The 141,868-nt window shown below is 49.1% G+C and overlaps 3 protein-coding genes and 1 long non-coding RNA gene across 5 annotated transcripts; 2 read left to right on the top strand and 2 right to left on the bottom strand.

Annotated features, from left to right (window-relative positions):
- Positions 1–3,147: 3,147 nt before the first annotated feature.
- Positions 3,148–40,737, bottom strand: Srd5a1 (steroid 5 alpha-reductase 1). 2 transcript variants are annotated; one of them, XM_042695237.1, is made up of 6 exons: positions 40,378–40,715; positions 20,078–20,244; positions 19,275–19,376; positions 13,554–13,704; positions 6,280–6,353; positions 3,148–3,157 (listed from the first exon to the last, which is right to left on the bottom strand). In XM_042695237.1, the coding sequence occupies exons 1-5, from the start codon at positions 40,656–40,658 to the stop codon at positions 6,287–6,289; spliced, it is 768 nt and encodes a 255-aa protein (XP_042551171.1). In that variant the 5' UTR covers positions 40,659–40,715; the 3' UTR covers positions 3,148–3,157; positions 6,280–6,286. The 2 variants fall into 2 exon arrangements, with proteins under 2 accessions (XP_042551171.1, XP_042551172.1); XM_042695238.1 differs by lacking the exon at positions 3,148–3,157 and having other exon boundaries at positions 4,745–6,353; positions 40,378–40,737.
- A 641-nt stretch (positions 40,738–41,378) lies between these two features.
- On the top strand, positions 41,379–65,190 carry Nsun2 (NOP2/Sun RNA methyltransferase 2). Its single transcript, XM_042695235.1, has 19 exons — positions 41,379–41,489; positions 41,561–41,718; positions 42,376–42,480; positions 44,516–44,621; positions 45,090–45,161; positions 45,771–45,855; positions 46,963–47,155; positions 49,119–49,193; positions 51,308–51,438; positions 54,086–54,159; positions 54,691–54,821; positions 55,140–55,236; positions 58,133–58,317; positions 58,585–58,677; positions 59,485–59,620; positions 60,206–60,286; positions 60,547–60,685; positions 62,741–62,780; positions 64,397–65,190. The coding sequence occupies exons 1-19, from the start codon at positions 41,394–41,396 to the stop codon at positions 64,674–64,676; spliced, it is 2,277 nt and encodes a 758-aa protein (XP_042551169.1). The 5' UTR covers positions 41,379–41,393; the 3' UTR covers positions 64,677–65,190.
- Positions 65,191–94,197: 29,007 nt separating this feature from the next.
- Positions 94,198–125,461, bottom strand: Ube2ql1 (ubiquitin conjugating enzyme E2 Q family like 1). Its single transcript, XM_042695236.1, has 2 exons — positions 124,683–125,461; positions 94,198–95,524 (listed from the first exon to the last, which is right to left on the bottom strand). Exons 1-2 carry the CDS (start codon positions 125,454–125,456, stop codon positions 95,393–95,395), a joined length of 906 nt encoding a protein of 301 aa, XP_042551170.1. The 5' UTR covers positions 125,457–125,461; the 3' UTR covers positions 94,198–95,392.
- Positions 124,782–127,370, top strand: LOC122121011. The gene is made up of 3 exons (XR_006149855.1): positions 124,782–124,866; positions 126,243–126,493; positions 127,130–127,370. It is a non-coding gene; the product is annotated as an uncharacterized LOC122121011 (long non-coding RNA).
- Positions 127,371–141,868: the final 14,498 nt, after the last annotated feature.

Below are 141,868 nucleotides of genomic sequence, written 5' to 3' on the forward strand. Positions count from 1 at the left end.
GTGTTCCGGATCTGATAGCACACAGGCCAACTGCATTAGGCATGTGGACATGAACAGCCCTTGCCGGAGATGCTAGGAGCCAAGTGCTTGCTCATCCAGCCGCTCCTGCCCACATGCACACATTGCAGGCTTCTTCCCCAGGTCCAAACCCCAGGCTCCCTCTCTGGAAGAGTTTCCCTGAAGCACAGAGCTCCCTTTTTCATCTTGTTTTCTGGTTGTGAGTGAGAAGCAAGATGGGCTTGTACTATGATTATTGAGCAAAGGTGTTCTGAGCCCTGGCGGGGTCCTGGGCTCCCTAGCAGGTCTTACAGCATGCACTACCATGTCTGTCATGCTGTGTCAACATGCTGCTGGTCTCCCGCCAACTCGAGCTGAAGAAGTGCCACCCAGCATGAACCATGGCAGCTTCCTGAGCGCTCCCCTGCTCATAGAGAGTCCGCCGCGTGGAACCCGGGGCCCAGGCTACTGGGTGGAACCCGGGGCCCAGGCTCCCGGAGAGCCAGCCGGCCCTGGTGGAGCATGTACCACTTGCAACACCATGAGCACACTATTCTGGTGACACCATGGAAAATGCTAGAGCTTCCTGGGTGTGAGTTTCTAAACAGAGAAGGATTTGCTGCCAAAAATGGAAGGAATAAACCTTTGAACACCGATTGAAGAAGTCTCATGACGGCCATTTATTTCCTGTACGAATGAATCACAAAGTCCACATACATACTTAGCATACAACCAGTTCATACCCCAACAGTTTGATTTGCTGACTCCAGCCGCCTGTGTTTGCTGAAGATGAACCTGCTGCTTAGCCTGAGACCGTGGTGATTTTTATTCCTGCAGACTTTGTTCCTGGGTGTCAGGTGGCAATTTTGTGAGGAAATCTGAAATAGAAAATTGCTCAACTGTCTTCTGCTGTGATGATGGGAAGGCATACATCCTTGAAGATTTTTTTTTAAACAGCCGCTCCTTAACAATGCGGGGTACCTGAGGTTGCCTGAAACCATGGGAGAACTAAACCCCAGAGAGCCCGCGTGACTCGCTACATCTCTAGACATAGTAGAATAGCTGATCAGTTCTGACAATAGTGGTAAGACAATTGCCAGCATCATTACTCTTGTGTCTGGGGACATGATGAAGTAAAGTGGGGGATATCTGAACACAGCACTGAGGCTCATACCACTGCGATTGAGCTGATGAACGTGGGGGACTGCCAGATGACACGTGGGTGGGTAGCTTAAAGACAAGACTGCCGGACAAAGGGGAAACCCATGTCCGAGGAGGGAGAGACATTTCCTCACATACGACCTCCGACTTGTGAATCGCCTTTGGAATTGCCACAGAGCAATTGTGGAACTCTGTGGAATTGCCACAGAGTTCACTGAAACTCTGGAAAAGCAAAAGCATGGATAAGAGGGACAACCCACATTTATCATATTTTATTGAGTAAACATTGTATTCCCAGTTACCAGGGTTTTTGTTGTTTGTTTCTTGTTTTGTTTTGCCAACCAGGTATGAGGTTTTTCTGGAGGACCATGGTTTTGAGCAAGCCAGTACTTCTCTGGGTTTTAGGCTATTATGAGTGAATTTATTGCAATAGTGGCAAGAAGGAAGTTTTGCCTGAGTATTGTTTGGAAAATGGAGACTACTGCAAGCTTGCTTTCCTTGCACATAGTTTGTGGTCAAAACAACCAAACAAATAAAACCCCAAAGGGCATTTCAAAAACACCTTGTTCCGTGCCTGTTCACATCAGTTGTGTCGCAATCACATGACCTGCTAAGAGCTCCCCTGCCCTTCGTGTTGTGAAACTCTGTCTCCCAAAAGCAAACAGTGCTCACAAAGCAAGGTCGATGAGATGGTGATCCTCTCAGTGCCTCCAAAAGCTCAACTCAAGTGCCCAAGTGAAATGTGCATTGTCTTTAGTGGAAGTTGGGTGGTGGTCTGGGGAAAACGGTACCAGCACCCGCAGTGCAGTGTGAAGTTCCAGCATCTGAGTGTGCAGTTTCTCCATGGATGCAGTGGGCAGTAGGCTCTTCTGTTGACATCTAGAATCGGAGAACCCCAGCCACACAAGCCAGCTAAGCCCAGGTGACCTCAGCCTAGCTCTATCTGCACACATCAGTGGAATGCCACTTGATTTCTTTCATCTATGCGGGCTCCCATGGCAGGGACTTCCCAATGGGGTGTCTGCACAAGGCAGCCATGACAGGACACACCCTTCTGCCTTGCTTTTGTGTCCAGCCACCTTTCCCCCTCTGTGGACTGCCTGAGCCGCACTTCTGGTCCAGCACTGCCCAACTCGGGAACTGCTGATTGCTTAAATAAACTCTATACCTTTTTTTTTTTATTGTGTCTCAGTTGACTATTTGGCAGGACAAGTTTTGGTAGGTTTTAAAACAGCACCCAGAGTTTTGTGAAGGGCTGCCTGGTGTGAACTGGTGGCTCCTGGCTTAGTTGGATATTTCTTGGACAACTAAAAGAGACGAAGTATCCTGGTGTGTGCTAATTTGCCACCTGGGAGGGAGGACTCCGATGAGGTGTCTACTCAGGTCTTTTGGCTATTAAATCTACATTTTCTGAACTTTCAGAGTTCTTTGGCTATCATAGATAGCAAATCTTCATTGGATAGACTTGTAGAGAGACATGGCCGCCCTGTCCCGTGTCTCTGTGTGCTGAGTATTCCTGCTTCACCCACTGCTCGGGACAATGGGAATCAGCTGTCAGCACTCCAACCCCGTGGAGCCAAATTAAAGAAAGAGCAAAAACCAACTCCATCTCATCTTAGAGTGCAGCTTCCCCCAGAGGCGTTCATTTTCTTCTGGATGTTGAAGGATCCAGTGATTCTTGGTCTCAGTTCAGGCTTTAAGAAAGGGACCATTCAAAAGGAGTAGCTCCCACAATTCTGGGGCATCAGGCAAATCCCAAGCAGCCCTGCTTTTGTGCCACAGAACTCCCCAAAGTCGACATGCAGGTGTCTGTCTTGTCCTGAGATCTTGCTGCTTTTTAGGAAAGATGCCCACATTCCTCTTCTGGCTTTTCCCTGTAAGTTAAACCACCACAAGTCTGTGGTTCTCTGAGCCCCTGAAGGGGGCAGGAATGAGAAGCACTGTCTCCTGCTCTGTGCACCAGTGACCACGTGGTTGTTGTGCTGAGAGGCTCAGTGGCCTCTGTCTCCTAGTCAGGGCCTGCTGGCTCCCGGACCTGCTCCATGACGCCGCCCCACCAAGGCTCACCTGCAAGGGCCCCACTCTCATCCTCTGCCTAGCTCCCTTTCCGTACCTTCCACAGGGACTGGGAAGGAGCATAGTGGGAACACGTGGTCACTGGACACGTACGGCAAGTCCAACACGAGCTACCTGCTTTCAGTGGCACACCTAAAACCACAGGCGCCAGTTTCAGGAAGTTTTACTTTTAGAGCACAAGTTTCCTTCTCAAATCACTCGAGATAGTAAAGGAAAGAAGTTTCAAAAATAATCAAAAGGATAAAGAACATTTCACAGCCAAGTGAAGTCACACACATACACACACACACCCCTGTAATTCCATCACTCTGGAGATTGAAAGAGGAGGATCTTGAGTTCAAGGCCATCCTGGACTACATAGCAAGACTGTGCCTCCCCCTAAACCCCAAACCAGCCCAACAAAGAAAAAACCCAAATTCACAATAACGATTAGAAAAATAATTCACACCAACTCACTAAATTGAAAAATCTATTTATTATGTTGTTAAAGACAACCAGAATAAATGTCATTAAAATATTCAAAAGCAAAGAAACAGAAAATGATTGTCAGATGGACAAAAATAAAACTGCAGCTGGGTGTGGTACCAATGCTGGTAATCTCAGCAGGAGGTTCAGTGGCCAGAGGTCAGCTTGGACTGCATATCGAGTTGCAGGGCTGCCTCTGACAAGCACCTTTTGAGACATGGTCTCAAAATACAAACCAAAAATAAGCAGTATGCCAATATTCTCATTGAAGTAAAATTCAAATTAGCCAACAGGAAAATGATTTTGAGAGCTAGTACCAATGATAAGGCGTGAAGTTTTACAAGTAACAGCATCAAACGAGGCAAGAACTCTTAGAAATACAATAAAAATTACATACAAAAGAAAAGTAACACTGCAGAGAATTTTAAAATAACAGCTATGTTTATTGCAGCATTATTCCCAATAGTCAAACTGAGGCATCATCCCTATCAACTGGTGAATGAATAAAGAAAATGTGGATCATGTACACAAGGAAGAATGACATTGATTTGCTTGAAGGAAACATAGGTGGAACTGGAGATCATCGTATTCAGTAAAGTACCCCAGATTTAAAAAGACAAACATTGCATGTTGTCAAGTGGGAAGTAGACTCTTAAAGCCTGAATGACAGCTGTGTAAGGTGTGTGGGGGTGGGGGCGGGGGGTAGGAGAGGGCAAAGAGGGGTGAAAATGATCAAGTACTTTATACACATGTATGAGACCAGAATAGTGAAACCGGTTCCAATAATGTAAAAGGGGAGGAGGAAGGCAGATAAGGAACTTAACAGAAGAGGATTCTACTACTCACACCTGTAATCCCAGCTACTCAGGAGGTTGAGCTCTGAGGATCATGGTTCAGAGCCAGCCCAGGCAGGAAAGTCTGTAAGACTCTTATCTCCAATAAACTACACAGAAAAAGCTGGAAGTGGCACTGTGGCTCAAGTTGTAGAGCATTAGCCTCGAATACAAAGAGGCTCAGGGATAGAGCCCTAAGACTGTCGCGCGCGCACGCGCGCGCCCACACACACACACACACACACACACACACACAGAGTGGTCTTGTTAAGGTTATAAAACGTGTTCCCTCTTCCTTTTTCTTCTTTGTTTTGTGGTACTGAGAAGTGAACTGAAGAATTATACTGAACTGCTCTGCTACTTGAGCCTCATATTCTTAGGCCTTTGGTTTTTGTGTTTTAGGGGTTCTCATTTTCTTGCCTGAGACCAGGATTAGCCTCAGATTGTGATCCTCCTCCATCAGCCTCCCTCATAACTGGTCCACTCCAGCTTGGTTTTTGAGTCACCCCAGCTGGCTTCAGCTCACAATAGATTCCTATTCTGCCTCCCAAGTAGCTGGGGTTACAGGCATGACCCACCATACTTGTCCAAGATGACCATTCTCTAGGATTTCGAGAAAACTTAAAATCCACAGGGAAGAAAATTCATAGAAAATAATCTCTATCCACACATCAGAAGTAGAACAATAAAACCTTTCAATAAGATCTTCCAAGTGGGTGAAAAGTAGAAAACATCATCTTAAAGATAAATTATTTCCCTCAAAATCTCTAGCTCAAAGAAAGCCTAAGAGATAATTCAGATAATTATAAGCTCATTATTAAAGTTAAGGAACACCTGGCCTTACACCTGAACTCGTACTTGCTAAGAACAAACGAATTCAGCTTTCTTTTCAAGCACTGATAAACAAAAAGAAGTAACCAAGGCCAGAAGAATAAAAGTAAAGAAAAAGTAGGAATTTAAAAACTGAGAACCAGGAAATCCTCACAATGCAAAGCAGCTTAGATTAAGAGAAACAAGAAAAGCCTTGAGAAAACCTCACAGCTCACGAAGAAAGCGCCACCGCAGACAAGCGCTCCTGCTCCTCTCCTCTCCATCTGCCCGGCATCCAGCTATCTAATCTCAAAAATCTTGGGGTGGGAAGGTCTTGAGCAGGTATAGGGCCCCTGTTCTTTAGAGGCAGTCAGTGGCCCCTCTCTGTCCTTCAGCTCATCTAGCAAGCTGGGCTGGGCAAAAGCTGGGAGAGGCCAACAGCTAGACACCTTCGCCCAGCCCCCATGAGCAGCAGCTCCCTTCCGTATCAGCAAGTTCACCCACATAGCAGGTACAGAACAAGATCGCTGGGGCCAGCTGGGGCCAGCCTGGGCCAGCCAGGGCCTCTAGGGAGTCCTGGAGGAGGGGTGTGCTGCCATTGACCTTGCAGACAGGACTGCCTCAGGACAGTGGAAGTGAAACGTGTCCTTCCGCGATAGATCCCAGTCCTACAGAGTGAGCCGCCACAGCTCAGAGGTGAATTTTAACCTAGAGAGCTGGAGAATCCTGCCTGACCTGGCGGGCATCCTCCACCTGAAGTGCAGTCTGATTAGCCTTTAACTAAGTGCCTTGTAAATTTACTAGGAAGAAACCACCCTGCAGCAGGGAGTCCTGGAAACAGCAGGGAAGGGGGAGAGGGCAGTGGGGGGCAGAGAAAGGGGAGAGGGAAGTATGGGGCTGCCCCGCACAGCTCCCAGCTGAAGGCCATCTTGCCCACAGTCAACCTAATACACAAAGGGAATCATGATTTTTCTAGACTTCGGGTAATCTTCAAACTTCTCCAGGTACCACCTGAAATAAGAAAAGAAACTCAATAAGGCACACGTTTACCTAATGTATTTTCCATTATAAGGAGATGAGGAGGTGTTTGTGTTCTTGTGGTGCTGCGATTGGACTCAGGGCCCTGCCCTTGTCGGGCAGCCGCCTGAGTCCTTCCTCAAGTCCCTCTTGGCGCTGCTTGTCTTCTAGGCCCGGCTCGCTTTATGTCTGGGATATACGTACCAGTGCTTCCTCCATGTTGCTGGGTGATGGGAGCACGCCAGCCACCACCCCAGCCCTCTAGGCCCCCCATAGCTGAGACAGCGGGCATGCACCACCACGTCTGGCCACTGGTTGAGATGGGAGTCTCACAAACTTTTATGCTGGCCTCGAACCACCACAGCCCCATGGATCTTGTCCTACAGGCTTGCGCCACTGCACCTGGCCTTTTAGGTTTTTAAGTGCAGTATTAAGGGCTTTGACATTTCATGCGGGCATTAGTTTCATCTGTATCATGAATAACTCCACACACCTAAAATGAAACAGAAGGGGCAATCCGGTGATTCGCTTTCCACTGGGAAGGGACGATGCTGACATGATACAATCATTGGTCACACAGGCCAGGCCCTCCTCTGGCAGGACAGGATGAAGATGGGGCCGAATGAGATGGGCAGATGTGTCTTGGATGCCTTCTGAGGACCCTGCAAGTCCTCACCAAGCCCCATGGAGAAGCTCAGCTGTCATCGGGAGGATGGCCGGCGGGGTACCAGGCTCATGGGTGCCCCTAAGGACCGGCTTCAGTGTAATCTGGTGCCACCCAGAATTCAACCCTTAGCTCAAAATGGACAAAATTTTCAATTTTGATGAATTATATTAATAAAGATGCTTACATTCAGCTTGGTGCCAGTGGCTCACGCCTGTCATCCCAGCTATTCAGGAGGCTGAGATCTGAGGATCGCAGTTCAAAGCCAGCCTGGGCAGCAAGTCCATGAGACTTTTTTTTTTTTTTGGTCGGTGATGGGTCTTGAACTCTGGGCCTGGGCACTGTCCCTCAGCTCTTCAGCTCAAGGCGAGTGCTCTACCACTTGAGCCACTGTGCCGCTTCTGGTTTTCTAGTGGTTTATTGGAGATAAGAGTCTCATGGACTTTCCTGCCTGGGCTGGCTTGGAACTGTGATCTTCAGATCTCAGCCTCCTGAGTAGCTAGGATTACAGGTATGAGCCACCGGCATTCAGCTATCCATGAGACTCTTATCTCCAATAAACCTCCAGAAAACCAGAAGCGGTGCTGTGGCTCAAGTAGTATAGCACTTGCCTTGAGCTGAAGAGTGCAGGGACAACACCCAGGCCCAGAGTTCAAGCCCCACGACTGACGACAAACAAAACAAAACAAAACAAAACAAAAAAAAAAAAAAACATAGTACATTCAATCTGGAGTTCAATCTGCCAGTTGAAAAGGCTGGCAACTAAGTTGGTGAAATAAATACCAAAAGTACTCTGAGATCAGACACGGAAGTGCTCAGTGCAGTCCCATGGTCAGATCCCCAGCTCAAGAGAACAAAACAAAACAAACAAGGAGTGTCCATAGGCCACGAATGACAGCTATGAGACTAAAAACCACAACAGAAAACAAGCAGCTGCTTGTTCATGGGGAAGAAACACATGAGGACCACAAACAGAAGAAGCAGCTGTAAAATCCTGCCGATACTGGATGGGTTTAGCACTGTAACTCACGCGCACAGAACTACGCCACGGCAGACTCTTAGAACCATTCTCCTTTCCTTCCGCTGGTCTGTGTAGCACTAAGACCTGGAAAAAATCCCACCCCTTCCTTCCCAAGAAGCGAGGGCCCCTGGGTCGGACATGACGGGCCAGGTGAGGGAGGCCCAGGGACAGTGAGGTCAGTCGAGGGGCTGGGTAGGAGGACGTGTGCCGTGATCATGTTTAATGGGCAGGTACTGAAAGTTGCTGCAGCCCTGCGGGACACCCAGCCAGTCAGCACAGCACCTTGCTAAGAGCTGTGCACAGGCGGCCGGGCAGGCACCTGCAGGGGTAGGTTGGTGTCTCTCTCGGATGAGCTAGCTGCCCATGGAAAATGAAACTATAGCCCTGGAAGAGTAGAGGCAGAGCCCAGCAGACAGTGGGGTCAGCCAAGACAGAGCACATGGGAAGCTGCATGGCCAGCATCGCGTGGGGTGCCCTGGAACTTTTCTCACGCAGCTCTAGAGAGCAGCTGGGCTCTCTGGGAAAGGCATGGTTCACCCAGTGAGTTGAATTTCACAGCCACCATTGTATAGGAATGAAATGGAATTTGTTAAGTCATCAAAATTTTCTTGTGGGGTTGCTACAATTGCACATCCACCCCCAGTGACTGGTGTTTTAAGGTCTGGGACTGGGGTTCAGGGACTCAGAGATTGCCTTGCCCATGCAAGATACGGAGTTTGATCTTCAGCACTGAAAAGTCACCTTAAAAAGAAAAATAACCCTCCCCCTCCCTAAATTAGAAAAATGTATATACAAGATGCATGACATCGGAATCAAATACGTGACAACAGGGGTTATACCATGGGGGAAGAACAAAAGAAACAAAAATATCATGTGGCACATTATAAATATATTAAAAACAACAGAAGAAAGATAAAACCTCTTGTATCCCTATCTTGAGGTTCATTTCATTGGCTGACCCACTGTAACAATGAGATGTACAAGACACTATGTTGAAAACAAACTTTACAACTTGGGAGGGCAAGGGAGGATTTAGGGAGGTGGGGAGGGAAGGGATGGTAGTAGAAAAACAAAGTGGGGGGTAACAATGCTCAATAGGAAATGTACTCATTACCTTACTCATGTAACCGTAACCCCTCTGTGCAGTATCTTTACAATAAAATATATATTAATAAAAATTATATAACTATATTTAACCTATATGTTTCTCAAGTCAATAAAGCCTTCTAGTATTTGTTTAAAAAATAACCAATAACTGTAACCCCTTTATACATCACCTTTATGATGACAATAAAGAATAAAAATTAAAAACAAAGCAAGCCACTAGTGGTTCATACCTGTAATCCTAGTTATTCAGGAGGCTGAGATCTAAGGATCACAGCCATCAGGGATGGGAAAGTCCATAGAGTCTTATCTTTAACTACCCCAAATAGCAAAAATGGAGGTGTGGCTCAAGGGGTAGAGTGCTGGCCCTGAGAATAAAAACTCAGTAACAGTGTGCAGGCACTGAGTTCAAGCCTAGAACACACACACACACACACACACACACACAATACATATATATGTGCATGTGTATGTTTTTATCTTTAAAATCTTAAAAAGGGCTTCAACTCAACACATCAACTTATGTGTGCAATACATCTTGATCAGCATCACCTCTAAAAGTTATGTTTTGAGATTAATAGGAATCCATTTTAGCCACGTGCTGGTGACTCACACCTGTCATCCTAGCTACTCAGGAGGCTGAGATCTGAGGATCTCGGTTCAAAGCCAGCCTGGTCAGGAAAGTTGGTGAGACTCTTATCTCCAATAAATCACCAGAAACTGGGAGTTGTGCTGTGGCTCAAGTGGTAGAGTGCTTGCCTTGAGCTGAAGAGCTAAGGGACAGCACCCAGGCCCAGAGTTCAAGACCCACAACCCATGACCACCACCACTACCACCACCAACAAAAGGAACCCATTTTGAAAGGGAAAACAACATGCTTTATCTTCTTTTTCTCTCCTAGAATGGAAGTTCTCACTTATGTGGCCTGCACAAGGCTCACTCTGTAACTCATTTTTGTCTAGGTTTTATGACCTACAAGCCCGAGCTTGTGTTCCACTGCTTCTCTTTACGTTTGGATTATGCTGGGATTGTGCTTCCATTCCTGAAGGCATTGTTGCTTTATGACTCCCAGACAGCCCAGCACTCCCACGTTCTCTGACCTAAGTCTTCCTCATGGGCTTATCTGTGACCTCATTGGTCACTGACCAGACCAAGTCAGTGTTTTCCATGTCATAAACCATCAGAGATCAGGAACAGGGGCTGGGAACCTAAAGCATTCCACAAACATACTCCATGCTCATAACCCAGGCAAGTTATAGTGTCTAGAAGTCACACCAATTCATTTTTCAAATGACCTTAAACTTAATAGGTGAGCATTACTCCACACACACGTGTGTGCACACACATATACATGCATGCTTTACATAGATTTATACTTCTGTGGCTGGCTTCCTGGTTCAAGCCCACACTGGGAGCATGCCCACAGCTGTGCCAGTCTGTCACTTCCCACAGAGCTGCACGGCCACACCACACGCTGCTCCAAGTGGCAAGTGTGGCTGCTCCAGGTGACAGCCACACTGCCTCAGAATTCTGCCTTCTGCAGAGAACATGTTTCAGCAGCCTTACAGCTGCTCCAGTCTTTCCAGCCTCCAGCTTAACTACCAACAGCCACTTATGATTACGGCACCAATGATTACAGAAAAAAATGCCATTGGCATGCAATATTGTTTTAAGGATATTACAATAAATATAGGTCCAGAAATGGTTCCGTGGAATGTCCTCTTTATAATCAACTTATTTGATTGTTTAATTAGTTGGGTTTACTGGATGAAAACCAGGACAAGCCAGGGGCAATGCTCATGTCTAGAATCTTAGCTACTGGGGAAGCTGAGGGAGGAGGATGGTGGGTTTGAGGCCATTCTGGGTAACTGTGAAACCTCATCTCAAACAAAAAGAACAAAAAAAAAAAAAAAGGAGAAAAGAGAAGAGAAAAAAAGAAACTCTAAAAAAAGAAGTTTTTAATTTTGTTCTCAGAATATACTCCCAACATTCCTGAAGATATTTCCACAAAACCAAATTCTTCAAGATTTCAAATCTGTTTCACATTCATAGTAATTTAAATAGTAAGTGAATGACAAACAGCCTTTTAACTCATGAATCTTGGAAATAATATCTTTGAGTTTTCATCAACAAAGACTTGCACTTGGAAAATGGAATTACTTATTTCTATTTCTGAATGTTTCATATGCCACTGTTGAAAGGGATTTTCCTGTTCCCTGTTTCTGTTAGACAAAATAGCTTTACAACAGATTTGTGGGCTCTCATTCAGTTTTCCTCGAATCCAAATACTAAAAAAGCCTACGTTTTTTATCTTTTACTAGAAACAGGCCATTATTTGCTTTTCCATATCAAATACTGCAAGCAAATGTTAAGACCAGTATCTTCCTGGAGGTGATGACAGACACAGAAGGGACCAGGTCCTTGTACATGAGAGGCCTGGGGCTGGCTCAATGCTGGAGGGAGAATCTGGATACCTTGGAATACAGGAGTCCCGACACCTGGCTTTGCTCTCAGCACTGACACAGCATGCAGCCCAGCATAGCTCTGTTCATTTTAGAACACTTGGCTGTCTATGTTTAGTTCAAAGTAGCAAGGCATTATTTCAACCAAATTTTCTACAAAATCATTGGGCGAAGAAAAAATCAGAGGTTTTCAAAAGTCAAACTCACTGTATTACTTTTAAAGGTGAAGTCAATTGAAATCAGCAGAAATCTGGAGAAAGCTTCATGAATTGGGTGTGGGAACACAATTGCAATGGATCTTGTTTACAGGCACAGCAGAGCCACGCCCCTGAAGACTTGGGGCATCTCCTCTGGCTCCTGCCAGGCATTTCTGGCTTGAGGCTGTACCTCTCTAGAGTCTGCCTTCTCCATTTCTGTGTCTCCCAAGGCCTTCTTCTCTGTGGATGTGCATCTTTCATTTTCCTCTTTACAGGGGCTTGAACTCAGGGCCTGAGTGCTACCCGTTAGGTTTTATGCTCAAGGCTGATCCTTTACCACACGAGCCATACCTCTATTTGCAGCTTTTTGCTGGTCAATTGGAGAGAAGAGTCTTATGGACTTTTCTGCCCAGGCTGGCTTTGAACCACAATCCTTAGATCTCTGTCTCCTGAGTAGCTAGGGTTGCAGGAGTGAGCTACTCTTTTCTATAAGCTGTCAGTCATATTGGATCCAGCCCATTCTACATCCCTATGACCTCAAGTTAGCTGGTTGCCTCTGGAACAATCCCACTTTGAGTAAGGGCCAGGCACCAGGATCAGGGATTAGAACTTTATCCTTTCCTTCTGGGAGAGGCAATTCAGAAACTGCTGTACAATTCCCAGCCATGTGCTCTCAACAGTACAGGTCCTTTTCTGCATCATCCTTGTCCTAGGCCCATGCTCATCTTTCTTTGTACTTCTCCATCTCTCCCAGGAGCTCAGCTTTCTAACATCTGTATGTGTGAAGACATCAAGCTCACTGGTAAAATGGCAACAGATGCAGGTGCTCCTCCTACAACTCTCAGCAGTTACCACACCGTGTACAGCTCCTCCCAAGAGTAGCCACCTGGACACGGCAGCCCCAGTCTTTCCCCTCACCACCAACAGTAATCCATGAAATCTCTCAGTATAGGAAGCTGTGTGGGTGTTCTGACTGCTAGACATTTTTGTATCATGACATCAGCATGTCCCCCTTTTAGCTTTCTCTCTGTCCTGTTTCCTGCAGTGGCTTCATGTATTTCTGTATGTTTACAGCATCCACATCTGTGGTGATGTGTAGAAGACATGTGTGGATGATGCTGGAGAGGGAGGAGCCCAATGTGACTCTGGGATTCACTCCCATCCCAGCATCCACTGTGCACAGTATTCACAACCTTGCCGTGGTTGCTCCAATACTCTCAGTTTTAGTCACTGTCCCCACTACACACCCAAACCCCTGCTCAGTGGTGAAGTTGGCCACAGCCTCCTGCAGCCCAGGCTCACTGCCAGAGATGTGGTAGAGAAAAGCAGCATGGAGGATGCCTTTTCTGGCACCATGCAGGGGTGTATCACTTGGCTTTTGCTAAAGCAAGACATACATTGGGATTCAGCAAATCAAGTTAATATTAACATCAAAATTTTACAGTCTGGTGCTGGTGGCTCATGCCTGTAATCCTAGCTATTCAGAAGGCTGAGATCTGAGGATCATGGTTCAAAGCCAGCCCAGCAGGAAAGTCTGTGAGACACTTATCTCCAATGAATCACCAGAAAACCAGAAATAGAGCTGTGGCTTAAAGTAGTAGAGTGCTAGCATTGAGCAGAAAGTTCAGGGAATATTCTAGGCCTTGAGTTCAAGCCCCATGACTGACAAAATCAAAATAAAACAAAAAACCCTGAAAAATGTTATTCTAAAGTCAAAGAATAAAGTTTAAGAGTTTTGCAACTTACTGGTGATGCTGTTTTGCTCTGGTGATTAGAATACAAAATGTGAAGAGAGCAAACACCCCGCCTTGGAGAGACCAGCTGGCCAGTGCAAAGCCGCTCCACTCTATGACTTCCCCAAAATAATTGGCTGCAGTGACATATTCAAACAAGCCTCCTAGACAAAAACAGAGCAGGACAGTGCATTTATTATAAGGCAACACCAAATTAATTCTGACTTGAGACACAGTAGTATCTACTAGGAAAAACTAAATCCAACTATGGAAAAACAATGGAAATGTTCATCAATGCCATATATACCCCATTATGGCTTCAGAGCACAACCCCAGGGGACGCTGTGCCAATGCCATCTGTTTATCAGATATACACATCTGCAGAGTGAGCCACTCCACTGGTTATGGGTTGGGTGGACATAACTAAGTAGGCATGGGGGAACTCCAGTAAGCAGTAACAATCACTTAGCTTAGTCACACAATCCAACCAGAAAGAAAATGCCCTTTCTCAAATGTGAATTCATTTGTTCACTAATCAAAGCTCATCAATGCTGTAGGCACTCTGACAGACCAGTCCCTATCTAGAACAATAAATTCCAGAGTAACAAACAAGTGTGGAGGGGGGAGGGGCAGGACAGGATTGGGGTGGGGCACAGGGAGGAGATCCTAGGCAGGGAACAGGGCTGAGAGGGTGAGGGGCCAGTCCAGGTTTCAGGTGAGCATCTTGAATGGGTATCAGAGATGCAGAGGCTGAACAGCAATGGTCAGCATGAGGTCTTTGAGTTCCAACTCGACTTGGTCTGCCCAGCTGAGAACTGGCAAGTTATAAAAGTGATCACCCATTAAGGTATAAAAGTGATAACTCTTCAAGGTATAAAAGTGATAAACCTGCAAGGTATAAAAGTGATCATCCTTCAAGTTATAAAAGTTGATTAGCCTTCAATATATAAAAGTGATCACTCTTCAAAGTAGAAAAGTGACTATCCTTCAAGGTATAAAAGTGATCACTCTTCAAGGTATAAAAGTAGTCATTGTTCAAGGTATAAACACAGTTTCAAGACCTGCTCCTGCAGTGTGCAGAGCTTCTATCTCTACCCTCACGGCAACCCAAGCACTCAAGGGCTCTGGCCAGAGGTGAGGTGGTTGACTAATCACAAGAAATAGAAAAGGAAAGGGGAGGGAAAGGAGAAGAAGCTGTTTTGCTTTTTATCATGTGAAGGAGGTGGGCAGTCCTATCATGTCCTTTTCTTTTCTATGAGCTTCAAGTAATGCACAATCAAAACACAATGCCAGTGCTCACTGACAAGTTAACTTATAATCAGATAAGCTATAAAAACATCACATACATTGCATAATAAATGTATCATTCTTATAAAAGGTGTGTTACCTGTGCCCTTAGGAGTATCCCCCAAACATTGAAGGCCAAGTACTTCCTGGGCTATAGGGTTTAAGGAAGGTACACTTCTTTTTTTTTTGGTCTGTTGTGGGGCTTGAACTCTGAGCCTGGGTGCTGTCCCTCAGCTCTTCAGCTCAAGGCTAGCACTCTACCACGTGAGCCACAGCACCACTTCCAGTTTTCTGGTGGTTTTATTGGAGATAAAGTATCTCACAGGGACTTTCCTGCCCAGGCTGGCTTTGAACTGTGATCCTCAGATCTCAGCCTCCTGAGTAGCTAGGATTACAGGCATGAGCACCAGTGGCCGGCTAGGTACACATCTTTATTTTCCTATTGCTGCCAGGGCTCAAAACATTTCATTATCATTATCATCTGTCTCTCAGGATCCGGGCGCTGAATCTCAAGAAGGCCTCTGCACTGTCTGTACAAATGCCATATCTCCTTAAGGCACACAGCCCAGAACAGGAGGCAATGGAGGCTGTGATGGGACACCTCTGTCCCCACTGCCTGGGCCTGTCCCCTCAGCTGTATGGGGGCAGAGTGTTTGGTTGGAAACATAGGGAGGGTGGTGAGCATATCATGACCTAATAAAAGCCATAGTCACCAATCTCCTAAAAGACCCATTACAACACACAGGTACATCACCAGACTGTAATACATATGCATGGAAATGTCACAATAAAGCTCATTATTTATAGAATGTACGCTGAAGCACATTGAAATGGTGTAAAAACAATCCTTGAGTTTAGCTTAGCTGTGGGAGTGTGACAACCCAGCTTCATCCTCATGAGCCCTACTGTCATCACATCTGTCAGGACCCTCTATAACTTCCATGCTTCATCTGATCACCAATCCACAGCAGACAGGACCTTCCCTAACCCTCCAGGCCTCATCTGTACACCAATCCAGCAATGACCATTTGCTAGTTTGAAAATGAAACAGGAAATGAGTGCCAGAACTTGTTGAACTCTTATCCCACAGATAAGAGTTCTGACCACCAACCCCTACTCAAGGGTACCAGGACTATCACATGTAGGTATCTCCCTGGGCCTATCACATATCTCAATTGGACCCAGGACCATTTCCATGGTCTTCGGCTGCCTCACTCAGTGATGTGTAGGAGAGGGAACAGAGGTGGTTTCTGATGATCCAGCATACTTTCCAGCAGTCATTCTCCCTGTACATTACTTCTGCCCCCCAAAACTAGAGATGGTGTCTAAAAAGAGACATTCAAAGCCAGGTTGCACACATTTGTAATTCTAGATACTCAGAAAACTGACATCTGAGAAGTTTGAAGCCAGCCTAAGCAGAAAAGTCTGAGACTCTTATCTCCAATAAACCAGTTAAAAAGCTGAAAGTAGAGGTATGGCTCAAGTGCTAAGACAGCCTTGAGGGGAAAAGCTAAACAAGAGAGCCCAGGCTCTGAGTTCAAGCCCCAGCATTGGCACAGAAAGGAAGGGAAGTAGGGTAGGAGAGAGGGAAGAAAGGAGGAAGGGAGGGAGGAAAGGAAAGAAAGAGAAAAAAGAAAAGAAATTCTACCACTCCAATCAAATAAATCTTTTCCTTTGACTTAAGGACACCCAAGACTTCAGCAGGTATTTCCTTTTAAACAGCTTTCTTGTCCTTTCCATACTCCTTTTATAAAAAATAATTATCTTAATTATACAAAAAAACCCAACACCCCAAATAGTGAACAGAGTTGTGACCCAGAGCTCCTGGCACATGTCTTCTGCCTCATGCAACTTCCATACCCTGAGGGCTGAAGGTTGTATCAGCATGTCTACATACTGCCAGTTGCACACCTCATGCCCATCTTTGTCTCTCCAGGATTTTTAGCTATTCCCTTGGCAACTGCATTCCTTTAGCCTTGTGTACTAACACTTCCATCATGAATGGAGATCTGAGCAGTGGTTCTACAAGAGTCTCAGGCATAGATGGCATGCTTGTACATTAGAAAAATGTGATTACATTGACTAGAAATCTTCAGAAGTTCAGCTGAAAACCCAACTCAGCAGAGCCCTCACAGAGCATGTGGCCCAAATGCTCTCTGTCATCTCTGAAATCAAGGGCAAGCTTAAAAGGAAAGGGAACAGGATGAGGCAAAAGTCCTGGCTCCGCCCTCCATCTGGGCTTCATGGAATCTACAGATCCTCTGGGCTGGCCACTCACTCCCTGCATGTCAGTGTCTGATGGTATGTGATGCGATGCCTTTCCGAAAGGCAGCCTTGAGTCCTGGTTTATGTCTCTAAAGCTTTAAATTGCTTTTTTTTTTTTTTATGTGTTCTGTTCCCATTTTTAGATTTTTCCTTCGGCACTTTAATATGCAAAATAGATTTCCAGGCCTCTGTAGCCATCACTGAAAAAAAGTCTCAGGCTTCTTCTGTCTTTCATGCACTTTCTGAGGTGGCTGGTGTTTTTGTGTATATGTGAGTGTATGTGCTATTGAAGCATTACTGATCAAGAATTTTGCAAACAGGACTGGGAATGTAGCTTAATGATGGAGTGCTCACCTAGCATGCATGAAGCCCTGGGTTCAATTCCTCAGTTCCACATAAACAGAAAAAGCCAGATGTGGAACCATGGTTCAAGTGGTAGAGTGCTAGCCTTGAGCAAAAGAAGCTCAGGGACAGTGCCTGGGTGCAGAATTCAAGCCCCAGGACTGGCAAAAAAAAAAAAAAGAAAGAAAAGAAAAACAAAAAATGAAAAAGAAAAGGGGCTGGGAAGGTGGCTGAGTGCTTGCCTTGCATGCATGAGGCCCTGGGTTCAATTCCTCAGCACCACATAAACAGAAGAGGTGCTGTGGCTCAATTGGTAGAGGACTTGCTTTGAGCTGAAGAGCTGAGGGACAGTGCCCAAGCCTAGAGTCCAAGCCCCATAACCGACAAAAAAAAAAAAAGAATTTTGGAAACAGTTTCTTCCCTGTGCTTTATAGGTTCCCCTTGTTTTCCCCACAGTGGCATCTCTTGCTGTCTGGGAGCCATGCAGCCTATGCATCTCTGTTCAATCTGCTCAGACTGGACACCACCAGCAGGGGCCATCATGAGGAGGTGCTGCCTGGGGAGGTGGTGGATCCCTTACTGCAGGCTGGGGCTGTTTGTGGCCAGGCCCCTGGCGCAGTCTTCCTGGGTGCAGCAGGCAGCGGGCTCTTGCTGATGTTCTGCATCTGAGTATCAATGCTGTGATCGCCCCATTCACATTTTAGTTTGGATGTTGGATCCCCATTTTCGTCTGCTTTGTGCTCAGATAGGAATGTTTGTTTTGCTGCTAATCTGTCCTTTCTCGCTATATGCTTGCATGTTCTCTATGGATGTTTGTATGTGTTCTTTCTTGTTCACCAGGTTTGAACATGTCAAATTAGGAGGCTGATCAGCCCCTGGCAGCAGAGAGTAGAGGGAAAGGGCCGGAGGTCTGGCTGTCGCTGGCTGTTGTCCAGCACAGAAGTTCCTGCACACAGGATCCTGGGCCTGTCACCACTCCTGACCCCCTCCTCCCTTTTCTGGCATGCACTCAGTCTCAGATGTGGCGTTCCTCACTCCACCACTTTTTTAGCTTCTGGAACTTTCAGGATCCTTCCATTCTCCTCTCAGGGTTCATGCCCTGCCCCACTGTACCATGGCTCACTCTGCTAGTGCTGAGAGGTCCGGCTCCCTTGACAGCTGCAGGAGGCTGAGGTCTGCACACAGGCCCAGCACCTGAGGGGCATCTCTTCCACCTCCCAGGGCTGGATAGGCCATCAGCAGCCTATCCGGAACTCCTTGGATCTCCTCTTCTCTGGCCCCTCCATCGGGGCAGGACTGAGATGGCTCTGTGGACTCCAGGCCATCTGAGCCACACATGAAATAACTTGATGTTTATAGGGCTTCTGTTCACTTGTTTTTGCTGTCGTTTTTGCACGGAGGTTTCCAAATGAAGAGACATCATGTGTTTGTTCTACTGCTCACACATTCTACAAGGGAAGGTGGTATCTAGCACTCACTCATGGTTTGTCTCCTGAGGAATAACTTCATTTCTTGATAGTACACTGAAGTCCTAAATAAAACTCAGCCCAACATTTTCCTGTACTTGTTACGGGGAAGGACCTTCTTCTATCACAACATTGTTAACAGAAGTAGCAGTGCCTCGTGCAACATTTATGTCCTAACCCAGATTCGCCTTTGTGCTTAATATATAACTACCCCTGATCATCAGAAATGGTTCTTCTCTATTCTGAGAAAACAATTACAAGACTGACTCACCCTGAACACTTGTACTAATGACTACTGTACTGTGCTTTGGGAGAACTGACAAAGCCTGGCATGATGCAATGCAACACAGACAGTGCTCATTTTCAGTACGTACCCCTGGGTATTTTATATCCAGTCTCCCCTGGTTTTCTGAGATTCCTCAGGATGTGGTCTGAGTGGATGTTTATCACCATGCCCAATAACCACAAGACAAAACCTAAAGGCAAATAAAGATGATGACGAATAATGAGCTGCGAGGTCTAAGATGCTAGGTCCAAAGAGTCAGTGCAATCTTTCAGAGGATGATAATGAGGGCACCAGGCCTGCTCTCCAGGACCAAGGTGAGGCCAAAGTGTGCACTCCAGAGAACTCAGAAGTCTGTTCTTTCTCTTCAGATCCCATGGACAAAAGAACACTGTGTTCTGCAAGGTTACAGTTAGAGCCTGAGAATGTATATCAATTCACCTTCGTTGGTATGGTTTTTTAAAAAAATCACAACTTTGCAGAAATGTATTATTTCTTTTTCACAGAAGTTTACCTGTCTTGCTGGCGGGTGAGCCATTCCTACTCATTCTCAGGTTACAGAAGGCAGTTCAGGAAGCCAAAGGGCTCTTCGATTACATGGTGGACAGGTGCCCAAGTGCACTGGGTGAAGGCAGCCTTTCCATTCCAGCTGGCCACTTCTGCTGGTGGCACTCACTGCCACCTGGGCAGGCACAGGACCTACTTCTGGGTTGGTATGTGTGAAGGTGCCCGGTGTAGGAGACCCCTGAAGCAGAGCAGCCTGATGCTGGTGCTGGCTGCCCAGGACCCCTGCTACTCTCTCCCTTGGATGGTTTGGGGTTTCTAACTAGAACGTGCTGGGCATGACAGTCAGGGTCTGTGAGAGGCAGAGAGCACATGGCTGAAGACACTCACCTGCTAGAAACCAGGGGTGGGTCACCCAGGGCTCAGGATATACCGCGTACTGGCTGAGGTACCGGCTCTGCAAGTAGCCATTATAGGTACAGAAGATGAATGCCAACACATAGGAGAACAGCAGTGTCGGCTTCCCTCCTCGGATGAGTAGTGGGAAAATCAAGGTCCTTAGAAAACAAGATATAGAAACACATGGAAAGAAATGTTTAATACATTCCCCCTCTGAACAGAGGTCTGGATATAGGGCTTTGTACTTGCTTGGTTTGTTTGCTTGGCTGGGGGCAAGTAAGTCACACTTCTAGCTTGGCATTTTGCTGGGTATTTTGGAGATGGAGTTCTTGGACTTTTCTACTTAGGCTGGCTTTGACCTATGATCTCCTGAGTGGCTAGGATTACTAGTGTCCAATTTTGTCTCTCTCTCTCTAATCTTCCTTTCAGATACAAGTATCATCCTTAGTTTATACTCTTACTGATTTACTCTATTTATGCTAAAAGCCAGGATTTTTTATGTAGAACGAACCATGTTCTAATAATAGACACCAGTCATCATATTCAGATCCAAGATTGTAATTGTACAGAACGTGAAACATACACCAAGTCTGCTGAGAAAACTGGAGGCTTCTTCAGGCTGTCCTGAAACCATTAACCCATTCCAGTCTGCACAACAGGCTTTGGGGTACATGGTCATGTCACCCATTATCAGTATAGTGTTCCCACCCCTCTAGATCTATCCAGCACCTTTACTGGAGCTCCACCCTGGGCAGGAAGACTGTAACCCACACTTTACAAAGGACAGAATGAAGACCTGTGGAGGCTGGAGCTCCGGCCCAGGCCACAGGGCTGAGTGGCACTGTGTTTAAGTCCATCAAAGAGTACATTTTTCCGCCCTGCTTTAGGTATGCCTGGCCAACCATTTAAAGAGAGAAAACACAAAATTTAAAACTTGTAAGAAAAAGAGGATGCAAAACTTATTTTGCACTTGAATTTTCACGTAAGTATCAATGTATAGTGAATTAGTGAAAGAGGGAATGCCTGAAGAAGGTAGAAAGTAACTCTAACGAGCAACTTTGTTCCACTAGATTCCACAGACTGATGAAACACAGTCCTTGAAAGACGCAGTGAACCAGTTGACCCAAGAAGAATTCGACCGACAGACGTGTCTAGGAAATAAACTGAATTTAGACATAAAATTTAGAAAAGGCAGAACTGGACTCTGAGAATTAGCTGCAAAGACACAAGAAAGAAGCTCTGGGGTACACCCCTGCTATGAAGTACTCCTGACTTACAAAGTCTAGAAAACAGGCACAAGGGAACCTTCAGGACACACTCCTGCACGACACCTTGATTTGAAATAGTCCAGGCTTACAACATCTAGAAATGGGTTTAATAGAATGTTTGTTTTTGTTTTTGTTTCTGTTATGGCACCAAGGTTTGACCTTAGGGCGTTGCACTTGGTGCTCTAATACTACCACATGAGCCATGCCACCAGCCCTTTTGGTTTCTGTTATTATTTATTATCATTATTATTATTATTTATAAAGTCTTGCATTTATGTTCAGTGTTGGCTTGAACTACTTATTTATGCTTCTTGCTTAAATGGGATGACAGGCACCCGATATACATCTGGGATTTTACTGGATGAGATGTAATCTTGTAAACTTTTTTTTAGAGCTAGTTTTGAACCCAGTTCCTCTTGATGTCTAGTTCATTAGTAGCTAGGATTACAGCCACAAGCCACCATACCCAGTCTAAGTACCAGCCCTATGCTTCAAAGTAACAGCAGGCTGACAGTGATACGATGCTGGCCATTCTCCATGACATTTTTTGTTTTGTTTTGTTATTTTCGGGTTCTGGAACAGAACCCAGGACCTGGCAGATGTTAGGCGAGCTATTATTATGGGTATGATCAGATAAAAGTTTCCTCATTCAGCCAGGCACTGGTGGCTCACGCCTATAATCCTAGCTATTCAGAAGGCTGAGATCTGAGGATCTCGGTTCAAAGCCAGCCCAGGCAGGAAAGTCCGTGAGACTCTTATCTCCAATAAAAACCACTAGAAAACTGGAAGTGGCACTGTGGCTCAAGCAGTAGAGTGCACGCCTTGAGCTGAAGAATGCAGGGACGGTGCCCAAGCCCAGAGTTCAAGCCCCACAACAACAACAACAACAAAAGTTTCCCCATTCAGTACAAATGTAATTTTTCTCTGCATATTTTCACTACATGACTTGAATTCCGATATGAGACATGAATACTCAGAGGACCAACTGATCCCAGGTCCTGTGAGATTTGGGCAAAATCCACCCTACATTCAACATGGGATACTAAGAAGGAAGAGGCAAAAAGAAGACATTAGGAAGATTACAATATTTTGAATAGGCACTAAAAGTCTAACTAGAGAAATCTAACAGAAATCTGTCACAGAGTTTTGAGAAATGGTTATCTAAGGTTTCAAAGCAACTGAGGAAAAGCTGTTTCTATATGAGGATACTTTGGGTTCTAAGAAACACAAAGCAAGGACAGCAGATTTTCATCAACTTCTCCTACGCTCAAGGCAAAATTCTAGATAACAGAACAGACTGGTGGGCAACTATATATGTCTCTCACTCTGCTCATGGTGTTTTCTACTTCTCCTGTCCCTAACATCCCACGTCTCCTGCTGCTCTTCCTGTCCTGACATCCCCCTTCTCTTGCTTCTCTTCCTGATCTTCACAAGCACAGGAGATTACAGGCAAGTGTCACTTTGTACCCAACTTATTTTCTTTCATTATAAATACTCTGGCACAAAGTTTACAGTCTGCCTGTCTGGTTCTTTCTAGAAACTCTGCTGATCATCAGTCTGGATTTAATCAGTATGAGATTCTGGACACATTACTCTGCTTTTCTCAGGCTCTGCAGCTGGAGTCTGCTTCTGCTTTGGGGACTAGCTTTGGCTCATGTGGGTCTTGTCACTACCAAGACTTCTGATCCAGCCTGTGCTCTGAGGGAGGCTGGAGAAGTTCCAGCACGAAGGCCGGGCAAGAGGCTCTGGGGCCCATCTTTGTCTGAGTTTTCTCTAGTCTGTAGTGGTAAATGTGGGACCGTTCCAGACAGGAAGGAAGGTGGACACAGACATCCAGAGACCCACACAGTGCAGTGCTGTGGCCCAGCCTTCCTCTGCTAGATGCACCAGTATTCATAAGCTCTCCATAAACTGCCTCATTCGCAGTCACTTTTCCATAGAGCAGAGGGAGACACCTGCTACTGCTAGGCTTGTGAGAAAGGAAAGCATCCAACCTTGATCTGAAAATCCCTTGAGAGATACTATCGTTAAGAGAAACTATGAAGCACTTGGACCAACTAATGTTTTATTCAGCTACTGTGTCACAAATCCATTTTCTGTCCTGAATACAGCAAAAGGATACAAAATAGGCAGTTCCCAGGGTGCTACAAAAAGATTCTATTTCCAGCTAATGAGATGAAGTGTAACATTCAATTTGACACTGTGTTCTCTGTTAATGTTACAACTTTACTATTTTATATTCTCTCCTTTCCATGGGAAGAACCAAGGCTCACATCTCCCAAAGTTGTTTTTATTCCCTAGGGAAGTTGCAACCTGTCCTAGGCCTAGAACACCGGGCAGGTGAAATGGTGGAGCTCAGCCACCAGCATCCAGGGGTCAGATGACCCTGGGGCATCCATGGCCAGGATCACCTGTGGCATCAATGTTCTGTTTGCATTTGCAAGCATAGACATCACATAAAAATGTGTCCGACACTTTCCAATAGTGTTTCTAATAGGTTTCCTGGGTTGAAGATATACAACTCCTGATTGCAAAGCCTCGGGGAAAAAGAAGCACACAGCTCTGAGGGGAGGTTTCTGAATCTAAGAAAAACCAAATGTCCTAAGGAGGGTGACTTACAAAAAAAAAAAAAGAATAAAAATCAGAAGAAAAAAAACCCAAACAACCCTCCCACAGATAAACAAATGAACCCCATGGTCATCAAGAGTTATTCAGGACAGTGGTTATCTCCATGGAAGGATGGAGAGGTTTGAACTTCTCCAGTGCGGCACTGGGGTATCTTCTGGGGCTGCTGGAAACCACAGGGCCAATGCGGGTTCTCTACCAACCAAACCAGCAGCCTAAGCCCTGGACAGGGCAGGGTCACAGAGAAGCCTGTCCCTGGGCTTGCTGCTGCACTTGGGTCACCAGAAAGCAAACCCAAACCAGCACGGTCAAATCATCATCAGCCAATCAGAAACCACCAGCTATCCTCTAACTGGAGACTTGACCAATCAGAAAACACCACCAACTCTCCAGAGATGTGACCAATCCAAAACTGTCAAATACCTCTGAACTCACATTGCACCTCCCACTGTAACAAATCAAGTATTCCACTCCTGCAAACACCGTATAGAAAGTGTTTTCGATATGTTTAATGTCCTATATGCACTGGACATATGTGAACATGTCACAATGAAGCTCATTTTTGTTCCATGCACATATGCCAAAAGTAATTTAAAAATAAGAAAAAAAATGTTTCAACCTCCCACTCACTCAGTGAGCCCCAATAGCTTGGTAGCCTGGGAGGCCTGATTCATAAATCACCCCTTCAATTGACTTCACAATTCTGACACCTCCAAGTGCGCCAATTCCTTCACCTTCACAGCCCCCGCTATATTTTAATTATCGCAATGCCTTGGACATACAGCGGAGCTCACTGGACACTGATGAGCAAGATAGGAGGGAGGGACAGGGGGAAAGTGATGGAACAGCAGAACAGCAAACACTGCGCAAGGGGAAATGTACTCCTCACTCACGTAACTGTAATCCCTCTGTATATCACCTCTATAATAATAGCAAAGTAACTTTAAAAGAAATTTTTTAAAAAGTGAGGCTGGGGCTGAGTGCTGGTGGCTCACGCCTATAATCTTAGCTATCTGGGGCTGAGATCTGAGGATCATAGTTTGAAGCTAGCCTGGGCAGGAAAGTCCATGAGATTCTTGTTTCCAATTAAGCCAGAAGTGGAGCTGTGGCTCAACTGGTAGAGCACCAGTTTTGAGTGAAAATGCTAAGGGACAGTGTCCAGGCATCAATACTGGCACTAAATAAATAAACGTTAGCCAGGTATTGCATATATTAATGTGATATGTTAAAATGAAATCTCCCTCATAGACTAGTTTATGTGGAATAAAGGGGGAGGTCCCCTTGAGAGACCGTGATTAGGGGAGAGGCTCTGAGGATCTTAATCAGGGATGAGACAGAACCAAGAGCCCAAAGGTTACTCCTTAGACAGAGTGTAAACTTGGGGTGGATGAAAGGAAGTGGAGGCCTTGAGCATTTGAACGCCTGCACTACGGCTCCATTCAACAGTCTCTATGGTCCCAGCCAGCCAAAGTCAAGGGTCATGGAGAAGACCCTGGGGTAAGTAGCACCTGCACTCACACCCTCTGTTACCTCAATTGTGGTAAAAGGTGAGGCTCAGGCTCAGGCAAACACTGAACAAACCTGCTTAGCAGGAGAGAAAGTAGAGCATGAGCTGGGAAGCCACATCCAGGAACTCCCACACCTGCCTGGCAATTCTGAGCAGGCCCCTGAGGACAGAGGACTGTACCGGCACTGGGCTGGGTGAGGGGACTGGCACAGGAGTGAGCCACCGAGACACTGGGAAGAGGGCAGGGATGCGCCTACACACACACACACACACACACACACACACACACACACACACACACACACACACACGATGACCAGAATGAACAAGGACACTTGTACACTTGACTAACCATAGGCTCAGACCCAGCAACCAGGAGGGCACATGAAGATGGTTCTAGGAATGCCATCCATCCCATAGAAGGTGAACTGCCTCTGGCCCTGGCCTCTGTCCTCAGCATGAACACCGCAGGCTCCTGCTTGCCAGGGCATGGCTCGGTCTCGTTCCTGGGCATTCTCCTAGCTTGACACAGGGCCAATGGGACTGTGACTGCGCTGAGAGCACTCCCCTCTCCCAGTGCCTTGGACTTCCCATGCCCACCTTCCCCTGCACCTGCTCAGGCCTGCACTGCCCCAGTGCCCTGTGCATACCAGGAACACGGTGATGTGTGCCAGGCTGGCCGGCAAGCTTATCGCTGGTGCTAAGTGCGGTTCCACTCTGGTTCTGTTCTGAGTACTGGCAACTCGGGTCAAATGGCTGCTTAATAAATTAGTCACCGAAGCACAGTGGAAACTGCTGCTCTCTTCTACATAGGAAACATCATTGTCTCTGAACTACAAGGACTCTGTTGGATAACCTGGCAAGTCTAGCAGTTAAGCAAACACATACCATGCATGCTGCAGCAAGTCAAAAAGCACTGGTCTGGGAGACATAGCCACAGTCAACTCATGTTTGACAACGGGGCCAATGGAGAAAAGAGAACCTCTTCAACAAATGTGCTGGAAAGTAGGTACCACTGGCAGGAGATTGAACCTGCATCACTATCTCTCATCCTGTACACATCAACTCCAACTGGATCAAAGAGCTAAAATTTAAGACCTGAAACCTTAAAGCTAATATAGAAAAACAGGGAAAACCCTGGAAGTTATAGGCTCATATACTTTTTTTTTTCCTAAAAAGGAGTCCAGCTGCCCAGAGGATGGGAGCAAAAATTGGTAAATGGGGGTACCTTAAGTTAAAGTTTTGCACAGCACAAAAACGAAACAACCAAAAACCAAGTCACAATTCATAAGATGGGAGAAAGTGTCTGCCAGCTATTCAAGAGATAAAGGATTAATATCAAGGTAAAGAACTCAAAAAACTGGGGCTGGGAATGTGGATTAGTGGTAGAGTGCTTGCCTGGTAGTGGTAGTGGTAGAGTGCCCTGGGTTCGATTCCTCAGTACCATATAAACAGAGAAAGCAGAAGTGGCACTGTGGCTCTCAAATGATAGAGTACTAGCCTTGAGCAAAAGAAGCTCAGGGACAGTGCTCAGACTCTGAGTTCAAGGCCCAGGACTGTCATAAAACTAAACAGCAAAAGAACAAATTATTCCAATGAGTCAACAAGCAGACAAATTGGACAGTTCTCACAAGAAATTCAAATAGCCAATAAATCCATGAAGAAAGGGAATGTCACACCAAAATGACCTGAAGATTCCATCTCATCCAAGTAGGACAGCCATCAGAAGACCAACATGCTTGAGAGGGGTTGGGGGAGGGGGGCAGAAGGGGGGGAGCACCCTTCCTACCCTGCCTGCTGGTGGGAGTATAGACTAGTGCTATCATGGTGAAAACCAGTTTGGAGGTTCTACAAGAAAGTAAAAATAGGTGTGTGTGTGTGTGTGTGTGTGTGTGTGTGTGTGTGTGTGTGTTTGAAAGAGACAGACAGGCAGAGACAGACATAAAGCAGTAGAAGCCTTATCTAAGATATTTTTTTTTTCTTGGTGCTCATCTTGGGGCTTAAACTCAGGGCCTAGGCGCTGTCCCTGAGCTTTTTAGCTCAAGTCTAATGCTCTACCCTTGAACCACAGCTCCACTTTTGGCTTTTTTTTTGGCACTTAATTAGGGATAAGAGTCTCACGGACTTTCCTGCCCAGGCTGGGTTGGAACAGTGATCTTCAGATCTCAGTCGGAGTCACTAGATTGACAGGCATGAGCCACCGGCGCCCAGCAATCTCTGTATTTTCCCAGTTCTTGATGAGCCTTTTCAGCTTTGTTTCTCTTTCTGCCAGTTTGGAAGGTTCCAGTATCCATGTCAGCATTTCTTCCTCACATTTCATCTTTTATCCTGCGGCCTCATATACAGGCCACTAAATATTCACCTTTGTCTACTTCTAGATTTTTATGTCCTTGGCTCTTTACATTTGACCAACCATTCATCTGACTAGTGTTAGTCAGTAACTACCCGGGTGGATGCCACCGGTGTGTCCTGCTCAACCACACACATAGCTGTGCTTGCTGGCTGCTCGCCCCCCCCCCCCCATTCTTGTCTGTCTAGGAATCCTCATGTCACTGCAGTAGCACTCTCCCAGCCTCCCAGCCAGGGCTACATCGCTGCCCTATCACTTCATACAATAGACCTTATTTTCTAGTAGGAAAGGCATCTCTTCTTGATGCATAATTCTCCACTTTGTGCCGGTGGTACTGAGTTCAAACTCTAGTTACCACCATTAAAAAAAAAAAGAAGAAAAAAAAAGCAAGTAAAAACAACCTATTTCATAACCCTGTGTACCACTGTTGGGCATATAACTGAAGGAGAGTAAATCAAATTATAAAGATACTGGAATACTCATGTTTATTGCAACACTATTAACATCAGTCAAATAGTGGAACTAGCTGAGGTGCCCAATAATAGATGAATGAATAAAGATTTGGCATACACACACACACACACACACACACACACACACACACACACACACACACACACATACACACACACACACACACACACACCATGGACTACTACAGGACTGTAAAAAAAACCATGTCATTTGCAGGAAAATGGATGGAACTGGAGAACACTATGGAATTAGAGCAAGATAAAAGTAGAACTAGCCAGGTGCTGGTGGCTCACACCTGTAATCCTAGCTACTCAGGAGGCTGAGATCTGAGGATCATGGTTCAAAGCCAGCCTGGGCAGGAAAGGCTGTGAAACTCTTATCTCCAATAAACCATCAGAAAACTGGAAGTGGCATTGTGGCTCAAGTGGTAGAGTGCTAACCTTGAGCTGAAGAGCTGAGGGACAGTGCCCAGGCCCAGAATTCAAGCCCAATGACTTACCAAAAAAATAAAAAAATGTAGAACTAAAAAAGCCAAGTATCATATAGGATGTGAGATCTAAAAGACATATTTAATATTTATGGTCATCCGCATATGTATACACACATATGTTCATATATGTGTACATATGTATTTACATATCTCTGTGTATATATATGTATACATACATTGAACATAATTCTGAGACCATGTGGGAGACTGAAGGCAATGGAGAGAGGAAGAAAGATGAAAAGCAAGGAATTTTGAAATATAACACAATTACATATGAAGATGGCATAAGAAACCTCAATGAAATCTGTTGATCAATAGGGGTTTGGTCAGGAGTGGAAGAAGAAAAAGCAATAGAGTAATCCTCTCTATTAACTCTGATCAAAATACAATGCATACAATTTAAAACATCACAGTGAAATATCTTGGTACAATTAATACACACTTAGAATTGAATTACAAGAAAGTAAAACAGGCTCTGTTAGGGGTTGGGCGTCAGTGGGAGGAGGGAGAACTGAGAGAGGGTGAATGAGGATAAACAGGTTTTATCTACAGGAAGAGAATGATGAAAACCCATGGAAGAGTGATGGGGATGAGGTTGATAGGGAGACATTGTTTGCATGTGTGGAAATGGCACCAAGAAAGCCCCATTGGATGCTAACACACACACACACACACACACACACACACACACACACACACGTCTCAGAACATAGGGTTTGGCCAGTTAGTCCTTCACCCAGCAGCCTGGGCCAAGGCCCCGCGTACTACACCTCAGAGCTCTGGGGACAAATGACTAATTCAGGTTCTCGCACCCTGGTGGCAATGTTGGCCCTTGGCATGGGGCTGCTGTCATCCTTTCACTTGAGTGAGGGATTGAGCACAACTACACACAAGGCTGGGAAGCACTCCCTTCGTTTCCAACAGCACGTGCACAGGAGCGGCACTGGAGGCTGTGCAGCACATGTCAATCACTTGGGACACAGCCAGGCAGAGTGGTCCTGTGCCGTGTGGGCAGCGCGGGGAGCTGGTGACTTCCCACACCCGCTGGTCCCAGGGCAGTGCACTGTGCTGTACTCTGCTAGGGAGAAGGGTACAAATACCTCGAGGTCTTGATGGGGAGGGGAGATGAGAACAAAAACGGAGCTACTTTTGTCAAGCTCTACAAACACACACTGACAAAAGCCAGGGGGCTACAACCAATGGGTCCACGCAGGCCTCCCTGTGCATCCTCCCCACAGGTCTCTCCAGCTCCCCAGAGCTAGACACAATGGCCAGACAGTCCACCTCACAATGAAACTTCTGCAGGGAAATTTGCCCAAGAGTTGTGGGTGGAGGGGTCATGTCTTATCTGGGGCAGACACAACCTTGCTGTGTTATTGATGCTTACAGATCAAGAATCATTGTTACAAAATTCCTTGTGCAATTCTCATCTTAGCTTTAAAAATCCTCCTTCTGTCTACATGCTGGGACTCCCAAAATAACTTTCCTGCACTTCAGAAAGCCTTTTTCAATTACTGATTGCAAACATCAGAATGCAGAGTCAACATTTGCCTGGGTGAGGAAACAGTTCAGCCTTTATGTGGAGCTGTGTTCAAGAACCCTGAGAACTCAGAGTAATAATGGTAATAATAAATAATAATAATGTCCCTTTGGCACAAACAATGCTTTGTGTACCACACGGGAAAGAAAATCTGAAAAATTGCGGTTATTGCTCCCCCCCCAAAAAATCCTTCCAAATATCATTTCCCATTTCCTGTTGGAAACAAGAGGTAGACATTAGTAAATTCAAGCTGGCTTGGAGTTGGTTTTCCACACAGCTGGCTAAAATGTAAACAGCTAGGTGTTAACCTGAAGGACAGAAAGGAGGGAGAAATGGCAAAAGAGGGGTTGAAAGACCAAACTCTGACAGGAACTGGTTTGCCCCAAACTTTGGACAGTAGCCTTTAAAATTATGTATTAGGGAAAATGAAAACTTTACTTTAAATTGGCCCATTTTGCCAGATATATAGTTCAGATTCAAATCCTTTTAACAAACTAAACTGTTCTGGGACTAAAATTCTAAGATGAGAGACATAAGGTATTTAGGGGCATGTTTATGTGTGTCACACACATGTGCATGCTGTGGGCTGTGCTGACACTGCATAATTCTTTAAGAATTCCATTAGAATTGGTTTAGAGATCAGTGAGATCTCAAATAAACGACAACTCTGAAAATTAGTGAGCTCAAATCTCTTAAGTTCACGTGGCTTAGTAAATCAGAGAAATCACCTACTTTTAAATTTGTTGGCAAAATAAAATGAAGACATCTTCAAAATTATTAAGCCATTATTTTTGCCTGGATTGCTGTTCTGACAGTCTAACAGAGACATCTGTGAGATGTCTAAGATCATCTCCTAGATGTCTTTGATATGTAAACCTCATCCAAGAACAAAATAAACAGACCTACAAAGAGAAGGCCAGGGCACCTGAGCTCCCCTTGCAGGATGTTTCTTCCGTTCATGATGCAGCCAGGCTGGCTGTAAGTCTGGGATTCCCTTGTGCCATTCTACCTGTCCCAGGGGAAAACCATGACTGGTTTCTTACAGCTTTTCTCTGACAGAGAAGAGTAGCTTTACAAAATGATGACTACATTGTCCTAACACCTCATTTTTATACACTGTCTAGATACAATCATTCAACAAGTTAGGTGAATGGAATTGAGCTATTTATAGATGAGCTCCTCATGTAATAAAATTGTACCATGCAAGATTCATGATAAAATTTCTGGGTCCCATCTCTCTCTCTCAGCCATCCCTCTTAGTGCTGGGGATTGTGTGCAGGATACAGCTCAGGCTAGGCAAGCGCTTGGTGCCTCCAGCCCTGTTGTCATTTCTGAACAAGTTAAAAAATGAAAACACTGATGACTAAATACAAATTCAAGTACGGTTGGTTCCTCCAATTCCATATAAACCATATATAGATATAGACACCTTCACCTTTATCAATGTGTACTGATGGTGCAAAGGTTACCACAGTGGTCCACACAGCCACATGGGCCCGAGGGGCCCCTCACGGCTCTGCCTTTCCCGCCTCCTCTCGCTGCGCTTTTCAACCACTTTCAATGGGTTCTCTTGTGCCATCTTCATGCAGACACAACGTATTTTGGCACTGTTCATTTTCTACTGTTCTTTCTCCCTTAATTCTTCCTTCTCTTCTACTCAGGCACTCTCTTGATTACAATTGTGTATGTGTGTGTGTGTGTGTGTGTGTGTGTGTGTGTGTGTGTGTGTGTGTGTGTGTGTATTTTTAGACCTAGATTCTTCATGGAAGAAAATGTGATCATTGTCCTTCTTGCCCTGGCTTGTTGTGCTTCACATGACCTCTAGTTCCATCTATTAAGCCGTACATGCCACAGTTTCATTCTTCTTCCTAGCTGAATAATATGCATTGTGTATATATACCACATATTCTTTACCCATTCATTAGTTAAATGGCAGCGAGGATGATTTTATAGGTTGGCTATTGTGAACAGTGCTCTGTAAACAAGGGTGTGCAGGTATACTTATTGTATCTTGACTTAGATTTTTCTAAATAGATGCCCAAGAATGGTATTGCTGGATCATAGGATAGTTCTATTTTTAGTTTTTTGAGGAACTTCCATATTGTTTTCCATAATGCCTATACTGGTTCACTTTTCTACCAACAGTGCATGAGGGCTCCTCCCCACCCTGAGTCCTCACTTAACACCCTTCACACACACACACACACACACACACACACACACACACACACACACACACACAGTTTATGTGCATTAATACATATGTTCTATTCCACATAAAAAAATCTCTCCCATAAGGAAGAATATGTTTGCAGACCTAAAACACAAGCAACTTAGAACTGATCACTTCCTTCCAGACTCCTCACTAGCAAAGAAGGTAGCTATGTTCATTTTATTAATATCACATGCAAAGAGTATGACAAAATCCCATGTGTTCAAGAAAGGAGACAGGAATAAGGCGAAAGGAACTAAGCAGAAACGATAGCTGTGAAGACCCTGAGAGGAAAAACAATGCATTTCTGCTAAGAAAAGTTTGTCGGTTTGATTTGGTTTTGTTTGGCTTTATTTATTTGTATGTATTTGTTTGTATGTGTATGAAAAACAAGTTTTCAGGAAGGATGAAATTTTTGCCAAGCAGGAGTGGACAGTTAAGAACATGGAGAACAACATGCAGGGGGAAAAGGATGCCAGGGGTCTGAGCAGGTGGAAGGTGGTTTGTGAAGAATGATTCTTATGCAAAGAGATTGCACCATCAGTTTGCTATGATTAGAAGAAAAATATATTTACAAGTTTATCTGGAAATGGAACATGAACACTGATGCACTGCCAGAATGCAGTCTTTCATATTTAAACCATTAGGTTTTCTAGAAACACTGTTCTCAGTGTGATCATACAAGAGGTTTCAAAATTTTTCAGACCTAAAGACTAGCCGCAAACACCTCTACCACTAAGCTGCTCCCCTGGCCTGAGGTGTTTATTTTCAATCTGAGATCCGTTTCTTCAGCATGTCTACCCTCTCTAGCACTGCAGTCTACTTCACAGCTCTCAGTGGCTCCTGGAAGACTGAAACTTTCTAGTCCTGACTCAGCTATTGTTAGATAAGGTATTAAAACATTTTGTCTGGAAGGCTTCAGATAGCTACGTGTTCTTTACGGTAGTCTTCCCTGGGTGAGTCTGAGTTGGTGCAGATCATTAGCCAATCTCGTATTGTCCACCTGTTTGCGGCACTGGCTTTCTTCTTTGTGATTTTTACAAAGTCACTCCCTATCTGGGCCACCTATACTTCTGTCAAATCCAACTCCATTCCCTCTTACGACGCTTCCCTTCCAGCCGTGCCAGCAGCCTTCCACCTCTACAGTGGAGAAGAACCTTCTTCTTTACCTTCTGGACACTAGGCTGGCAGGCAGGGTTTTATGTTTTATCAAGGTATTTCTTAGTACTAGGATTCTGAATAGAAAAGGAAGCCTACCCCTTCCTCCCTTCTTTCCCCTCCTCCTCCTCCTCTACTCATTTCTTGTTAGCACTCTGGTTAAAGAAATGACATATTTCAGCTGGGTGCCAGTAGCTCATGCCTGAAGTCCTAGCTACTCAGGAGGCTGAGATCTGAGGATCGCGGTTCAAAGCCAGCCGAGGTAGGAAAGTCCGGGAGACCCTTATCTCCAATGAACCACCAAAAAACCAGAAGTGGCGCTGTAGCTCAAGTGGTAGAGCGCTAGCCTTGAGCTAAAGAGCTGACGGACAGCGCCCAAGCCCAGAGTTCAAGCCCCACGATGACCACCACCACCACCAACAACAAAATGACTTATTTCATAATGATCTATGATCCAATTTCACTGACTGGCAGTGTTCACAGGTCAAAGTTCTAAAGACATCCTTATGTCTTAGAATTAACTTTCAAGTTTGCCATTTGGACTGTGCTGTCGTTGAGACATGCCTGTGTGTATGGCTTTCTCTCCCTTCCCACTGCCCTGGGGGAGCACAGTGCCTGTTCCACCACAATGAGCACCGCCACAGGCCCACAGCCTGGCCGTGGCCTGAGGCCTTGGCATCCATGAGTTTCAATGAGCTTTGCCTCGTCAGTGACTTGCCTTAGGTATTCTGTCATGGTAACAGAAAGCTAAGATAGGCACTACAGGTTCTCAAAGGCTGCATCTCTTACCTTTGGTCATTCAGACAGACTTGTTTGGTAGGATGAGTTACATAGGGAAAAAATTTAAGTAACAAAGTAACAGTACATCTTGTGTGTGTGTGTGTGTGTGTGTGTGTGTGTGTGTGTCTGTGTGTGTGTGTGTGTGTGCATGCACGCACGCACGCACCAGTCCTGAGGCTTGATCTTAGAGCCTGGGCACTATCCCTAAGCTTTTGTACTCAAAGCTAGCACTCTACCACTTGAACCATTAATTCCACTTCCAGTTTTTTTTGTGGTTAACTGGAGATAGACTTTCCTGCCCAGGCTGGCTCCAAATCTCCATCCTCAGAACTTGACCTCCTGAGTAGCAAGGATTATAGGAGTGAACCACTGGTGCCTGTATGATTATACATCTTAAAAAAAAAAAATCTTATGTGTCAGGCACCAGAGGCTCATACCTAATATCCTAGCTACTGAGGAGGCTGAGATCTGAGGATAGCGTTCAAAGCCAGCCTGGGCAGGAAAGTCCATGAGACTCTTATCTAAATTTAACCACTAGAAAACTGGAAGTGGAGCTGTGGCTCAAGTGGTAGAATGATACCCTTGGGCTGAAAGGCTCAGGGACAGCGCCCAGGCCCAGAGTTCAAGCCCTATGACTGATTACCCCCACCCCCGCCAAAAAAAAAAAAATTACGCAGTTCTGGGGCTTCAACTCAGGGTCTGGGTACCGATCTTGGGAGCACTTTTTGTTCAAGGTTAGCACTCTACCACTTTGAGTCACAGCTTCACTTCCAGCTTTTTGGTAGTTGATTGTAGATAATAGATTTACAAGCTTTCTTGTCTGGGCTGACTTCAGATTTGTCATCTTCCTGCCTCTGCTAGCAGTCATTGGGATTACAGGTGTGTGCCACTATGCCCAGCTATGGCCATATTGTGGATATACAATGTATCCAAGTCTGATGTTACTGGTGTGATGTCAAGTCATGATAACACTCTTAGAAAAGGCTACAGGCAGTGGGAAATCATTCAACTTCCTCATTAACTACTGACCCCTCACAGAACTTGAGGCAGGGGTATTCTAAGATGCTCATCACCCTCAATAAACCCATTTGAGTAAGACCATGGGTAAGGTTCTAAAAAGAACTCAAAGTCAGTGGAACACTTGGAAAGTTCCAGGTGAGAGAAGAGCTGAAGGCTCAAGAATCCACTAATTGGGCTGGGAAGGTGGCTCAGTGGTAGAGCGCTTGCCTTGCATGCTCGAGGCCCTGGGTTCGATTCCTCAGCACCACATAAGCAAAAAGAAAAAAGCCGGAAGTGGCGCTGTGGCTCAAGAGGTAGAGCGCTAGCCTTGAGCTGAAGAGCTTAGGGACAATGCGAAGGCCCAGAGTTCAGGCCCCACGACCGGATCCAAAAAAAAAAAAAAAAAAGAATCCACTAATTAAGACTAGCATGAATAAAGATCTACCATATGCTAAAATGTACAGGTCTTTGTGCCTTTTTCTTTAAAAACATTTTTTACACCGATATTTTGTCTTTGAGATTTATATAAAATTCTTTCTTATGCTAGCGGTAGTTTCTGGTAATTTGGTAAAACATATTTTTGTTGGCAGAGGGAGAAACATTTGCTTCCTTCCCCTCTACTTAGTTCCTCAAATATCCAAAAATTACCTGTATTTTATTTTTTATGCTAATATGGTTATTTGCCTAAATTCAAGAAGAATCCATTCTTGTCTTGTTGGAATATAAATTGTAAGCACTGGCTTGGGCTGAGATGCCTTCTTTGGAAATACGCATAGAATTCCCAGCTTTAGAATAGTAAAAACCCAGGTCTCTAGATATATTAGGTACCGCATAGAAAACTAGAAGGATTCTGAATCAAGATCATGATACAGACAAAGCCTTTTCCCTGCTGACAGATGTAAGTAACCAAGTCAAACTCAGTTCATGAAGAACACCATAACAACAACAAAAATTTTTTCCTTGATAACCTTGCTAGAAATAGGCATTGTTTCAGGAAAAAGCTAGCGTATAGCTGTATTAGAATGTACCTCTGGCCTTTGTTTTCAGGCTTTTATTATTTACCTGTCAACTGGAGGAGATCTCCTCTCCACACCTTCCCACCTTCCCCCCCCCCCCCCCCCCCAATCCAACTCAGGGCCTCCTGCTTGCTAGGCAAGTGTTCTACCAGTCCTTTTGCTTTTCTATTAATTTGTTTTCAAGACAGGATTTTGAAATAACTTGACCCAGTGGCCTCAAATCAAGATTTTCCTACGTCTGCCTCCCAAGTATCTGGGTCCACAGGCGTGTGTCCTGTGCCAGAGCAACTCTCCAACTCAGAATGGGAACTGCTTTTTCTTAAAGCCCTAAAGGCTGAAATGGAATAGCCTAACATAAATTTCAAGGGACAAGCCTTAGGCTGATGTGCAGGCCACATAGAAAGTTTTAATTTTCAAATCAGGACAAAAAGTTTACCAACTTCATGCTAAGGACAACAAGATGGAACAACACTCCTTTTCTTAATGAAACTCTCACCCTTCTTAATTTTTCTTTAAATTATAGGGTTCAGGTGTAATTAAAATTTTGCAAATGGTGGCTACTGCAATTAACTTGAGAGAACTTAAGAAATAGTATCTCTCATCAAGTAGGATACATTTGGCAACATTCCCAACATAAACTTTTTCATTCAAATTATACTTATGGTTCTTTTTGATAATACCCTCTTAATTCAACTGAGTCATAGGGTACTAAATGAAACATTTGATTTAAATAATCTATAAGGAAATGTTTGTGTTAGATTTAATTTGATACATTGCACCTGCATAAATCCCTCAGAAGAAAGTGCGATCCAATTTCATTGAGAGAAGATAACAGGTCAGGGGTCACAAGAGGCCTCATCAGTCTGCCTTCTCACCGGACTCGTTCAGGTACAGCAGGTTAACTCACCAGCTCCCATTCAGTTGTTTCTTTCAGAGCTTTGTGTCATGCAAAGTACATTCTTTACACACTCTGTGGTTTTGTTTTATATTACTTCCTTTTGGACTTTGTACCTGTTGCCAGATGCAGAAGTATATCTCCTAACAAACAAAACAATGCTAACCCAGACCCAAAACTTTAAAATGGTAGCCAACATCTATGCAACAAAAAAAATTGAGCTTAGTAATGATCTCTAGGTAAACAGCCTGAGAACTTCTCTTTCTAAACTTCCGTGTTCTTCAAACATGACTAAGATGTAATAAACTGTTGACAATGATCCCCAGTCACCACTCCACCTCACACACACCTCTCCCCACAAACCTGGGACCAGACCAGACCCACCACTGGGACAGGTCCATCCTGGTACTAAGTGTCTTGTCAGTCAACCCCAACTCCAGCATGATAGATCAAGCGCTTTCAGAGAATGAGCAGACTTCATCTGAAGGAGAAGGGTCAAAGTTTCTGGATTAAAAATGCAGTCATTTTGTCAAGTCCTAATAGGGACAAAAAAATAAAGTTTCATAAAGTTCATGAAAAGACAGTGTTGTGCACATGTGTCTGATAACAAAAATTATCACAGATCTTTCCAGAATGACAGCCATGCAGGAGGGCATGGCAACCTCACACAAAAATAACATCTGGAAAGATGTGGATACAACAATTCCTTGTGGAATCTTGGCCCGATGTCATTTGTTATTGACTTCTATAATCAAAGACTATTGTTGCAAAATAATTGTATCAAAACTTGGAGAACCTCTCTCTACTTAGGGAGCAATCTGATTCCAGATTACACAGGGAGCAATCTGATTCCAGAGCTTATGTTCCAACAAAGTTCTCATAGATACAGACAGAAGAATCCAACTGATATTCAAGCTACCACTGCAGATCAAGCAGTCTGATAGTAACTTGGCTTAATAGATTACTCTCACGTGTGGTGCCAGAACTAGGTGCGGTCCTTGAGCTTTTTTCTCAAGGACATTTGCACTCTACCACTTATGCTACATGTCCACTTCTAGCTTTTTGGTGGCTAATTGGAGGTAAGACTCTCATGGACTTCCCTGCCAGGGCTGGCTTTAAACCAAGATCCTCAGATCTCAGCCTCAAGTAGCTAAGATTATAGGCGTGAGCCCCCAGTGCCCAGAGAGCCCCCCCCTTTTTTTTTTGTCATTTATGGGGCTTGAACTCTGGGCCTGGGCGCTGTCCCTCAGCTCTTCAGCTCAAGGAGAGCGCTCCAGCACTTGAGCTACAGCGCCACTTCCGTTTTCCTGAGTGTTCATTGGAGATAAGAGTTTCACGACTTTTCTGCCCGGGCTGGCTTTGAACTGCGATCCTCAGATCTCAGTCTCCTGAGTAGCTAGGATGACAGGCGTGAGTCACTGGCGCCCGGCTTGAGCCCATTCTTTTTGATTGAACAGTTTTTCAGTCTGCATAAGAATATTCAAGTTTTGACTTAAAAATCTTGGCCAGATGTCAAAGGATAAGAAAGTGTCCTCAATTAGTAGACTATCTGAAAACTTCAGACACAATTACTTTTTCAAATGCATAAAAGACTCCAAAAGATAGATAAATCACCCCTGAGAAACTTACTTGTGTTTTAAGGTCTTTGCTTAAAACAAAACAACAACCCCCACCCCCCACTCCGGTGGCCATAGCACTGCCAGGGCTAATGTCCCTAAAACTGAACAAAGGGAATTCTGAGTATTCCGTAGGCCAGGTTGCCAAGTTGCAGTAGGGTCACCTGCCCGGAGAAAAGCTGCACCAGAGACAAACTCATCCCAAAGGGGAAGCGGGACCAAGGAAGCACCGCACCCGACCGGGGTGATTTGAGGCGATCATGGTTACACTTTGGGAGGAGAGAATAAATTCCAGGATTTGGGGATGGCCGAGACTATATCCGGATCCAAATTCTTTTCATTTCTTTTCTTATCACTTCCCTCTCAGTCCTTTCTACTGGTCTCCCGCTTTTTCCAGATGAAGCCCAGTGTATTTCTGAATGAAACCTCACAGCCGGTCAGGGCTAGCGTGGCGGGCAGGGTGCGGCGCGCGGAGGGCGCAGACCGCGGGAGCGCGGCGTGCGAGGACGCAAGGCGTGGGAGTGCAGCGCCGGGGCGCAAGCCGCGCGGGACCCGCAAATCCCGGGGTCGCCGAGCACTGGGAGAGCGCGGGACGCGCAGACCACGGGAATGCGGGGCGCAGGGGGCGCACAGACCCCGAGAGCGCAGAGCGCAGGGGAAGGAGGACCCGCAGACCCCGGGAGCGCAAAGGTGGCGCGGGGCGCGCAGACCCCAGGGACGCAGGGGAGAGCGGGACTCGCAGACTCGGGAGGCGCAGGAGGGGCAGGGGCGCTCAGACCCCGGAGAAGTGGGGCGCGGGGGAGCAGGGCCGGTGCGCAGGGGACGCGAGACCCTCACTCCGGGGGCGCAGGGCACAGGGGCGCGGGACCCGCAGACCCCCGAGGGCGCTGGGCGCAGGACCCGCAGACCCTAGGGGTGCGGGGCGCAGGGGAGCGGGGCGTGCAGAGCCCAGGGGCGCAGGGGAGCAGGGCGTGCAGAGCCCAGGGGCGCGGGGCGTGCAGACCTGGGGCGCAGGGGAGCGGGGCGTGCAGATCCCGGGCGTGCAGACCCCAGGGGCGCGGGGCGTGCATACCCCGGGGGCGCAGAGCACGCAGACCCCGGGGGCGCAGAGCACGCAGACGCCAGAGGCGTAGGGTGCAGGGGCGCGGGACCCGTAGGCCCCGGGGGCGCAGGGGGCCGCGGGGGCGCGGGACCCGTAGGCCCCGGGGGCGCAGGGGGCCGCGGGGGCGCGGGGCGCGGGGCGTGCAGACCCCAGGGGCGTAGGGTGCAGGGGCGCGGGACCCATAAGCCCCGGGGGCGCAGGGGGTCGCGGGGGCGCGGGCCCCGCGGGCTCCGGGGTCGCAGGGGGGCGCGGGCGCTACCTGTGCATGTAGTGCAGCACAAACATGGCCAGGAGGATGCGGTTGGGCCAGCTGGCGAGGCGCAGGGCGCGCGCGCGGGCGCACTCGTACAGCGGCCAGGCCAGCGACGGCAGCTCCTGCAGGAGCCAGGCGGCCCGCGCGGGCACCCGGGGCCCGGACCACTGCGGCGAGTAGCGGCCGTAAGGCGAGCCCACCCACTGCAGGACCACGAAGCCCAGGAGACCGAAGAAGCCCTCCAGGTAGGCCAGCGCGTCCAGCAGGTGCGGCTCCGCCAGCTCCATCGTCGCGGGCAGGCGGCACGCTCCATGCCCGGGCCGCCGTGGCGGGCCACATATAGGGTGGCGGGGAAGGGGCGGGAGGCTCGGCCACCGGGTCCCCGGGCGCCGCCACCGACCCTGGCTCCTCCCGGGCGGTGAAATCAGGCCCCGGGGGTGGGGCTGACACCTGCTGCGGGCGGGGCCGGGACCAGAACCAAGCCTGCTACCCGGGGGAGCGTGGAGCCACGCGCATCCCCGACCGAGCTCCCCGGAGCCGGGCCGCGCCCGCGTCTGGGACAGGCCCCGCCCCCTCACGTCCGCACGCGCCTGGGGCGAGCCCGAGTCCCAGGAGGGCCACGCCCGCGTAGTGCGGGCCCCGCCCCCTCGCGCCAGCCCCGCCCCCTCAGCCCACTTCTGGGCAGCAGAGTCCGGGAAGCGGCTGACCCGCTCCTATCTGCGCACGCGTGCTGTCTAGGTCGTCTACAGTATTGCCTGAGTCGACGTGAAGAGCGGGATGTTTTGCGGGCGGGAGCTTTCGGGGCTCCTCTCAGTTATTATTTCCTTCTGTGGTGAGCCATGTTCTTTTCTGGGGTCCCGTCTTCCCGAAAGACGCGTTGTGGCGTTTTGGCACGTTTCTCGACGGCTTCTGCTCGGCCAGGCCGGTCCTCGCGGGGGCCTCGGGCCCCGGGCGGAAGTCCTGCGGGCGTCGCGGCCGTGGCGGGCCGCTTTCTGCGAGCAGCGTGCGCGGCCGCGTGGGGAATGGGGCGGCGGGCGCGGGGACGGCGGCAGCCGCAGCGGCGGCGGCCCGAGGACGCGGAGGACGGCGCCGAGGGCGGCGGGAAGCGCGGCGACGCGGTAGGCCGGGCGCGGTGGGGCGGCGGCGGCGCCGAGGCCTGCGCCGCGGGCTGACGCGCCTCTCCCCGCAGGGCTGGGAGGGCGGCTACCCCGAGATCGTCAAGGAGAACCAGCTGTTCGAGCACTACTACCGCGAGCTCGGGATCGTGCCCGACGGCGAGTGGGACCAGTTCATGACTGCGCTCCGCGAGCCGCTGCCGGCCACGCTGAGAATCACGGGCTACAAGAGGTGGGGGTCTGGCGCCGCGGCTTGGGCTTCTGGAAGCCTCGAGCGGGTTCGGGGCGTCCCAGGGGGGCCGGCGTAGTTGGCGGAGCCTTGCAGGTGGGAGGCCGGGATGGTGAGGTTGCGCACGCTCCCGGGGCCGGGGCGAGCCCAGCGGTCCCGCGACCCCCCCCCCCCCCACCGTAGCGAAGCGGTGCCAGCATCGGGTGTAAGTGAGGATGAGGCTGCCGGCGTAGTCGGGAACGAAGGAGTTAATGGTGCGTTTGCCTGATCCTTTAGTGACCGAGCTACGCGGGGTGCTCAGGTTTTCAAAGGGATCTTAGCGAAGGCAGTGTCCAAAGAACATTTCCTTTCACGTAGAGTTGGTTTGAATGAACTAAAACACGTCCAAGGCTCGGAATGGGGCTTTGTGGGTAGAGTGCTTGCCTAGCACCGCAGGAAGCCCTGGGTTCGATTCCTCAGTACCACATGAACAGAAAAAGCCAGAAGTGGCGCGATGGCTCAAGTGAAGAGTGCTAGCCTTGAGCAAAAGAATTGCTCAGGGAGAGTGCCCAGGCCCTGAGTTCAAGCCTCAGTCCTGGCAAAAAAAATTCGCAAACTTGGAGAAGATGCTGTGCATTGTATCTTTTTAGATCCTTGGGAAACTTGCTTATTTTTCAACAGCCATGCAAAAGAAATTCTTCATTGTTTGAAGAACAAGTATTTTAAGGAATTGGAGAATCTGGAGGTGGATGGTCAGAAAGTTGAAGTTCCACAGCCCTTAAGTTGGTAGGTACCATCATCCTTGATCATGTTGGCTTTTCTTTGGGATTTTAATATTTGTTCCTAGCAAGAGTTAGCCCTTTCTTTCCTTCCCTGTCCAGGGTATGTCCTCTAGCTTCTCTACTTTGTGAAGGTGAACCTTGGGTCCAGGCTTTATTAGGAAATGCCTGGAGCACAAACTGGAGGTGCCTAGCCCTGAATTAACTTGTAACAGTTGCTAATGTAAGTTGTTTTGGCTTCATATTTCAAAATAACTTTGAGTTATTGAAATATCTCATGAAAAAAAAGCAATCCTAAATATTTCTTACATGATGTGAACTGAACAAGTGCTTTCTGGCAGCTTTTGACAAGTGAATGGTTGTGTCTTTAATTTTTAGACAACTTTCAGTGATTATAAACTTTGTAACCATGAAGTATGTGGCTTTGCTTTTTCTTTCACCAGACATTGGATTTTCAGGGTCCATAACACAGTTGTCATGGCATATGCCTTTTGAATGAATGCTGAGTGTTCAATAAAATTAGAGTACTGGCGAGATCAAAGCCAGATACTGCACAAAATGCATTTCTGGGGTAGAAGAGTGAATGTGAAGCTTGGTGAGAGGCGAGGAGGGTGAAGGGAGAAAATATGTGTGTGCACACTCTCTCATGGGCTACATTGTTTGATTTTAAAAACTTGAAAGGACCATTGCAGTAAAATGAATTGATCATCAGGTTGCTGTTGGTGAGCCCTGTCCATCGTAGTGACATTAGTGGAAGAGGATGTCTTCAGCTGCTGTGGTTTGTATGCTCTTCCTGAGAGAAAGTGACCTTTATGAGACCCATTCTAAAACCTCTCTAGTGGCTAGTTAATTGGCTAATCTTCTGAGTTCCTGGTTTGAAAATATCACTAGTGGTGCTGATACTCAGGCATAGTTGGAGATAGACTGTCATTCAGTTTTACCTGGACTGGCTGCATTGCTCTTAACTGGGGACATTTACTCCTTAAGATTTATATCTGGAAGTATGGTAATAGGTTAGAGAAGGATGAGGACACCTAAGCCAGTAGGAGGTTTCCGTATGCTTCTGTAGGAAACAGATACTCCGTGGCACATCTTTCTAGGCATCTTTGGAACTTTTTCTTCCCCATACTGGGTTAACTCAGGGCCTCAGACTTGCTCAGTAAGCTCTCTGCTCTCAAGTTCAAGTTCTGCCCTGGTCCTCTCATCATTTTCTTCTGTTGGGCTCTTCAGATTGGTAATCAATCTTTTTTTTTTAAACTGTTCTCTTCAAGCTGTGGTTATACTCTTGTTTTGCTGAATCCTTTGTATTGGCTCATGTCTGTAATTCTAGCTACTCAAGTGTCAGAGATTGGGAAGAACTCAGTTCAAGGTCAGCCAAGAGAAAAGGTTCTTGAGATAGTATCTTAGCCAGAAAGAAGCTGAGTGTGGTGTGTTCCTGTTATTGGAGCTATGTGGGAAGCATAAATAGGATCAAAGCTAGGGGTTCAACAGGCATCAACTGTGATATTCTTACTAGAAAAATGACAAGCAAAAAAGAGCTTAGGGGTGTGGCTCAACTGGTGGAAGGTCTACCTGCCAAATGCCTGCCTAGTCTATGTTCAACAACTGCAGTATTGCTGTTAACAAAATCCCAGATATGCAAAGTATCAGGTATCTACTCTGTTCTTTTGATCTTTGTGCCATGTGGTACGTGAAGTAGATCATCCTAGTGATGTCTCTTCCACTGATGCCTCCACCATAGCAGGGAACAGAGACACTCTCCACTCTTTCCTCGCCATCATTTTGATTTTGTGGTAACATTAGGCATGTATTTTGTTCATTACTCCCAGCTTGCCTGGTTTTTACCGGCGTGGTCTGGTTAGAACATTACTCTAGGGCAGGGACATCAGTCAGTGTTGCTGACTACATTTGAGAGCAGTGTGGCTATGAACAAGAAGGGAATTAGGTGTCTCACTTGGCATGCAATCTGTAGAAGCAGTAAGTTATCAAAGGAGCACTTCAGTGTCTACAATCTGTGAGAGCTACACTTTCTTTTTGGTCAGGTATCCTGAAGAACTTGCCTGGCACACAAACTTAAGTCGGAAAATCTTGAGAAAGTCTCCACAGTTGGAAAAGTTTCATCAGTTCCTGGTCAGCGAGACTGAATCTGTAAGTAGGCATCTTTGGATTGTTCGTGTTCTTCAGGCTGTAGACAAGGCATGCATCATGTTAAGTCACTGGGAGTGATGGGTACATCACACTCAATGTTAAGACTCCTGTGAGTGTATGCACCAGCTTTCATTTCTGACTGCTCTGCTCTGGTGCTCCTTTACTGCCTAAGGTGTCTTAAGATAGCAGATTGCCTTTGAGACATGTTCATTTAGCCCTGTGCTTAGGAGGAATTGGACATGATATTTCAGTGTCCTGCGTGATTTTCTAACTAATGATTTAGGTTGTTCTTAATGGTTGCCTTTAGATAGCAACTGTTTACCCACTGTTGTAAAAATTAGATCTTTGTGATACTCTCAATCCTTTTGTTTTGTATAAAAACGTGATTATTTTTCTGTTGCATTTGTTATAATGCCTGAGATTGAAATTCTTCCCCACCCTCCTCATTGCTGCGTTTTCCCCCTTAAGGGGAACATCAGTCGTCAGGAAGCCGTCAGCATGATCCCGCCACTGCTGCTTGGTGTCCGGCCACATCATAAGGTAGTCGCTGGGAAGAAGGGGGGGGAGGGGGAATGGAGGAGTTCTACCAGTTCAGCGAAACGAAACCTTTTAATATAGTTAATTCTTGTTCCACTCTGTATTTTAGATTCTCTTTTATACTTTTGTCCCATTTAAATTTTGTAGTTCTCATAACTTTCCTCCTCCAGAGTTTTTCAATTTATTCATTATAGATTATTTGGCCAGATAACACTGAAAATCAGAGAGCTTGTTATATGAGGGCTGAGGGGCAGGTACTAGACCAGCACTCTGAATTTTCCAGATGGGTAAAGTGAAGCACACCTCGAGAGCTGACAAATGCTGACTGGAAGTGTCCTGCCTTTTAGCATCATTCACAGCCTTGTCTAATGTCAGTGTTCACTGATTTCTAGTGTCATTCTGTTCCCATCCCCTAGGCACCCTGATTCAGTAAGTTTTGGGGGTGGAGGTAGCTAGACATTTGACTTGTACAAGTCAAATGACATGTTACAGATTGACTCCATGCAGAAGTGTATGGTTAGGTCTTAGAATAGCAATCAAGATACTAGTATGGCTAAAAATTAAGTCTAGAATATTTATTTTTTTTAGCATCACTTGTTTCGTTTTGTCTAGATCTTAGATATGTGTGCAGCCCCTGGATCGAAGACCACACAGCTAATTGAAATGCTGCATGCAGACATGAACGTCCCCTTTCCAGGTATTGTTGGGTGGCTGTAGACAGGGAACAATCTTAACAATAGCATGGCTGTGACAGCCACAGGCTTTCTGTTTATTGAAGTTAGAGCCAGGTGTTTTTTGCCTGCTAGAACCAAGGGTTCTTGAGCACACACATTGACTACTTGGGGGAACTTTAGAATTATTTTTCTGGAAAATCAAATGGTAGGGTTTTTTCTTTTTCTTCCTTTTGTTTTGGTCATCTGTACTAAGAGATTTTACAGTTGGAGTTTCCAGCAAAAACAAGCAAGTTCTGGGCAGTGTTGGACACTTCTTGAAGCAGGAGGCGTGCCACTTCCCTTGCAGGTGCAAGGAGCCTGCAGAGAACGCTTTCCCACAGTTACTGCCGTTGCCCCTTATCGGGGGTTCTCCAAGAGAAAGATAACATCCCTGTGTTTGCTACCGCCTGCCTTGTTTCCTTTAAGCCAGTAGCCTTGCTTCTGTTAATGGCATACTTATTAGCTGAAGTGAGTTATTTTTTTTTTAAGTCATATATTCTTACATTATTCAAAGGTTATATTTTTCTTAATATGTTTATTCGATAATTTGAATTGTTGTCTCCAAAGTAGTCATGAGGAACCTCCACATGCCCACAGGGGCAGCTTCTCTCCTCTGCCTATGCTTATGTTTTGCATCCTGATTATAAATATTGCTGGGTATATTTGCCTTTTTGTTGGGGTGTGGGAAAAATCAGAAATGAGCAGAGGCAGTACCTATTAAAGTTCCTACTGGTTTTTAGTGTGGGGAGTGGGGAGTGAGCACCAGGGCCAGTAGGCAGAGCCCTCACATACTGGCAATACTGTAACACTTGTCAGGTGATTGTGGTGTTCGTTACCTGATCTCCTCGTTCACCTCTGTAACTAATAGTTGAGTCATGGGAAAGAAGTCATTTACAAAATAATCGGTACAAAATGATTAATGGTTCAGGACTTTTGGGGTGTTCAAATTCCTGACTCCCCTTGGGGACCACTTCCATTGTTGTACAAACCCTTGACCTCAGGTCTTAAGTTTGGTGGACTGCCTCTCATAATTTCAGGAAATTGTTCCACTTGTGCACATCACACCTGACACTACAATTTTATATTCCCAGAGGGATTTGTTATCGCTAATGATGTGGACAACAAGCGCTGCTATCTGCTCGTTCATCAGGCCAAAAGGTTAAGCAGTCCCTGCATCATGGTGGTAAACCATGACGCGTCCAGCATCCCTAGACTCACAGTGGATATGGACGGAAGGAAAGAGATTCTCTTCTATGATCGAATTTTATGTGATGTCCCTTGCAGGTATTTATATTGCTCAGAGGCCAGAAAGCCCCCAATCCACAAAGAAATTAATTGTAGACTGAAATTGAACCACACAGGACTACAGGACTAGAGCTGTGATTCTCATACCAGTGTAGAGAGAGATGTCGTGAGCCTGAACCCAGAGACGGACTTGGGCTGTTAGTGAGGCAGCACTGGTCCTAACAAAGGTAGAAGGAGCACAGGAGAAGTGCAGACTCATAAATGATCACTGTGTTACGTTTTAGAGTATTGCCTGGGACCATTTTGCATCTTTTCTTCCAATATGTGTGGGGGAAAATGTCATAGAGTAATGCATAATCAGATTGAACTTTTGTGCTAAATTTATTTAGTAACAAAAGAAATTTAGGAGTTAAGACTTTTGAGAAAGTATGTTCTGAGCTTCAATTTTTAAGCAGTAAATGATAGAAATTTAGAGTTTAGGTATAAAACGCACTCCGTAGCCCCTAGCATGACTAAATAACTCTCCAGCAAGGAAAGACTATTGGTGCAGACACGTGTGCCAAGGCATGCAGGCAGGCCCCAGGGTTAGCACCTGAGTGGCTGGATGTGTGGAGACCAGAGCTCAGAAATGGCCGCAGGTGCTGTCAGCACTGTTGTGAAGATTGCATTTTGTTTAGACCAGTGGCAGAGCTACTGGCAGAAATTGAACATTGCAGCTGGTACCACTGAGTAGCACTGAGTCAACATGACCCGAGAAATGCTGCTTAAAAATAAGTGTACACTTGAGTAAAAAACCTGAAATGAACCCCCTCCCCCTTGCAACATGGTAAGTAGAGTGTAACTCCATTCTGAGACAAATATTACTCATGTGCTAATTTTTTTTTAGGTTACAGATAGCTAATTTACCCTTAGGAAATGTTTTTCTCTAGGGTAGAAACACTTTATGTTCTTTTGATGAGAAATAAAACGTGTAGCTTATATTCTGAGAATAAAGCACTCTTAAGAGTGGTTAGTTGTAAGAAGCACCCTGGAGTTACAATGCACTTTCCACTCTACAAACCACCAGCATCCAGCCAGGGCTATAGGATATTCCTGTCCGGTGGACCCTCCCACTACAGCACATGTGACTGCACCAACAAGGGAAATGAAACTTGACAGAACGTCAGCCCTAGTTGGGTATGGACATCCTGTAATGTAAAAGATGCACGTGGGAGTAATGTCACGAAAATGTGAAAATAATTTTTGTTAGAGAATAATGAAAAGTCAGAAGTGTTTTTTACTATAGAAAAAAATTGGTAATGGAATGAAATTGCTTAATTGAATTTGTTGTCTTAAACCCTTTGATAAACTTATTGTTTATTCTGATTAAAGTGTCTATTGACTAACTCAGGTTTCTCATTAGCATATTCAAGGTACTCCTAGATCTACAAATGAGTTTGCTAGTATAGGTTGAGCGTTCTTAATCTGAACATGAAAGGGTTCCAGAGTCTGGAACTTTTTGAATTCTGGCGTGATGCCACAAGTAAAAAATTCGATCCTAAAGTCAGGGAATATGTATGACATACATACAAAATAGGCATTTCCTATTCAGTCTTGGATCTCCTCAGATTTCTGTCATATGCGTGCATACTAAAAAATATGAAGGAATGCAAAATCCTACGTACTGTGAATAAGGATACTGTTGATAGTTTACTCTTATTACTTCTGTTTCTCCAAAATAGAAGTAAATTTTTTTTTTACAACTGAATAGATTTCTGTTCAGATCCATTATTTCCCTTTTAAATTAAAAGTTAAAATAAGTATGATTTTAATAAAAATTATGTTTGTATGTCCTGAAAACTGAAATAGAAAGTTGGTTTGATGTTGATGAGGATTTAGATTGTTTTCTAATTGGTATTTATAGTAGTACTTGTAATGCAATTCACCTTGTGTGTGACAAGCCTATTAAACTTTGGTCATCTACCTGTGCAAAATTGCAAGTTGATAAATACTTTCTTCTCAGTGGAGATGGCACCATGAGAAAAAACATTGACGTTTGGAAGAAGTGGAGCACCCTAAACAGCCTGCAGCTGCATGGGTGAGTGACAGGATAGCTGGTTCTACCTGGAACACATAGGTTACAGCTGTGTGGCCGAGCATTCTACAGGTGCTTAGTCGCCAGTAAGTGTCTGGCTGACAGTTAATAACAGGCCCTTATAGTTTGCTTACATGTCCGAGCTTGTGTGCATTAATTCAGAAGGCCTTCCTAACGATTCCAGTGACTTTTGAAACATGCTTCCATGAAATGATCGTTACCTTCTTTAAGTTTTAACTTAGCTTTTTTTTAAGCTCTTTGTTTTTTGACCTTTTAATATACTTAAAATGGTTTTGTTTTTTTTTTCTTTTTGGTTATGGAGCTTGAACTTGAACTCAGGGCCTGGGCGGGGCACTGTTCCTGAGCTATATTGCTTAAGGCTTCTGCTCTACCACTTTGAGCCCCACAGTGCTACCTCTGGTTTTCTAGTAGTTAATTGGAGATAAGAGTTTCATAGACTTTCCTGCTTGGGCTGACTTTGAACAGCAATCCTCTGATCTCAGCTTCTTGAGTAGCTAGAATTATAGGCATAAGGCTTTTTGTTGTTGTTGATGAGGGGCCTGAATTCTGGACCTGGGTACTGTCCCTTAGCTCTTCAGCTCAAGGCTAGCACTCTACTTCTTGAGCCACAGCACCACTTCAGCTTTTTCTGTTTATGTGGTGCTGAGGAATCGAATCCAGGGCCTGCCTCATGCATGCAGAGCAAGCACTCTACCACTGAGCCACCTTCCCAGTCCTATATCGCTTTTTTCTGATAAGAAAAATACTCAAAATTTGGAAGATAATTAAAAATAGTAAAAAAAAAAAATCATTGAGATGATGTCTGTTAATGTTGGGTGTAATATGAGGTTTTTCCATGTAGGATATTCATTTTAATCTCCATTTGGAGCAGCTGAAATTATTCTGTCTGTAGAACTTTATATTCTTTTTTTCTTTAATATGAATTAGGTGTCTATGAATATAAACATTAGATATGAACATAAACATCTAATGTTTATGTTCATAGACATCTAATTCTGGCCATAGTTTTTCTTACTAAACTTTTCTTACTCTTCTGAAGTGAGGGCACAGGTTAAGATTTTTTTTTTAATTGTGAAATACAGTACAGAGGGGTTACAATTACATAAGCAAGGTAATGAGTACATTTTTGGGAGGGGGGGGGTTGGTCGTGAGGCTTGAACTCTGGGCTTGGGCACTGTCCCTGCGCTCTTCAGCTCAAGGTGAGCGCTCTACCACTTGAGCTACAGCACCACTTCCGGTTTTCTAGTGGTTTATTGGAGATAGGAGTCTCACAGTCTTTCCTGCCCGGGCTGGCTTTGAACTGTGATCCTCAGATCTCAGCCTCTGAGTAGTTAGGATTACAGGCGTGAGCCGCCAGCGCCCGGCATGAGTACATTTCTTATCAAGCATTATTGCCTCCTCTGTTTCCCATTACCGTCCCTTCCATCTCTTCCCCCACCCCCATCCCCGCACCAAAGTTGTAAGGTTCATTTTTCGACATAACATCCTGTACATCTCATTGTTGCAATGGGTCCACCTGTATAGAGGTTAAGTTTTACAATGTATAGACACAAATTTTCTGTAGAAAAACCATGTTTGTACAAATATGGAGGGTTTTTTGGTCTGTCGTGGGGCTTGCACTCTGGGCCTGGGCACTGTCCCCCAGCTCTACAGCTCAAGGCTAGCTTGAAGCACAGTGCCACTTCGGTCTTCTGGTGGTTAATTGGAGATAAGAGTGTCATGGATGTTCTTGCACTGGCTGACTTTGAACCGTGGTCCTCATATCTCAGCCTTCTGAGTAATTAGGATTAAAAAGCATGAGCTAACAGCACCCACCCAAAGATGGAAGTTTTTAATAGAGAAATTCCTGTAGTGAGTTGAACTTAACCAGGTTTGTGTTTTGCTTGTTGATGTACTGAAAAAGATTAACAGGACAGAATACATTCATGTAAATGGATGCTATTTAATGATACAGAACAGCTTGTATAACTATGCCTTACTTCACTTGCAACTTTGAAAGGTTTTTATTATAGCGTGTGTGACATCGTGGATCAGTATGTTACGCCTGTGTGCTCTGGGGATGTGTGCAGTCTGTGGTAACCTGGGGTCCCCCTTAGTCTACAGCTGCGGATTGCCACGCGTGGCGCGGAGCAGCTGGCAGAAGGGGGGAGGATGGTGTACTCCACGTGCTCGCTGAACCCCATCGAGGATGAAGCAGTCATAGCATCCTTGCTGGAGAAGAGCGAAGGTCAGTGTGCTGAGTTGTGTGCTCCTGCAGACCTTTTCCTGAACATTAGCGTGTGTGCTTTGCAGTCACAGCCTCTAAAATGAGAAGCCCTACTTAAAAACAGCCTCCTGCAGCGGGCCCACCATCGTATATTGAATTATTTGGCGTGTGGGGGCTTTAAGGTACAGTGTTTGTTAGTGATTGCAGGATATACAAAACAAAGTGTTTACCTCTTACTCGTTTGTTAAGTATACAGTTCAACAGAATTAGCTTGATTGATGTTGCTGTGCAACCACTGTACATTTCCAGAATTACTTTGCAAAATTGAAACTAGCTTATTAAAAAAAAGTCTCCCTGTGTCCTGAGAACCACCCTCTGTCCTGTCTCTGGGACTCTTAGGACTCTACGCAGGCGCGGTCATGTTCTGTGATGAGCCTGTTGTGGATCATTGTGTTGTAATTTGTCAGAGTTCAGAAGAAGCTGCTCATGGTGATACACAGCTATAAAGCTTTCTCTGGGAAGCAGAGGTGGGAGGTTCGCCATGGAAGCCAATCTGGGCAAGGGTGTGAGACCTTTTTGGAAAAAAACTAAAGCAAAAAGGGATAGCACCATGTCATGTCACCAGATGGTAGAACACCTGCTTAACAAATGCAAGGTTCTTTAAGTTCAAATCCCAATAGCACCAAAAATAAAAACCAAAAAGCCAAACCAAAGCAAATGAAGAAGAGAAGATGTAGTGTACATATATGGAAATGTCAAGACAAACCCCTATACTGTATTCATATGCAAAAAAAAATCTCAGTTGATTCATAGGCTCAAAACATAGTGAGTTTTGCTATGATACAGTAATATCAAAGTAAAGAGACAGGTATCCCTGGTTCTGGGTGGGGTTTTCTTGACCTGGAATGAGAGGCCAGGCCTGGTTGTGCATGACAGAAAGTTTATGGATGTTGTTTGTCACTGTGTTTCATCTCTTGTTGCCTGAGCACTCTGTGTCATTGTCCTTGTGTTTGATGCTTGTGGCTGGAACCAGAAGCCAGGCCCTGCCCAGGTAGGAAGGATTCTTCTCACAATAGGACTTGCCTTCATTTGTGGTTTGTGACCATTTGTGGTTGGCATTCTTTATTTTCTCTCACAGCTCTTGCAGTTCACTTCATGTCTACCCAGTTCCTCTTTCCTTACACTCGAGCTATTTTCCATTCACATTTCTTTTTCTTTTTTTTTTCTTTTGTTTTTTCATCAGTCATGGGACTTGAACTCTGGGCCTGGGTGCTGTCCCTGAGCTCTTCAGCTCAAGGCTAGCACTCTACCACTTGAGCCACAGCACTACTTCTGTTTTTCTGGTGGTTAATTGGAAATAAGAGTCTCACAGATAGATGTTCCTTCCAGCTTTGAACTGTGATCCTCAGATCTCAGCCTCCTGAGTAGGTAGGATTACAGGTATGAGCCACCAGCGCCCGACTCCATTCACAGTTCTTATTACAGAACTGTCCTCGCGCAGGACAAACCAGTCTTTGGAGTTGGGTAGTCAGGTTCTTGGCTTCAGCCTTTGAAGGACTATCCTAAACAGCAAGACTCCACCTGAGAGTGGAGGAATCCAAGTTCTGCTTAAGCTGTGTATCTTTTTGGCAATAGGAGGGAACGTTTCTAAAACAGTTGGGGAGGTGGGTGAGTGACCACAGTCTGGCACACAATGCGTCTGTGGAAAGGTCAAGTAAGCAAGAGCCTTGGGGAAGGGAAGCCCAGTGGGGCCAGGTTGCAGCGTTAGCAAGCATGAGGGGTGGGCAGCCACTGAACAGTTCCATGGCCCTGGCAGGTGCATCCACATCTTGTCTGACAACCCAGCTCTTTTCAGCGTGGCTTTTTGGTGGTCTTCCTCGCTGTCTGGATTGTTCCTCTGAGCATTTGTGATCTAACTGCTGGTTTTCTGCGTGAATGTTTGAGAATCTTTTTAGACTTCAGATTTTTAGGGTGTAACTGGCTTGATTTGTTCACATGATTCCTTGCAGCTAGCTGCTGGTATCACTTGCAGACCCTTTGGACAGTAATGTGTTCAAAACTGTGGTCACTGTGGTGTTTTTTTTTTTAATTTTTTAATTTTTATTTTTTGGTCACTATGTTTTAAAAGTGGATCTCTGTGTCCTGATGGGAAGTTTTAGCAGAACTTCCTAAAACTTAGTTTCAGTTTGGTTCTGGGTGCTTCTTTGATAAAAGGTCTGAAGACCCAAGTCATCTGACAATGTGTCTAGAACAAAGAGTTAGGCCATGTTCTCTGAATCAAGCTGCAGTGTCTCATGCCTGCTGTTGATCCTGCAGAGTAGCATCTGCTTGCATTCTTACTGGAGCTCTCTCGTACCTTTATTGAGCTCTGATTTACATAGCATCCCATTCATTTTCAGTTAAGTGTTCAGGTATGTGATTTTTAGAAACCACCAAGTTGAGTACTCTTCAGCCCAGATTTTAGACATTTTGTCCATCTCAAGAAGGTTCTTTGTTCCCATTAACATTCACTTCCTGTCCTACTGCGGCCTCAAGCTGCCGCTGACCCACTCTCCCAAACTCTCAGAGAGTTTGCCTTCTCTAACATCGCCTGGGAATGGAATCATACTGTGTGATCTTTTAGTGTCTGGTTTCTTCAACTTTTCCTCTTATTTATTTTTCTGTGTAGGTGCTCTGGAGCTTGCTGATGTATCTGGTGAACTGCCAGGACTGAAGTGGATGCCTGGAGTCACTCAGTGGAAGGTAATCCTGCTACAAAGACTCAGACTTAAATAGGCAAGAACAGCTTGAAAAGCCAAAGAGCCAAGAATAGTAGAAAGCATTGGTGTTTGGATAACAGGCATCAATACGTCATCAGGTTGTGCAACTCAGAATTCATTTGCAAATTATATTTAATGACAGATGGTATGATTCTACCTGCTTCCCTCTTAATGGGAAGTCATCTGGCCTTCATCCTTCTGTGGAAACCAGCTTTGGTGTTGGTCTCCCCATTAGCACTGTTCTGCTTTATTTTTTGTGGACTGGGATTCAAAAACAATTTGCTGTGTTAAACTGAGCAGTCTTGAGACTTTTTTAAATCAAAGAAAAGAAAGTGAGTGAAAAGCGTTCTTTATAGCTGCCGTCCTGGTTTTTGGAATGACAGTATTTGAACTAGGTTGTTTTTAAAGATTGCTTGCTGCTTTCTTTGCGATAACTTCCCGCCCCGCCTTTTGTATGCTTGGGGCATGCACTGCTCCTGGCGTGCTGAGTGGTGGTGGCTGTGCTCTTTTGCAGGTCATGACAAGAGATGGGCAGTGGTTTGCCGACTGGGATGAGGTCCCCCACAGTCGGCATACCCAAATCCGACCTACCATGTTCCCGCCAAAGGACCTGGAGAAGTTACAGGCCATGCACCTAGAGCGGTGGTCAGTTTGTGGGAACAGCGGGGCTTGGAGAAGGGGGGTGGCTGGTCCAGTGGCCATCCCATATGTGGGGCCCTCCATTCTAGCAGCTGAGATGCCCTCGCTGCCTGTTAGTGGCATAGTGTTTGTAAATGAAATTGGTTAGATCTTTGGAAACATGAATTTTAGGTTTTGTTAGTGTATATGAATTGTGTAGATGGGGTTCCATTTCTGTGGCGCATGCAATGTAATCCATTACATTTATCCTATTAACCCTTCTTATCTCTCCTTATCTCTTTTCTTAAGTGCTCTTATCTCTTTTCTTACCTTCTTTGTGTTCAGCCTTAGAATATTACCCCATCATCAGAATACTGGAGGGTTCTTTGTGGCAGTACTGGTCAAAAAATCTTCAATGCCATGGAATAAACGGCAACCAAAGGTAAGGCTTTTTTCCAAAATATAATAGAACTTTTGATGTTTTGTACATTTGAGACAGAAGTTAAACTTCAGTGGAAGATATACAGAAGAAATAAGGAGGGGCTTGGGGGTGAGAGGGGAGGGGTTGAGCCCGAGCACGGGGATCTCATCTAAATTTTAAGTTTCTCAAAAGCATGCCTTTTTCTCAGTGTTAGGGGAATGCATTCTGTCCACCTCTTAATCAGTCATTTGATAGCAGTGGAAAAGACATGAAAACTGCTGTGGGACAGGAGGTATGGCCCAAATGGTAGAGCCCTCACCTAGTGTGTACAAGGTCCCCAATCCAGTCTGTAGTGCCCCACTCTCCTGCAAAACTGCTCTTGAGACCAGGAGTGTGGAGCTACTATCTGTGCCATGTCCTCCTCTCTGCATGTCCTCTCAGCTGGCCACAGGCCATCAGGTCCCAGAAGGACCCATTCATAATGACTGCACACTGCCCACCGGTTCCCCTTGCTGGGGGCTACCACGTGCGGCCTCACAGCCCCACTTACGTATGCCTGTGTCTCCCCAACACTGTTACTGCATGAGTCTCCCTGTAGTGACAGTTGATGTCTTAGTCTCAGTGTGAAAAACGTATGTTTCTTGGAGAGTCGATGCTTGGAAATTAGGACACATGGCATTTGGCCTTAGAAAGGCAGGAGATGTTTCTTGAAGGCTTCAGCATCTTCTGGAGCAGGTGGTCCTGGTTAACCTTATGTCCTGCTCCCTGGTAATGGTGAAGACCCTTCACTTCCTGTTGAACTTCATGGTGTTTGCAGTAAGTTAGGTAGGGCCTCACTTTGCGTCTGCAACTCACACTTGGGAACTTTTTTGGTGGCACTAGGGTTTGAACTCTGAGCCCTGCTCTCTGGCTCTACCAGTTGAGACATGCCTTCAGCCCTTTGGCTGATAGAACCTTGCAGTTTTTGCCCAGGGCTGACCTCTGATAACTATCCTTGTGCCAATGCCTACCTTGCTGTTGCAGCGATAGGCACACACCACGTCAGGCTGGTTAGCTGAGATAGAGAGCCTTACTTTTTTCATTACCTGACTTTGAGTCATGATCCTCCCCAATTACACTCCCTCCCAAATAGCTGTGACTGTATGTACAACTTACATATGCCTGGTTCAGACTTCCAATCTAACTCGGGGTAGTTCCAACTCTTTGGAATGAAGCTGTGAGAGTGCTTAGCACCGTGCTCCTAATAGAAATAGAATATCAGCCATGTGCATAAACTGCAGTGCCCAGTGGCTTCAGTTAAAGAAGTGATGTTAGTTGTACTGTTACATTTAATGTAGTAAATGCATAATTTTGTTGATAATCAGTGTTAATGCTGTGTTTTGTGTGTGTGTGTGTGAGCGTGAGTGTATGTATGTGTGTGTAAGTGTATATGAGTGTGTGAGTGTATGTATGTGTGTGTGAGTGTGTATGTGTGTCTGTGTTCTAGGGCTTTAACTCAAGGCCTGGCTGCTGTCCCTGAACTTCTTGTTGAGGCTTCTTGCTCTCACCATTTGAGCCACAGTCCCACTCCTGCTGGGCTGGCTTTGAATTGTGACCTTGTCATCTCAGCCTCTTGAGTGGCTGTGAGTGTAGGTGTGAGCCAGTAGTGCCCAGCATTAGTACTATGTTTTAACAATAACCTGCCTTTCACTGCTTATATGATGTTTTGGTGCTGAAGTTGAATCCACTGCGCTCTCGTGTGCCAGTGGGCACACTCACCCAGCCTTGTCACACCTTAGTGTGCTTTTCACAGGATGTAATCTGACCTCTGCACTCGTGGCTTGTTCTGTGCTCGGAGTCCACAGCCAGCCGTGGCAGAGGGTTGGATTGGGCTCTGCAGGGCTCTCTATTGACTTGCACCTGATGCTACCTGGACATTTGGTCGCCTCCCTCCCTGTGTGGTTGGGTTGTAACTTCTGTTTGCCCTAGATGTGTTCTTAGCACAACACAGTGTGCTGTTGGTTGCTCAGCTGTTAAGTCCATTTTTTAGTTAGGCTGAGTTTTAGTTAGCTCTGTGCATGGGTATAGCCTGTGCTGCATGAGGTAGAAGCATGATTAGCTAGTTGAAATCAATGGGAGGCAGGTTAAACAACCAGCTAGAATTGAGGCCACACAGACCCACATGGATAGAATGTGCCTTTTATGTGGCTCCTGGCTATAAGGCTCATTTGAGCTGAAGAGGCTGGAATCAAAAGGAGGGTGCACTTTGTCTAGGATGGGGTGGGGGGGTGTTCTGGGAGGCAGCGTTGCCAGATGCTCTGCTCTTCCACTTTATGGGGAATTGTTCTGAGTTGAAACTTCAAACAAAGGCACTGATCTTGTAACCGATTTGAAAGGATGCATGGTTTTTAAAGTTGTGTGTTTTTGTTTTGCTAGAGATTGATCTCAGGGCCCTGCTGCATGGTAGGGAGGTTTTTAATATTAATAAAGCATTTTGAGTCAGTGTAAATTCTACACAAATGAAGCAGCTTATTCTTTCCTGGGCAAATCCTTGGGCCCCAGAGATATGTGGAACCATTCGCACCTCTCTCTTACCTTTCATCTCTCCTGTGCTTGGTTTTGGCTCCAGCCTGATCATGTGGGGCTGGTGTTGATAACTGTCTCCCATTGTCTCTTACACCACATTAAGCATTTTTAAATGAGAACAGGCACCGTATACCACTATCTACAGAGGACCATGTGTTCTGTTCTTTTCATGAGACTGCCCACAACTTCTGTTGTTGTAAAATCAAGTAGAGTTAAAGTGATACCCGTTGACAAAAACATTCTGTTGTGGTCTTACCCATTGTTAGAGGGACATATAGCTGACTTTGTGAATGTGGTGGTTTTGGTATTGGTTCAGCAGCAGAGAGTGCATTATTCCTTGCCCCTTTGCCAGGTGCAGGGCAGATCTGCAGAAACCAGAGAAACCTCACAGCCAAGCCCTGCACCTCCCACAGAGGAAAACCTCCCAGAGTCTGGTGAGCTGCAGAATCAGCCAGAGACTGGACCTGGGGACGCAGACATCAGCGAGACAGCTGTGAGCAGCTTAGAGAATGAGACCAAGAAAGATGGAGTGTGTGGGTAAGGCGATGGAGGGCCTCACAATCCCGGGAAATTAAATGGCCCCGGGCCTTTGCCACAGTGGTTTTGGGAAGGGTTGAGGATGTGGTACACGGGGAATAGCACAAAAGGTGGGCTGCTTGCTGTGTCCTGAGTGCGGGTGAGAAGGGTCCCTGTTGGCTTTATGTGCAAGGTCCCCGTAGAACCCGTCACACAGCACTGGGTGGGAAAGGATGTCTTTTGGGTATTGACTTCTAACCAGGTCTCTGTATTCTCATCCCATTTTAGTCCTCCTCCATCCAAGAAAATGAAGTTATTTGGATTTAAAGAGGATCCATTTGTATTTATTCCTGAAGATGATCCATTATTTCCACCTATTGAGTAAGGACTAATGCAGCCTCTCTGTTAAAATGGAGCGTAGAAAGAGAAATGTACGACTGTTTACATTTGACCGACAATTAGTTCTGTGCAACTTGCTTTTCCCTTTCTTCTTCCTATGCTTTGAACTCAGGGCCTTTTGCTAGACTACCATACTACTTGAGTCATATTTCCAGCTCTGCCTTTTTGCTGGTTATTTTTGAAATGGAATCTGTTGAACATTTCTGCTTGTAGGCTGTGAATCATGAGCCTTTAGATCTCAGCCTCCTGATTAGCCAGGATTATAGGTGTGAACTTGTGCAAAGCCTGTTTCTCTTTAACTGTGTTTTAGAGCTGGATGAAATCAAAAGGTTGTTTACTCCAACCTTTCACTTAAAATGAAAGAGGAAAAGAAGATGGAGCTAGAAAACTCTTAACTATAGAGGCCAGTGGCCAAGGCTGCCCTGTCTAGTTCTTACCCAGGAAATGAAGAGGAGGTCTGGGTAGGGTTGGCAACTCAGACAAGGATAGAGGAAATGGTTAGGGTAGTGTAAGTGTGCATGTAATCACAGTGGCTGCTCCACTGCTTTTTGGGTGGGTGGAGAGATGGTTTTGTTACTGCTTACATTTGTAAAAGTCTTGCGAGTGCTGTAGGTATCTGGTGTTTGAGGTCCTTGACCCTGGAGTCGCATGGAGAGAGAAGCTGTCTCATGGGTGGGGCGGGTCCAGGTGTAATGAATGCTGCAGAACACCTGCAGTTATAGATGGCGGCTCTGAAAGGGGCGGGCGAGGCGCGGCTTGTGAACTGAAACAGCATGCTTCCTTTTGCAGGAAGTTTTATGCTTTGGATCCTTCATTCCCAAGGATGAATCTGTTAACTCGAACTACAGAAGGGAAGAAGCGGCAGCTCTACATGGTTTCTAAGGAGCTGCGCAACGTGCTGCTCAACAACAGTGAGAAGATGAAGGTAGGCCCTGGCTCGGCTGTGGGCGCCCGTGAGCTGTTGTGCCGCCTGGGGCTGTTCCGCTTCTCTGGGCCTGCCCAGCCAGGGTGGTGGCAGGCCTGCTCTCCCTTGGGCCCTGTGCTCTGTCCTTTCAGACATTGTCTGTACACTTATGCTGTCCAGCCCTTTTCATTCCCTTCCCTCCTTGGCGCACTTAGCGTTTTCCCTCACCCGCACGGCGCCAAGCCTGCCCTGAGGGTCTGCGTGTCAGGTATGTTTGCGTGACAGTACTGAGGTCTGAACCCCTTGTTCCCTCTCCCCTTTCCAGGGTTGTCAGGGCCACGTGACATGGTGGGTGATAGCGTCTGCTGACCTGTTGTATTTTTGAAGTATTGGGTCTATCACTTCTCTTCTGGTCGTGTCTGGTGCCAGGAGGATGTGCCCGCAGTTTGCACCTGGCGGTCAGGCCCTGCAGTGCGGTGGCCTTTCTCTTTTCTCTCCCTGCTGTCGCTGTGCCATCCAGCCTAGCTTGCCCCCTTTCAGTACCAGCGGAGCTTGTTCTGGTGGTTCTCCAGACTTCGTGTGTTTCATCTTGTTTTCCTCTTGCAGGTTATTAACACGGGGATAAAGGTGTGGTGTCGAAATAACAGTGGTGAAGAGTTTGACTGTGCCTTCCGGTTGGCACAGGAGGTAATTTGGGAAGACTTGAGGCGCTCAAGTGTGGGTTAGTAGGAAGCAGTGGCGAGTGCAATGGGGCTCTCCATCCAGCTCGCAGCCTGCAGGCTGCTGCAGCTGTGGGATCCGTGCAGGCTATTGAGCTCCTGTGGGTGTGGCTCTGGGCGGGAGGGCGGGCTGTGGTGAGGGCCCCCCACAAGGAGAGCCAGGTCTGGGCAGGAGGGGATGCTTTGCTTGTCAGGGATGAAATCACAGTGATCTTCCTGTGCTCACAGGGAATATATACATTGTATCCATTCATTAATTCGAGAATTATAACTATATCAATGGAAGATGTCAAGATATTGTTGACCCAGGAAAACCCTTTTTTTAGAAAACTTAGCAGTGAGACCTACAGTCAAGCCAAGGACCTAAGTAAGTAGTTGAACTGTATAAAGGCATAACCTGGTGTGGGTGTGTTTTCTTTTGGAGGTGTTTTTCTGACCCACATATTTCATTGCTATTAGCTGTTCCATACCTGTGCATTCCACATTCTTAGATCCAGCCAAGCATGAATTTGAAATGTTCAAGGAAAGAATGATTGTCAGTACTCTCAAAAGTACAGTGTAACCACAGTTCACGTGGTAATCTAGAGGTGAGGATGAGCTCCAGGTCAGTGCTGTGCTGTCCTATATGGAGAGCATGCACATCCTCGAACCTGTGCCGCAGTGTGTACCAAGGGGCAGTTGCATGGTGTATCATTCACACAGCCAGTTACACCAGAGGGGCTCTGTAGCCAACTCCTGGAATGCGGGGAGGATTAAAGGCCTCGTTGAAGGCTTCCTCTGCGATGCTGGCTCAGAAGCCTCTGGTGCCACCCAGCATCCCTGTGTCTAGGTAACAGGTAGCCCCGGTGGAGACAGGTCTCAGGAACTCAGTCTCAGCTGTGGAGGGCACAGGAGACCAACTCACAAGGGAGGATTCACTTGAGCTTTTGGCCAGCTTTGTTAGAGTGGTGGACAGACACCCTTCCACCAGATGTTCTGGTCACCAGTTGAAATGCGAGGGTGTGTCATTGGTTTTATGTGTCATAAGTTTAGTCATTAGGACTCTGGTGACAGTTTTACCCTTAATATATAAATAATCTTGCTGAGCTGTTGTAGTTTGTCTTTTGTTTTCGTTCATGTTCATTTTTACAGTTGGTTATTGCGTGTGTCTAGCTCATTTTGGTGGAAGCTGCACAATCAGACCTTTCCAGTCTAGTCCTTTCTCTTACTCTGGTAGCCACAACCTGCAGAGTGCAAAAAACCAAACCCTCTTTTGAGTCTAGCATCTCCTTGTGCAAGAACCACCATTGAAAGGAGAGATTAGTTTGAAGGATAAGGAGCTATGTATACTTGTATTTTTATTAAATCTTGCATTAGGGATTACATTGAGGGCTGGGAAGGTGGCTCAGTGGTAGAGCACTTGCCTTGCATGCCTGAGGCCCTGGGTTTGATTCCTCAGCACCACATAAGCAAAAAGAAAAAAAAAGCCGGAAGTGGCACTGTGGCTCAAGTGGTAGAGTGCTAGCCTTGAGCTGAAGAGCTGAGGGACAGTGACCAGTCCCAGGCCCAGAGTTCAGACCCCACAACCGGACCCAAAAAAAAAAAAGAAAAGGGATCACATTGATAACTTTTTTTTTTTTTTTTTTTGCCAGTCCTGGGACTTGAACTAAGGGCTTGGGCGCTGTCCCTGAGCCTCTTTGTGCTCAAATCTAGTATTCTACCACTTGAGCCACCGCACCATTCCTGGCTTTTTCTGAATAGTTTATTGGAGATGAGAGCCTCATGGACTTCTGCCCAGGCTGGCTTAAACCGCGATCCTCAGATCTCTTCCTCCCGAGTAGCTAGGTTTACAGGTGTGAGCCACTTTTTGATAACTATTACTTATCATTTTATATCTGTCTGGCAGCTGGAGGCTTAGTTTATTTCATGTTGAATTTGGAGGATTGTCCAGTGGTTTTATCCCTGGCCTCCTCCTAAGCGGTCTGGTTAACAGCCCTGAGTTGTGGTAGGTTGTCCATGGCGTTTGCCTCAGGCCTCTGCCCGGAGATGTTGCTCATCCCTTGGGCTCACTTCCTGTTTGGATCCCTGACCTAAAACAAGACATTCATGGGGCTGGGAAGGTGGCTCAGTGGTAGAACACTTGCCTTGCATGCATGAGGCCCTGGGTTCGATTCCTCAGCACCACATAAGCAAAAAAAGAAAAAAGCCGGAAGTGGCGCTATGGCTCAAGTGGTAGAGTGCTAGCCTTGAGCTGAAGAGCTGAGGGACAGCGCCCAGGCCCAGAGTTCAGGCCCCACGACCGGACCTTCTCCCCCCCCCCCCCAAAAAAAACAAAAACAAAAACCCAAGCCATTCGTTCTCTTTATTGAAAACAGCTCATCCTGTGCCCAGCCCTTGTGTCCATTAGTTGAAATACTTGACAGATTGTCCCTTTCTCTTCCAGCCAAAGGAAGTGTCGTGCTGAAATATGAGCCGGATTCTGCGTAAGTTGTCCACCCTTGCTAATTTTCTGTGTTGTGTCCTGTCCTTGTGGGTGAGCAGATTGTTGGTGCTGGAAACCTTCCTGACCCATCAGAGCCTCTGAAGAATGGTGCCCTAAAACTAGGCTTGTGAAAAGTCCACACCTAACCTATCGTTGTATATCATTATAAAAATAGTTTTTGTAGCGCAGCCAGTTCAGGCAGATGGGTTTGTGTTTGCGCAGAATAAAACGTACAGCTTTTCTTTGTGATGCAGTTTTGGACAGTATGGAGCAGTCGCCTGACAGGAGGTTCATGGTGAACTCCGCCACTGATTCAGTTGATGTGCCTGTGATCTCTTCCACATCGAGTGGTGAGCCAGGGCAGGGCTGAGGAAGCAGAAGCCGAGTACTGGAGCTCAAAGCCGCAGTGGCCATGGCCCACTGTTCTGTTGTTCACAAGTATTGCTTGGGTCACATGGAAGGATTTAATGGAAGAGGCAGTACTTGGCATATTGGCAACCAGGACCAAGTCAGGTCGCTTTCCTGGAGCTCCTCAGCTAGCCAGTGGCAGCATCAGGCCTCAGCTCTAGCAGCCCAATTGCCTCCTCGTAGAGTAAAAAGTACCATTTGTGGGCTGGGAAGGTGGCTCAGTGGTAGAGTGCGTGCCTTGCATGCGTGAGGCTCTGGGTTCGATTCCTCAGCACCACATAAGCAGAAAAAGCTGGAAGTGGCGCTGTGGCTCAAGTGGTAGAGCGCTTGCCTTGAGCTGAAGAGCTGAGGGACAGCGCCCAGGCCCAGTTTGCACCACAACCGACCAAAAAAAAAAGTCATTTGTGAAAGGGGAAGTGCAGTGGAGGCTAGACTGAGCTGGGCCTGGGAGCCCGCCAGTGCCAGGAGTTTGTGTTAGAGCAGAGATCCGCAGGGGAGAGGACACGGGCGCTGCAGCCGGCATCGAGCCTGAGCGTGCACTGTGGGATCTGGAGGGCTGGGGTGGAGAACGGTGAAGAGGCCCGCGGGGAGGTGGGGCAGCCGCCAGAGGCTGGACGTTGGTAGTGCCACGCAGATGCCCCGGTGGGCTGTGTGGGGGTGGGCCGTGTGAACTCCTGCCGATGGGTTGTGGGAGTGGAGCTGAGCTGCCGTTGTTCCCTGGATTAGGAATTGAAACGCCCGGAGTGGGCCGGGCTCGGCAGCTGGATGGAGGTGTCAGCCCCCACGGCCAGCCCCTGGGCGTGGATGACTCCGCAGTGGAGGTGGGAACGGGGTTTTCGCGCGTTTGCCTGTAGGAGTGGGAAGTCAGTAAAGACTGCAGGAGCCCAGGGACCGGGCCGGGTCCTAAGGTGGGCCCGGAGACACGCTACCGCGCAGGCCGGGGCGAGCGGCCCCCTCCACGGAGCCACGGCCTTCCCGTGACACCCTTGGTGAGGACACCGGAAGAAGTGGCCTTGTTCAGGGGACACGGTGTCCCAGGTTAGGACACAAGTGTGGAATAGCAGCACTGCTGTGTACGGTGTGCAGGTGTGGAGTCGCACACACTAATGCTAGGATCCCCCAGTAGTTTGGGGGTCGTGAGCGTGCCTGTCAGCCGTCTGCAGACAGCAGTGAGCGCGCTCCCCGCTCACCTACTTGTCTTGTTTGCAGGAGTCCAGACGCCCTTCAGTGCCCCATCGTGCTGTGCGGCTGGCGGGGAAAAGCCTCCATTCGGACTTTCGTGCCCAAGAACGAGCGGCTGCATTACCTGCGGATGATGGGGCTGGAGGTGCTGGGAGAGAAGAAGAAGGAGGGGCTCATTCTCACCGGGGAGAACGCGGCCGAGCCTGTGCAGACAGGGGCCCAGGAGTGCGCCGAGCCCCAAGCAGAGGCTGACGCCCCGGACAGCACCCCAGGCGGTGACTCAGCCGCAGCCGAGCCTCCCCGGTGAGGACTGGCGTGCCGAGCCCGCCGCTTCCCTTGGTGTTGGAAACCGAGTCCAGAGCCACCTCTGACTGTAAAGCGTACTTCTAAAGCCTGCAGGCGGGTGTGCGGGGAGGAGCTGTACGGCTCTTACCATGCTGATGACAGAGGAAGATTTGTGACATCTGGAGTGGGGCTGGGTCCCGTGGCCCTTTGGGGGCAGAAAGCTGCCCTGCAGGGTTCGGGTCCCTGTGTCTGTGTTGTCTTCAAGATGACCGCTGTGGGGGGGCGTTCCCAGCTCCTGGTGCCGGGGCGCCGCTGTCACCGTCACGATGCTGTCGAGTGGCTCGCTAGCCGTGCACCGTGCGTCTGGGGCCTCGGGTGACTTTGTGCCTTTTGTAATGGAGGGTGGAGTAAACTTCCTTGGGTTGCACTCTGTCGGGAACTGTGATGCAGGCCGTGGAAGCTCTGTGCTTTTCTTCAGGGGTGCTCCTGACTGGAGTGGCCATCCTTGGGTGTCTCAATAAAGCGTTGTTAATGATTGGGTGTCTCATTTGGTTCTAGGAAGCAGAAAGACTGAACAGAAGTGGCAAGATGGAAGCCATGCGTGTCTTTGCTGGAACAAGGGCCTGTCACTAGGGGCTGCTGGCCTTGTCCCTCAGAGTGGGGTGGTGGTGTCCCAGGCGGGCAGGGCAGAAGTGGAGCTGGGCAGCCCTGGCCCTGGACCTTCTGGATTCGGTCTGCCCTGACAGCATGAGCAGGGTTTCCAAGTTTGAAAATGCAACGTAGAAAAGGGCGAAGGGGCTTTGTGTCCCAGCGCCCGGCTTCAGCCTTGGCCGCCCAGTCTGCCATCCCCGCACCGCATTCCTGTTGCGCATGCTGGCCGTTCCCAGGGGAAGCTTCTCGGCTAACGTCCAACTACAAGCAGAACAGTGTCACTGTCCTCAGCAACCTCAGCCAACCTCAGACTACAAGCTGACAGCTGAAGACTTGCTGTTGGCCTGTTTTCATTGGTATGTGGCCAGGGCACAGTGCAGTGAGTCTAGTTGTTTGCTGAGTTTGTAGCAGTGCTTTCAAACTGAACAATATCCTTCGCTTAGGATCCCCAGTTAGTGTGTGTACGCAAATTTGACCGAATTAGGTTATTCCTAAGATACTTGCGACCATTAGAATGACCACTTTTTATGATTAATAAACCAAAAGTCGGATTTACTTTTCCAAATGGATTTTGGTCACGACAAATAGTATTTTTCCAGCAACAAGATCTCCCAAGTGTGGCGTTGGTGGCTCACACCTGTCATCCTAACTCTGCAGGAGGCTTGCATCTGAGGATCGCAGCACAAAGCCAGCCCGAGCAGGAAGGTCTGAGATTCTTAGCTCCAATTAACTACCAAAAGGCAGGAAATGGCACTATGGCTCAAAGTGGTAGAATCTTATCCTTGAGCAAAAAAAAGCTCAGGGATAGTGCCGAGGCCCTGAGTTCAAGTCCTAGGACTGGCACCAAAAAAAGAGATGAGAAAGATTTCCAAATATTAAACAAAGACAAGGAGCCCAGATGAGCAGAACGTTTCCTGCGGTGCTGCTCTGTGTGTGTATGTGTATGTGTGTGCCGCTGTGCCGTGTGCTATGTGTGTGTGCGTGTCACTGTGTGTGTGCTGTGCTGCTGTGTGTGCTGTGCCGCAGAACCGCATGGACAGATGGAGCTGTGGAGCAGTGTGCTGCGCTGGGGCTGGCTCTGTGAGGAAGCCTGGCCAGGCACGAAGCCATGGAGCAAAACATTTGTCCAGTCGAGGCCAGCCATCATTTGAAAGTTTATTCTGAGAAGTCTCAGAAGCAAATGCTTGGTAGGTTCTCAAAATGGAAGGAGGGAGGGAAACTATGGCGGAAGCCTGCAGGAGCATACTAAACCTGTTTTCACAGCAATCCACTGGAAAGCATGCAAGGAATGAAAACAGCCGGTGAGTGCGAGTTCCCAGCATTGTTCCCAGAGGAATCCTAGCCACTGGAGTAGTCAGGTCAGGTCCCAGCCATGCTTGTCAACTGTGTGTCCCACACAGGTGACCGTGCCCAGCCAGGCGTCTCCTGTCCACAAGTTGAGCCCGAGTAGCTCATTTCAGTGTGGAATATGCTCTGCGCCACTCACGCAGCTTGCTGGAGCCAGGGCCACACCCTGGAGCTGATGCAGGTCTGCAGGCCGTGTCTGGGACAAGAGCTGTGTCAGACTCCGAGTCCAGTTGGCAGATGGTGGCTATGGCTGCGGCTGCGTCCTGTGTCAGCAGGCTGGAGCCTCGTCCGGGAAATCCCGGACTCATTCCTAGGGCCCCGCCCTCATCTTCCCCTTACTACCCGATGGGTTGGAATTCAGGGCTGCTAGCTTGCTAAGCAGCCACTGGACTGCTTGAGCTGTACCCCAGCTCCTTTTTTAGATGGACTCCATGCTGTTTCCATGGAGTTGGCATGGACTCTTTCCCTACACTTTGCAGTCTTCGGCCTGTCACGTGCTGGCCCTTGGCACCTCGTGGGCGAGAGTGAAGAGGCACATGTTGATTAAAGCTCTCTGGCAATTTGACGACTCCTGTCCAGTTAAAAGCACTCACACCCTTGAGTTTAGACGTTGTGCTTCCAGAAGTGAGCAGCACTTCCTTTGGTAAGTGTGAGCAGGCAGATACACAGAGTATTCACTACAGCCTTGGAAAAGGAGGACTGGACACCACCTGCCACTAGAGAATGGATTCAATCAGGTGTCAGGTATGGCGACGCATGCTTGTACTCTTAGCAATGTGGGAAGTGCAGGCAGGGGCTTGTGGCCTGAGCAAGGCTGGTTAGAAAAAACAAGTGCCAACCCTAACTGAAAAAGAAACTAAAGCCCACAGGTCTGGGAGCATGGCTCAAGTGGTAGAGTGCTTGCCCAGAAAGTATAAGGCCCTGAGTTCAAACCCCAGTACTCTCCCAAGCATAGCAATTAAGTAGCCACAAAATGGAACAGCCATACTATGAAATCATGGAAGAGTGAGGCCACCCTGTAATTCCTAACTTGTGTCTAGAATCGGTGTCAGTAAGTGCCAACAGGCATGGTGCACCTTGCTGCAGAACACCAGCAGTGACCCCGCCCACTCCAGGTCCCCAGGGGGACTGGCCCGGCTCTCCCAGCGCTGGTCTCTGGAGAGGAGGGTACATCTGGGGCGCAGGATACATCACATGCTTTTCAGTGCCCTGCCGTGCTTGTGTCTTGCTTTTTTAAAAAAGCGCAGAGCACTTAAAATGATAGATTCGTGAGGCTAAACAAGTCAGGTGGTCAGAAGGAAGGCTCCTTGTTTGGCACATGAGCTCCCAACAAAGACAGCTTGGGAGACAGGTCCTCAAGGTCCAGATTGGAAAGGAGATGTCTGCCTGCCCGTGGCAGGCGCTGCCTCTGCGCGCAGCTGTGGGGGACAGCCTGCCGGGTGCCTGTGGCAAGGGTGTCCTGTGTCTTCCACAGCCCGGGCTTAGCCCAGCTCGCCTGCACCGTCACGGTGTGGGGCTGCTCCGGGGCCTCAGCCAGCACCGGGGGAGAAGCTGCCCCAGCTAAGGCGATGCCCTGGACCTCATGAAGATGACGCCCCCACCTCTTGGGTCCAACACCCAGGACCAGCGTGTGTGATGGCCCGCGGACCCTCTCCTGTGTGGCAGAGGGCAGTTTGGCCTTCCGCTAGGGCTGAGTAAAACACGCACAGACCAAGTCTCATGTGAACTCCTGGAGGACCAACTGCTTGCTGCTGCCCGGATGACATGGGTGGTATAGTCTGTCTTTTTTTTTCTTCCAGCCCCCTCCTCCCATTCTTCTGCACCCCCAGAAGCACTGCTATAGGGAGCCCCAACAGCAGAGACCCCTCACAGGGATCCTCTGGACTGTGAAGATTTGCCGGGTACAGAGACAGATGCGTGGACAAACACTGCAGGCATTGGCTGCCATGCGATTCTGGACACTGCTTCGGAAGGCAGCATTTGCCCCGTGGAACCATGGGAATAAGAGCTATGGGAGTGATGGGCACCATCCTGGTTTGGCGTCAAGTAAGTCGTAAAAAAGCCGAAAGGGAGTGGAAATACAAGGATCTGCTTCTGTGACCACGGGGGTCCACATCTCCCAAGCCCGCTTGCCTGCCCCTTGTGTGGCGGTGAGGAACTGCGGGGAGGGGACAGCACTGGGTGGGCAGCGTGGGCCCACACGGCCCTCCTGCCCCACACCGGAGCGGCCCTTCCCGAGGCCTTGCCCCTGCTGGGTGAAATGGCAAGCGCCCGTCCGTGGATTTTCCTCCAGAACTTCTCCACGTGGCCGGAAGGGCAGAGCTAGTCCAGCAGGCACCATGGGCAAGGCGCCTAGAATCAGTGTCCTATAAGTTGAGGTTAGTGATCAGGTTGGGCTTTCTGTAGTTGGCTCTAAGATGGAAGCAATCAATTACTTCTCCAGCCTGTGGCCCAGCAGGGCAGCTGAGCTTCCTGGGTCAGGACCTGCCCCTCGGCTCCCGGTCCCTGGCCATTCACTGCTGCAAGTGTGGCCAGAGGGCTCCAGCCCCTGTCAGTAGGGTCACGGTCAGGGGCAGGGTGACGGAGTGTAGAGTTCAGTCTTGCGAGTTCATGGCACAGGTTGGCAGGTGCAGTAACCTGTTGTCCGCATCCCTGCCCCGGCCTCTAGGAGTCTAGGCCTATTACCCAGGGTGGGAGTGGAGCTTCACCCTCTAAGTCTTCGGAGACTCCCCATCACTCACCAAGATGCCAAGATGGTGCCCATTGGACCCAGTGGCCATGTTTCAGAAGGACCTCCTACAGAGACCCTGCTGTGTCCCCTATCTCCTCAGAGCGGAGCCCTGCCAACCCTGGGGCTCAGGTAAACCCCTCAAAGCTCACGGGGACCCCAATGGGGGGATCCCAGGACACAGCCCCCTCCCCCAGCCATCCTCTGGAGCCGGACATTAGCCGGACATATTGGCTTTGGTGGATGGGCAGGGGGCCCCAGTGTCTAGCTCACAGCAAGGCAGTGGATCTACACCAGAGGGTGACCTGGCCTCTGTGCCTTTGATCATTGCTGGATAAAGTTTGACCCAACCCAGTGAGCCAAGACCACAGGTACAGGGACGGCCAGGAGCTGTGGCTCATGCCTGTAATCTAGCTACTCAGGAGGCTGAGATCGAGGACTAGACAGGAAAGGCAGTACGATCCCTAATTCCAGAGAACCACAAAAAGCTAGAAATGGAGCTGAGGCTCGAGCAGTAGCATGCTAGCCTTGAGTGAAGATGCTGAAGGACAGCACCGTGACCCTGGTTTCAAGCCCCAGCCCTTCACCACTTTAAGGAGGAGGGGATGAGCGTCCGGTGGTGAGGCTCTGCCCACCCAGGGCTCTGTCTGAGGTGAGGGCCCTAAGCCACAAGTGGCCGGCCAGATCTGATGCCCTGACCAGCCCCTGGAGTTGCACTCCGCTCCCGGGGTGGGGGGGGGGGGGAGGGGGGGAGGCGAGCTCCCAGCTCTAGGCCCAGCCCCGCTCAGTGAGGCCAGCTATAGCCCAGCCCAAGTCGTCCCCTGCCGGCTTTCCCCCATCGCTCCTACTAGGATGAGCCGAGGGCCCTTGACAAGGCCCTGGGTGACGCAGGAGAGGCCGGGCACGGGGCTGGGCACACGGTCGGGGGCCCCATGACTCCCGGGTGGCACCCTTCGCCAGCTGCTCCTCCACGCGCCCACAGCCTCCAGAGGACAGACAGACCGATTAGCAGAATGGCTGCTCTGGCTGCCTGGAATTATTTGCTTGACCCACTTTGATGTCTTTCAAGTCCCAGCAACAGCTGGAAGCAGATTATTAAGCCTCAAACACAGACTAATTGAAAACCACCAGGGGCCCCTTTCCCAGAGAGAGAGCGCCCCCCCCCCCCCCCCCCGCGGGGCATTCCCATCAACTGCGGCTCGTCAATGGCAGCCCTAGGTCTTCAAACCAGGCTGGGCCTGCCAGAAAAGACTCGGTTCTATTCTTCCTCTCATAGCAAACCTTCTTCCCTCCGGGGGTAAGGGGGGTGGGGGGGTGAGGGTCTGCTGAACCGCTGTCACCTGATTCTTTCAGGATGGCTCAGATCCAGGAAGACTGCTCCGATCCTGAGAGGTGTTCTGGGTAAAGCCCAGAGGTGGCTGGCAACGAAGATCCCATGCCTGCCCGCGTCACACTGTCTGTGGCCAGCTCCGGGGAGGGGGTATGACGTCACAGTCTGTGGCCAGCACCAGCTCGGGGGGGGGGGGGGTATGACATCACAATGCCTGTGGCCAGCACCAGCTCCGGGGAGGGGGTATGACATCACACTGTCTGTGGCCAGCACCAGCTCTGGGGAGGGGGTATGACATCACACTGTCTGTGGCCAGCACCAGCTGGGGGGGGGGGGTGACGTCACACTGTCTGTGGCCAGCTCCAGCTCCGGGGAGGGGGGGATTGACACCACGCTGGCGTCAGGTCACTCAGCGGCTGATCTTGAATTAACCAGGAATGAGACTGTCCCAGTGGGCCAGCCCTTGTCAGGTGAGTGCTTGAAAGGGATCTGGCCTTTCCTGGAACTAGGGAGTGGATATGGAGGGGCTCCAGGACACAGGCCTGGGGGCCTCTAGAGGCCAAGAGTGGACCCCAGACAGCAGCCAGCAGGCGCCTCAGTCCTACGGGATTCTGCCAACAGCCCAGAGGAGCTCAGGACAGGATCTGCCCCAGGGGAGCCTCCGGCCGGGCACCTCCAGATGGCCACATCGTTTCCTGACACTGTGCTATCAGCCTGATAGGCTCAAACTCCAAGGACCTAGATCATCTCACACAAGTTTTCTTGGTTTATTCATTTTGTTTACGGACGTATACGTGATATAAACATTACCGTCTTCATCATTTTGTAGTTCAGTGGCATTAGTCCATTCCAGGTGTGTAGTTATTGTTCTATCCATCTCCAGAAGGCTTTCATCATCCCAGACTGAAACTATGTCTGGGAAACAAAAATCCCCTGTGCTTTCTGAGGGTGGCTCCAGTCACTTAGTATGAAATACCCAAAGCTCATCCCTGTGCCAGAACTTACTTCCTTTTCATGGCTGTCTAATATTCCATTGTAGGGCTGCACCATCTTGCGTTTGTGCATTCCTGCACAGATGGGCATTTTGTTCCTTGCCTCCATTTGGCTCTTGAGGTTAATGTCGTGATCACATCGTTCTACTTGCCTCCTCCCCTTGGCTGAGAAATCTGTTTTGTAATTTGTCACACCAGGTTCTCAGAGGAAATCGCCACTGCCGCTCACCTCGTCGGTGCTCCATGGTTAACCCTTGCTTTAACTCCACAGCCAGCAGGGCCGAGGAAGGCAAGGCTGAAGGGGCTGGCCCAGAGGTGGCAGGTGACACCCAGGGGTGAGTCGGGTGGAACTCACAAACGGTGCTCTGCACCCACTGTCTGTCCTGCCCTCCACCAGATGCTGTGTCTCCGTAGCCATGTGGCTTCCGGGCATCCTCAAAGCCAAGGTGGATTCCAGCCTTTGCCATGACCTGCCACAAAGGAGAGGGCTGGTGAGGCTTCCCAGTGACTCAGACAGCCTGAGGTGGCCGGCAGATCCCGCGTGCGCAGAACGCCTCGTGGGAAACATAGGCGGACAAGTACGTGTGCTTGTCTCCTAGCGAGAGGAAGGCCCATTGATAACATCGGTTCTTTGAGCGCTGGGCTAGATGCTCCGATGCTAGACAATGTGTGGGGTCATTTGTGTGTCACTGTGTAGCGCCGGAAGGGGACTGAACTCACGCGGGGCCTCACGCATGCCAGGCCCGCTCTCTGCCAGCTCTTTGGTTCTTGTTCCATCTTTTAGATAGGGATCTCATGCTATCTGTCCCTGGGCCAGATCCTCTTGCTTCCATTTCACCAGTAGCAGAGACTCCAGCCATGCACCGCAGAGCCCGGTGCAAGATGAATTTGGGGATAACAGAGCTGGAGTTCACACACACACGTGTGAACACGGAGACATTCTTACGTGCCCTCCGTGGGGACTCCCTGGAGGAATCGATGTCTGTGTCTAGGGAAGGGGAGACCCCAGACCTAGGGCAAGCTAGGGGGCAGAGGCGTGGTATCCTTCCCAAAAGTAGCGACGGGTAGCGATCCTGTTGTAGGGCCAGGCTCCTGAGGGCCGCTCGTGAGGGGACCTTCTGAAACTCTGTGACAGCGCTTCCGGTGGAGGCCTTGGGCCCCGGGCAGAGTGTGATCTGCTCCACCTGACTTTCCAGGAGTCTAACTCCTCCACGTCTGAGAAGCTAGGGAATGAACTCCCATCAACAGCTGAGGATGTGAACTTTTCTGTTTTTTTTCCCCTCAAAGCTGGTGCTCTTACCCCTGGAGCCACACCCCCACTTCGGGCTTTTTGCTGGTTAGGTGGAGATAAGAGTTTCTTGAAACTGTCTTCCCAGGCTGGTTTTGAACCTTAACTCTCAGATAGCCTCCTGAATAGCCAGGGGACAGGCGTGAGCCAGCAGCATGGGCAGCAGACACATTATAATAAACATTTGTTGCAATGTTGCCATGCAACAGGCCCTTGACTTGGAATTTCATTCCTGAGGATGTGCGCCAGGGTGTTCTGCTCCTGTTCAGCCATGACAAGGCTTGGGGAGGCGGGGTGGACGTGGTGCAGATGGTCAAGTTGTCATGGCTGGACGCTGAGTCACTCCACACAAGGGCCCAGCCCTGGGCCCCGAGCTCTGGGGAGGCAGACAGAGCAGCCGGGAGAAGGAGCTGAATTCCAGCGGTTAACATCTGTGAGCGCTTCATACAATGCCCCCCGCACCCCCAATCTTGGAGACCGATGAACAAAATTTCCTGAGCCAAAGTAGCTTCCATAAAACTAGCAATCCCGTAACAGCCTCGTATTGTATTTTCAACTTATGTTCTTCCTTATTGCATAAGAAATGCCAATGCATGGTAAAGAGGTGAGGACAGCACCCACAAAAGCAAATTGAAATGCTTCTTATTTTCATACTTTCATACACAAATCATAATTGTATATATTTATGGGGTACAGGATAAAGCTAGCACGCACGTATTACATTGTGGAATGATTAACTGGAGCTAATTAGCAGATCTGTAACCTTGAATACTTAGAGTATTCCTTCACATTAGGGTGCTTAACCTCTTTAGGGATTTTGAACTAGATAGTGTGATATCATTAACCACTGTCACTTTGCTGTTTCTCCTTACATACTTTGTATCTTTTACACAATTTCTTTCAAAGCATGTGCCTGTTGCTTGTGTCTCCTAAAACATTACAAACTGTATTAGCCACTACGGTTTTCTAACCTACAGAGACAGGAGCCAGGACAACAGTACATTCTCTGTGTAACCCTTTTTGGGCTGGGTAGATTTTGTCGACCAAGGGAATGCCACTTAATTATAGCTTCTGGTGGAGTCTGTGCGCCGCGCATGAGTGGCTCACTGCGAACACACCGCTGTCCATCCGTGGCCGAGAGGGCTGCCTTCTCTTTCCAGCCTGTGCTTGGAGGCTTACACACCCCATAATTGTGCCAAGGCTGAGAAGCCCCCCCCAATACACCAGCAGTGGCAAATATCCTCATCTAGAATGGCAGCAAATGGGAAGGGAGCCTCTAGATTCCAATCACCCAAGGCCTTTGGATAACCCGAGATGCCAGTGGCATTGCTCCAGGAGTGAACAAGGGGATGGCTGAAGGGCAACCTCTGGACAGCTCCGTTCTCTCCCCCCACCCCCCAGGGATAGCGCTCTTCCTCTGTGCTGCTCCTGGCTTAGACAGAGTCCGCACGGACCCACGAGAAGGCCATCAAAAACAACTTTGGTTATTGGTTGGAGCTGAGAATCTCATGGTCTTTCCTGTGTGGGCTGGCCTTGAACCTCCATCCTTAGATCTCAGCCTCCAAAGTAGCTGGGATTGCAGGTGAGAGCCGCTGGTACCTGGGTGAACACCCCTTGTCTCCCTGCTTTCTTCTCCAGAACATACCATGAGTGATGGATGCCTGGTGGCATCTTCCAAGAGAGAGTAAATTGATTTCTGTTGGTGAAATGTCCGCGGGTGGGGTGGGCTTGCGCGGGGCTGGAGTCTTCTCCGTGTCACAGCCCTCACTGGGGTTCTGTTTCAGTTATTCTTGTTGACTCTCGCATCCCCCCAAATTTAGTGACAGAGCAAAAATAATGACTTGTTACTATTTCCAATCACCTTCCCCCCTCCTCCGCTTCCTCCTTTTCCTGAGGGGTGTTGACAGGGTCTGTGGGTGGGGACTGGTTTGGGGTCTCTGGAGGACTGTTGTCAGGTGGACCTGGCAGGAGTCCCTGGGTCACACCTGGGGTTTGCTGGCTGTCCGAGGGGGTGGGGGTGGGGGTAGGGGAGGGGGACTCTCCTGGGTGTCTGCCAGAGGGAAGGGTGGGGCCAAGGGGAGGGTGTGGCCAAGGTCGTGGCCTGCCTTCCTCTGGGTCATCCAGAAGGGCCAAGGTCATGGCCCATGAAAGTAAGTGCTGGGACTTCAAACCACCAGCCCCAGACCATCCCTGGAGAGAAGGGCCTTCCACTGGACCCCTGATAGCTCCACCCTTGTGCCCCCAGGCTCCAGCTGCCCTTCCTGCCGGTCCTGCTCCAGTCCTGGTACCTGAGAGACCAGGCAGAGCCTGGGCTAGTTAGGGGCTTCAGCCCAGGGGCCCAAGCCACCCCTGCCCTGAGCCTATGCCTGCCCATCTACACGCCGCCCCTGCCGCCATGCACGGAGTAGAGACCAGCCAGGCTCCACCTCTAACATTTGTTGCTCTCAGGGACTCCTGAGCAGAGGCCCAGCCCTTGAGGACAAAGATGCTGGATCTTTCCAGTGTTTCCAGGCTGCACTGCAGCAAGCCCACCCCCGCCCCTCTCTGGCAAGGCAGCTGCAGTCTCTTTTGGGAAAACATCTTGGCCAGAGTCCAGCCGTCTAGACAGCCAGCTCGCCAAGACCCAGAGCCCACAAGAACTGAGAGGTGGAGGTGGAGGTGTCGTGGGGCGGGGAGGTGAGGGAAGTCCCTGAGGCTGGGGGCGGCTGCCCTGGGTCCTGTCCTGTGGGGTGGACCCCCTTCCAGGTAATGCCACACCACCTCCCCTGTGCTGCTGGACACCAGCTCAGAGGGAGGGACGCCAGCCCCCCCCCGGCCTTCCTCCCTCCCATCCCCCCCATGAGGGCTCACCAGTCTTCATAGGTTGCTGGCCTTCAGGAGGCCCCGGGGTGGTCAGGGCCTCCCCCAGGAGGGAAGGAAGGTGGGAAATGGTCACTCACCCCACAGCTGTGGGGGACAGAGCTCAGGAAGCCCAGGGTGTGCACCCCAGGGACTAGGAGATGCTAGCTCATTTGTTGCAAGTGAGCAGTGACTCAATGGGTAGAGTCCTAGCCTTGAGCAAAAAGAAACTCGGAGACAGCGCCCATGGCGTGAGCTCAAGCCTGTACAGACTGGCACAGAAAGAAAAAGAACACGCGAGCTGAGCTGAGGTGAGAACCCAGTCCGAGGCGCCCTCTGCTTGCTCACTAAGTCACTTTCATACATATTCCTATCATCTGCTTTTCTTTTTCTTTCTCTCCCTCTATTACAAATGCTGTTAACTCCTGTTTCTAGAAATTTCCACAGCCCCACTATCCCTCTTGGTTCTATCTACTCAGATCCAAACAGTGCCTTCTCTTGTCTGGAGCCAATGGACTCATACTTGGGCCCTGTTTTCATTGCTTTTCTACATTTGTGCCTTGTCTGTCTGTGGCTGTACATGGTGGGCCTTGTCCAGTGGTGGCCCATGTCCCCGCATGGCCACAGTGTCCTGGAGGGCCTGGCTGCCCCTCCTTTGCACTCATCTGTGTCCCCTGCTCTGTACCCCTCATTCATCTGGGTCCCGCCACACCACCATTCTGTATGTCCTAGAAGATTCCCAAGTTTTCTCAGGCAGACCCAGCCCTCTTGTTGTTTCCTGGGTCTTGAACGTTCGTCCACCACCCAAGTGCTGTGGGTGGCAGCACTCTGCTGAATGCAGCCTTCCCAGCCCGTTCTCCCTGGTCGGCTCCACGCTCTTCACCCATGCTCTCATTGCTCCTCTGGCTACGGGACTTGGTAATAGCTGTGCAGCTCATTCATTAGTTGACCTTTTACTCTTTTCTTTCCCCTCTTCGAGAATGGGAATTCTATGAGGCTGTGCCCCAGCTCCCAGAACAGTGTCTGACACATAGACACCATGTCAATACTTGTTGAAGGAGTGCTTAAGAATACACTATGAGGGCTGGGAAGGTGGCTCAGTGGTAGAGCGCTTGCCTTGCATGCCTGAGACCCTGGGTTCGATTCCTCAGCACCACATAAGCAAAAAGAAAAAAGCCGGAAGTGGTGCTGTGGCTCAAGTGGTAGAGCGCTAGCCTTGAGCTGAAGAGCTGAGGGACAGCACCCAGGCCCAGAGTTCAGGACCCATGACCAGACCTCCCCCCCCCCCCCAAAAAAAAGAATACACTGCGAATAAGCTCAGTCTCCTGCAACAGTAGATTCTCAGGAGTTACCCAGAAGACAGTGTCAAAGCCAAAGGCAGTGGGAGAAAAGCTTCTGAGCAAGCAGATGAGAGGTCTCAGCATGTCCCTACTAGTGTGTGTGTGTGTGTGTGTGTGTGCAAGCACACACACATTTATTTATTATGAGAGATTGGCTCACATGACATGGAAGTGTTCAATTTCCACAATCTGATGTCTGCAAGATGGACTTAGTTCAAATCCGAATGCTGGTAAAAGCTGATATTCCAGTGGAAAAGATGTGGAACAGGAAGAACCCTGTCTTCTATCTGGTTCTTCACTGGTTATACTTTAGGCTGGACAATCTGCTTTACTCAGTCTACTAATTTAAATGTTAACATTATCCCTAACACCCCACAAAAAGTTTGAGCAAGTATATGGCACCTTTTCCCATTCAAATTGATGCATAACCTTAACCATTGCATGCTACAAGAAGTGGCAAGGAAGAGCTGGAGGACTGCGAGGCTTTGTGTATGCTGAGCTGGAGGAAGAAGCTAGGTAAACCCCATGAGAGCTAAAGTTATCATTCTGGGGTCGGGGGAGAGGAGGAGGGCGAGGAGGCGTGACACTATGAGTGCCCGCGTCTGAGACCAGGCATCCAGGTTTCTTTCTTTGTGGTGGCCCACACCACCACCTCCTGCAGCACACGTGAGCTCTTTCCTATCGTCCAGTAGTAAAATTCTCCAGGATCTGCAACAAGTAGGCTAGCATTTCCTAGTTGGCTCCCTCCCTCCTTCCCTCCCTGCCTCCCTGCCTCCCTGCCTCCCTCCCTCCTTCCCTCCCTCCCTCCCTTCCTTCCTTCCTTCCTTCCTTCCTTCCTTCCTTCCTTCCTTCCTTCCTTCCTTCCTTCCTCCTGCTGTGTTATGTTTCCTTTTCCCCCATTAAAAAAAATTACCTAAAATGGTTGTAGGGCTTTAATTTCACACATCCATTTATACCTTCAGTGTGTCATGGTCAGAGTGCCCTCCCATCATTTAATGTGTCCATTTTTGTGAACAATACATCTTCTCAGAGTCTCCTTCCATCATATTTTCATGTTTCGAAAGACAATCTGCTCTGCCTGGAAATTAGGCCCATTGCCTTTTAATGTTTTTTTCTTCTTCTATTAAACAACAAAAATATTGCTGGCCCCTACTGGCCCAGTGGTTGTTACAGCTCTACTCTGGAAGGCCACAGAGCCGGAGTGGGTATCATCTCTTGTCTGCACATTTTCCCCAAGATGAAGAGTGAAAAAAAAAAGATTTCTGCTCAAAATTAGTTGAGAGAAGATATCTCTGTGTAAAACCATTAAACAAAAGAATAAGTAGGATATGAAAGGAGATTATTAGGGTGCAAAGACAAGGTGACTCTACTAGAATAGTCAAATTAAAAAAAAACAGGTTAAAATAAAGAAGCATGCAAACGATCTGGGACACTATTAAGAGACCAAAGCTAAAAGGGATTGGGCATAGAAGAAGAAGTGTAAACTAAAGGGATTGAAAAACGGGTCCATAAAATAGTAGGAGAAAAATTTAGCAAATCATAAGGAAAAAGCAGCCACCCAAGTACAAAAAGCTTTTAGGACACTTAACAGACCAGATCAGAAAACAGTCCAAGACACAATATAGTTAAAACACTGAGTGTGCAGAATGAGGAACGAATACTGAAGGCTACAAGAGAGACATTCCAGGTTAGAAATATAATGTCAGTCCATTAAAATAACAGCATGTTATTTCTCACCAGAAACCTTAAAGGGGGGACGACACAGAAGGATGTATTTCAAATGCTGAAGATGAACAAATGACAACCTAGATTAATCCACCCAGTAAATATGTGGTTCACAACTGAGTGCCATAAAAATCTTCTGAGATAAACAAAACATGGTGCCATTTAGGATCATGAAACCAGCACTACAGAAGATATTCAAAGGAATCAACACAGAAAAGGAAGATTCATGTAGTTATGAAAATAGGGGAGAAAGTAAATCTCATTAGATGAGCCGAGAAGCAAAGGAAAAATAGGAAAGGGCCAAATACTAGGAAAAAAACAAATGGCAGGAATCACCACATACCTTTGAATAACAGCATTGAATGCGAATGGTCTCATTTCTCCAGTCAAACAACATAGAATGGCAGGTTCTATTAAAGAGTACGACTTGACCTCAGGCGATTATCCTCTGTGATCATCTAATTTCTGCGTCTGAGACAGAGACAAGCAGATGACACATTTGGCAGCTTTGTGATATCCAGTGAGTGCAGGAACCCCAATGCATACAGTATGGAAAACGGGGAAAATCAGTACAAAGAAATGACTGAAGATAATGATAAGAATCCCAGAACTAAGTAAGAACTAAGTTGTTACAGGTATTTCATGAGCATACTAAGGTAGACAATGTGGAGAAGTCTCCCAACAGATTCCAGAGCATATTGTGAACAAGAATGTTCTTCCTCTAGAGGCACCATGGATGTGTGTGGTGAAATTGTCACTGGTCCTTCACTTGAAAGTGTGCCCTTCAGAGCCATATAAGACCGAAATTCTTTGAGTGTCAGGAGTATGTGGAGAGCACTTACACTCATCAGGAATGTGGAAGAGCCTTCACTCAGCCCCAACACTTTCAGAGACATGAAGAGAGATGGTGGAGAGAGTAAATGATGTGGCAACACACGCAGGTGTCTCCGAGCTGACAAAACCACGAGAGCACTCACGTTAAACACCACGAATGTGGGCAACACCAAGCAACGTGGGAAAGCTGAAGTCAAACACTTTGGTGAATACGTGCATTGTGGGAAATCTCCGTACTCTAATTCCTTTCAAGGGCATGCAAGAACTCACACTGTAGAGAAAATGCAGGAAAAAAAACACCACCACTCTACAGATGTAAGCCATGTGGGAAAGCATTCTAAAAAGACATGAGAAAATACACACTGGATAGAAGTAAACAGTGGGAGAAAGTCTTCTCTTCTAATAACAAGTACAAGCGAAACTCACATTGGAGAGAAACTTTATATGTGTAAGCAATTAAGGAACCCTTCACTCACAGCAGTTGCCTTCAGAGACATGAGAGGACTCCCACTGGAATGAAATGCTGTGGATACAGTGCTGTGGGATTGCTCTCACTGATCACAGTGCCTTTGATGGCAGGGCAAGTGAACCATACTGATATAAGCAATATGGGAAGGTCTTCACTAGTGCAGTTTCTTCTAACTGCATAAAAGAGTCTGAACTCTAGGGAAACCTGATATATATGCAATTTGGGAAAGCCTTCACTAGTTACTGTTATTTGAGATAAGTGAAGCAGAGCATCTGTGGCTCATGCCTGTCATCCTAGCTGCTCAGGAGGCTGAGATCTGAGGATCTCGGTTCAAAGCCAGCCCGGGCAGGAAAGTCCATGAGACTCTTATAAACTCAGAAAAAGCCAGATGTAGCACTGTGGCTCAAGTGGTAGAGCTTTAGCCTTGAGCCAAAAGAAGCTCAGGGATAGTGCCCATGCCCTGAGTTTAAGTCCCAGGACTGGCAAAAAAAATAAGTGAAAAACCACACCCTGGGGAGAAACTATGAATTATGACAATATGGAAAGTCTTCAATCATTTGCCTTTTTCGACCAACAGAAAAGAACTCATACCAGAGTGCAACTCTCAAGGAAGAATATTGAAAACGTTTGATATCAGGAGATCTTTGTAGTACTTGTGTAAATGTATGGCACATAGAATATTTATTAGTGATGAGAATGTTTCCTGGCTGTAGAGGAAATATAAATGAAAACACGCTGAGATTTCCACTCATTCTAGTCAGAATCGCCATCATGAAGAACACAAAGAGCAATGTATGCTGGTAAGGATGTTGGTAGAGATGTAACTCGGCGCAACCACCGTAGAAGTCAGTATGGAGCTTCCTCAAAAGGTTGAACACAGAGCTATTGTATGGTCCTGTGATGCCACATCTATGCAAGGGAATGTAAGTCAGGATACAGTTGAGGCACTGGCACACCCATGTTTATTGCAGCATTATTCACAATAACTGAGCTATGGAAACAGCCCAGAGGCCCTAAAACAAGAATGGATGAGACAATGTGGTGTATATATTCACAGTACACAATTATTCAGCTGTAAAGAAAAATACAATTTTGTTGTTTCCAAACTGGAAGTCGTCGTGTTAAGTGAAGTACTCAGGTTCAGAAGAACAAAGTTCATATGTAGAAGGCATAAACACATATACATAAACACATACAAGATTATATATGTATGCATATATAATGTATTCATAATTCTAGGGCTGCCTGTGGGACTAGAGGAAGGGGTAAAGAAAAGTCAATATTAGAGTGTGAATAATAGTGAAATCTATCACATCTGTGAATGAAGATAACACAATGAAACCGTAAAAGCTGTTGAGTAATAGGGGTTGGGTAGGAAGGAAGGGGCAAGTGAGAGGTCAAGGGGTCCATCGAAGGAAAGTGCTGTGTGTGGATGTGTGAAATGCCACCGTGAGACCGCTTTGAACAATTAACACGTACTTTAATCAAGTGCACCACAGGGATATAAAACAAGCCCTGCCATGTGGGAGGCACAGTGGGAGGTGAAAAGCAAATAGAAAGGAAGAAGAAGGGTCACTGGTCAAAACACTGCATGTGCACACATGTGTGCAGATGTCACAATGAAGTCCGTTGAGTCTGGCTTAGGAAGGGGTGGGCGGGGGAGATGGAGGAGGCGAGTCTGTTCAAGGAACCCATGTACACATATGGACATGACAAAATAAAGTCCCCTTTAATTAATGCTCATAAAAACACGAGGGGAAAGCAAATGCTGGAATTAAGAAGAGGAGGGCAGGAACCTCAACAGAAAAAAGAGCAAATGCAATTTCCCAAAGAAGAGACTTCAAGGACTTGCAGTGTTCTTGACGCCACTAGTCATTAAATAATTGCAAATTGAGAACCATTATCACTTCATGCCGAAGGAAACTCACTTTATTCCCAGGAGACGCGCAGACGCTTGAAAGTGGGCAATGCCACCTGTGTCTTGGCGGCCTCTACGGTGCGCTCATTATTCCCCGAGTCCCTCAGAGCTGAGTGCAATCGCTGCTCTCGGTGACCAGCGGCTCCGCACCTGCGCACGAGGGAGAGGAGGGCCGTCTTTCCTCTCGCCATCCTGCTTTCTGCGATGTGGACAGGAGCAGAGCTCCGCAGCTCTTTGGGGCTCAAGGCATTGTGTTCAGGCACATGCAGGGACCCAAACGTCCACAGGTTACTACCACTCTTCCAAGTCATTCTCTGTCTGGAAGGTTCCAGACTCCACCCCAGGGCATCTACCAGAAACGTCAGAGTTAATTTTATGGGAGACCATGCATGCTTGTGTTTTAGACTGTGGTGAGGGGAGGTCTCTGTGATACGCGACTGAAATCCTGACACACCTGAGGAAAGGAGGTTAGAGCCTGTGCTGTATCCGGTGCTTGACTCCGGTCTTACTAAGCGGTTGGTGCAGTATGAGGGAGGGTGAGGGTATCCCATTGCATCATGGAAGTAGGGGAGGAAGACAGAGAGAGAGGGTGAGCTGGCTTGGGGCAGGGGACGCTCGGGCTTCTGGAAATGAGGACCTAGAATCAAGGGGTCTGCTGAAGGGACCACAGAGCCACGTGATGCGTGAGACCAGCCAGCCAGCGAGGGTACCCAGGTTCAGCAAGCACACCTGGAACCCAGCCAGGAGTGGTGGGCAAATGGTGGCGGAAGCAGAGCAGGCTTCGCAGCGTGGCCTGCTGGACCAGCACAACGCCATCAGCTGCGCTGCGGCTTGGGCCAGGACCCCGGAGCTGCCTGAACAGCCTCTCTGTTCCTGCCTGTGGCCACCACTCTCCCTCCCTCCCCCGTCCCCTCTCCCCTGCCAATGGCCACACAGTCCTTAGGATGTCACCCACCTGTGTCCATCCGTGCAGATCTCCTCCCCACCTGCCGCTGGTGGTGAGTCAGGCGAGGTTCCCACCATAACTGAGACATCTCATTAGAAGTGGGTTTCCTGTGGGATGCTGGTGGCTCATGCCTGTCATCCTAGCTACTCAGGAGTTTGAGATTTGAAGCCAGTCTGGCAAGAGAGTCTGTGAGCATCTTATCTCCAACAAATTACCCTCCTTCCCCCACCAAAAGCTGGAAGTGGAGCTGTGGCTCAAGCGGTAGAATGCTAGCCTTGAGCAAAAGCAACTTGGAGACAGTGCCTAGGCCCCGAGTTCAAGCCCCGGGACCTGTGCATGTGCATTTACACCCCCACCCCTACACACATGTCTTCTGTTCCCCAGAAGTCTGGGCTCCAGGGATCTCAAAAAATCCCAGACCTGTTGTGGCTTTTGGGGCCACATCACTTCTCTGGCATGGAGATGTAGGTTTTGAAAATGGTTATTTTAGTTTTATTTTTCTCTCTTGACAGCTCAGTTATGGATTTAAATATACCAAGACGCAGCAGATACGTTCTCCAAACGTCGGGAGTGCGTTGGAGTGGGAGAAGCGGCAGACGCCCTGTGGATGCGGGTGGGGTGGGGGTGGGGGTGTTGCTCATGGAGCAGGAGCGCTCTCCAGTTCTCTCTGTGTGGTCCTGGTAGCCGATGCGGTGTCCCGCCACCGCCGCCCACTGGTGACTCAGATCCATTGTGATCATGGACATCTGCGTCCATGTGGTGTGACACGCCGGCTCTCCATCTTCTCAGGCAAGGGTGCATGGTCAGCGCACGCAATGCTTTTTCTTGGCCCAACTTTTCCTGCCTGTGAACTTGGTCTTTGAACCTTCACTCCGCGTGTGCAGAGTTAGTGCTCCCCACAGACACCAAGAGTGTGGCCCTCATCCAGGGACACCCAGACCCACCCACAGCCACGGCCCGGGCGCTAGGCCGCTGAGATAGTTATGGTTTTAATAAGCTCATGGATTCCAGTCATCCCTCTATGTCCTCCGGTCTCATCCTGGCTTATCTAGCAGGAAAAGCACCAGAACGGAATGAAATTCAGAGGCCTTCGGGGACCCTTTAGGTTAATTTAAACCCATACTCAACCCTCTTCGGTCTGTTGTCAGTGAGTGTGAGCCCACTAGACGGTGCTGGTGCCCAGTAAGTATTTCGTGATCCTACGCATGAGACCTCATGGGCGGTCTGCGCACGCACAGCATGAGTGTCCCACCTACCTGAGGACACATCTGGTTTGGGAGAGTTGCTTGGCTCTGACAGGTTGGGCCACCGAGCTGGTCTCTGGCACGGCACCCGTCACACAGGGTCACGGAGCTGTTCCGTGAGCTGAGTTTCAGAATTATTGGTCTGCCGTCTGTGGACTTGATCCTGACAGGAAACACACTCTATGTGCGCCTACTTCTCATTTTCTGGAACAGTTTCTCCCATTGTTTTGGATTCTGGAAACTTCCTGAGGTGACCCTGAGCATGTATTGAGAGCTTTTTAGAACCCCTCACTCTGATTTTCTTCCCCTTCTCGGTATGGGCCTTGAGAGACCGCAGGGCCTCAGAGAGACCACACAGGGGTCAGAGGGGCGGCCGGGCTGGGGGGCGGAGGGGCTCTCGTTTCTCTGAGGCGAGGAGGCTCAGGCCGGGTTCCCAGTTCACCCCTGCTCCACTCCCACCACCAGCAGGAGGCTCATTTCTACCTTCTGCCCACTCCCGGGTGGTGCTTCCTATGCCTGGATGGTCACCATCCAGCCCTTTCCGGTGCCTGCCCAGAATTCTCTCCTGGATTCCTGGGTGCCAACCACAGAAGCTGAGTCCTGCCCCATTCCAAATGGTTCTACCCCTTTCGATGGGGGTCCAGCCTCTCCCGGGAGAGGCCAGCCTTTCCCATGGCAGAAGGGACCCCTGTCACCGAGCCCTGAGGTGCTCTGGGGCTCATCCCTTGGGTCTGAGGTGTCCTCCCTCAGCCTTCATCCAGGGTGCCATAGGCCAGGTGCCTCCAGACATAGGTGCCTGCCTGGTCCCTTGGGGCCCCCTACCCCAACCTGCCTTTGTTGAAACCTTTTTGTGCCACTCTCCTGGGATCGTGCTCACTGTTTCCTGTGCCCAGCCAGACGACAGGAATATTCGGTCATGGTAGCTGCAGCCGGGCCTCCAGCGCCACTCCCTCGTCTCTGTGTGTCGATGGGAAGTCTGAATCGTCCTGTCTAGATGCTTCCGCAGGATGTCTGCAGGGACCTGCATCAGATGCACCAAGCCCACAGGAGGTAGGAAATGTCTTGGTTTCCTGCAGCTGCAGCAGCAAACTGAATGCAAGATGTCACTGCAAGCATGGCCACCCCAGGGCTGGAGGCTGGAAGCCCTCAGTCAAGGGGTGCCCAGGGCGGAGGTGCAGTCCATCCCTCGCCTTGTCTGGCTGGGAGGCTGCCCATGCCTGGGCTCTGGGCATCTTCCTATTTCCCTCTAGCCTCATTATGTCTCATGACCTTCCTGTCTCTCTTCTGACCCCTGGCTGACATTGGGGTATCTCAGGGGCAGCCACCACCTCAGTGTCCTTCACCGAGTCACAGCCCCGAAGTTCCCTTTTGCCATGTGAGGTCACCCATGCTCAGGAATGCCCCTGGGGACCAGGACTCTACCCCCACACCACCCTCCATCTGACAGCCCCTGGGGACCAGGACTCTGCCCCCCACACCACCCTCCATCTGACAGCCGACGCCCCGTGTGCAGCTTCCCCCCAGACGCATCTCTCACTGCACGGTAGGGAGTCTCTTCAGTGTCAGTCCCACCACTGACAATTCTGCTCCTGGTCACCTGGAGGCAGGCGCCTTGTCTGCAAACGGGGCCTGGGACAGCCCCGCCATGGCGGCTGGACACCAGGCCAGGCTGAGTCCCTGCAGACGCCAGGAAGGAGCTCACTCACCTGGAACTGCACTGGGCCTGTGCTCCCGGGGACACGTCCTTCCTTCCTTCCTTCGTGCCTCATCCCACCCCCAGGCCAGCCTCAGGGAGAGCCGGCCCCTCCTTCCTGCCCTCCTTCCCCCTCCTGACCCAGGAGCCCTCACTCTTCAGACATTTTAACCAAACCCTCCCCCCATCCCCTCACACACGGCGGAGGCTCCAGACACAACCTGCTCCTTTTCATTTCTGCTTTCTTCTTGTCCCTTTCACTCTTTTCCTTTTAAGTAAAAAGTGACAGAAAATATACTGGTCTACCCCCAATACTGAAATAGAAAAAGAAGAAGCCCACACTAATAGGTAGGAAGCTCAAGTGGGCAATTAGGGCCCATTCGCTGTGAAGTCTCTCATTTCCAGGCCCAGCTCCTGCCTGGGGCTCTTTGTGGCCATGGGCCCGGCTGGTCCCACGTGGCGGGCACATGCAGTCCGGGACCCGAGCAGAATCGGATAGCTGCACAGATGCCTCTCTCACGTTGGCCCAGTGTTCACAGTGATGAGGAAGGAAAGAGTGCTTTTGAACGCCATCCTTGTGGGGGGAGGTGAGGGAGAATGACAGGGCGGGCTTGGATGGCTGTTTCTGCACAGGTCTGCTTCTGTGGTTGCCTGGGTTCTGTCTGTACTTGAGAATTGTCATCCTTCTGTGTGGGCTTGGGATCCTGCCTGGCCACGAAGCCACCACATCCAAGGACAGCACCGAGTGTCACTACCCACGTTTCTGAGATGGAGGGTCTCCAACAGAAAGGCTGGGAAGAGCTCCTTCCAGGAGAGGCTCTGACAGACGCACGTCGGATTATTTCCCTTAGGATGCAGTGGCTCTATTGGGCCTGGCCTGGCCGAGTGAATACCAGGGGCTGCGGCATGGGGAAGGAGCGTCTGTCCGCTCGGATGGCTCTTGTAGGCTGCTCAATCCCTAGCTCTCTCTAATGTGAATGTTTCCTATTGCTTTAGAAAAGCAAAGTCCAGTTTGACTCTCCTCATCATGGGGGTCCTTCACTAGCAGGAGCAGCTAGCTGTAAGCAGCTGTCCACGGGACAGGGAGGCTCTGGGCTGTGCTCTTAGCCTGAGACAGACAAATGAATCAAGGAGCAGGCCCTCCCCAGTGACCAGGGAGGTCCTTCTCAGTTCATGTGTTGAATAAGTCATTGGCAGGAAGATCAGAAGTTAGAGGCCTTGCTTTATTTCCGAGGCTGGAATACACTTCAATAGGCTCCAAACGCAGCTTCTAATCTCAATGTTTGAATGTAGGAACGTCTGATCTTGGGTGTGACAACACCCTGGTGTCTGGAGACAAGTGACAGAAGTCCTACAACCCCCAAGCACAAGAGACCCAGGCTATCAGAAACCCTGAAGAGGAGGTAAGGAGGAGGCAGTGCTCAGGGAAGTGTGCTAGTGTGCGAATTATTACATTTCATGGGGAAGCAGCACCATGAAACACAGACGCTAAACTTACACAAAATACCTTGGAATGACGAAGAAAGGTTTCATAAATCAGGTGTGTGTGTGTGTGTGTGTATGTGGTCACGCATGTCTGTAAACATAGAATTTGGTAAAAGAGCTATCTAATGCAAAATTACTGATAATATTTAAAAGTGGTGAGCTTTGGAAAATTGTAGCCTGGGATCTTTTTGAAGTTAGAGATTAAAATACTGCCTTAGGGTGGACTTCATGCTTTAGCGACAATGAAGAGTCATTGGCCATGGTTAAGTAAAATCAGGTTGGAAAAAAAAAAAAAAAAAAATCAATTAAAGGGCGTAATACCTGCTTCCGTGGCTAGGTGGCCCACTTCTGCCTCAGTCTGCTTTGCAGCGCCACCTGGGGAGGCCCGGGACAAATTAAAAACTTAAACAGAGTTTCCCATAGAAAAATTCACTCAGACCTCTCACAATTACCGGACTGGATTGTACTTGCAACCTCATTAGACGATTATGATTCAAAAATCATTGAAAAGTGCCCTGAGCAGGTTTTAAAAAGTTGTGCTTCCAGAACTCCCCATACCCTGTCCCCACCCCCTCTCCCCTGGCCAGTCACTGCCCATGCTGACGTGATCCCTGCACGCAGGGAGGAGCAGATAAAGCTTCATCTACCTTAGCTGCATGGTGGCACAGTGTGAGTGGAGGCCGACTTTGGTACCTCGGCCATTTCTCACTGTTGAAGAAGTAATAGCATGCTTCCAATAGCACAGGGCACATTCTGACGTGGACAGAGACCTCTTCTGGAAAAAGGCTTCAGGGGCAGGCAGCCAGAGCTGGAGAACTGATTTTATGTTATTCCTCTGTGCTTGTCCTCGGAAGCAGAACACGCCTGAAGTTGTTGGTGTTGGGCCTTTTTCTTTTACCTAAGAAAAAGTATGTCTCTGCTGGGTACAATGGCTCAAGCCTGTAATCCTTGCTACGCGGGAGGTGAAGGTGGCTCCAGGCAGCCTGGGCCAAAACAACCCCCCGAGACTCCCTCAACTAGGCCATCCTAGACACACAGGGGAGCACAAGGCTGCCAGGCACAAAACCAGACTCTCTCAAAAACAGCCAACCCCCAAAGGCGTGGAAGAGGAGTTTCAGTGATTGAGCAAGCAAGCCCGAGGTCCTGAATTCAACTCCCAGCTCCATCAAAAGTAAGGAGGAAGGAAGGAAGGAAGGAAGGAAGGAAGGAAGGAAGGAAGGAAGGAAGGAAGGAAGGAAGGAAGGAAGGAAGGAAGGAAAGAGAAAAAAAGAAAAAGGGATACTGGTGGTTCACACCTGTAATCTTAGCCACTCAGGAGACTTAGATCTGAGAATTGGGGTTAGAACTTAGCCTGGACAAATAAGTCTGTGAGACTCTTATCTCCAATTAACCAGCAGAAAGCTAGAAGTGGATGCATGGCTCCAAGGTAGAGTGCCAGCTGTAAGGGGGGAAAAGCTGAGTGACAGCATGAGGTCTTGAGTTCAAGCCCCAGCACCAGCACAAGAACAAAAAGAAAGGAAGGAAAGAAGGAAGAAAGGGAGGGAGGGAGGGAGGGAGGAAGGAAGGGAGGAAGGAGGGAAAAATAAGACACATACCCCTACACTCTCTCCCTTTCTCTCCCTCTCCCTCTCCCTCCCCCCCCCCCCCCCACATTCTCACTCTTGGAACACAGAGATCCAGGCATTGTCTGTCAGCTCCCAGACGCAGCTGAGAGCAGGGCTGGGGCAGCGTGTGGCTGGCTGGAACCCCGCACCCCTATCCCCACAGTGCCCTCCTGCTGGTCTCCGTGCATCGCCTAAGGGCAGTGAGACTCTTCACTGATTCTCACCTGGAGGAAGCCAGCAGCCTGACAGGGACCTGAGAGCCCCTGCCCCTTCGCCTTGCCCTCTCTGGCATCACCTATTGAGTTCCAATTGCACACCAGGCTCTGCCTCCTGCTTTCTAGGCAGTGCCGGGCACCGGCACCGGCCGGTTACATGTCTGTAACCCTAGCTACCCAGGAGGCTGAGATCTGAGGATCACGGTTCAAAGCCAGCCCAGGCAGGAAAGGCCGTGACACTCTTATCTCCAAAAAAACACTAGAAAACCAGAAGTGGCGCTGTGGCTCAAGTGGTAGAGCACTCTCCTTCAGCTGAAGAGCTAAGGGACAGTGCCCAGGCCCAGAGTTCAAGCCCCACGACCAACAAAATAAAAAAAAAAAGAAAAGAAAAAAAGAAAAATGTGTTTTCATTAGAGCACTGTCTTAAATACCGACAAGAAAGTCTTGTGATAAAGAGTCTGGAATAAAGATGAGCCCCACCTGTACACTGTGTGAAACGGCAGCGGAAGCGCTTTCTAAGTGTTGTGCTCAAGGAATTTGAAAACTGTTGCTCTCAGAGGTGCTCCTGTGACGGTCTCCAAGCAGACCCCCATAATTCAGCAGCGTGTCAGCCTGCAGTTGTGTGCTAAGCACAGTAGTTCAAGAATGTTGAGAAACGTTTCTGGGCATCTTAGACAAATCCCTTTACAAGCCTTCCTGACCCAAGTGTCAGCTGAGCGTGGAGCCTGCCGAGGTAGATGTGGAGCTGGACCTGGCTGGTTGCATCCTATTGATTTAATAGGGAATCTCCATGACCTACCGCGCAGTGTCCACTTGGCAAACCAGGAGAACGTCAACAGGGTTAGGAGGGGGCCACACGCTAGAGAGCCGCTCACACGGGACCACAGAAGACAGGGCACAGGAAGCACGGAGGAATCGAGGCAGTTCCTGAGCACAGAACATACAAGGACAGGGCCGACATTCCAATGCAAGGTGTTTATTCGTGGTAAAGGCTAGCTTTCCCAAATCATCATTGTTCCCACGAGGGCGGTCAGTGCCTACAGATGATTTGACTCATGCATTCACCATCTCCCAGTGGCAAACATTTTCTTCCTCTGTATTGTGGCACATGCAATTTGCTCTTTCTCGTTGTGAGCATTACAGAGCAGTACAACTCTGGGGGAAAAACACATACTCAAATGACAGTATAATTGCAGTGAAGATGTGAACATTTTCAAGAACCCATGACATTTAAGCAGCTTCCGCCATCACGGTAAGGGCTCCCCCATCATCCAGGGGACAAAAATTCACATTGGTAGTGAAGGCAGGCAAGAATGAAATCAAACACACAGGGTACAGCAGCTTCTACTTCAGCTTCACGTCCTTGCCAGCGATTGCTCAAGATCTAGAGATACACATGACTATCAAGCAAGACCATTTAAATTCTGCCAGAGCAGCAGGGTGTGCAGCCCAGGGCTGGATTTCCCATGACTTATTGCTTTCCCCACACAGGAGGATGACCTTGCACTTGACCTCCTCAGTTCACTCTGGTATTTGTCCAGCTCTGTTACAACCTTGTCATCCAATCTTGCTTGCTTCCCTTTGGATTGACACTTTGTGCAAATATTGTGCACTGATTATGTCTGTTTGCCTGCATACTTTGCTCCTCTGTTTCTCCTGGAACTAAGCTAATATCATTTATTGCTTTCCTGAATGTCAACACCCAACACCATTGGTTTGGCCTTTCCAGTTCATTGGCCACATGTTGTGGGTCAGATGGACCATGGGGTTCAATAACACTCAATATTATATGAACCGGAGGTTGCAAAAAATTAGAAAAATAAGGCAAAGCAGCATAAAACCAAGGAACAGAGCTGCTATTATTTTAGAGACTCAAGACAACTTTTCAAGTTCTGTCTGATTACCTAGGTTGAGCTCGGAGCCCCTCACTTGAAACTTCCGGGAGTCAGTGAAGCAGAGCCTGTGCTCTTGGTGCCCACAAGCTTTTGGTGTAGCATGGACCACCCAGTGTGCGCTCTGCTCTGTGCTGCAGCAGCCCGAGGGGAGAGGGGAGTGTGCACTCTGGTGTGGGTCACACGAACTACCTAATGGACCACCTCGTGCAAGAAGCGGCACAAAGGGTCAGGACGCCACACAAGAGGACAAGGGCCTTGGTGTGTCCCAGTCAACTTGGGACCAGCCATGTGGCAGCCCTGGCCTGCCTGCCTGCCTGCCTGCCTGCCTTCCCATCCTTCCTTCCTTCCTTCCTTCCTTCCTCCCTTCCTTCCTTCCTTCCTTCCTCCTTCCTCCTTCCTTCCTTCCTTCACTGCAGAGGGCATCAGGTTTGGCCAAGAGGCCTCTGGAAGCCACAGCTGCACCCTCTTTGCAGGCAGGATGCAAGTTCTGCTTCCTCAGAAAGCACCTTCTTTAGACTTCTGCACGGTGAATAACAAATGCTGCAACATTTGTTGCAGGTCCTCCAGACCTGCCATGCTGTCACAGTGGGCTGTGAACTGCTGTCCTCAGATCTGTGAATCCTGGGAGATGTTTAGTGCCAGCCAAGGAGCTGCCAGCCCTGCCACCCCGCCCACTCCCTCCCCCCACCCCCCGCAGGGCCAGTGAGCATGCAGACCATGTCTTGGATGGGGACACAGTCCTCAGCCTCTCCTCCATTTCTACCTGTCCTTCTTCCCCTTGCCCAGCTGTGGTTCAAACCTTCCTGCAGGAAACCTTCCTGCTTAGGTATCCGGAAGCATCTGCCTTGCAATGGCTGTGATTTCTGCAATGCCATTTGTGTTTAGTTTCCCTGTGGCTAGTCCCCGGTGTCATCTTTATTTGAGTTAGAAGATGATGTGTCTTACACGTCTGTTTTCCCTGATTTTAAGAAGAGCATGCTGACTGAGTGGAGACAGTCAATATGGTGGGCTGACTTAATGTACATGTACAATTGCATTTTAATCACGATGCTTGTTAGCTTGAAGCAGGCATCCAAGTGCGTTCCAATTTAAGCCCCTTCTTGTAATATAAATTTCCCGAGGCTATGACAATCACATGCCAAGTTCATACAACAAGGTTGCAACCCAGAAAACAGGCTCAGGCAGGAAACTCGGCCACCAGAACCACAGGAACATAGAGAGGTTTTCTTTTTTTTTGATTTGTTTTGTTTTTTTCTGACTCTCTTTCAAGTTTGGGTCTTTTACACCGGCCCAAAGACTTTTTGCTGAAAACATACGACTACATTTTGTTCTTAAGCCCAAAACTTCAGGCCTAAACCCTGACTTAATTGGGTAATGGATTTGGCAATTGTCAGTCTTTCTCTTTGTGGGTGAGACTAAGGGCCGTGATGGGGTCTTCAGACATCATTCTCAATCTTCTGAAAGTTAGCTGAGGATTCCCGATGGCTGCCACAGGCTAAGATAGCCAGAGCAAAGCTGGTTAGTTGGCAAGGCTGCAGATTTTGCACGGGGAGAGGCAATGAATTTGCAATTTTTGTCCCTTTGGCTCTGTGGCCCGTGGCTTGGTTCAAATTCTGAGTGGAGATGGTGACCGTGAGCTGTGGCACCCCTGTCAGCTTTGGCTCATTGTCTCTCAGGAGTAATAGATTTCTTAGCCAGTGTGAGCCCAGGCCACCGGCCAGCCCGGGAGCCAGCCTCTTTTCACCCTGGGCTCCACAGTGAGCATCTACTTCTCTGGGGTGGAAGAGGTTAATGGCCAAAGTGTGGACACCAGGATGTGTCCATCAGGACCAGGGGCAGTGGACATGGGGTGCATTGATGGCCAGCTTATATGGGACTGCCATGTATGGGACTGTCAGAGAGGGGGCATGGGTTGGAGAGAATCCTGTTCTAAAGCATTTCCTACTGCTTCTAAATTTGGAATTCTTAGCTATTTAAGTGGGGGAAAAGCTACTTTTTGTGCTAAAAATGCAATTACTTCCATAAGTTTCTAGCAATCCTAATGGAAATGTCATGCAAAATGAATCGAATTCCAGGTGCAAGAAAAGCCTGGAACTGGGCCGGGTGGCTGTGGACGGTCACTGTCACATTCAAGTGACAGACACCAGGTCTTCTGGCGGTCCCTCCTGGGCAGACCATCCCCAAACAGGTTCTTCACTCAGCCAATGAACAAAGAATGCAGTGATTCTGCTTTGGGTACGTTTTCCCTAAAATATTTCAATTTCATAGTAGACGAGGAATGTTCCAGCTTGTCTCAAGGCTGTCTCTAGGAAGAGTTTCTGCCCTGCGCCCTCAATGCCACAGTTGAAGAAATTCTATGACCACCACCAACTCTGGGGTCCAAAGACCATGTGCGGAGGGCCAGCTTCTGGAGCGGAGAATTCCACCTCGGGGATCAGATGAATGTGTGCTGCAAGCACACAGTCCTTGGGTTTCCTGCCTCACATTGCTTACAGGGAACCTGAGCCGGCCAGCCAGGCACCGTCAGCCGACTGTTCTAGCCAACAATTGCATTGTGTATCTGGGTCAAACGAGAAAGTGATAAGAAATTAAAGCCTGAAGGAAGGGGAGATTTGGGAGATCTCCAGCCACGCTGGGAGGAGCTGAGCTGGGCTGCTATGAACCCCAGAACAAGTAGGAGTCCCCCCTGCCCAGGGAACGGTACATGGGTGGGCAGAAAGCCCGCTCTTCCTTCCCCACTGGCCACCTCTGAGTTTGGCTGTCTACCCTTCGTGCATCCAGGCAGATTCTCGTCGGCTTTCCGGCAGCGTCTCTGACCATTTTAATCAACTGGATTTTTGCAAAGACCTTGGGTGCCTGGCTCATTTCCTGCCCGTGGATTGCGGCTGCAGAAGCCCATGGATGAGGGCTGCAGTGTTTTCAATATTAAAATTCTATAAAACCGAGGAACTACTTTTGGTGCAAGGCCAGCCCACAATGATTGGATGCTCCAGGCAATGCGTCAGGTATGCATGATTTTATTTAAAATGTGTCCAATAAGATTTTTTTCCCACTTGGAATGAACATTTTACCTCTTTCTGTATGTTATTATAAACAGCATTTCCTCATTTCATGGAGTTTCTCAGAAAGGTCTAGGTAACTTAACAGAAGAGAAAAATGACACAGTGGAGAGATTAAATAACAGGAATTGTACACAGTGAGGGTGCTCATATCTCGACCTCGGGGCACACAAGAGACTACTGGGTGAAGAAACAGACCCGGTCATGCAAATCCTCGTAGGGTCACTTGGTGTCCTTGGCAGTTCTGGTGTTCCCTGTCACTAAGCACAGGTGATGAGTCAGATGACCGCAGTGAATGGGAAATTGTCTTTTGCTTTGGATGGTTGAGAGAAGGCAGGGACACAAATGCGCCATCGTGGGATCATTTCCTACTCTCTGAAGTTTTTTCTCCTCTGATCCCGTGGGGACATCCTGTCCCCCCCACACCCCTGGGGCCTCTGCACCCCCTGAATCTCATCGAATGGCACTGAGTTAGCTGAGAACAGCAGCACACCACAAAATCAGCACGAGAGAGCACGGTTTGACCGAGCGGGCAGTTGTCAATTTGAAATCGCTAGGATCTGGCAATGTTAGATCTGTGTTTTCATGAGCCAAAGTGCAGAGCACAACTGAAGTCTAAATGTCATCCTAGCAGACCCCAGGCCACGGGAAGAAAGACATGTCTTCAAGTGACATTGACCTGCCAGGAAGAGAAACAGACACCGAGCACAGCACATGGGGACCAGCGGTGCCCAGGATGCACAGCGCTCTCAGGAGATCTGGACGGCGCCAGGGCACGGCGATGGAGCAAGCAGGGGTTGTGAGATTCCCGCCGACTCGCTGGAGCTGCTGTCGTGGAGAGAAGCGAAGGGCAACGGGGCAGGGTGGGTGGAGGGTGGGCGGCTGGGAACCGCACCCTGGCCACACCTGTTCTAGAGATGATCGATCACCTAGCATGGAAATCCAATCCGGACCCGGACCGCGCGTGCGTCCTCGTTCTCTCTGTAAACACATCGGTTCATAAATAACTTAAAGGTGTCCTTTGCATTCAGGACGCAGTTCTGGCTGGAGTAGAAAAGGATGGAGGGTGAGCGGCATGGAGGAGGTGGCTGGGTGTGGATGTGTGGACGGGCGGCTCGCCGGCAGGCTGGGGGCTCCTCAGCCATCGGACACGGGCGGGGTGACCCAGCCGTATTTTTCGTGAGTCTTCACCAAACTCTTAAAGGTAGCTTCGGCTTCCTTGCGACTGAAGGATTTTTTTGACTTGCCGGCTTTTCTGCAGATCCGTCCCTGTGTGAGAGGAGAGGAGAGCCCAGGTTACATGGTTAGCAGTGATCCTGGCCTCCACCGTGAGTGTGTCAGACACCTAACAGGGTGGGGGTTTCTGATGTCTGCCCAGGGTGGTGCTGGCCACCATCAAGGAGAAGACAACAGAGGACGCAGCAGCCCTGGGACAGAGTATCTGGAGGAGCCAGGGGCTAGCAAACCTACAGGGTTCCGAGGCCCTCTTCCAAACCCACAGCCTCGGCTTGATCTGAACTTGCTCGTTCTGTGTGACTGGAGGATGGGCTCTGCCCCGCTCGGAGGTAACCAGGGCAAGCTCAGCTCAAAGAAAAGACCATTGACTCCCAGCCAGCGGGCTCTCCCTGGGGCCACACAGCCTCCGGATTTCCTCAGTGAGAGAGGAAGTTCCTCCACCCAATACCGTTCAACTTCTAAGATCTCTTTTAGAGCTGCAGCGGTCAATACATTTATCTATAGTGTGGAAGGCTTAGATAAAGCCAAGCCAAGCCTGGGAGCGATTAGTGAGCGCCTGGAACACACCTCAGTTCACAGCCCTTACGTGGACCCCGTACTCTTGGAGGCTGAGCGGGACTGGTGTATGCTACGGCTGCCATGGTGCCAGCCCTGTACCTTAGTGAGAACCAAACCTCCCACCACAGGAGGAGTAGCTGGGGACAGGCATCGTCAGGGAGTGGCCACCAGCTGGCCTGGCTTCTGAACCAGCAGCAAAGAGCAGCCAGCACTGGCAATCTGGGCATGAATTCTGCTTCCCTTCCAATACTTGTCTTCTCGCCTGTGGGCATGAGAGTGTCTCCTAGCAGGAGAGGTGGAAGTTGAGGAAGAGTGCAGTGATTTCCTTCTAGCCTGCTCTCCTCTCCCTTCCCTCCCTTTTCCTTCTTCTTTTTTTTTTTTTTCTTGTGGCACTAAGGGTGAAGTCAGGGCTTGCTCTTGCTAGGAGGTCAGGCCAGCACTGGGCGATACCTCCAGCTCTTTTCTGTGCTGTTTTTCAGATAGGGTCTCACTTCCTGCCTGGACTGCAATCCACCTGTTTCAAGCTCCCTGTCGTGATTGAGATGTGCCACCATGCCAGGTTCTTTCTGTTGGGGACAGTTTCTTGAACTTTTTCCTCCCAGGCCTGGCCTGAACCATGATCCTCCTGATCTCAGCTGGTATTTGGCTCTGAGACAGCCTTTCTAAAGGCGGCTGTGTTTATGAGCTGCTTACAGGGAGAAAAGACAAGAAGTGGCCATGTACTGACCTCTAGAAACGCGCCTACATCTCTCCAGGTTATGCTCCCCATTTTTATTTTTATTCATTTATTCATTTATTTTTTGGGTCTGGTCGTGGGGCCTGAACTCTGGGCCTGGGCGCTGTCCCTCAGCTCTTCAGCTCAAGGCTAGCACTCTACCACTGGAGCCACAGCAGCACTTCCTGCTTTTTCTGTTTATGTGGTGCTGAGGACTCGAACCCAGGGCCTCTTGCATGCAAGGCAAGCACTCTACCACTGAGCCACCTTCCCAGCCCCGATCCCCATTTCTATTATAACTGGATACTCTGGTGATGTGGTGTAGTGATGCGCGATGGAAGGGGAACACCAGGAGCCAGTACCTCCATCATCGCAGTCTTGGCTGAGAGCAGTGTCTAAAGCTAAGTCGCTGGACCGAGCAAAGGTATCTGCAGCAGGGACTGGGCATTGATTTAGATATCCATTGAGAGTAGCTACCAAAGGCCATGTTTTTGAAAAAAAATGCATATTTTAACCATCTCGGTTATTCTTGTTGACAATACTGAAGATTTATGGTACGATTTGAGAATTCTGATTGAAAGACAAATGCAGGCTCACAGAAATCTTCACTTTGCCTGATCTTTGTGAATGTCCCAATTGTTACAAGAAATAGCAAACACCACCCCAGTGAAACAAACTGCCCTTTGTGGCCCTCTCTTCCCTAGAGGCATCATGAACTTGGAGGTCAGGGCAGAGTCAATTCAACTGGCAGAAGACAGAGCCTGCTAGATGCTGGCCAGCCCCACTTTCCCGAGACTCAGCTGTCAATGAGAGCCCTCAGCCCCGGTCGTCCACCCACACTTGCTCTCAACAGATGCTTTTCAGAGAGGTCCCTCCTCCTCTGATTGGCCACTGCAGGTCCCAAGGGAAACACATGTCCGGTTCTTGCTGGAGAACCCCACAGTGCCACTCCCACGGAAGGTGTGGCTGGGGCACCACCTCCTTCCTTCTAGGGTACAGGGTCTCCAGACTTGGACTTTCGGGGATTGGTGTGTGGGGCAGCACGGCTAGTGTAAGGAAGTGAGCCTGTGAACACTGAGCATGTTGAACACACACAACGAATTACAAACCAGTTTCCTTATTTTCCTAGCAACTTCCTCCCTCTGTTTCCATCTAGCAAACAATTAGAGGCTAGTCTGAAATATTTCCTTTAGATAACTCATTTCTTCTTGACAGTCACTACTTGTGCTTAATGCGAAAAGACACAGATGTGACAATCTGTCACCCACAGCAAGAGCTTTGTGTCACCACTGGAGCTGAGGATACCTGTGATCTGTCCCTGAGCCAGGTACCGGGCACACCACAACCCAACTTAACCAGCTCATCTAGTCCCTGACACGGGGCATGCAGCTTCTAGGCCAGCCCCTGCCTAACAAAACTGTAAGTGCTCCTCAGAATGACCTCCGACCAGAGTCCAGGGGTGACGTAGAAGGTGGCTTTCCACTGACTGGAGAGAGTGAGACCATGGGTAAGACTGGAGAATTATTAGCTCTGTGGGGAGGGCTTCTACCTGGATGGACTTTATGCCCGGCCTCCGGACTCCAGCCTGCAGCAATCAGTGCTGAAGATTGGCGGGGGTAGGGGGGGGTGGGGGGGTGGGATGGGATAGGGGTGGGGGGTGGGGGTGGGGGTGGGTGGGTGGGGAGGCAGATTGGCCAGGACACAGGGAAGTAGGACGTGTGCCATTTCTGATAGCACCTGGGTCAGCCCCAGGGAGAACAGTTACTCCACAAGTGTGGGATTATGTAGGTAATCCCTGAACTTTACAAATTCTTCCTGTCCTTGTTTTTCCAGCAATCTCTGAAGAATCATAACAACAACAACAAACCTAGCAGGCTCAGAGAGACAAACAACGTAGGTTTTCTCCCATATGTGGAAGCTAGATCTGAAATACAGCTAGACATGATAACATATACAGGGCTCCATGCATTTACCCACACACATGCAGGGCTGGACGTTTTCCTGAGTTACTGAGACACAGAGTTTTAACTGAGATTTACTGGGATACTGAGGGGTGCACTCCTGAACAACTGAAATACTGTTTACCAAAACTAACACCAGGAAGTGGACACATGTTTTTGGGGCAGTGGACCATGGGGTGAGCACAGGAATGCAGGAAGTGTGAGCAAATGCAGTCAGTATACTCAATGTACATTATGTACAAAAATGAACTATATAACTTGAGGGCAGGTCTGGGAGGGGAAGACAGGAGAGAACAAAGGAAAGGGGGCACTGTGTCACAACCTGACGCATGGAATTGTCACCCATTGTACAACTATTTAAAATAAAAGCAATGATTGAAAGAAATCACTAAATCACTAATTAAAAACAATCTAGGTCTTTTTAAAAAAGTACATCTTGGCCACGAACAAGTCGGAAGGGTTCTTCCTGGAGTCCCCAGAGGCTAAGTACCCCCCCCCCCCCCAGCCCACAGCAGGTCGAGTGGACGGCTGGGGTTACCGGGAGAGTCAGAGGCAGGGGTCTCTCTGGCCTGGCAAGTGAAGGCTTCAGTTCATCAAATGAGTTTATGAATGAGTGTGTGAGTGGATGAATGAATGTAACCGACTTCAGTCTCTCCCCAACGGCAGGAAGGAGCATACTTCAGCTTTGGTAGGAAATCTACTCTTATGAGGACAAAGCAGGAAAGTCTTGTCCACTATGCAAAGTAACTCTGCTCACGAGGAAATGTTTCCTTACTAGAAAATTCTAGAACTTCCATAGAAAAATCTTACATGATCAAGATTCTCTGCTATAGTCTTTAAAATATGTTCCCAATTATTCAGCAAAACTCAAGTCTCGCGTCTTGTGTCTGGTTAACGACTCAGGCTGAACTATGGCAGGAGCAGTTTTGTGTGAAAGTTGACAAGGTCAGCAAACAAAGCTTAACTGAGGAGCTTTCAGGAGAAACCTCCAGCTCCAGCAGCACCAAAGGCACAGTTCACAGATGCTCACAAAGCACAAGCATGGCTGCCTGCAACAGTCTAAAGAAAGTTCTAGCGATTGTCGAATCTGCTATGAAACAGATGGTCTTTTCTGGGAGGAAGCAAGCACAGAAAAATGAACTTTTTGCTAACAAATGTAAACGAGATCAGATGATCATTTTAAAGTTGCTTTTTAAATTTTCTGTGCTAGTCCTGAGTCTTGAACGCAGGGCCTGGATGCTGTCCCTGAGCCTCTTTGTGCTCAAAGCCAGCGCTCTACCACTTGAGCCACAGCGCCACTTCCAGCTTTTTCTGAGTAGTTTACTAGAGGTAAGAGTCTCATGGACTTTTCCTGCCCAGGGTTGCCTTGAATTGAGATCCTCAGACCTCAGCCTCCCGAGCAGCTAGGATTACAGGTGTGAGCCGCCAGTGCCTGGCTAGAGTTGCTTTTTGGAAGTTCACTAATGCACTTTGGTTCAAGCGGCCAGAATGCAGGAGGCTGAGTTAGCATGGGCCGTGGTGGACAGCAAGACAGGCACATGCTCAAGGTAGACGGGAACATCTGGAAAAGCCCTCCCCCAAATCTTCCCCTACAATACACCAGCAACTCTAACCACAGGGCCTCAACTTCCACCTGCCCTGAGACACAAGAGAGATCACCAGAAGGCTTGAAGTCACGCAGCTAGTGACGGGCCCCAGGCCAGGATTCTGGAAAAGGGATCTGTGGCTTGGGACATCCTCCCAAGTCAGGCAGCTTGCAGAAGGGCAGAGAAGAATCCCTGATAAGAGAGAGGGCAAATTGGATAACAACGGTGAACTCTACTGCCATCAGCTGTGGCCCCACACCTCCCCGCGCCAGGTTTTCCAGTGTGTGGGAAGCCAAAGTTCAAGGCGGAGTTCCCAGCCTTTATCTAAGCCTCAAACCTGTCAGGGGCCTTGGTCATCAAGCCACTGGCCTGCCACCGCGGCCTGTGACCTCTGCACAGGTCCCGGTGCCGGTCCTCTCCCCCGGGGCAGCTCCCAGTCTGAGTAACAGGCAGTGGTAGCCTGGCCTTCCCACCGCCAGCTCCGCACGTGAAGGAAGCAGCTTCCCCTGGGCTGTGCCAAGCACCGCACATTCTATTTTCAAAGCGAAAACACGTACAAAACAGCGACTCTCTAGCTGTCCACGTAGAATGTTCTGGCAACATCTTCACACATCCGCTCCCTGTGGTGATCGGCAGACTCCCCGGAGGAGGCAGACCTTTTTCGTGCCTCCGCATTGACTGTGAGCGGTTTCTCCAAGGCCTCGGCTCCAGCCACTGCCCAGCGCCCGCTGTCTCTCGCTGTCTCTCGAGGGCCTCTGGCTTGGAGACGCCACATCCGCGGCGACACTCTGAGTCACGTGCAGGATCGATGGCGTCTGCCTTGTCAGTCTAACCTCTTGGCTCAGAGTCCAGATCCACACTTTTCCCACACTGGCAGTCTACCCTGGGCGACTGACGTTTCCCTTCGCCTCAGAACTCGTTTTGAAAAGGAACAGACTCCATTCCTTCCTCTCGGGACCTCACAGCCTGTGCTCCACAGTTCTTTGCGACTTCCACCAAACTCCTGTTTGGAGGAACCACTCTGCCATTGGCAGCCTGCAGTCACCCGCACGAGCGCGAGTCCCTGACGCCACACTGTCCCCAAGTGACTGGAGGCTTGGATTTAGGGACAGGACACTGCAATCCCACTTGATGCTCTCCCAGTGTTTCAGAATGGCAGAGGGCTGCACCAAGGCCAGGCCAGGCAGCTGAGTGGAAAAGCCCTCCTCGAGAGAGGCCCCGCCCAGCCCCGCCCAGAGCAGCCGCCAACGAGGAAAGCAAATAGGAATCTAGTCCCTGGAAGGTTTTCCATGTTTCCTAAGGACCTCACGTGTGCAAGTGTTTCGATTTGCGTATAGACTGTATAAAACACATATTGCTTTCTAGGACCGTCTGGTTTTGTTGCAGACACACAGCAGTGGCCATCGACATAGATCATTTATGTCCCTTAATTTATTACTCTTCTGCTTCACGAGGAATGCCCAGGCAGATACAAGCGTCTGCTCGAGGGCACGTCCATGCGTGGCAGAACTGCAGCTCCCTGCGTCTGCTCGGGCGGCTCCTGGGGACAAGCAGGGTGTGTGTGGGGTCTGACGTTCTTTCAGGAGGTAGACAGTGCAGATGGAACTCACGCTGGGGTTCGGCGTGTCTCCGCAGAGCTTGTGAATGAGAGCAGATGCCAGTCTGTCTGAACGAACGTGGTCAGGTGCTGGGTCAGAATGGGGTAGTATCACGGGCTGAATGCCCGCTCTGGGGGCTGTGGGTGGCTCACACAGGGAGGGGTTCAGAGGATCTCCCTGACACACCTACTCCCAGCCCTCGATCATCGAACATCTAGGAGGTGGGGTAGCTTGTGTGACCAAGGACCTTCAGTACTAATGATGCTGGGTACTGGTCCAAGGACCCTCAGTACTGATGCGGAGTGCTAGTTCCAGGGCTAAGGGTGGGACTGGGGGTTTGTGAGTCTCTGGAGCTTGGGTTTGTGACATTCAAGGAGAAGGGACCATTTCTACCTCTCTTCTGACCAACAAGGGCCCATTCCTGCCCTTGTTAATGGGAAACCATTATCAGTGCCAAACTATTATTGATTTCTGATTGACGTCCCGCAAAGACAATTGCAGATTACATTTATGAAGCTCAACTACATTTTCCTGCTGTGGAAATGAATTCCCCACCATTGGACGGAAGGTGACGTCAGTCAGAGGAAACACGCGGGGTTGCCGGAGCGGTCTATGCCTCTGCGGAGCAGCCTGCTGCCCGCAGCACTCGCACCCATGCGTAGCCAGCTGCTCTGGCCTCGCTGCAGCCGCCAGGCTCTCCTGGGCTGCTCCTCCACTGAGCAAGCCAGCGCTGCCCTTGCAGGGCTGCTTACTGAGTGCACTGTCACGCAGTGAACTGGACAGCAACCTCCCATGCCTTCTTAAACGGGGAACGTTCCTCTCTCTGGGACAATTTATGTGCTGAAACACATCTCAGAAGACAAACTCCACCCCCCCAAAAAAACCCCAAACAGGACAAAAACAACCAACCAGTCAACCAAACAGAAAACAACTTGGAAGTACACTGGGTGCGGTTTACCCTGACAACAGCATTCTGACTGTTGGTGCCGAGGTTGCTAATGAGGTGCTAATGTGGCGCCAGGCTGCAGGTGCAGAGGGAAAGCAAAGATGGCGTCCCCCCTTCCCACCATCAGAGCCCCCCCCTCCCCCCCCCCCCCCCCCGCTGCAAGGGGGAGGAGGCGCCAGGAGGCCACACCCCTCTCCTCCCCAAGAGGCCTCCTCCGCGCCCCACACCATTTCAAGGAGCCCAGAGTGTGGGGAGCCCTGGTAGTGGGTGTGACCCCTGTACACAGGTGCTTTCACGCCCTTGAAGACACAGCATGCGTTCTAAAGCCTGCTTCCAGTGGGCCCAGCAGCCGAGCGGGCACATCTGCACGTCTCGGTGCTCGTGGGGTTGGTGGGGGGGCTGACAGCTCTCTCCACAGGGTCAGGGCAGCTGGCTTCCATGGGGCTGGCGCATCAGGACTCACCCAGCACCAGCCAGAGCATCCTGCCCGTGACCCACGGGTGACTGGGTTTCACTGCGCTTCTACCCCTCGGCCACGGCCTGCTTCCCCTTCCCCGCTGCCTTCCCACCCCGCTTTGTTCTCGCTGGTGTCCAGTTACATTCAGAGCATTCGGAGCCCCGAGCACAGGAGCGAACCCTGAAATAACTGCAAACTGCTGTAAGTAACGAGGGAGGACGAAATGATGTCAGCACCCCCTCAACGTGCGGCGTTAACCCCGAACCATCCCCGTTCCACTGGAAAGGAACCCAGCGCGCACCTTTTCTGTGTCTGCAAGGAAACAGCTTAGTCAGTGTTGCCGAAACAAGATGGGCGCCTTCGTGGAAAACACAGTGTGTGGTTACTGTACAGCAATCTGAAGACCGCATTTAAACACGGAAGTTGATGCTGAGCTCCAGTTTTGAGTTGCGGGTTGAAAAAGTCGGGGACTGGCTTTGACTTGACCCCATGAAAGATAGCTTCTCTGCAAGAGGCTGGGACGGCTCTGTCCTTGGGGACACTACCGGGGGAGACGTCCTGATTTCGTCCTGTCATTTCTCTGAGGCTATAGCCACAGTCTTTTGTCTTTGAATAAGACTTAGAGAAAACAACTCAGAGGCTCTTCTGAGCATCATTGTGAAGTTTCAAAACTATGTATTTCATTTTTTTGTGCCAGAACTGTGGCTTTAACTCAGGCCTCATGCTCTTGCTTACCTTTTTCGCTCAGTACAGGAGCTTTACCATTTGAACCACACCTCCACTTCTGGATTTTTGCTGGTTACTTGGGAGGTAAGAGTCTCATGGATTTGTCTTCCCGAGCTGGCTTCAAACTGTGATGCTCAGACATTAGCCTAGTGAGTAGTGAGCATTGCAAGGGTGAGCCACCATGCCTGGCCCCCTAATATATGGACATTTTTTTTTCAGTATTGGGGTTTAAACTCAGGGCCTCACCTTTGCCAGGCAGGGTGTCTGCCGCTTGATTCATGTCCCTAGCTCTGAAACAAGCAACTTTGAATCCTCATAGCCTCGTGCAGTCGTGAGGGCTGGTGCCGGGACCTGGCCTGGCAGTTAGGTTCCCCAGTCTGCACTCATGATCGCTGCTCATTTCCTGCCGCAGCGAAACCTCACACGATGACATCTCCCCTCATTCTTCCCGTCTGCACTGTAAGCCTCGCACGCTTCAGACCTCCAGAATCCCTTGGGTGCTCAAGCGAGCTTACAGAGCAACGGACAATGACCCCCATGGGCTTCTATACCACTGCTAGATTTCCAAAGTATGGAACGCATGTCTCTATTTCCCCAAATGTGTCTCTCCCCGCCCCCCTCCCCCAGAGCATTTCAAACATGATAACTGGGCTAATGCTTACCTAGGAAGTAAATACATTTGGAGCTTTAGAAATGAGTAAGTGGAGAGAGAGAGAGAGAGAGAGAGAGAGAGAGTGTGTAGTAATTCCTTTGGTAAGAGACTCTTTCACCAGCTCAGTCTTCGCCTGGGATGCTGACCATCCTTTCACCAGAAATAGGAGGTCACTGTTGGCTCTTGGAACCTTTCAGAATCTCCTCACGATCCAGGACTCACCATCCTTACTGGGCAGTGGAATCGTATCTCCAGGCGTCTGTGTCAGGCTTGTGGTCCTCATGAATTACCTCCCAGAACACAGGCTCTGTGCTGCACCTTCTAGAACATCACTGACTCTGGTGGCACCAACTCTGGACTGTCCCATTGGCCACTCCATGCGGGGGCCGGTGACTTCTCCACCCTGGAGTCTCCAAACTCCATCCCACGGGAGGTCTGACGACACATCTTCAGAAAACTGGGGTTGGTTTCAAAGTAAACTCGTTCAGTCTCACACAAATCACTTGTGAACATGTTACATTTGTATCCAGTAATCTCATGGAGGTCTGCGGTCAACAGTGCTAAATTAGATGTCAAGAGGAGCTAAAGAGTAAGCCATCAAAACTGGTCTTTCCCTCAAAAAGGAAAAGTTAACCCCACGTGTATTCTGTACATTGGCCCAAGGCATTAGTTCTCATGGCTTTGTTATTGTGATGTTTACATAGGCTTGTATTAGGATTTGAAGATAACAAAAATCATCCGTATTTGATCCTCATCTTTGACAGGGCAAATTAGCCAGTTGTGCATGCTCTGGTTCTGTCTGCCTGTGGTTACTGAGGGCTTTCTGGCATCACTGAGGTGCAGTATTGTGTTCATTATTTGTTGGTGACAGCAGCGTGGTGCACATAGAGAATCAGAAAGGTCTAGCTATTTCTGAGGAACTTGAGTTGACGGTGTTTGTGTTATGAAAAGAGACACAGGCTCGCCTGTAATCCTAGCTTCTCAGAAGGAGAGGTTGAGATCTGAGGATTAAGGCTCAAAACCAGCCAGGGCAGAAAAGCACTTGAGACTCTTATTTACAGTTAATCACAAAAAGCAGAAAGTGAAGCTGTGGCTCAGGTGGTAGAGCACCAGTCTTGAGCGAAAGAACTCAGACACAGTAGCCTTTGGCCTCTCGTAATGTACAGATTGGTATCTCGAGAAGCTGGTAAGAACACCTCCCATGTTCCATTCTAGTCCTTTCCAGTCTCCCTCTGTCTTCACCTTTCCCACCTCTTCATGGAATATCAAAGCACTGAGACTCATGGCGGGGAAACAGTAAAACAGCAGTAAAGATAGCTAGAATATAGTTGTGTAATTGGCTCCCTGCAGTCATGGACAGCAGGGGCCTAGCTAGACAAAGACAAAGGCACTTCCCAGAACTGTCCCATGGGAAAGATGGGTCTTCTAAGGCTCCATCATTCATTTAGAAGTCAAGGACAAAATAGCATGTTCTGTCTTCTAAATAACTGAGTCTTTGGAGGAGTTCTATGTTCGGTGATGGCTCACCCTGAAAACAGCAGGTTGGCTACTGGACACAGGTGATTTCACTATTTGTGCTCCTGGTTTGAAATTCAGCATACAATGCAGCATTGTATTCAGAACCCTGTCACAAAAACCCTCCTGTGCCTACACTCGCGACAGAAAGAGCCTGGGTTCCAACTCAATAGTATTTCTTATATGAACTAAATGAGAGCCATCTCCTCTGATTTTTAATTGCTATTGTTAAGGCAGATCAAAGTTGGCAACCACAGAGAAAGTCTATTCTTTCTTCAGTTAGTAGCATTTTAGGCTTATGTGCATTTAGAGGAAGTCAAACATCTCTGTACCATTTTAACTACATTACACATTATCTGTAATTTCAGATGCGTGTATCTATTTGTATGCTGCTTGAGCAAAAATACATACTTATTGAATGTATTTTCATTTTATAAGAAGTTATTTTGCAAGTCACCAGTGGCTCACGCCTGTAATCCTGGCTACTCAAGAGGCTGAGATCTGAAGACTGTGATTTGAAGCCAGACCAGGCAGGAAAGTCTGTGAGACTCTTATCTGCCATTAACCATCAAAAAGTTAGATGTGGAGCTGTGGCTCAAGTGGTAGAGCTCCAGCTTTGGGCAAAAAAGCTAAATGACTGTGCCTAGGCCCTGAGTTCAAGACCCAGTACCAACACACAAAATAGTCTCAGGTAAACATATATTCTATGTATGCATGTGTATGCATATATACATATACTTGTATTTCCTCAGTTATACACATATGTGTGGTGTTCTGTGTGTATGCATACATACATATTAAATATACACACATGTATATGTGTGTAACTGCATATACTCAGGACCTAATTTGATGATATCCTGGTAGATTCTGATATGTGTGAAGTTTGTGAGAATCTCACCTAACATCATGCATCGCTCAGCCACAGTGACTGAGTGTGGGAACGGGCCTCGAGAGCCATGTGCCCAGCTGATCTTGGAGACAGAGGGAGGTTGCACAGCATCATGTAACTATTCTATGGGAGACGGGGCCTGGGCGCAGGCCGCTCTGCTACCCTCTGCTGGTGTGGAGGAATCAAACCATACCTGCCATGTATGGGGTTCAAACACCATGGAGACAAGCGTTGGCAGGCCTGCTGGGGAGTAGGCTGCCGAGAGGTGATCCAGGACTCCCTGAACACACAAATCCTGTCGGTCAGTTAGAATGGATATAAAGGGAAAATGGTGGAATAAAGTGATTGCTGATAAGTTTTGTGTTTGGTCTAGGGTGCCAGACTGTAAATAATATTACCCGTGACTAAATGTTTTCTGGTGTGGTTCCAAACTCGGAGTCAAACTACCATATAGTTCTTTAGATAATGCCCGTCACCTAGATTCCTCAGCAAAGTAAGTACTAGAGGCACTGTGCTCGAGAAACATCCCAATGGGTCAGGACGCGGACTCTAGGGGGAGGAAAGAAGCTAACGTCTCAGCAGCCCGAGGCCTGCGAGCCGAGCAGGCTCCTTCCTGGCAGCCCTTCTCACAGTGGTCCCGCGTGTCCACCCTCAAACAAAACCTCATCAGCCAACGCCCGTTACTGAGAACACCAGGATGGACACATTCCATGTTCAGAGAAAAACAAAACACGCAGATGGTGTGGACTGCGCCCTGCAGCAGGCGCACACTGCGCTGGTCCTGGGTGTGGGCCAAGGAATGCCCTTTGATCTGGTGTGGCTCTGTTGCTAAAAATGCCCACTGGACCCTGTAATCAGTGGGCGCTCGCCACCCCAGGCTTTTGGCAATGAGTCATGGGCTCACTGGGTCTGAAGGGCACCCGCTCTGCCCCACTCCGCAGCATTTGCCGAGTGTTCACACAAGGTCCCAGCTAGTCCAGGGTCTGGCCTGCTGCCTGCGTGGCTCCTCTGGGAGCGTCCAGCGCAGCAGGTGGAGACACAAGGCTCAGCTCCTCAAGGGGGTATAGAAACCCCAGGGAATGGAAGCCAAGACTCCAGGCTGCTTAGCCAGAGCCTGGGCAGAGGGAAGCAGAGGCTGTAGGAGACATGGGATGCTGCGATGCACCTAGATCAATAGGATGCAACAGAAAGCTGTGGCCTTGGGGTAGTAAAGCGGGGAGCACGTGCCCCCTGGTATGCACTGTGAGCCTCGAGAAATGTTCCTATGGAGACAGGAGGTGGACTTGTGGTCCTGGGTAGTTGCTAGCCATTGCTATGACACGGCAAGCTGCACTATCGTAGCACCGGATCAGCGGTGTGTGGGGCAGTGGTCCGGCCTTCCTGCACGGTTCAGAGCCCTGGACAGGCCAAGGACAGGAGTGAAGGGACACTGAGGCCACACAGGCAGTCCAGTGCAGAACTTCTGTGCTGACAAGTAGCAGGAGGTGGAAATCAAGGTTGAGAAGTTAGTTCCTGAGTCGAGGGACTTGGCGGCCATGTCTGTCCTCTTCTCCTGGATTTCTGTTATGAAATTACAGCACTCTTAGGAAAACACTGTCTAAAGTCTGCCTGGCTAGGAACAGAAATTTCAAGGTGAAAACCATCACGAGGGAGTGTCTGAGATCTGAAAAGGACATCACAGGACGTTGGAAGAGTGCTCGGATTCTGGAATGAGGCATCGGAGGGGCACGTGAGGATGGCTTTCTTTTCACTTCCAATCTGTGTGAGGCTTCTCCTCTCAAAGCAAGATCCATGGCCCTTCAGAACTCTGGATGCTCATCTCTGCAAGGGTTAAAACATCCAGAACAGAAAAGAGCTGCCACCTTGGTCCTGAGGAATCCATCTAGATTCCTACTTCTGAGTCATTAAGACCCTTAGCTTCCTTCCGGGGCTTTCTGGGGAAGTGCCACGGAACCCACCAGGGAAACGGCACAGGCGGCCCTGCAGCCGCACCTCCCATACCTTCCACTGCCAGGTGCCACAGCTCCAATCTCCAGGAGTCATCCTGTCCCCTCCTACCATTCAAGGCTCTTGTAACTGGGGATGCAACCAGACGTAGACGAGGGCCTCCACGCTGCTGGGCAAGCCAGCCATTGCTGATAAAAGCCTTCAGAGCATTAAACAGAGGAGCAAACCGACCCTGTGTGTGTGTGTGTGTGTGTGTGTGTGTGTGTGTATGTCTATGCACACACACATACTTAACAATGAAACAAAGTTTGCTCATTTTCCTTCTGTTTGTGAGACAGCATCTGACCATCTTAAATGAGCATTTTGCCTAATGTGGATTTTTAAGACTTCTGTAGCTCTTTTGTCCACTCACAGAACTCGCCGTGTAATGGAGAGATTTGCTTTGAATGGGGAGAAAATGAAGAATGCAATCACAGCTCAATAAACATCGTCGAACTCTTGGTTTACAAATGATTTTAGTCACTATGTGAACTTTTCCAGTTCTGCTAAGTTATGCGATTCTGAGCAGTATTCAATTATATGACTGTGTGGCAGTTTAGTCATTCATTTGCTGTTGGACATTTACAAAACAGTCTTTCACAGGTTTTGGAGTTGGAAAACTCAGAACCATTTCCTTGCAACAGAGAAGTGAACGTTTCTCTTAACCTTCCTGGTGACTTAATTTAATGATAAATGACAGATGTTTCCCCTGAGTTCTCTGGAGACTGTTCCATGGACGGACTCACTCTGCCCCGAGTCCATGCTAAGCGAGGGGTGGGGGCCTTCTCCTTCTTCAAAGTCTTCTGACCAGCTTGGATGTCCAGACCCACAGGGTGACTGGCCTCTAGAAAGAGGTCACTCAAACTTGGACATGTGGCAACTCCTACTTCAAAATGAGACACACGGAAGAGGATGCCCTTGGAACTTCTCACCACGTAGAATGGAGGGGATGCAGGTCTACAGGCGCTTCTTGCTATGTAATGGTCGGGTTCGGTTATGCCACCTCTGGAAGCCCCCGAACCAGGGTGCTCCCCTCTCTGCTCCTCGCTTCCAGCCTCTCCTGTTCCTCATACCGGTGTCTCTCCCACTCTTGGACTTCCAGAAAACCCTGCATGCTGTGCAGGCTCTGAATCCAAATGCAAATTGGGCTCTGTCTCCCTCTCTGCAGACGACCTCCGTTACGGACTCCAGCACCTGCTTGTCCAGTCCCTGCTCCCTTCCTCGTGGCAGACCTGTGCTCTTAGGGCAGCCACTTGGGTGTACTTCATAGGCCTCCTCCCACATTTGGGTTTTGGGTTGCACACGGCATATGTCTTTCACAGTGACCAAGGCCAGTGAGCAGGCCCTGAGCTGCTTCTAGCTGCAGAGATGGCGCGGGACCGGGCCTGACCAGGTTGAAGGGGGTCTCTTTGGCCACAGTCCCCAGCAGGGGCCATCACACCTGCCTGCAGGGTTTGTGCCTTCCAACAAAGTGGGTACGGCTGAGGTCTGGGCATGCTCTGATCTGCAGGGACTCTGACGGAGCTGGGCAAACCCAGAGTGACCCTGAGACCTCTGCATGGTCTCAGAACTGGAGTCCACGGCCAGACCCAAGGTAAGGATTAAAGATCTTCACAATTTCTCTTAAAATAGGGAGACTGCAATGCTCTCGACTAGATTAAATGACAGCAAAATAAGGTGTGTACCAGGAGAGAAAGAGACAGGAGTAAGTGTGGGAATACAGCTGAGCTGTGGAGTAGAATGGGTTTCTGCTTCTACTCATGATGCTACAATGCATTGTAAACTTAAAACTTAAACTTAAAGCAGTTATGTGAAATCTTAGTCAAGGCCCAGAGCTTCAGAGCCTTAAACAAAGGAGCATACAGACCCTGTGTGTGTGTGTGTGTGTGTGTGTGTGTGTGTGTGTGTGTGTGTGTGTGATTTAGACAGCATGTATACTTCAGGTAAAGAGTAGATTATTAGACTAATATGTTGGGGAAGGTTGAGAAACATAGGCTGCAGAAGAATGCCGTGTGCCTACCAAGGGGAAATGCCTATATCACTAGGCATGAGAATATCAACGCAGATTGCACACATGTCCTAGAAGATCGACTATGTGTGGGCCAGTCCCTGCCTGTGAATACTGACTCTACCTATCTGAGCTTTGAGACTTGGAGAGAAACCTGAAGATTGTCAGGATCCTACCAGATGCCTGAATCCCAGGCCAGTCTCAGAGGACTGGGCCTCTGCGGGAGTGTGGATGGACTGACTTCTGCTGTAGAGGAGCCACAGGCTGTATCACCTGTGCACCCCAGGCATTGCTAAGGAATGGTTTCAACAATTCCTACAGGCCAAATACATTTGTCGTGAATCCTACTAGAGAAAGGGCCTTTCCTGAAAGTATTAGAAAAGCAAGGCACAACAAACTTAAGTTTTCATGCAATAACATTGAAATAACTCATTTTCTTTTTGTGTGCGTTTTAATGTCTCACAAAAGATTTGAGAGTTCACAACCTTCTGCAACATTTTATAGTTTGATTTATAAACTCTTTTTTTTTTAAAAAAAATTAAAACAAAGTGGTAGCCAAAGAGTTTTCAAGTGGATATGGTATTCTCAAAGAAGTCATTTCTACAATGGCTAACGGATAGAAGGACATTTGAAGAGCATAAGGGCGAATTTTTAAAGTAGAAATACTCTCCTGTGTAACTTCCTTTCAGCAAAGAAAAATCAAGAAATGTACAGACACTGCTCCTAGAGCGAGACTGTGACATGGCCAAAGTTGAAAACGTGCAAGAGCCCAGCTGTCAATCTTCAGTTGCACAACAGTGTGGCCACGGTGACGATCAGAAACCAGCCACGGACGCAGCAGGATAATCAGAGCTAACGGGCAAGGCCTCGTGCATGGCAGCGAGGGGAAGAAGAGGAAGGGAGGCTATGCTGAGTCGGCTGAAAGTATCCAGTATAGATATATTGGCACCAAGTGGATGTGAAGCGGCCTGAAACACCAACAGTGATGACGGCAAATCTCTGTATAACCGATGTTGAATGCCAGAGCAATGTTGAGTCTTTGGTCAGACTTTTCATATACATTTATTTCAATGAGTATTGTAGTTCTTTGAACAAAAATGACACCTATTGATCACTTTCTCTCTTGGAAGAACTTGTGTAAGTCACTTGCTCTGAGGGTTAGGATTCTTGTGTGTGGTGGGGTCTGTGTGAGGCTGTGTAAGTCACCTGCTCTGAGGGTTAGGATTCTTGTGTGTGGTGGGGTCTGTGTGAGACGCCCTTTGCCATCTGCCCAGTCGTGCTATGTGCTCTGGGAAGGAGGGTGGCTACAGCCCTGCTTCTCCCCCCAGGCTCATGGCTTTATTCCACTCTCACCTGCACGAAGGTAACACCAAGACACCTGTTGTACTCCTAGATCTGGTCCCACTGCTTATGGCCATGAGCTCAACATAAGCTTTAAGACTTTCCCTAAGACAGCCATCACCTTCAAATTCAGGTGCTACCTCACCTGACCATGCACATATTCCCAAGGGCTTATCAGTGTGGAAGGATTTTCCTGAGTAGCTAAGATTGGCATGAGCCACCAGCACCTGGCTGGAAGGGTGGTGTTTTTTTTTTTTTTTTTTAATTTTCTTTGTGCTGGTTCTGGAGATTGAACTCAGGACCTGGGCACTGTCCCTGAGGAGGTTTATTTTTCTTCTTCTTCTTCTCAAAGCTAACTCTCTATTACTTGAGCTAGAGCTAAGAGTTTCACAGGCTTTCCTGCCCAGGCTGGCTTTGACTCTGGATCAGATCTCAGCCTCCTGAGTAGCTAGGATTGCAGGCATGAGGGGAAAAATGCTTTTATCTCCATGAATTTCTAACTGAAGTTCTATGAGTTCTTTAGGATTAGTTTAACAAATCACAGCGTTATTAGTGGTGCCTTGACTTGCCACCAACATAAATCCTAGATGTAAAGTAAGATTGCATTACAGTTGTTATTTGGAAATACCACGGAGGCTCATTAATGTCTGGAGAGGAGAAATGTTGGATGCACCTGTAAATCTTCCTGGCATATTGACAATGCTTGCCCTCCACCCCCATATTTTAGTTCATGACATTTAAAAGAAGATGATAACTGTGTTTGAGTACAGCTGCTTTTCTAGGAAGCCCTATACATGGTCCAGGCATTATTCTGAAGCGCCTGTCTGGCCGGAGTCAGAGGCAGTAGGAAGTGGCTCCAGCATCTCTGTTTCTCCTTGTCCAGTCCTTGAGATTAACCACAAGACCTCTATCTATCTTATTAATGAAAAGGCAGCTGCCAGGATCCCCCTTTTAATAAAATTACTAATAAAATCATCATCCTAATTCAATTTCATAGACTTCAAGCTCTCTTTTGTTTATTAGGTTAGATTTATTTATGAATTATGACAATGTCCTGAAAGCTTTATCTTCACAGATGGAGAAACCATCTTATAAGAGTTCTCTTAGAAAAATGTGGTATACATTATATATATATAAATATATATATATGTATAATTGAGTTCTATGCCTCCATCAGAAAGAATGCCACTGCCTGAGTTGTTAGGAAATGGAAAGACTTGGAAAGAATTATACTAAGTGAAGTAAGCCAGGCCCAAAGGAACATAGGTCCCATGGCTTCCCTTATTTGCAATAACTAGTATATGTCTGGGACAAGTAAAAAGGGTCAAAAGCTATGTACATATGACCATATAAGATGATGTTGAGTGAAATGAACCCCAAGACAGGGACATAAGTGGTTTTTTCTTTCTTGCTATTGTTTTTAACATACGTATAATGCACTATGTGATTCTTTTGTTTCTTTTGTATGTTCTTCCCCCACAGTAAAACCCCTGTATCTGATTCCAGTGTCCTGCATCTTGTATATACATTTTTATAATTTGGGGAGGGGAAGGGATATAACAAAATGCTTAAATAAGGATACATGTTGACCCATTGTAACAGTGAGATGTACAAGACACTATGTTGAAAATGAACTTTACAGTTTTGGGGGTGGGGTGGGAGGGGAGGAGTTGGGGAGGATGGGAAGGAAGGGATGGTAGGGGAAAAACAAAGGAGGAGGTAACAATGCTTGATAGGAAATGTACTCATTACTTATGTAACTGTAACCCCTCTGTACAGTATTTTTACAATAAAATATATATGGAAGAAAAAAAAGAGTTCTCTTAGAGTATATGCTTTATAATGTATATTATAAAAGAGGTCAAAGGTCACCAAGAGGCAGCTCTCTGAAGGGCTGGGGTCAGTGACCCCTGCCCACCCCTGCCTTCACATGGGGTGTGGCATTGTTGCTGGAGGCTACCATTGCCTCTTCCCTATCCTCTACCTTCCCAGGACCAACCTGGAGGAGGGGTTGGAGGAGGGCAGGGAAGAGAAGGGAAGAAGGGATGAGGGAATTGGGGAGAGGAAAGCACCATCCCCGACAATTCTCTCACATTGGCAGGTGTGAGCTGTAGGAAAGGATTCTCCTGGACAAAGTGAGAAATATGGCAGGCACATTCCTATAGTATTCTGATGGCTCTTAAAAGATTGCACTTTAAAGGCTCTAAGCATTCAGCTACTTACAATCAATGTAAGCTTGTAACAAATTTAGTTTCTGTATCCTTCTGTAATATTTCTCCTTTTCCTGCTCTGTGTAGCAGATTGGAGTAGAGTATATTAAATTAAGCACCAAGGACCCCAGCACAAATAAATCCCTGCAGCTATCAATATTTATTTTGTGCAATTTTTATTTCTGCTCACATCTCCTGAGAAGCAATTCATACCCAAACCAACACTCAAAAATCACACTAACACATGTGTATCAATATTCTACAATAATTATCTTTAATTGTTTGTTCAAAACATCCAAGTTCTTAAAATATTAACATCCACTTTCACCTTCACAATTACCTAATAAATTCTGTAATTCTATATTCTGATTTTGAAAATGCCTAATCCTTAAGACTAAAAAATGGAAAATACCCTTATGAGACTTTTTTTTCTGGAAAATTTTCCTTCCATTGCCAAATGAACTGGACACGTTTCAACTTTAAATGTGATTAGATCCATTATAGGTGACAGTAATTACTTATCTCCATTAAAATAAAATAAAATAAAAAAATTTGGGGGGGAAATGCTTGCCAAATATTGTGATGGAAGATTGGTATTTATTTTACAGAAATTATTTTTAAAGTAGTCATTGTTTTCAATTTGAATGAGTTTACCAATGCAACAATTATCTTCAGAGAAGCACTTCTTTCTTGAGTTATTTTCAGAATCTTTAACATGCCTTTCCCTTTTGTACAAAGAAGAAATAAACGAGCATTAATTATCTTTCTCTTAGAGCTTGAAAGAATTAAACTATTCTTTCATTTCACACAATAGGTGCAACCAGCTTACAGGGAATCTGACCAATCTATTTCCCCAACTTCGCTGGCAATTCAGGACCACGTGTAGGGCTGTGTGAAAGCACCAAGCCCACTCACGGATCCAGCCTGTGTGTGGACACAGTAGAGCACAGCACTCTATCCACAGAGAGGCCCCATCACCCGCCTGGGCCCCATGTGGAAGAGCCCCGCAGTGCCCGGCCCTGGCTTAGCGGCCCTGCCTTGCCACTCGATGGCACATCGGAGTGGATGGCTCTTGAACTGACCACTTAGTGACAGCTGCTCAGCACCTACACGAGCTTGCGTCCCTGCCAGCCTCAGTTTCCTTCGCTATAGATGAAAATAGCAGCAGCATCCAGGTGCTAGGCGACTTCTGAGTCTCACGAGGTGTTCTGCAGGTGGCTGGTCTGTGAGGAGCGCCTGGAGTGTCTGCAAGGACACAGCAGGAAGGAACAAAGTGAAGGGCGCCGGGTGTTGGTTCCCATAAGTGGCCTTGAGACAAGACCATTAAGCTGGAGATGTGCTGGACATTACAGGGAGAAGGAGATGACACAACTGGAAATACATGAGCGCTTGGAGTGGAAAGCCATCACTGCAGGAGGTGAGTGCTCGGAGTGCAAAGTCATCACTGACCGGAGCACGTGAGTGAGTGCTCGGAGCAGAACGTCATCACTGACCGGAGCACGTGAGTGAGTGCTCGGAGCAGAACGTCATCACTGACCGGAGCATGTGAGTGAGTGCTCAGAGTGCAAAGTCATCACTGACCGGAGCACGTGAGTGAGTGCTCGGAGCAGAACGTCATCACTGACCGGAGCACGTGAGTGAGTGCTCAGAGTGGAAAGTCATCACTGACCGGAGCACGTGAGTGAGTGCTCGGAGCAGAATGTCATCACTGACCGGAGCACGTGAGTGAGTGCTCAGAGTGCAAAATCATCACTGACCGGAGCACGTGAGTGAGTGCTCAGAGTGCAAAGTCATCACTGACCGGAGCACGTGAGTGAGTGCTCAGAGTGGAAAGTCATCACTGACCAGAGCACGTGGGTGAGTGTTCAGAGTGCAAAGTCATCAGTGACCGGAGCACGTGGGTGAGTGCTCGGAGCAGAACGTCATCAGTGACCAGAGCACGTGAGTGAGTGCTCGGAGCAGAACGTCATCACTGACCATAGCACGTGAGTGAGTGCTCAAGAGTGGAAAGTCATCACTGACCGGAGCACGTGAGTGAGTGCTCAGAGTGGAAAGTCATCACTGACCGGAGCACGTGAGTGAGTGCTCAGAGTGCAAAGTCATCACTGACCGGAGCACGTGAGTGAGTGCTCAGAGTGCAAAGTCATCACTGACCGGAGCACGTGAGTGAGTGCTTAGAGTGGAAAGTCATCACTGACCGGAGCACGTGAGTGAGTGCTCAGAGTGCAAAGTCATCACTGACCGGAGCACGTGAGTGAGTGCTCAGAGTGCAAAGTCATCAGTGACCGGAGCACGTGAGTGAGTGCTCAGAGTGCAAAGTCATCACTGACCGGAGCACGTGAGTGAGTGCTCAGAGTGGAAAGTCATCACTGACCGGAGCACGTGAGTAAGTGCTCGGAGCGGAAAGTCATCACTGACTGGAGCACGTGAGTGAGTGCTCGGAGCGGAAAGTAATCGGTGACCGGAGCACGTGAGTGAGTGCTCAGAGTGGAAAGTCATCACTGACCGGAGCACGTGAGTGAGTGCTCAGAGTGCAAAGTCATCACTGACCATAGCACGTGAGTGAGTGCTCAGAGTGGAAAGTCATCACTGACCGGAGCACGTGAGTGAGTGCTCAGAGTGGAAAGTCATCACTGACCAGAGCACGTGAGTGAGTGCTCGGAGCGGAAAGTCATCACTGACTGGAGGAGCACTCAGGGGCCTTTTGCAAAGGAGCTGTGTCAGGCCAGCAGGATTTGAAGGATGGCCAGAAGCTGACCTGGTAGGTGGGGTCAGAGGGCCTTCTGCGCAGCAGGGGCTGGTGGGAAAGGGACCCCAGCGGAAGCTATGGGAGGATGAAGCAGAGTTGCTGGAGTGGGCAGTGGTGGACTTGGGGTCATGTTCTGTAAGTGACAATCCAGGGTCTGAGAAAGAGAAATCACAGGGGTGGCATCCCAGGAGGAGGGAGCGACAGAAAGCCTGGGGAGATGTGCAGAACGGTCCCCCGGACACATGTGCTTCCTGACCCCGGGAGCGTGAGGCTTGCTAAATGTGTGCTCAGACACTGGTTTTATCTGCCTTGGGGCTCGGGTGCTATCCCTGGGCCCTTTTGCTCAAGGCTAGTGCTTTACTAATTCAAGCCACAGTACCACTTCTGGTTTTCTAGTGGCTAATCGGAGGTAAGAGTCTCATGGACCTTCCTGCCTGGGCTGGCTTCGAACCATCATCCTCAGACCTCAGCCTTCTGGGTGGCTAGGATGACAGGCACGAGCCACGGGTGCCTGACAATGCTCAGACATTTCCTTCCTACTTCTCTGGCCACACCTGCCCACATCTCCCAGCCTTTATCCCTGGCTGGCCCGAACTCTATTCCTTCCCTTGGCTTCTCCATTTCGTGTCTTTGGATCCTTACTTAGTACTTTCCCCCCAGCCTTGCGGGGTTCGTGGTCCAGGGAGAGGGCCAGGGGAATACTCAGAGTGGAGGAGGCTTGCCCTGGGAATGCCCACAGTGCCCATGTCAGGGTAGATCCAAGCAAATGGGAGCCAAATAACTGGATGAAGGTGTGGTGGGGAGACGTGTGGGAGTTCATGAACAATTAACCTTCATGTCAACGTACCAGGCAGGAATGCACAGTCATTTCTAGAACTGTTTCTGCTATTGTAACAACTTCTTTGGTGGGCTTTGGGGAATGCCTGATCCTGTCATTTATTGGCAATGCAACAATGTTCAGAAGAGCACTAGCCCTCCAAGTTAGTACAGTGTTCTCTTTCAGAACATTGCCTAGAAATTCTGAAGGGCTTTCCGATGGGAAGATCTTGTCACAACCTCACTACAACCCAACGCTCACCTAGACCGTGTTGAATGAGAAGGTCTATGGACACTCACGTATGCAAACAATAAGCACAATAAACTCAAACACGAGCCAGCCATGTGCTACTCCAACGTGTCGGTGGGGTTCCACTCAGCCAGCGTGGTCGGCAGCAGTGGGCGGGGCCTCGGAGCCAGACAGGTGCAGGTCTCTCATCTGCGTCTAACAAGAGCTGAGGGGTGGGTGTGAGCTCTCTCTCTCTCTCTCTCTCTCTCTCTCTCTCTCTCTCTCTCTCCTCTCTCTCTCTCTCTCTCTCTCTGCTCATGGGCGCCTGGGGACAGACTTGGTTTCAGGATGGGCTTCTCTGCAGAGCTGATCCAGACCAGTGAGCGCGCTCAAGAAGGGGGAGGGGGAGGCGCTAGCCCCGCTGGAGCTCAGCTGGCCTAGATGGCTGGGGAGCGGGACTGTGCAGGGTGGCTTTTGATCCCCAGCGACATGTGAGAACCCCAGAAGAGCTTCTCCATGGAGTCTCGGCAAGGGCTGATCCACCACCACGAAGCCTGCGCCCCTGGGAGCAGGGCCCTGGCCCTGGGGTAATTTACTCACACGTGTCCCCCACCCTCCCGTGCACCTACTGCGGGACCAGGCCTGAAACAGGGGCAGAGAGGACACTCAGGGCCACTTGTCCTCTCCTTGCCACTTTATCAATTCTACGATTTTGAAGTGTGGAGAGCTGAAGTGTGGCTCGCACAATACACGCCTCACAACTGGTTTGTTATCATTCTTTATCCCGAAGAAAGCCAGTTTAGCTGGCTCCTCATCTGTCCCCTACGTGGTACTGTGGTACTCAACCTGGGTCCAGATGAGTCAGTTCTAAGGATGAGGGAGAGAGGCTGGGTCAGACTCTCACAGGAACTTCAACTTACCGACCCCAGAGGGCACGTCCCATTCAACAGCAACATACCTATGTGTCCCCCGCAGGACAGCAAAGCTGTCCCATCCCTTGTCAGAAAAAGAAATCAAATGCCTGTGCATCCTCTCCTAGCTTGTTCGATTGTCAAAAATCACAGTGCAGGAGAGAGGAAGAGGCTCGTATTATTAACTGTCCTAGGACTTGGAGCAGGAGTTCTCACTGGAGCAGTCCAAGTTGTCATGGGGCTATTTTTAGGTGACAGAGTCCTGTCTGTGTCCTCCTGCCTGCCCTACTTGAAGAACAAGTAGCTATTTTCTCTCCGAATAGTCGGGCATATCGATATGGCAAGCTGCAGAGTCATCGTCGGTAGTAATTATCTCTGTCCCCTCCACGCCGCACAGGACAGAATGACACAGTGACTCACAAGAACAAAAAGCCGTGTCTCTGCGGGTGAATCAGGCAGTGCCACCCACCTTGCGTGGCTCTGTCTGCTTGCTAGGAGCTCCTAGCTTCCCTCCACACACGCTGCCTGCCCCTGCCCTCTGCGGTGGGCAAGGTTCACCATCCTGAGCCCTCCTTAGCTAGCTTTAGTTTCTTTCAAACCTCTGGAGAAACAAGAAGTCGAGTTGGTATGTAAATCCTCTGGTTGGCAGTGGATCGAATCGTGTCTCCCACAACCCCAACTCACAGGCTCAACTCACCGCTTCCAGGACCTGCAAATCCGACCTTATTGTGAGATATGACCTTTAAGAGGTCATCAGATTCAGAGGTTATTTGAGCAGCTTCTAATCCAGTAAGACCACTGTCCTTACAAGAGCCTCAGGACACCCAGAAGGTGCCCATACCGGGACAAGGGAGAAGATGGTCATCCTCAAAACAAGGAGAGGCCTCAGGAGAAGCCAGCCCTGCAGTGCCTTGCCTTGGATTTCCAGCCACCAGAGCCAGGAGAGAATCAACTTTTATCATCTCTTTAAGACACCCTGGCCAGGTCACCTGATTGCAAAAGTTCCAGAAAACAGGACTGTATGCCTTTGTGCTAGCTGTGTGGTTGGAAAGCCCATAGGTCCAGGAGCCCACAGGCCAGCTCGCTTTTACACACCTTACTATGAGATGTGAACGTTTCAGTTCAGTGAAATGCCATTGACAGGTATATACAGGAACAAGTTGTGATGAGCTTTACCTGCATGTACATGTGTGAGTGTGTGCATGCACATGTGTGCATGTGCCCGCAGATACCACCCTATGGACCAGGAGCCCTAAAGTGGATCTCAGTGCTGCACAATCTCCTTGAACCAAGCTGAACCACAGCTCTTTATTCTGTCACTTAGACAAGTGTATGTGTGTGTGTGTGAGGGGTCTCCAACAGTCCAGACCCTAGTCCTGTCAGGCAAGCATGATGCTGACATGATCCCATGTGTCACTTGCAATTTTGAGTTTATACACTAAGATGTGGGGATGGTTTTGCTCTGTGGCTTTGTGAATTGCTGAGGCTGGGTTGTGCATTTCTTCTCTCTCTTCTCTCCTCTCTCTCTCTCTCTCTCTCTTTCTCTCTCTCCCTCCCTCTCTCTACCAGTGCTCTAGCACTTGAGCCACAGCTCCACTTTGTGTGTCTTCTTCATGGATTTCATGGATGTGATCCCACACAGATCACACTGAATGCACCACCGGCTGGAAGCAGCAAGGGGCTCAGGTGGCCGAGGTGAGGCTCTACCTCTGGGGAGGCTCTGCCTCCACTGATAGTCTTTCCTCAGGATGATACAGTTTACAGAGCCGTGCACTCAGGGGCTATGAGGAGAATGTGAGTGCCTTTGGACTCAACGTGACGTCACTGAGCAGTGGGCTTTCCTAATCTGAACAATGACCTTGGGGAGACAAGACCCCGGCGCTCATACCCTGTCTTCTCAGCTGGCCCCCAGCTCTGCACAAGCAAACGAGAAACATTAGCTGCTGTTGCTCTACTACTGCTATGATCAGCATCATGGCTATGCCAAGTGGTCTGATTAGTTCTGAGAGGACAGAGGAGTGACGACTTGTCACTCAGCCGCCATCTGTTTCCTGCCGCTGGCAATGTCTAATTAATTAAAGAGGGGGACACTCACGAGGTGTGCAGGTGTGAACTCTGAGTTGGAGATAATCCAGTGGATGTGTTTGTGCCCTCCGGTCCACGCAGCTGCAGGAGCGCGGCTCCCGGCTTGGCCTGTATCCACACCTGGAGAAGCAGGGGACCCAGGCAGCCGTCCACCACACGCCTCCCACCCCAGTGCCACTTCGTCTAGGCCTACAGAGTCCATCCTCTGTAATCGTGGAGAATGCAGTTCTGGTGGATGATGTATACTGTGCAAGTGCTGTGTTCGCTTTACAGTTTCTGTTGGCTTTCAGGCAAATCTCACAGGCTTTGAACATCAAACAGGCCATAGGAGCCAAGATGGTGTTCTTAGGGCTCACTACACACACAATGACCAAAGAATATCCTTCAAACATTTTTACCAGTTCATTTTAAAGGTCCAGGAAGCTCTCATCCAACTGAAGAGAGTTGAAAGGGTTCTTACAATACTTAGTCAAGTGAGGGTTTACTCTCCCACAAACAGGTAAGAGACGTGTGCCAGTTCCTACACAGAATATACCACATAAGAAAATGAGATGTCCACTTCATTTGCTATGCCTTACAACCTGCAAGCGATTTTGGCAGCATGCTGCGGGTATTTATTTAGTCTAATAAAAGCCTCACAAAATGACTAAGGTTTTTCACATGGGTGATAAACCTGAACTTTTGATTTTGTACACAAAACTGTGAAGCAGATTTACTTTTTAACACTATTACAGCAGCAAATGCTTAAAACTATTTTGCGGATTTGCTAAAGATATAGAAACAGTATTTAAAAAAAGAAACACTATTTCTCATTTCAGAAAGTAAAGCTGAGCAGTCCTCCCATAACCGAAAGTCAAAGGAGCCTTTCCTATCTTTGCAATGTAAGAAAAGAAAGCACAAAGAGGAAATCTCAACAGAGGAACATAACTGCAACGTAACAATTCTTTTATAAAAAAGTAATTATTGCTTTGGTGGCAGTCCCGGCACTCTCTGAATACCTAATCAGGTATTCTGATTGCTTTCCCAAAGCACATTACCTTTAACTATGGAAGTAATTTGGTAACTACCATGTATGCAGTGAACAACCTGCAAAGAGAGAATTTGCAAAAGGACACAAAGGCACACTAATGCTCAGGTTACCACAGTCCTGCTCCTCGCAGAGCCCTAAAACATTAATGACTACTCATTTCTTCAAGTCTTTCCCTGCATATTGAATATTTCATGTGTACTGTTCGTTACTCTCTTCCGGAGAACTGTGTGTTGAAACCAGCATGGAAAAACGCAAAGCAACTGAACTGGTGTCTCCAACACTGCTAAGTTTTTAACCAGCTTTCCAGATGTTTAATAGATAATTTAACACAATATGCTAAGCAGAAGAAACTGAGTGCAACTAAGATTTTTATCAAAATAATAAGTAAAAGTGGTGATAATTACATGCTCAGACTAGCATGCGGACGGAATGCATGACTTTTGATTTCATTACAAAGAAAGAGAATACATATACCTTTCTGTTTGAATAGAAGTATTTAGGTACCAGTGCAGATGTCCTTATTCATGACATTAACGAAAAAAATGGGGGAAAATCAATTCGCTACATTGCTCTTCTAAAAACAACTTTCTCACCCTTCATTTAAAATCACTTCTAGTAGGAAGGCTGCAGGCTGAGATCTCTCCCAAGTCTCAACTGTTGTCTTTCTGTAAGAATTTGTCCCCAAAGTCATCCTTGCTATGAAGAAGATCAGCCTAAGTTCTGATTAGCAATGATCTTACAAAGAATAACCGCATTTCTGTGGAATACACTTCCACATCATTGATATAAATCCTGCTTCAAAATATTCCGCTTCCCTCACCCTGGCTTGTGTTCCGTCGCATGAACCTTGAACCCAATGCCATATTTCTGCAGCTCTTAAATCCATCCCACGAAGAGACATGGACTGTGAACCCTGGAGAAGCTGGCCAGCCAGGGTGGCTGGCTCAGGGATCCAGTGACCTTCTCTGCTGGAGATAGGATTCTATTTGTTTGGAACCCCAGGGGTTCCACCTCTAGTGAAATTGGCAGAACAAACTTCATTAGATTAGTGTGAAGCATCCTGCAGGGAGGGAACTGAGCCAGGCAACAGCAGAGCTGATGCTTCTCCTCCAGCAGCTGTGAAAGACCACAGGGAAGGTCACCCGGGGTCTTCTAAAGAAAACGGGGGTTCTCCATACATCTACCATGACCATACAGACACAGAACTTTATCAAGTGTTCAGTATTAGTGTGGGAGAAGGTCACTGTACAGCTGGAGCACGTTCAAAAGCATACATACAATAAAACCGCCAGGCTGGTGGACAGCCAGCAGAACCCCCTCTCAGACAGCTCATTCATCCCGCCCCAGGGTTTCTTCACCATAAAGCTGCCCCCGCCCCCCCAGCCATGGGTGAGACTCAGGTGATCTTATTTCCTTTCTGTTTTTGGTCCGGATTGTTGGCCTGATCAATCTCCCCCATCACAGCGGCAGCATAAAAGAAAACAAAACAAAACACCAAGTCTGAAAGACCCTGCCATCTATCCTGATCTATCCTGGAAGGGGGTGGGCGTCAGGCCTGGTGGCCCTGCCCTGTCACTTACAGGAGGGGTCAACCCGGAGATATTTGGAAAGCACACGTCTCACTTCACGGGAGTCCCCGCCTGTCCGGGGACGGGGACCCCGGGCCAGGCTGGCCTCGGTGGAACCCCTGCACAGAAGCCCCCTGAGAGGCCTGGGGAGGAAACCTGTGAGTTGGAGGGTCCGCTGAGGGGACCCCCTCGATCCTGAGCTGGGAGAAAAGTTCACACCTTCCTAGCACTCGTAGGGACAGGAGATGCGCAGGCACACCACCGTGGGGGAGGGCAGGAAAGGAGAGGAGAGTGGAGAAGGGGAAAGGGAGGGGGCAGGGGCAGGGAAGCAAGGTGGGAAGGACGTGGAGGCAGGCGAGAGAGGGGAGGCGCTAGTGGAAGAGATGCTGTGTGGGCAGCGGAGGCAGAGATGGGCAGGCTGGGGAGCCCGGGCCGGGAGGGAGGCGGAGAAAGGAACGGGGGTTCGTGAGGGGAAGGGTCTCTTTGGAGATGTGTTCAAATGGGGCCAGCGCGGCGGGGAGCTGCGTGGCCCAGGCCCTTCACGTTGGGGTGCTGCGGATCGGCTGGCGGGTCACCCGGCACCCAGGCCCCATCCGCGCGCCCCGACCCCCGCGCCCCAGCCCGCGCCCCAGCCCGCGGGCGCGCGCCTTACCTGGCCCTTGACCAAGCTGGCGGCGAACTGGCGCATGACGGCCTCCACGGTGTAGGCGCTGGACCAGCCGCGCGGCGTGAGCAGCTCCATGCAGATGGCGCCGCCGTCCAGCACGTAGCCGTTCTCCAGGCGCGGGCTGAGCACCCGCATGAAGGGCGGCGAGAAGGGGAAGTTGTCGGGGAAGGTGAGGTTGAGCAGGATGAACTCGGTGTTGGTCTCCTTCATGTCCTGCCACAGCACCGAGTCCTTGTCCACCTGGTGCAGCTTCACGTTCCAGTCGAAGAGGCTCTCGTCCACCAGCTCCACCGAGATGAAGCGGTCGCTCAGGCGCGCGATGTCCTGCAGCTCCTTCATGAGCCGCCGGCTGCGCACCTGCGTGCAGTGCTGCTGGCGGGCCGCGGGCACCGGGCAGCCGCCCGCCGCCGCCGCTGCCGCCGCCGCCGCCGCGGGCCCCGGCCCCGCCCTGGCGCCCGCCGCCCGCTCCCGGGGGCCCCCGGCGCCCGCCGCGCCCGCCGCGCCCGCCGCCCCCGCGGCCGGAGGCGCAGCCTTGTCGCGCGGGGCCGGCTCCGCCGCGCGCCGGCCCTTGCCGGGCCCCGGGCTGGCGTCGCCCGCGCCCCCGGGCTGCGGCGGCGCTTGCTTGTGGCCGCTCTTGGCGCCGCCTTTGCCGCGCAGCGACGCGCTCTGCTGGCCGCCGCCGCCGCCGCGGTGGTGCTTGGGGTCGCCGGTGTCCCGGTGCAGGCGGATGAGCCCGATCTTGCGGAGCAGCGTGGCCATCTTAGGCGGGGCGCGGGCGCGGCGCCCCGGGACCCCGCGGGCTGGGGCGCGGGGAGGCGACGGGCGGCCTCTCAGCGGGGCGCGGCGGCCGTGGCGCAGGGCGGCGGGCGGACCCGGCGCTCTCCGCCCGTTGTCACGGGACGGGCCCCGCTCCGGCTCCCGCTCCGGCGGCGGCTCCGGGCGCCCGCGGGGGGGACGCGTGGCCGAGAAGCGGCGCGGCCGACCGTCCTCCGGCCGGTCCCTGCGTGCGTCCGTCCGTCCGTCCGCGGTCCTTTGTGCGCGTCCCAGAGTCGCGCCGGGGCGCGCGGAGCTTCCCTTCCCGCAGCGCCCCGGGGGCGGCGAGGCGGCGGCGGGCTCGCGCCGTGCGCAACCGCCGGGCCGTGCCGCGCTGGCGGCTACCGCGGGGCCCGGGCCGGTGCCGCTCGCGTCGCCGCCGCTGCGGCTGCTGACATCGCAGAGGCGGCTGCTCAGTCTGAGCCGAGCGAGCGCGGCGGGCGCGGAGGGGGCGGCACTGCCGGCGGGGGGGGGGGGGGAGCGCGGGGCGGAGCTGCGGGCTCGCGGGAGCCGGGCCACCCCCGCCGCCCGGCTCCGGCGGCGACGCGCGCGCGGCCGCTGGGGGGAGACCGCGGAACGCGCCGGCGGGCGCAGGGTGCGGGGCGCGGGGCGCGGGGCTGCTCGCCCCTTCCCCCGTGCTTCCGGGGACCCGGGCTGCGGAGGGACGGCCGGACGCCCTCACCCCGGATCGCAGGGGCCCTCGCGAACCTCGACCCCACTTCTCGTCCTCAGAGCGGCTTGAGGGGCAGCACAGGACGCACCCAGATGATTGATTCCTTCCGATCGGATGGACGTGACCCTGATGGATGATTGGTTCCTTCGAATCCGATGGACGTGACCCTGATTGATGCCTTCGAATCAAATGGATGTGACCCTGATGATTGGTTCCTTCGAATCAGATAGACAAGACCCCGAAGGGAGATTGATTCCTTAGAATCGGATGAACGTGACCCTGATTGATGATTGGCTCCTTGGGGTCAGATGTTAGTGTCCACTAGTCCGCCCACAGGTTCTGTGTGGGGGGACAAGGGCGAGCTCAGGACACGTTCCTGAGGACGGGTCGTGGGGGGAGCCAGGGGAGGGGTGGTGGGCACAGGGGAGGTGGGCGCAAGCTGGCGGCAGATCTCTTAGAGAACGGCCGCCCCCTCCTGCAGGACTTCCCGGACGGTGACAGGGGCTCAAGTCCGCCCCCTCCATCGGCCCCACTCCAGGCCCTGCCATGCGTGGAGGCTGCGCTGGACCGCAGGGGACCCCAGGAACGGAAGGCAGGCAGAGCTCAGTGCCCTGTCCAACAATGCCAGGGAAAAGCTAAAGCTGCGTGGAGGCGAACCTGCCACCTCCCGAGGTCAAGGGGGACTGCAGGCCCACCCTTCCCTTTACCTGTCCACGCTTATTATTATTATTATTATTATTTCAGTCTGGTGGCATTTCCAGTAAAAGGCTAATTCAGAGCCGATCGGAAGCCGGGAGGGCCTGACCATTTGCATGTGTCCGGACATTGCACACAGATAACCCCGCTGTGGTTGGTGGCTGGCTGCAGACTCGACTGGTTATGAACCCCACACGTTGTCTTTTTGTTCTTAACATCTTACATTTCCCACTGTGTTCTGAATCATTAGGATGTGTTTACCGTGAAACGACACGTCAGCCTCCTGTGACAGGAGGCCTCTCCTGACTGCCTGGGTTGAGATTAGGACACGTCTAGGAAGACAGCTCACATTGCTTGCGGCAGATGGACAGGAGGCGGCTGCCTTGCCGGGTCTTCAGGAAGGACTAAGAGACAAAGGCCAGGGGACCAAGGCCGGTGGTGCAGTGTCACCTAGGCCTCCCGTGGCGTGGCTGTGCTACTTTATCCAACCCTCTCTTGTTTGATGACAGGGCAAACAAGAATTGTCTACTTGTAAAATCTTATGCATTTATATCTATTTTTGTGCCAGTCTTGAGGCTTGAACTCAGGGCCTGTGCGCTTCTCCCTGAGTTTGCTGTTTTTTCCACAAAGCTAGTATTTTACCACTTGAGCCACAGCTCCACTTCTAGGGTTGTTGTTTGTTTGTTTGTTTTGTTGATTATTTTTGTTAATTAGAGATGAGAGTCTTACCTACTTTCCTGCTAGGGCTGGCTTCAAAGGGTGAGCCTCAGATCTCAACCTCTGGAGTAGCTAGGATTACAGACATGAGCCAGCAGCACCCGGTTCTTATGAGTTTATTTAACATAAGGATGGTTAACATTAAAAAAAAAAGTGTCCCGGTGCTGGTGGCTCACACCTGTAATCCTAGCTATTCAGGAGGCTGAGATCTGAGGATGGAGGTTCAAAGCCAGCCTGGGTACAAAAGTCGGTGAGACTTTCATCTCCAATAAACCACTCAGAAAACCAGAAGTGGCGCTGTGGCTTAAGGTAGGGCACTCACCTTGAGCTGAAGGACAGTGCCCAGGCCAAGAGTTCAAGCCTCACAACCACCACCACCACCAACAACAACAAAAAGTGAAAAGCTGATACTGCAGAGGGAGAGGCCATCGGATCTGTGTGCTCTTATTTGACTTCCACAAAGTCTTCTCCCACCCATTTATTAGTGAAGAAGCAGTTTCAAAGCGCAGCAGCTGGGCCTGCTCAACCATACGCAAGCAGGGTGGCCTCTGTCTGCACCCACACCCCATGGGCACAGCTGCCCAAATGCTGCCTGGGCCCAGAGGAAGCCCTCGGCAGCAGCATCACCATAACTCACAGCTGGCTCAGACACATTTTATGCCACCCCAGGAAACAGTGCCCCCGGATGCGTTTGGGGAGCAGTTTACCCCAAGTCCCGGGCTGCTGTCTGCTGGCCTGTGTGTGTAGATGGAGCCCTTGCTAGGGCCATGGCAATGCTTTGAATGCCCTTGCAACCCCAGAGGTTCGCGTGTTGGTGCATTGGAAGTGTAGTCCCGAGTGGTGCGTGGGTTGTGATGGTTAAGAACTGTTCACACCAGTAGCCCATCTGCCTTCAGGTGGAATAGTCAAAGGGTCCTCAAAAGAGCCTTTCGACTCCCAGTCTGCGAGCCCCTGCAAGCTCTTCAGCGAAGGAAGCTCAGTGTCATAGCAGATAACAGACTAGTGAGTGACTGAATGACTTGTGTGTGTGGTAGATACTGACTGTGAACGGAAGGCTCATAGTGCACACCCATGTGAGCTGGGAGGCCCGTCAGGACTGGCTGACCCACAGAGCCGTCCCTCGTACCCACAGAATTCAAAGCTGACCCTTGGAAAACATCAGTTACAAAATGGAAACGGGCTGGGAAGGTGGCTCAGTGGTAGAGCGCTTGCCTTGCATGCATGAGGCCCCGGGTTCGATTCCTCAGCACCACATAAGCAAAAAGAAAAAAGCCGGAAGTGGCACTGTGGCTCAAGTGGTAAGCGCTAGCCTTGAGCTGAAGAGCTGAGGGACAACGCCCAGGCCCAGAGTTCAGGCCCCACAACCAACAAAAACGAAAAAGAAAAAAGAAAAAAAAAAAGAAACTATCTAAAGTGACAAGCAGGGAAGTGTTAGGAAGCTCTACCTACTCCACTTACGGCCGCATTATGCAACACTGAAATTATAGTCGTGAAGAGCATGAGGCAGACGCGAAATGTTTGTGATTGACAAAATCACTTTAAGTGAGAAGCAGAGTGCAAGATTGTATCTTATACTGTAGCTGTAATTACATGCAAATATGGAATCCATGGAAAGGACTAGAAGGACAGTCTGAATGGCAGCAAGTATTGTCGTAGAACAAGTAGGTCTTAATTCTCTCCCTTCTCAGTCCTTCCAGACTTCTCAGTGCCCCCATCAGAAGTTCACTGTAGTGGTAGGACGGGTGGTCAGGGTAGAAGGGCCTATGTGGTTCATCAACTGTCCTCCTCCTACACTAGAAGATTCCAGAATGTTCTACGTCCCAAGAGGGCTGAAAATATATGTCCCAAACCTAACAGTCGGACACATTACATTTGGTTGTCACCATTATTGCCTTTTACTTCATTTTGGAACATTTGGAAAAGGAATAAGGATCAGATTCTAAAAAGTCATTACATGAATCATAAAGTGTACAGTTTTGGAATGGCCGAGCTGAGTGCATTTAGGTAAGTGAGAAAAAAACTCTAAGGAGAAATCTTTTGGTCTCAACTAGTGATGGACATGGCAAAGGCTCTGCAGACAGGGCTGAAAACCAGTCCAACTTGGGAGGGAGAGAGGAAAGGTGGGAGGGGAGGAGGAAAGCGGACTGATCATCTGAGAATGGAGTCATACATGCCAGTGGCTTCCCCATCCACGTTTGATCTTGTCTGGAAGAGACAGAACTTGTTTGTTATTTACCAGAGGGCTGAGGTAAATTATCCACTTCCAGCCTTTTGCTGGTTAATTGGAGAAAATATTCAGGCTTGTCTGAACTGCGATCCTCAGAGCTCAGCCTCCCGAGTAGCCAGGATTACAGGCATGTCCCACAGCACTCAGCTTCAATTCTTTTTGTTGGTCGTGAACCCTAGTCTCACAAGATGAATATGACATTAACGGTACTACCTGTTAACAAGACACCTGTCCCAGATTTGTTAAAGTTGGCTTTCTCTTGAACTAAGGTCACTGTCAATGTTGGAAGTCATTTTCTGTGTGGCTCTGTGACATTACAAGGTCATGGGACCAATTTTGCCACTCCTCCATTATTCATCAGCAAAGCCTGAAGTTGGCTGACAGGCTTTCTTCTTTTCTCCTCCTCCTCCTCCTCCTCTTCCTCCCCTCCTCCCCTTTTCCAACCTCCCCTCCTCCCCTTTTCCCTCCTCCTGCCCCTCCTTCCCTTCTCCCTCCTCCCCCTTCTCCTCCTCTTACTCCTCCCTCACCCCTCCCCCTCTTCCCCTCCCTCCTTTTCCCCTTTCCCCCTCCTCCTCTCCCTCCTCCCCCTCCTCCTTCTTTTCCGCCTCCTCCTGGTGGCTCAGGTCCACTCTGCCTCTCCTTTCACAGTGCTGAGTGTAGTGGCCCCGGCTCTCCCAGGCTTTCCCGGCAGTGTGCCCTCCGCTTGCGGCCACCACCACTAGCAGTGCCAGTTAGGGTCATGAGGCCACTGCTCTCCTCCTCTGCTGTCCATTTTCCACTGCACCCATGTTACAGTCAGTCTGAAGTTCAAAGTCATTAACCAGTCCTCCCCACCTTTGACCCCAGCGACTCCTGCTACCAAGTCCTGGACTCGTCAGGACCCAGCTGGGAGCACAGGCCAGGATGCTCTCCCAGGGTCAGCAGAAGAGGCCTCATCCAGAGAGCTGGCCACGAACAGCTGAGGTTTTAAGGTCCCAAAGAAAGAAATGGAGGCCAGAGAAGCCAAAAGCTAAGACGTGAGCTGCCCACTCTCCAGGCGTGAGGCCACTGGGGCAGCGACTGCCAGTCTGGGAGCAGCTGCAGGGGCGTCCCCTCAGCACGGACCCCCCCCCCCCCCCCCCCCCCCCCCCCCGGGCTTCCACACCTCCATCAGGCCTCTCTGCCCCTGCTGGGTGCCGGTGGGCACTGCCCAGCTCCTCCGTGAACCCTCAGCCTCCAGCTACCAAGTAGCACGTGGGGACTGGGGGGGGGGGGCTTGTGGGATGAGGGGGGCTTGTGGGATGGGGAGGCTTGTGAGACAGGGGGCTTGTGAGATGGGGGGGCTGGTGGGACGGGGGGTTGTGGGACAGGGGGGCTGGTGGGACAGGGAGGCTTGTGGGACAGGGGGGCTTGTGGGACAGGGGGGCTTGTAGGACAGGGGGCTTGTGAGACGGGGGCTTGTGGGATGGGGGGCTGGTGGGACGGGGGGCTGGTGGGACGGGGGGCTTGTGGGACGGGGGGCTGGTGGGACGGGGAGGCTTGTGGGACAGGGGGGCTTGTGGGACGGGGAGGCTTGTGGAACAGGGGGGCTTGTGGGACAGGGGGGCTTGTGGGACAGGGAGGCTTGTGGGACGAGGGAGGCTTGTGGGATGAGGGAGGCTTGTGGGATGAGGGGGGCTTGTGGGATGGGGGGCTGGTGGGACGGGGGGCTGGTGGGACGGGGGGCTTATGGGGACGGGGGCTGGTGGGACGGAGGGGGGCCTTGTGGGATGGGTGGGCTTACGGGGACGGGGGGTTGTGGGACGGAGGGGGGGCTTGTGGGACGGGGGGCTTATGGGGACGGGGGGTTGTGGGACGGAGGGGGGCTTACGGGGACGGGGGGTTGTGGGACGGAGGGGGGCCTTGTGGGACGGGGAGGCTTGTGGGACAGGGGCCTTGTGAGACGGGGGGGCTGGTGGGACAGGGGGGCTGGTGGGACAGGGGGGCTGGTGGGACGGGGGACTGGTGGGACAGGGGGCTGGTGGGACAGGGGGCTGGTGGGACAGGGGCCTTGTGGGATGGGTGGGCTTACGGGGACGGGGGCTTGTGAGACGGGGGGGCTGGTGGGGACGGGGGGCTGGTGGGACGGGGGGCTGGTGGGACGGGGAGCTTATGGGGACGGGGGGTTGTGGGACGGAGGGGGGGCTGGTGGGACGGGGGGCTTACGGGGACGGGGGTTGTGGGACGGAGGGGGCCTTGTGGGACGGGGGGCTTACGGGGACGGGGGGCTTACGGGGACGGGGGCTTGTGGGACGGAGGGGGGCTGGTGGGGACGGGGGGTTGTGGGACGGAGGGGGGCTGGTGGGGACGGGGGGTTGTGGGACGGAGGGGGCCTTGTGGGCTCCTGGCTGAGGCACCCCAGCAGCAGAGTCAGCACTGGTCTTCGTGGGCCGTGCTCAGCTTTCTGAGCAGGGAAGAAGGGATCCGAGATGGCTTTTGTAATTACAGAGTACAGATCTTTCTCTGGCAGTTGGAGAAATTCTTGAGAGATGAAATGAGTCATATACTCCTTTCCAAAGAAGAAGAAATAACTTGGTCCTAAAAGAGATTTCCAGAGATAATCATCTCCAATCATCTCCTTACACCCTCCCCCCACCGCCCTTTTCATCTTTGCTTGAGGCTAAGACAGTTACTTTCCGGTTGTCTGGAAGTGTGGAATGACAGCTGATATTGTGTCAAGGTAAGCATCTCTATTCAATGCTACCTTCAACATCAGGTTCTAAATATAGGTCCCAATGTAGTATTCTGAGAAAAGAAAGTTGAAGCTGATCTTGGCATGACTGAGGGCTGGTAAGTGAAATCTTATAATTAGCCGAAACTGAGAACATGTATCATAGTATCATATTTATATTATGCATTTTCAGGATATTAGACTGTAATAGAGTCTTCTGCTGTTTATCTTACCAGCCTTGTCTGACTGTAAAGATCTTAGTGCTCCCATACCAACTTTCAAAAATATAATGAAGAATAAATCCTCCTAAACTAATACCTAATTTTTAAGTTGCTTAAAATTGAGGATTAATGCGTGCTTAGTAAAGGACATGGATCTCAAATGCAACATGGAGGGGATTTGGAACAGTGTGCACAGGTGTAACTTGCACTGCAATCCAGGAAGGCAGGGAACACTCCCATTGTCTAGGAAGTTCACCACACTCCTTCCTTCTCAGTGCCACAGGGCCCATCCACCACAGCCACGCTGTTTTGGTTTCTATCACCATGAGTAGTGAGTTTTGCTTGATTGTGTGTGTGTGTGTGTGTGTGTGTGTGTGTGTGTGTGTGTGATATGAAGGAAAAATGTATGTACTTTTGTTATCTTTCTTCTATCAATCATTGTGTAATCAATTATAATTACGGCTCATGTTGTCACCTGGGATAGTTTGTTTTTCATTGATTGCTGGTGTTCTGGGAATGCCCAGGCCAGAGTCTGCTGATGCGTCGTTCTGTTGAAGGCCACCTGATACCATCTGGTTTTAGCTATCTTACACACAACCCCTGGGAATGCTTATCTCCGATCTTTTTTGGACATACATTTTCATTTCACTTGCAGGAATGACAAAGAGGAGCATGGCTGGATCAAACACTCGGTGACTATATTTAACGTCATAAGAAACTTCCAAACCCTCTTCCAAGATGCATCGATTTCCATTCCCGCCCACATAACTACTAGAAAACAAGCAGGAAGTAGAAGTTCCTCTGTGAACCAGACTTTGGAACCACAGTGGATAAAAGCAGGTTGCCAGGGTCCTTGGCCCCCAGCATCTACAACTGCACCTGCCATTCCCGCAGACCCCATGGAGACAAAGGCCAGGCCGGGCCGGGGCTTCAACTACTGCCCGGGCGAGGCTGGTGGTGCAGCAGGCAGCCATGGAAGACACAGGCATATTTAGGTGACAGCCTAGGCTGCCGGTCGGACAGGAGGAACCGGAAGTGGCTCTCCCACAGGACAAACACCAGCTCACCCCCTCTCCGCCCCCAGCAGAAGTGTGGACCTTCTTGAAGGGAGAACCACTGGCCAGTACATGTGTTCAGGTTATCACAAGAATCAAAACACCAGCAAGTGCCCGGGACAAAGCCACCTGAACCAAAGACAAGAGGAAGAGAAAGGAATGAGAGAAATTTGAATATATATAAGAAATATCTTTTCAAGAGAGATGTGAGAGATAAAATCCAGCTTGCTAGCGTTCTGTGGGTAGTGTATTATTTTGGGTTGACTACATGCCTAAATGAAGTCATCCATCCAGGAATGCATACTTAAATAGCAAAGCTGAGTCCTAATCACGCCCCCTAATCACGCCCCCTGCACCCCCCCCCCCCAGCATGCTGATTCCAGAACCATCTCTGTGCAGCTCTCTCCTCGTGTGGATCTGGGCAGCTGCCCAGCTCTCGCCCAGTCATCTGCTTGCTTGCAGTTATATCTGGCCCACACATTTGCTATATAACGGATCTCCACGTGAGTGTGGATGTGCTTCACTCAGGCAGCTGCCTGGGGAAGACCCCACTTCCAGGGTAGGGGCAAGGGTCAGGACCCTCACCACAGCTGTGCCAGGTGGAAGAGACTGAGACTGCTGTTTGGCCGCAAAGAGCACAACAGCATCTCAGCGTCCCCGAGTTCCAGTGTCTGCCCGGCCGCCCTTGCCTTGGTTTGGGAGACAGTGTGTAAGATGGGCCCCTCGGACGGACACGTGAGCCTGTAAGAGAGCCACAGTACCGCATCCTTCCAAATGCACAGATGGGGTGTGGAGAGGAAGAAACGAAGCTCCCACCTCCCGTGTTATCTAAGAAAAGTGATGTCAGCGTCTCACATGGGATGATTTCAGTGGAACAGAGACTATATGACCCTACAGGCCCAGTCTGCCATGTTTTTAAGTCCACTAGTTCACCCAAACTATGTAACTGGGTGGAAGGGAGGTGGGGTGCAGGTGGGGTTAGATATCTCAAATATACATTCAGGAGCAGATGATACTGGGGTGCCTGAGTCGAGTCGGGGCTGTCTCTATGCCTCCAAACTCATGTTAAATTTTGTTTTGCCCTTTATCTTGTTCCCTGTCCTATCATTTCAACTCAAGGCCTCATGCTTCTAAGTGGGCACTGTACAGCTGAGCCATACCTCCATCCTGTTTTTCACCAGTTTTTTTAATTCTTTTTTTTTTTAATTTTACTTTATTGTAAAGAAGTCACCAGTTATTTTTGAGACAGAGGCTCACCTCCTGCCCAGATAGGGTACCTGGACTCATCTGTAAATTTTTTTCTATGCCAATCCTGGAATTTGAACTCAGGGCCTGGGCACTATTGCTGAGCTTTTCTGCCTAAGGCTAGTCTATCATTTGAGCCACAGATCTACTTCTGGTTTCTTGGTGGTTAACTGGGAGGAAGGGGGAGTGGGAGCCTTTCCTGCCTAGCTTTGCATCTCCAGCCTCAGATCTCAGCCTTTTGAGTAGCTAGAATTATAGGTGTGAGTCGCTGGTGCCAATTTTAGGCTTTCCGTCATCACCAGGACACAAGCTACCACCTCTAGCTTCCATCCATGGAGATGAAGTTTCACAGACTTCTCAGCCCAGGCTGGCCTTCAGCCTCAATCCCCCGAACCTCAGCCTTCTGTGTGGTTTAGGATGATACACACATAGGCTATAGGTTCAGGAGTGGCCTCACGGACTGTTTTTTGCTCAGTCTGACCTAAACCATATTAGTTCTCTTGTCAGCCTCGTAAGAAGCTAGGATTGTAGGCATGAGCTACAGGAACCTGTACAATGTACGTATTAATGATCAAATGTCTACAAGAAATGTATGTTCTGAACAGGGCGGCCAGGGGATCAGGTGACACACACACTCTGCAGGCTCTCTCTATGGCGCTTCATCAGGCAGGTAGAGTCGCTTTCCAAACGCCTGCAGTGTTCCCTGTCACACGAGGAGAGGCAGAGGCGGCGCGTTAAAGGCAGGGAGACATCCCATCCTCTCGGCCTGCTTTTGCCTCCCCCATGGCAAAGCCAGTTCTCGAGGTGACAAAAACGCGAGGTTGGCCTGCTGGCCGCTGCCTGGGTATCCAAGCAGAGACATTGCCCATGGCACCGTCCCCTCACGGGAATCCTGTCCAGTAGAGCTTCCTGCCTCTCCCCATGTGACACTGGACTCTTCCAAGCCACCTCCAGATCGGCCCAGCATCTTCTCGCTGAGCAGGGAATGGCATCCTGCAGCATTAACCCTGTCTGTGCTGAAGGCAGGGTATGGATGGGTGAGCATCACAATAAATCTTCTTTTAAGCTTGAAAAGAGTCCCAGCTCTTAGCTTTTCTGTGAGCAAAACACATATACCCCCTCATTCAGACTAGGATGCTTAGAGTCTTCATTTTTAACAAAAGAAAATGATAAACAAATTCCGATCCTTGCTAATAGGCTTTGATCTGCCAGCATCAAAATCCTACTCTACATGGTCTTCCATGACTAAATGTAACCTCTTCCCAAATATTCACAAACATTTTTGTAAAATGTTTTAAGGCAGGAAAGTATTATTCTGAGCTACAGTTGGAATACTTACTATGAAGCCATCTTTTTTTTCTCTCTCTCTTTCTGTCATCATGGGGCTTGAAATCAAGGCTGGGCACTGTCCCTGAGCTTTTTTGCTCAAGGCTAGCGCTCTACCACTTTGAGCCCCAGCACCACTTCTGGTTTTCTGGTGGTTCATTGGAGATAAGAGTCTCACAGACTTTCCACTAGCAGGTGTCTTGAGCCATTTTTTTAAAAAAGAGAATTGACCTGGAAAGACTCTAGGAATAACTACACACAAAAAAAATCCTTAGTATTTCGAGAATTCTCTTTGTCTTGAGATGTGGGCTAGCCTGGAGAGGTGGGCTAGCCTGGATCCTCTCTATCCCAACCTGCCTAGCGTAGGTTTGTGCACAGAATAAAAAATAAAATCTCAGTTTTGTTCTCAGCATTCACAAGTAGCTGAAAAGAAAAAGCTCATGACTGTTTCCCTCTGTCTTACCACTTTGGAATCTCATTGTTTCTGAGAAAGCATTATTTTCTTTTTTAGTGCTATTTTTTTTGTCTAGTCCAGCAATAATTTTCTAAAAACATATTTTATTCAGAGTTAGCCTCTGAAGAATAAAAAATGAACCAATTTAAAAGTATAGATATTGCTTCCTCAAAACAGATAACTTAAACAGATAAGACATGAGTTGCACACACACACATATTTTTAAAAGCAATTACCATCTGCCTGATAGAGAAGAATAATTGTTGGGATTGAGGTTTATTGTGTAGCTTTATAATTAGGGTGCCTCTGCACAGAATAATATCCTCATCAGAATTCATGAAGAAAGTCTTGTAATATTTTCCTTTTATTTTCGAACTCATTATGTAAACAGCCTTTTGGTTTTCAACCAGAAGAGTTTAGGATGTAGAAGGTTTCCTGAAGGGCAGGGCTTTTGTGACGACATCTGTGTTCTGAGGGTGGGGAGCCGGTCACCACTCAGACGCAGGTCCTTTGTGTCCTTTGTGGGTATCGTCACCCATGCAGCTCACGTCACACGCACACACGGGCTGCCTGTCTACTCCAAGCACCAGCTCCATTTCTAGGCTGGAGAAAAAGCAGGTGGGGTCCACCCTCGTTTCCAGCCATGCTCCATGGACGTGGCTGCATCTTTCTCCCGCTTAGTCTCTCTGAAATGCACTTAATATTCTTAAAAATCTATCTCAACACAATTTACTTGGGCAAGAGTGGAAGATTCTTGGGTCTGGCACCATTCTAGCTCAAAGATGGATCAGAATATATCCCACAGCCTTGAACTGTTCTAGTTATAGCCAAAAAAAAAAAAAAAGAAGTGACGTACAGGGACAACTTGATTGACAGCATGGGTGCTTTCCTGAGATGGGCATGTTTGTGACTGGCTGAGACTCGGTCCCCTGGTTGCCAGAATATACTCTTGGATTCAGTTACATTTTGTTTTACTTCTCAAGGTAGAATATTGTACGCTGCTGAAGGAGGCTGCTTTGGGCCAAACTCACTACCCAGGTATAGAAACTGGTAAAGCTAAATTGGTTTTGTTTCAGGAACCAGGGACATGCTACCTTCAGTCTTGCTTCCCGAAGACACACAGTTTCTCCTCTTATATGAGTTATGTGCCTCTCGGAAGTCCTCAGCCCCCCTATATCTCAGAATGAGACTGCATTTGGAGACAAGGCCTTTGAAGTGTTCCTTAAGGTTAAACGAAGTAATATGTGTAGGGTCTGATCCAGTATGCCTGGAGTTCCTATAAGAAGGAGATTAGGATCCAGAGGACTCCATGCAGACACAGAGAGCTATCTGATCATCTAAAGCCAAGGAGAGAGCTTTCAAGAGAAACCTGCCCTGCTCGCATCTTGGTCTTGGATTTCCAGCCTTCAGAACAGTGAGATAACGACTTTCTGTTCTTCAAGCCGCCTAGCTTATGGCATTTTGTTATGGCAGGCTGATAAAACAAAAACTCCTTCAAAGGAATCTCTTAACCCACACGGCATTTTCAACCTTGGTGATGGGTTCCCTGCCTACTCTACACTGCCCTGGCTTCTGTTTCTCACCCTGCCTCGCTGGGTGTAGTCGGTATAAATCACAGGCAGACTCTGCTGTGGGAAGGACTGTACACCCATGCCCACTTTTAAGTGTGTTAAAGAACAAATTGTATCTGCCCCTGCCCCCATACGAATATTCTCAATGATTAGGTCCCTAGAACATGCTGGCTTTTGAACCCCGGATGTATGGAGTTACTTCCTAGCCCTCCATGGGCTCTCTCATAACCCATTAGGCAGACTGAGTGAATAACTCACAGCCCCAGAAGGCTCCGTTGCTCTCTGTATTGCTGCTGCTGCTGCTGCTGCTGGTGCCCCCCAAGACATGGGACTGGGCTCTGAGGAGTCCCCTGGTGGGAGCTGGGGTGGGAAAGGGTTTTCTCCCTCCCTGCTTGACGGCATCCATTCAGGAGCTGGTCTGGCTTCCTCTCCCCTCTCCCCAGCTGGGTCCCAGCCTGCTCCCCTCCTCTGCCGCGCACTTCAGGCCCCAGCACCGTATGTGTGCAGGAGTGTGCTGGTGGAAGCTGTGATCTCAGAGGAGCACAGTGAATGCGTGAGGGAAAGAGGAGCGAGGCCCCCTTCCCACTCCCCTCCCACAGAGCACGGCCCCTTCTCCGTCCCAGTGCGCTCTTGGGGAAGGGTGGGAGGCCTGGCTTCTGGACTCTGATGCTGGAGGAGGAAAACACCTCCCCCCACCCCCCCCAAACCTATTTTGTCCACCTGTGAGCTTTGGGAAAGAGGCTCCTACGTGTCAGCCTCCGCTGGAGAATGATCCTGAAGGCTGCACCTGGGGGTGATCCGGGGTCCAGGCCCATCTGCCTGGCCCGGCTGCCTTCTACCCTGTGCCTCACATGGCCTCCAGTCTGGGAACCTCTCCAAGGCAATGCCACAGCAGTGATGAGCTAGCTCCAGCTCGGAACCCAAGGGGACTATTTTTAAAAGTTCTGCACAAAAGCTGTGCCATGAGCGAGAACAGACTGTGTGCAGAAGAAATCCGAGCCAGCCCGTGATGGCTTCAGACGTCACAAAGGCTGAGGTCAGACGCGCGTCAGAACTCAAGGCTCAACGGTTTGGGCCCGGATGGATTTATGGAGTGGAAAATTATGATTGTCTAGATTTGAGAATCTTATTAAATGAGGGATGCATAAATGGGGAAAGTTTTGAAAGCAAGTCTGAAAATATCCCCGTCTTAAGGAGAGTTCCCTGAAACACAGGGCTAGATTTGTTTATTAATAAGTTAACTACTCAGTGTCTGCTCAGCTCCCAAACAGTGAATATGGAATTACTTTAATTCTGATTCTCTCTCTCTCTTTCCTGTTTTTCTCCCTCTATCTCCCTCCCTTTCTCTCTTCTCAGAACATCTAAATGTAAAAGTTGTCTAACCTGGAAGAGTCAATGATCCAATGACAAAATTTTGTCTCTGATCAGAGCACCAATGATTTCAGAGTAATTGGACATGTGACCTCTGAGAGGAACATAATGTCCTTTCCCTGACAGTGTCATTCTTGAGTTTGGGCGGCATCTCCTGGATGCATGTGTTCTCAGCTCCTATGGGCTTCTGTGAGCACCAAGGACAAGTTTACTCACAAGTGTGAGGAAGTGTGCCCTTCCTTTTGTATTGAACTTGCATCTGTCCTGCTCTGAACAAAGCATGTTCCTGTAAGTAGACATGTTAGGAAATAATCTGATGAGTTGACTTTCTGGGTACCGACCTAAGAGTTACTCACTGTAGGGAGAGCTAGTTAACTTCTGTGAATTTTAAGTTTCCTCAACAACAAAATAAAGATGATATCTCCTGACATTAATTACTATAGTAGATATAATAAAAATTTCCCAAATGGATGATGCACAAACCACTCAATAAATATTTGGCATCTCTCCCTCGGTGACCTAAAACCTTCAGCACTGGTTCTCTTGAGCTTGACCTTCACCTCAGATGTCTAAATGTTCAACAATTCAATCCGGTTTTTTGGCATGTGACATTTTAAGCAGAATAAGTCTTCGCTGTGGAGGCTGTGTCCCATATGGAAGGGTGGATAACAGCAAATCTTTCCTCCACTCACCACATGCCAGTAGCATCTCCAAACAGTTTTGGAAACCACAAAGGTTTGCAGACATTGCTCAGCCTTGCCTATGTGTGAGATCACCCTTGGTTGAGTGGCCTTGCTTTAGCCTAAAAGGATTGAATTTCTAGTTGTTGCTGTTTGAATCTTAAATATACGCAAGGACCATGTGTGTCTTTGGCCTGTGATGCTGCTTGGAAGTGAAGGAACCTTTAGAGGGTGGACCTAGCAAGGAAGTCAGCTCCCTGGGTGTGTGGCTTCGAGGGAGAATTGTTAGATCTTGGTTTCTTTCTCTCTTCCTCTCTTTGTTCACTTGCTAAGAGGTGAGCATCTTGACATGATGTCTATTGCCACAGACCACCATATACTGGAAACAGTCAGCCATAGACTGAGACCTCTGAAATTGTGAGTCCAAATTTCCTTGCTGGTAGGTTCTTTATTTTCAGGTATGTTGTCACAGATGCCACACTGTGGCTCCTTACTTTTTCTCTCTGTTGTCTTGTCTTTGCCAAAATTTAAAAAAGTGCCCAGAAAAACCTGCTGCCCAAATCTGCCTTGGGACCAAATAGCATTCCATTAAAAATTCAGGTAGAACAAGATGGTTTTTAGGCTCTGACCAGGTGTCTTACAGAAGGGATTGGTAATCTGATGTGTCCTTGATTCCTTGTCTGTCCTTCCTTCCTTGTCTGCCTGCAGAGAAATGTCAGAACTGTTTTATAAGCTGCAGTTTGCAGCAAGTAGGACAACTTTTGTAATGCTTCCAAGTCACACATACCATGGATTCATGATGCATGTCTATGTACCAAGACCTATCCACTTTGCTACCCTTCATCCATCCATCTGCCCAGCTGTCCAAGGTCCTAGGGCTGACAGAGGTCAAAAGACCAAGGTGCAAATGTGTCTTAGTCAAGAGCAGAGACCTCAGGGTTCCCAATACAGTCTAGTTTTAAAGATTTAGTATATGCATATACACACGTGTACACTATTTGTGTGTTACAGGCATGCACGCACATTATCATGACAATGTAATTAGAATCAGATACTTTCGGTGTATGTTCTCCAGTAAAATGCCACTAGGCACTGACCTCACGTGTTATGGGGAAGGATGGCTAAGATCACCTTTTCTTTGGTAGTATTGAACTCAGAGCCCAGTGCTTGCTAGACAGATGCTCTGTGATAGAGTCATGCCTCCATCCCTTTTTGGCGTATGTGGTCTTACTCTTTGTCTGAGCCTCTGCCTGGACCCTACTCTTTTTGTACATTTAGCTGGGATAACAAACATGTCCAGCATGCCCAATGTCTTCTGTTGAGATAGGTCTGGTGAACTTTTGTGTTCGGCTAAGCAGTAACTGTGACCCTCTTGACTTCGGCACTCTGAGTAGCTAGAACTGTAAATATGAGCCCCCATGCCCAGCTTCTAA

The sequence above is a fragment of the Dipodomys spectabilis genome, unplaced genomic scaffold (assembly GCF_019054845.1).
Source record: "Dipodomys spectabilis isolate Male_0828 unplaced genomic scaffold, ASM1905484v1 ptg000179l, whole genome shotgun sequence".
In the NCBI taxonomy this organism is placed as follows: Eukaryota; Metazoa; Chordata; class Mammalia; order Rodentia; family Heteromyidae; genus Dipodomys; species Dipodomys spectabilis.

What these genes read in the sequence shown, in the direction of transcription:
- Srd5a1 (XM_042695237.1), bottom strand. Translation starts at nt 40,658, where the DNA reads ATGGAGCTGGCGGAGCCGCACCTGCTGGACGCGCTGGCCTACCTGGAG. An exon ending in GTGCTGCACTACATGCACAG is followed by an intron (nt 20,245 to 40,377) that starts GTAGCGCCCGCG and finishes TTGTTTTCTAAG; the next exon opens with GACCTTGATTTTCCCACTAC. An exon ending in CCACCCCTGGTTTCTAGCAG is followed by an intron (nt 19,377 to 20,077) that starts GTGAGTGTCTTC and finishes ATTTGCCTTTAG; the next exon opens with GTTTTGTCTTGTGGTTATTG.
- Nsun2 (XM_042695235.1), top strand. Translation starts at nt 41,394, where the DNA reads ATGGGGCGGCGGGCGCGGGGACGGCGGCAGCCGCAGCGGCGGCGGCCC. An exon ending in AACAGCCTGCAGCTGCATGG is followed by an intron (nt 49,194 to 51,307) that starts GTGAGTGACAGG and finishes GGTCCCCCTTAG; the next exon opens with TCTACAGCTGCGGATTGCCA. An exon ending in CCTTCCGGTTGGCACAGGAG is followed by an intron (nt 60,287 to 60,546) that starts GTAATTTGGGAA and finishes CTGTGCTCACAG; the next exon opens with GGAATATATACATTGTATCC.
- Ube2ql1 (XM_042695236.1), bottom strand. Translation starts at nt 125,456, where the DNA reads ATGGCCACGCTGCTCCGCAAGATCGGGCTCATCCGCCTGCACCGGGAC. An exon ending in CCAGCTTGGTCAAGGGCCAG is followed by an intron (nt 95,525 to 124,682) that starts GTAAGGCGCGCG and finishes CCTCTCACACAG; the next exon opens with GGACGGATCTGCAGAAAAGC.